General features: G+C 42.4%; 10 protein-coding genes across 15 annotated transcripts; 6 read left to right on the forward strand and 4 right to left on the reverse strand.

Moving 5' to 3' along the window:
• Window positions 1–3,189: 3,189 nt before the first annotated feature.
• Window positions 3,190–26,262, reverse strand: vwc2 (von Willebrand factor C domain containing 2). Its single transcript, XM_069689932.1, has 4 exons — window positions 25,979–26,262; window positions 17,517–18,252; window positions 15,850–15,979; window positions 3,190–4,026 (listed from the first exon to the last, which is right to left on the reverse strand). Exons 2-4 carry the CDS (start codon window positions 18,171–18,173, stop codon window positions 3,875–3,877), a joined length of 939 nt encoding a protein of 312 aa, XP_069546033.1. The 5' UTR covers window positions 18,174–18,252; window positions 25,979–26,262; the 3' UTR covers window positions 3,190–3,874.
• Window positions 26,263–29,734: 3,472 nt separating this feature from the next.
• On the reverse strand, window positions 29,735–41,621 carry LOC138615992 (poly(rC)-binding protein 3). Of its 4 annotated transcripts, none has more exons than XM_069689928.1 (14): window positions 41,286–41,620; window positions 40,058–40,098; window positions 37,959–38,069; window positions 37,793–37,816; window positions 37,670–37,702; window positions 37,451–37,567; window positions 37,085–37,216; window positions 36,531–36,659; window positions 35,160–35,249; window positions 34,521–34,562; window positions 34,029–34,104; window positions 32,970–33,022; window positions 31,384–31,553; window positions 29,735–31,062 (listed from the first exon to the last, which is right to left on the reverse strand). In XM_069689928.1, exons 3-14 carry the CDS (start codon window positions 38,034–38,036, stop codon window positions 30,708–30,710), a joined length of 1,299 nt encoding a protein of 432 aa, XP_069546029.1. In that variant the 5' UTR covers window positions 38,037–38,069; window positions 40,058–40,098; window positions 41,286–41,620; the 3' UTR covers window positions 29,735–30,707. The 4 variants fall into 4 exon arrangements, with proteins under 4 accessions (XP_069546029.1, XP_069546032.1, XP_069546031.1 ...); XM_069689931.1 differs by having other exon boundaries at window positions 29,735–29,932; window positions 41,286–41,616; XM_069689930.1 differs by having other exon boundaries at window positions 29,735–30,127; window positions 41,286–41,615.
• Window positions 41,622–44,386: 2,765 nt separating this feature from the next.
• mocos (molybdenum cofactor sulfurase) lies at window positions 44,387–54,206 on the forward strand. Its single transcript, XM_069689933.1, has 15 exons — window positions 44,387–44,547; window positions 44,624–44,713; window positions 44,803–44,869; window positions 44,974–45,618; window positions 45,710–45,786; window positions 45,933–46,132; window positions 46,244–46,360; window positions 46,443–46,823; window positions 46,930–47,092; window positions 47,219–47,306; window positions 47,692–47,816; window positions 52,666–52,762; window positions 52,907–53,048; window positions 53,147–53,251; window positions 53,427–54,206. Exons 1-15 carry the CDS (start codon window positions 44,436–44,438, stop codon window positions 53,529–53,531), a joined length of 2,514 nt encoding a protein of 837 aa, XP_069546034.1. The 5' UTR covers window positions 44,387–44,435; the 3' UTR covers window positions 53,532–54,206.
• A 1,227-nt stretch (window positions 54,207–55,433) lies between these two features.
• LOC138616006 (lysophosphatidylserine lipase ABHD12-like) lies at window positions 55,434–64,680 on the forward strand. Its single transcript, XM_069689956.1, has 13 exons — window positions 55,434–55,620; window positions 60,175–60,290; window positions 60,384–60,489; window positions 60,639–60,758; window positions 60,902–60,932; window positions 61,029–61,074; window positions 61,380–61,509; window positions 62,378–62,415; window positions 62,508–62,587; window positions 62,686–62,768; window positions 62,889–62,967; window positions 63,092–63,213; window positions 63,319–64,680. The coding sequence occupies exons 1-13, from the start codon at window positions 55,526–55,528 to the stop codon at window positions 63,338–63,340; spliced, it is 1,068 nt and encodes a 355-aa protein (XP_069546057.1). The 5' UTR covers window positions 55,434–55,525; the 3' UTR covers window positions 63,341–64,680.
• An 814-nt stretch (window positions 64,681–65,494) lies between these two features.
• tm9sf3 (transmembrane 9 superfamily member 3) lies at window positions 65,495–81,038 on the forward strand. The gene is made up of 15 exons (XM_069689955.1): window positions 65,495–65,705; window positions 67,296–67,491; window positions 67,634–67,756; window positions 69,048–69,208; window positions 69,351–69,428; window positions 69,932–70,063; window positions 70,174–70,340; window positions 70,699–70,793; window positions 70,901–71,031; window positions 72,163–72,302; window positions 76,204–76,272; window positions 76,362–76,508; window positions 76,647–76,730; window positions 76,860–76,936; window positions 79,367–81,038. Exons 1-15 carry the CDS (start codon window positions 65,613–65,615, stop codon window positions 79,432–79,434), a joined length of 1,761 nt encoding a protein of 586 aa, XP_069546056.1. The 5' UTR covers window positions 65,495–65,612; the 3' UTR covers window positions 79,435–81,038.
• Window positions 81,039–81,223: 185 nt separating this feature from the next.
• prdx3 (peroxiredoxin 3) lies at window positions 81,224–85,748 on the reverse strand. The gene is made up of 7 exons (XM_069689957.1): window positions 85,652–85,748; window positions 83,786–83,897; window positions 83,163–83,304; window positions 82,817–82,952; window positions 82,591–82,694; window positions 81,661–81,826; window positions 81,224–81,403 (listed from the first exon to the last, which is right to left on the reverse strand). Exons 1-7 carry the CDS (start codon window positions 85,685–85,687, stop codon window positions 81,353–81,355), a joined length of 747 nt encoding a protein of 248 aa, XP_069546058.1. The 5' UTR covers window positions 85,688–85,748; the 3' UTR covers window positions 81,224–81,352.
• Window positions 85,749–86,309: 561 nt separating this feature from the next.
• On the forward strand, window positions 86,310–89,567 carry sfxn4 (sideroflexin 4). Its single transcript, XM_069689941.1, has 14 exons — window positions 86,310–86,446; window positions 86,536–86,601; window positions 86,670–86,726; window positions 86,819–86,845; window positions 87,040–87,094; window positions 88,005–88,030; window positions 88,115–88,168; window positions 88,252–88,314; window positions 88,447–88,515; window positions 88,585–88,675; window positions 88,760–88,875; window positions 88,984–89,069; window positions 89,144–89,261; window positions 89,337–89,567. Exons 1-14 carry the CDS (start codon window positions 86,408–86,410, stop codon window positions 89,412–89,414), a joined length of 945 nt encoding a protein of 314 aa, XP_069546042.1. The 5' UTR covers window positions 86,310–86,407; the 3' UTR covers window positions 89,415–89,567.
• A 1,268-nt stretch (window positions 89,568–90,835) lies between these two features.
• On the reverse strand, window positions 90,836–94,655 carry dennd10 (DENN domain containing 10). The gene is made up of 11 exons (XM_069689940.1): window positions 94,603–94,655; window positions 94,211–94,441; window positions 94,073–94,127; window positions 92,892–93,088; window positions 92,636–92,715; window positions 92,403–92,551; window positions 91,704–91,815; window positions 91,514–91,614; window positions 91,252–91,359; window positions 91,083–91,177; window positions 90,836–91,003 (listed from the first exon to the last, which is right to left on the reverse strand). The coding sequence occupies exons 2-11, from the start codon at window positions 94,418–94,420 to the stop codon at window positions 90,836–90,838; spliced, it is 1,275 nt and encodes a 424-aa protein (XP_069546041.1). The 5' UTR covers window positions 94,421–94,441; window positions 94,603–94,655.
• A 990-nt stretch (window positions 94,656–95,645) lies between these two features.
• eif3s10 (eukaryotic translation initiation factor 3, subunit 10 (theta)) lies at window positions 95,646–103,758 on the forward strand. 3 transcript variants are annotated; one of them, XM_069689934.1, is made up of 22 exons: window positions 95,646–95,807; window positions 96,285–96,475; window positions 96,565–96,701; window positions 96,836–96,999; window positions 97,518–97,717; window positions 97,866–98,074; window positions 98,159–98,330; window positions 98,511–98,615; window positions 98,789–98,887; window positions 98,980–99,096; window positions 99,225–99,410; window positions 99,553–99,900; window positions 99,991–100,095; window positions 100,170–100,283; window positions 100,365–100,487; window positions 100,576–100,729; window positions 100,924–101,105; window positions 101,370–101,467; window positions 101,543–102,033; window positions 102,176–102,311; window positions 102,418–102,566; window positions 102,927–103,758. In XM_069689934.1, exons 1-22 carry the CDS (start codon window positions 95,759–95,761, stop codon window positions 103,118–103,120), a joined length of 3,723 nt encoding a protein of 1,240 aa, XP_069546035.1. In that variant the 5' UTR covers window positions 95,646–95,758; the 3' UTR covers window positions 103,121–103,758. The 3 variants fall into 3 exon arrangements, with proteins under 3 accessions (XP_069546035.1, XP_069546036.1, XP_069546038.1); XM_069689935.1 differs by having other exon boundaries at window positions 101,546–102,033; XM_069689937.1 differs by having other exon boundaries at window positions 101,373–101,467.
• Window positions 103,759–106,008: 2,250 nt separating this feature from the next.
• Window positions 106,009–110,652, forward strand: emx2 (empty spiracles homeobox 2). Its single transcript, XM_069689938.1, has 3 exons — window positions 106,009–106,701; window positions 107,889–108,073; window positions 109,582–110,652. Exons 1-3 carry the CDS (start codon window positions 106,311–106,313, stop codon window positions 109,747–109,749), a joined length of 744 nt encoding a protein of 247 aa, XP_069546039.1. The 5' UTR covers window positions 106,009–106,310; the 3' UTR covers window positions 109,750–110,652.
• The last annotated feature ends 30,500 nt before the right edge of the window (window positions 110,653–141,152 follow it).

Below are 141,152 nucleotides of genomic sequence, written 5' to 3' on the forward strand. Positions count from 1 at the left end.
AAATGTCCACTCTGCCCTCAGTCCAACATGAGAGGAAGAGGGAAGTAGCGTATTCTGACTTCTTGTTATGATGAATGGAACTATAAAAGCAGTGATGGACAAACCTCTTTGCAAAATAGAAGCAAAACAAGAATTAACAATGGTGTTGTGTTCCACTAATGGAGACAGTTGTTGGTGAGTGAAGGAATGAAGTTTGATTCCAAACTCACATTTCTTCTTTACTGATGGGTGAACAGCTGTTAAATATAACAGTGGCTAAGCAGGTATAGCATATAAACTCAGCTAGTTGTATAACGTCAGTGATGTACTGGTGATCAGGCATATTGGGGCCAAATCATCCATGATGTTTATTTCAGGCCTCTGTGTGCCTGTCAGTCACGGTGCACATGACAGCGTACATCGGGCGGTCCGGTCCCAGAGGATAAGATCAAGTATTTCTGTACGCAGTACACCTCTGTATGATGTCACTGACAGTGTTAACTTGTTTATTTTGCTGTTTTTTTTAGTTACCAAGCAGCAACCAACAGTGACCAAAATAACTCGTGGTAAAAATGTATTGACTTCAAATTTTGTGAGACTAATTGAATGGGAGTCTATGGAGCCGGAGGCTTTTTGGACCCAACCTCGAGCACCGCTCGGTGGTATTGCAGCTTTCGGCACTTGGGCATCGGCCTAATTTTTTTTACCCGGAAGCTACATAGACTTTTTATGGTTGTTACATGGCTCACACTTAGAATGCCTTAATGTGCTTTGCGTCATTTAGCCATCCACCAAAGTAAGGCAACTTTATAGCAAACAAACTAGGCGTAGTGACCTTGTTTGGAAAATTAAAAATAGATCCCTAGTGCAGCTCATGACAAAATAAAACGTTCTGAAAGACACTTCAAATGGCTTCAATATATGTTTTTTTCTGTCTGATCTCTTGTTACTGTGGTCTGGCTAAAAACAAGAAAGACAAGAAAGCAATATTGTAGTCTTAACTGACTGCCACGTTGTTTAGTCTATCTAATTCTGGTTCCATACAATCTCACTTTAGGTTAGCAGATATAAAAAAAAAAAAAAATGAAGTGAGATAGTAACTAAATCAGTGCAAGAATATGCAAAATTCGACCAAATTGCCAAACCTCTGAGAGCCAGACTGAAGACAGACTGCCTGGATACTAACTATGCAAGTCTTACAAGATGGGACTTAATTCTTACATATTGGACCTTTGTAAGAATTAGAGGAGACTATAAGGTTTAACTGATAAGATAAAGGAATTAGATGTATGTGTTTAAGGATTAATGGAATTTCACAAAGATTCAACAATGATAGGAACTTAATTATAAAGATACTAGTACTACACTTAAAACACAAACACTTAAAATGATGTACCAGCAACATGTAGAATATGTTGCAACTCAGTGCTTGTGTCTTTTATCATTTAGGTTACAGCACTGAAAGTCAATATCTTTGAAGGACATTCGATTTTCTGCCTTACTTCTGTGCTTTACTAAGTCCTGTCGTGAAACTGCACACTGCTCCCAACTTCTTTTTGGTGACCAGAGTTTTGGTTTCTCAAAACGTAAGATGCTTTAATTTCAAAGGACAGAGCTGGCTGATTGCAATAAATGAATAATGAATTTCATCACCTCCTGTAATGTGAACCTATTTCATCTCAGTGAAGCAGTGTGCATTGTCCAGAACAGGGCAGAAGCCTAATTACATAGTTTTACAGCATTGGGGAGACGAGACTAATCTCTTATGGGCTTCTTCAACAGATGTGTCCAATTAATAGCCTGTCTTTGAAGGAGTTTAGATGCGTTCTTCTCTGGGAATTTTATTACAAAGTAAAAGACGCAGCCTCATTTCTGATGAGTAGATTTTACATTAAGGCACCGCCTCCTTCTGCACAATCACACACAGAACCGATCTTGAATAAGTGCTGAAATATGAACTGATCTCAATTCAATTGTGAATGTTAATGACCAGGGCAGAGCAGATAGCAGTGACAGATAGGCCCCTGGCTGGTCAGAGTCATTACTTCATAGGCTGATACTCAGCAGGTAAGCTGCTTGGGAAATGAGTATTATCTTTTGAAATGAAAGAATATAGAGAGGACACGGCAGCAATTCCTCTTAATGGAGGATGTGTGTGAGGATTAGTTGGTAGGAAAGAAAAATCCCACAATTATTTACTAATTGTATGCACAAGCGGAGGTCCTGCTTTCCTTGAATCGATGAGTTTAGATTGAGAGGAGCCTTACAGTCATAGGAACATTGGAGTTAAGGCCAGCGAGGAAACCGTAATAGATCAGAGTCACGGCTCCCCTGTGGCTCTGAGAGAAGCCTGTCACGTAGCATGTACATGCATTTAGGCTTATTTACCCCAGATCCTGCCGGCTGTCTGACAGGCACGTCTCACTGCTGGAGATGCAGCATCGTTGTCTGGCAACCTCTTGATCAAAGAGTTTTGCGGCGTGACCTGCACATCGTGAAGGGTGACACAGAGTGGGTTGCGCTGCTAATGCAAAAGAAAACAGGAAAAATCAGAAACACAACATCTGCATCTGTTAATCGCGGCCCACTGATGAGTGTTCATGACCTGGACTTAAATTATTAATCGTCATTTTGGTTTTCTGGCCGATGGGCCCCGTAGCACAACATTCAGTACCTATCATCCGCAAACTGAAAATGAAGATAAGAAAAGATATGCAGAGAGTCAGATGACCTTTTAGTTTCTAAACTTTAGAAGCAGATTAGAATCAATAATACTGTATTGTCCACTCTGGCCTTTATTAATGGAGTTGAATGTCCAGAGGCAACTATGGAGATTCAGTAGTCTCACTTCCACCATCTCTTGTTTATATTGTGATGCCTGTGGCTCCTGGAAATGAAACCACAGCATCACTAAGTAACATAATATCTTCTTGACAACTTATTAAATATTTACCTGTGGCTTTCACACAAACGGATGTCACCCAAGAATTTTGAAAGCGAGAGATGTTTATATCTAAAGTTTGGATTTGTTTAAGTTTGTCACATTCAAAGGTTACCTGTGATATCAAAAATGCCAAAAAATTAATTTAATGAATAAATCTAGGTCGATCATTCCATCTAAGGATAGTTTGATGATTCAGGAGAAATAGTGAACACTGTTATTAAATTGTAAGTCTGTAAATGCAAAACAACATCAATATGAAGACCCACAGCGTTTATAGAGCACAGGTTGGCATTTATTTGAAACATGAACACACGGTACCAAGAGAAATACAAAAAAGCACTTTTAAATCAAAGCACATTTGAACATCCAAAATAAAAGAGAAAAGAAATCAGGAAACAGTCAAGTCCTCTTGAATTTCCATCTGCTTTCCCATCAACATTTTAAACCTTGCACCTGATCAACCTACACAGCAAATCTTTACCCATCAATGGATCGCACATAGTCTAGTCTGCACTTTGGTGGTAGAGGAACGGGTGTGATTCGTCGAATGACACCACATGTCGAGACGTTGAGGTTTTCACCTCCAAAGACAGCTGTGTGTGTTCTATACATTCTGTTGTTTTATTGACCTCTGGTCCAATACATTGCTTATTAAAATACAGACGCTATAAAAAATATTTTTTCACTAGTTCAGCATTAATGACCCCTATATTTGTATATATTCATAAATAATTTAATACATAGATAAATAGATATTCTGTGTGTGGATTATAAACTTTCATAAAAGCATTTTTTTTCAGTAATACAGGAGAGACTACAGTATAAATGCTGAAATGCTTCGAGGGCTGCTGTCCGACCCTGATGTCCGGTAGACTGGGTGAAAGGCCGAGAGTTGACATGTGGATTGGGGCTGGTGTTGCGTGCCAATGTCCCCCTTCACTGTGCCAGTCTCTAGCTCCGCTGGCACTCGTTCTTGCTGCAGGTGGCCTGACGCTCAATCTGCCACGTGCCCTCCTCGTATGTGCAGTAGCAGATTGTACACTCATCAATCTTCACCTCTCGGCCGGCAGGTATCACCGCTGTGTCCGCGTAGCAATTTGGTCCTGTAGGTGATACGAGAAAAACGTAAACTAGTGCAAAACTGAAAACGGGACTTGTAATAGGCTTCAAAATGAAATTTCAAATTGACTTTATGTATATTTAATACCTTTTTTCTGTGTTGTCGGCACCATGTCAAACTATTGAGATAAGACTCTCACTCATAACAATACTATGCTTTGCGCCTGTGATTTAATATGCTGTGGGAAGTGTGCTCTGGTCAAACTAGATGAACAAAAATGTGATGTAGGGTCATTTCATGTTTTATCTGTGCACATAACAGAGAGCAGAATCCTTCCTATGTTGCTGCTGCAGTCACTTTAAAGAACAAAGTCATTGTGTTTCTAAGGTTGCAGTCATCTGTGATTTCTGCTCCCAGACCTACCAAGGCCACCGTTCCACCGTGTTAAGTCATAACAAACTAAGTTCCCTTACTGTGTGACTTGTTCAGTCTAGAATTACCATATATACGTAAGCTAGTTAGCCTAGAGCAGAGGTCTTCAACAGGGGTCCGCGACCCCTCGGGGGTCCGCAGAGGAACTGCAAGGGGTCCGTGAAATGTTTGGTTGATTAGACAGTTTTTATTTAAGGAGCTCTCAAGCTGGGCACCGGTTCATTCACAGCGCGAGACTAGCCTGGACCTGTCCCTACAAGCCTCCTGCACTCCTCTATTTTAATATAAAACTCAATTTTATACAATATATATAGTAGGGGGTCCCTGCTCCATCTCTCTATCAGTTTGGGGGTCCTTGGCCTGAAAAACGTTGAAGACCCCTGGCCTAAAGACTTACCCATTAGGCCATATGCTAGTTAGCTGCATCCACCACTATGAGTGCCTTCGTTCGTCCTGCGTATTTTAAGGGTGCCAGATGTGCATGCTTAACAACTGTGGTCATTTGTCCTTGACGATTTAACATAACATAAAGTTCCATTCAGGACAGAGTTGTAGCCTTGGTTGGCTGCTGCTCCTTTTACAGTTTTTTTTTCCAAAAAGCTGATCTATGTTACTAGTGCTATTCTCTACTACTCTTGTTAGGTTAGGTTAGGTAGTTACTTTATTAATCCCCGAGGGGAATTTTTTTTTTTTTTCTAAATAATAAAAAAATAAAGTTAATAAAAGCTGAGTACTTCAAATGTATTTTATACAGCCCAGTGTCACACAGAAGTGTGTAAAACACACCTGTCACTCCATGAGGATACCGTGTCAGTGCTGCGTTTCGCCTCTCCTTGGTGTGAAAAGTATACGCTTGTATGATCCTTGTATTACACGCATAAACATAATGTGTAATAAAGTCCACATATGGAGGAGTCTGGAAGTGGTTGAATTCAGCAAACACCGGACTTTCCCCTGGGAGACCATCGTTCGAGAAAGCAAACCTAAAGCACCGTACGTTGCACCCTGAGGCGAGACAAAGCATGACACTGACACAGTATAGTTCTGTGAACTATTACACGCTGTATATCGGGTTGTATGGCACAAGGTTCTGGTAATGTTACACACAATGGTCAACACTATAAAGTGCTCAAATTATATCAGTGCATACATATTCATTGGCTATATGAGCATACACAGGATTAGATATAAGAGAACATGAGCAGAATTACCCAGAAAAGCCTCTATGCAAAACTACTGCATTGTGGAACGCAGGCCAATGGGACAGATGCTAGTTTAAAAGTAGGACAGGACTTCAGTTATTGTTTTACTGCAACTTTTAGATGCCATATCTGTTGCATTGACCAAATTTCCATATGGAGTTCAGCACAGTTAGTTGTCTTATCTTGTTCCTTTAAGATAGTTCCATGGCATCCAAGTGAACTTGAATATAGTCAGTCAAAGAAGAGAATGAACACAAGAAACTGAATGTGCTGCCCTTCATTTCATTTCTCAGTGGAAAATGGGCTCACACATCTGGGCTTCCACTGATTTGTTTCTCAAAATAGTGTTCTGGTTTTGGGAATATAAGTAGCACAGAAAAAATAATGGATACACAGGCATCAACATTTTGTACACGCTTGCTGGTGTCATCGGCCATTTCTGTTGTGAATTACTTTGCAATGAACCAATGCTGATCACATTTAACGTTAAGAATTTGAGGTTTCACTCTGGTTCCCCTTGTAAAGGTGGAATTTCTTATTGTTTCTTACACCTGCCTCCCAATCTGCCGTGAATCATCAATTGGCTTTGTATCTGTGTAAAATAGATTTTCCATTGGCCATCAGCATGCTCTACAGACCACTGAGTGACCACTCCGTTATGCAGAGGAGCATTTTCATGCTGAAAGTCCACGCTGCCATCAGGAAAGAGATGCTTCCTGGGATTACAGTGATTACATTGAATTTTCAAGGACCCAAATCACACAATTATCTCTTCCACTGACCTATTTTGGGATTCAAAACATTTAACACATGCTTATTTCTGATTCAGACTGGTGTGCACATGCAAGGTTTTGAATTTTTGTATCATACTCCTTAGACCAGCTGCACGACAAGTAAAGCATTGCTGAAGGCAACTTCTCTCCTTACGTAATTTCAAGGTTGGAGTGCACAGTGTGTGAATCGTGCATAAAAACATATTAAGCACTGTTTTGCGGTGCTTTAATATAGTTTTGAAGTGCACCCTAAGGGACTGTTTATTTTACTATTTAGCAGGAAATTGGCTCCTACAAATGGAAATTTTAATGTTAGGTAGTAGTTGTTTAGAACTGAGCCTTGTAAGTGGCGAAGAGATGGGCAAAGAAAAAAAAAAGAAATAAAGCTTATTTTGGTGCGTCTTCTATCTGCTAACATTGTGTGTACAAAGAAATTGAGTTGCCAAGACTACAATACCAAAAGCTTTACACCGTCAGCATTAACGTCTTTGGTCCTGAGTTTTTGTCTGGTGAATGTGCCTCTGTCCTCGGCCAGTGGCTGGAATAAAAGTGCTCATAAATCATCCATTATCTCTCAACCCGCACGGCAAACTATAAACACTGCGGGAATTGCTTCCACAACATCAGGTACAGCATAACAATGGCCATTTTCCTTAGACTAACAAGGTCTTGAGCCACTCTGTTGTATAATTAAGATGCTGATAAATGGGGAGGCTTTCAGCTGCAGCCGCCGCATTTCATTGGACGGCAGCGCCCAGAAGGAGCGTGCTGGCACATCAATCAATGTGAACAGTTTGCCGAGGCCTGTCAAAATGTCAGCCCGAACACATTTATAAGTCTTCAGATGAACACGCACACACCCTATCTGAATAACAACTCATCCTGTGGCCCAGGCTACTGTCGCTACTGATTCATCATCATTAGCAGCATTTAAAACACAGAATCTCAAATAAAAGACGCGCACGTCAAAGATATGCTAGACGCGAAAAATGCTCATTATATATTCACAACATGAATCAAAAGCACTTCCTTCTGGAGCTGGGATGAAACCACAGCCTGTCACTCAGTAGCATGACACTCATTTGTGTTAATTAATACATGCATTCGGCGCCATTGTGCTTACTCACTGCTGTCACCCGATTATTCTGCCATTCATATTATACCCAGCTTTTTGTCATTGCCTCATTAATATAATATATCCCCGTCTCTCCATCACTCTGTCTTCCTGCCTCTCTGTGGCAGAAAAATATTTTTATAGGCACGTCAGGCTTCACAAGAGCTTTTCAACGACACCCGAAGAGGCAGAGACAAATGGACTGTGCATGTGCATGAACAGTTGGACTCAAACTGTCACTACAGCATGTTAGAAGTTGGCATGGGTGGCGTGTGAAAGGGATAGCCATTAGCACCTGTGGCTTTTGGCTCTGTAGCAGCACCAGATAATAGACAGGGAAACGAGGACACATCCCTGTCATCACACCCCTTAATTCTGAAATGTTAAAAACCTGCAGAGCCGTATTATGGGGTAATGGGAAGGGAAGAATATCAGAAATCACTTTTCTTAATGCATTTCTTGAGTACACTTGCATTATAAATGCAGAATAAAAATGACCTTGCTTCTTAAAAACAGGAAGTGGGAGAAATTTGCGGGGAGAGACTATGATTTAACAACATTATGAATAAATTCTTTCTGAGATGCTGCGTGAGATAGGTTGCGACTTAAATATAAACCGCCTCCTATCAAAGCAGTAACATTTTATGGAAGTGCCACCTTATGTGAATGTTTGCTTGCATATGTTGTCTCTAGCTACTGCGCCCACTAATAATCTTTATGGTTGAACTACACAGCTGAGCACAAGTAGCGCGACTGTCATAACCAATGTCCCTCACGGGGACGGAGCCACCAACCCTCGGCAGCCATCACCGCAGTGTCCAGGTGACTGACTTCACTGGAACACCTTCGTTTAAGAGTATATTTAAAGCTCTGACATCAAACCTAAAATAACTTTTTGTGCTTTTTTTTTTAATAAAAAAAAAATCTATTCTTAACTTGCATTAATATTGACTTTTATTCGGGACGACAAATAAGAAAATAACACAGAACAAACAGACAAAACACATTCAGTGACCCAGCAGTGCTGTAATTGCTAAGACATAATGTGACTAACTATTATTTTCATTATTGTAACCTTTCTCTATTGTAATCACCATAACTCCAAAGTCTGGTAATGGAAAGGAACCTGGCCTTAAGATAAGAAAAGGTGGTGTTGTGAAAGGACTCAACAAAAAGGTGAAAAAAAAAACCTTATTGAATTTACCAGGTGATGCACAGTGCCCTACTTTCCCCTTCCAGTTTATGTACAAGATTAAATCAGTGCACACTTCAATTAATGTTCCTAATTACTTCATGACTTACAGGCATTATGTAGCATATAGCAACAGACACCACAAACTGAATTTATTACTAGACTTTATTATGTCTTTTATGCTGAAGAAACTCAATATTTTAAAAGGAAGCAATAATTGTACTGTAATTAACCTTTGGCAAAATGAACCCCCAAAACAGCAACTGTCCAATCACAGCTTAGTACAGTGTACCTATCAAGCTTTAGATTTCTGCCCATGTAAAAACTGTGAACAATGACCATCTTTATGTGTGACCAGTGCAGTGCAAAGTAACCAGAAGAAATGCTAACTGTAATAGTTATATACTGCCTTTCCACCTTGTGAAGCGCTTAGTTTTGAGTCATAGCCTGTCCCATGTATCCCTCTTTGTCTTCATTGAAATATTCTACAACTACATGTTTGATTAAAAATAAATGGGCTATTATTTCTACCCATCACTTATTTCATTTGATTGCTTTATTCTCAAAAGTTACCAAGGAAGAAGGCAGGGAAAGTTGATTTCTTCCTCAAACGACTTTGCTCCCTGTCATTTGCGATAATTGCCTGTGACTTCATAGCAACCTTTTAGCAAGAATCTCTTGTTAAAGACAAGAAAATGGACAAGATGTTGCCTACATTCACTTTTACAGTGTATGGCTCAAATATGAACTGTAAGCTTGTAACAGTAACACAGTCACTGATGACCTCCAATAGTAATCTGAGTTACTTTCAAATGTGAGGGGGATGTCAGTAGCTTTGTTATGCGGGGTTGCGAGCTACATTCGGAAGTTATCTGGAGCAGCCACAGCGTGGGAGCCATCGTGGGAAATTAGACTAATATCAGCAGTTCTGTCCTTTTCTCCACTCTGGAAACTGCAGTCAGATTTGTGTTAGATAGAGTTATATCAGGTATTCCTCATCCTCACATTCCTTTCTCTTGCAACAACAAAGAAACATCTTGGAACAAATGATATTTTCTGACATTCTGATTTAAAACTACAACACCGGGGCCAACTTTATGCTTTTTTTTTTTAGCATTATATCATTCATGTAACCATCGTGCATATTGAAGACACTTCCACATGCTTTTTATTTTAAATTGAATCAGCCGGAAAGACGATTTCAGTACTTATTCTGGCTCGTTCAATCTGATGAAATCTGCCGGCAACAGTTTTCATTTCACCCGACACAATCTGTGGACATCAGGTAAAAACATGGAGCCGGCTTTTGCCAACTTTGGTGTGACATTGAATATTAAATGAAACATTTCTGGGATTTTTAGGGAAATTCAATTCCTAGTAGCAGTGTGTGTGCACAGTTTGAGCTGCTTGACAGGTGTAGCTACAGTCATTAAGGGGTATGAGGTTTGGCGACAAGCAAGCAATAAAGGAGTTTCATTTGTGCGTTCATTGACTGAGATTAGCTCTGTTTGCTGCACTATTCCTTATCTGCACTGTCAGGGTGAGATGCGGGATGCTTTAAATGGACAAACCACATCCAAATAAACACTTTCCCTTTGACTAAAGTGTTTTTGATGTTTTCCATCAAAAAGAAAAAACCTGCCACATCTTAAAACGCCCTTTATGAATCATGCCTCTTAATTTAAATGAGTCTCTATCCCTCTTGGCAACCAGGCTACCATGTCTCGTGCTGCTCTATTTGAAGTGATTTTGGCTCCGGTTCAGACTGTTTATCACATCCCCCCCAGATTAGTGTTGACCCTAATGTCTGAGTCTTGAAGAGCACCACTTGTTTCCTCATGCGTTGCCAAGGCGATACTCTGCTAGAGCAAAGGACAAGAGGGAGGGAGCCGCGGCCGAGGTGCAGACAAGAGAGAGACTTCTCCTGCATTGATTTTCTTTTTTTCCCCAACCATTCTTCAAAAGCAGATGCAACGAGAAAAAACTTGGCCACAAGCACTTCCATGTCTTTACCCACATGTCGAAAAGAAGGAAAACAACACAACAAATATATCGGCAGCACGAAAGGAAAAAAACAATCCTCCGGTCGTGAATGTGTTTTTTCCTCTTTGACTTGTATTGACTGGGTGTTCTTTGCATGAATCGATATTGTTTAATTAAACTTCATGAGTGAAAGACAGTCGCAAACTTTAGAGGGTATGCGACCATTTAATTGCAATGTGTTCCACTGCTTTAAGATAATGAGAAAAAAAATGATGAGAACCTGCCTCCATTCACAGCTGTTCTTTGATATTCATGAACAACTGTCTGGGGTGGATGTTAGCGATACCTCTTACTTTCATCTTCCTCCCCTGGCTCTTCCCCAAGTGTCTCCTTGCATACAGGCTGAATAACACATCTGAGGCAGGGTGCTCTGCCATAAGCATTGATTCTGCATGCCTGAAAAGGCCACGATAATGCCTGTGCATAATTGATGAACTTATCAAACATTGAAATACTTCAATGTGATTTATATCAATAGTGAGGAAAAATGGGAAAGAGGAGTCCGGCTATTTGCTGGGAAATGAGAGTAAAATACAGAAGGGATGACTTGTTGAATGAATCTGAGCTTTTATCTTAATCTTTCCCCTCGTTTGTTACGTTTTATCTCCTTTTTGGTGCTTTTTTTTCTATTTTCCTGTTCACACTCTTTAACTCGATGACACAGTTTCCTCTCCTTTTTGGCAGTATTACACATCTGGATGAGTATTTAATTATATCCCATTAATGAGCTTAGCTTTGATGTGACACTTCGGATGCGGCGGAGATCCTGGGAGGTCTTAACATCTGCCTCCACTCCAAGCAACAGCTGTAGACAAGGCAAACAACAGAACAAGAGGAGGGAACTCTCCGACGACCTCCAATAACCTTATTTTACATCATCAGTATTTCATCACGGAGCTACTACTTCAGCGCTATCTCATATTGAGCGCTGCATGATCAACGGCAGTGAGATGGGACTTGACAATCAATGATCCTCAGCATTTAAATCGTGGTGTCTGCAATACCTGGCAAAGAAGCATCATGAATAAAAGACAAAGTGAAATCCGATGTGTAATTGTTTTGATATTGATAGGAGCTGAAGGAAGCTGAAGGAAGATCAGTGGTGCCATTTCGAATTGTGTCTCATTTACTTCTGTTTACATCCAATTAATATATTCTCCAATTATTTAATAAGGTATCCCCTGTGTAGTTAACTTCTTAACATGTTTATTATGTTTACTTTATGGTGTCAAGCCCTGTGTGAAATGAGCAGCGAATGCAAATGCAATCATGTGGCAATTAAGTCTTCAAAGACACATGGCTTTGATTATTCCCTGACAGAGACCTCCATTTTCTCCAATAGGTGAAAGGTGACTGGCGTCAAACTCTCATAAACATGTCTGGTGATTGCCAAAGGTGTACCTCCAATTTACACGGCGACAACCCCGCCTGCCGTAATCATGAAATCACAGCCAGAAATCCTCCCCGTCCAACACCGATACAAAGATACAAACTGTGCCTCATTAACAGTTTGAGCTCGAATATTCACAGCTATCATGAGAATGTGAAAACACCAGCAGGAGGCACAGAAATGAGTCAGTAGGTCTAAATGATAGGCAAGATTCTAAAAATACACTTAAATCTCACCTGCTGCAGCTTTAAAACCACTGTAGCCTGACTGCTCCACAAATGAGGCAAAAATGCTGCCAAAGGCTCTTTCTGCATCTTCATAAATACCACAGTGCTCCTGTAGATTACGCTAAAAGAGCGTGAGACGGAGCTGACAGAGGCTGCATGGCGATGTAGGAACATGCTTCTAATTTTAGCTGAATGTCATACAGGTCTGTGTGTAAAAAGGAAAAAATACAATCAGGTTAAAGGGGGCATTGTAGTCATGTCGTACTTCACTTTGATACATTTTGTGGACCCAGAAAAGACAGAATTGCACAGAATTGCAACAAAGCCTCCCAGATACCCATAATGCAACTCAATGGTGTTTTTTATTGAGTTGCAAAGGGGAAGGAGCTATTTTGAGGGCTCTTTTTTCCACCAAAAAAGAGCCAGTTAATTTGTATATGGGCAATGTTAAGTGACACACCAAAGCACATTACCTGTGTGTATAGCAGGAACACCATGTTAACAAATTAGAGCACCAGGGCTAATGCTTGAAATCATCAGTACAAGTCAAGAGAGAATATCTGCTTCTTTGCTATAAAATCAAAGCTATAACGTGTGCATTAAAACCTTTGAGGGAGAACTACAACTCCCAAAGTGCATTTCGGGGGCAACCATCTAGTCAACAAGCTTAAAATTCAGCAAAATGATTTGCTAATGGCGGATGAAAGCTAAACATTACGGTGTAGATAAAACTGATAACACAATCTGGAACTTACATTTATTTACTAATTAATTTAGAATTCAGAAATTATGCTCTACAACTGTATTTAGACACATCCTTCATGCCAAACTGACATGATTTGTCAAAAACAAAGATGAAACAATACTATAGCTAAATTACCCAGAAGGCTTTGGTATTTCTCTACGGAGGAATATTAACTATTGTTTTTTCAATACGTATCTTATCAAATAAATTTTGAGAAAAAGAAAATTACATGTTTTACATTATGGTACAAATCTTTAGTTTTCATGCAATTTAGAAGGGGAAAGTGTGACTTTTCTGTTTTCTGTAGCTACTAACAGATGTTCCCTACGCATCTCTCATACAAGCTTCACTAGAAGCTGCAATTTACTTTTGTTCCCTAAACGCTTCACATGATGAGCATCACAGATGCTAGCTAGCCAGTTGCACACAGAGAGGCCTCCAGTTCCTGCTCAGACAGGTGTGCGACCAAGATTAGTTGGAAAAGAGTGAAATAAGATGTATAATAACCTAAGAATTATTCAAGTCGAAACTGAATAATGTCCCTACCTAGGAGATGCTACAGATAGTAAATGCTGTGGCTCACTGTGAGATGAGATTCAGTTCTGCATAAAACTAGCAGAAGTTATACATTTTAATTAAAACATGTTTGTTTTGATTTAGCCTTGGTATCGAAACATGAAACCAAATGACGAGGCATTTTTCTGTACCCACTTCCAGCTCCAATTGAGGACATAATTAAAAGAACATTTTTGAGATGGACTTGACAGTGGAGGAAAAAAATACCTCCGGAACCAGCAGCTACTTCCCCATCGCATACTCTGTTAAAACATACCAGCCTGGTAAAGCCTGCTGATTTCAAACTGTTCCCAGTTTGTAGCGCAGAGTTTCTGTTGACATATGAAATCTCCCAGCTCAAACTGAGATTAGGGTCATCAATTTAGGAAACTACTCCAAAGCCAACAACAAACAAGCTGTTTTTACAGGCTCAGTAGTGCTCACCATGTTAATGAGTAAAGTCAGTGTTGTGGAATCCCAAAGGACTCCAGTAATCCAAGTATTTCTATAACATAAATTGTGGCAGTGTTAGCTGGGGTGAGGCAACTTTGTGTCTCTAACATAGTGAGCCCTGTTTATTGCATGGTAATGTGTGGTAATCTTATGGTAATAAGGACTGATGCCATCTTAAAAAGTGGAACTCCTCATCGGGTGAATGAGCCCATGGATTTAGTGGGATTTTTGAATACAGATGCACGCTCTCTCCTCAGTCTGCCACAAGTCTCTGCACAGACCGCACTGTATCTACATCTGTCTGCTCGACTGATGTGCCTATGAATACCACCCGGCAAACCCACGGGGCATTTCACAGGGGGAAATATGGAGCAGTGCCCAAACTCTGTATAAAGCACTCTGAGCATGATCAATATGTGCATATATAATTTTAAAAAAAGGGTGAACAGCAAAAAAGAAATGGGAACAAAGGACCAACATGTATTCCCCAAGATTACAGCAGGCAAATATTAATAGAGTGAGTGATGCTGCGTGACTACCAATTTTTTTGGTCTCGTTATCTCTGGAGGTTGTGAGACAGGCTTTTAATTTGAGTGCGACAATCTCTGATTGATTACAAGTCATGAGCATTCATTACAAGCAAAGGCTAATGTACATTATATCATGTTTTATGAGGTTAAAATGAATTATCCTAATGTGATATTCTGGATGTAATTAGAATGAACTAAGAAGAAAGTCATAGAGTAGATAGTCATAATGCTGAATAAGGGGTTTAGTTTATTTAATCCAGTTATATTTTTTTGTATGTCTCTTTTGAGGATAAAGCTTTTTCGCATTTCTTCTATTTCTTTTGTGTTCATCATTTAATGTGTAAAAGTTTCAGCAAACAGCATGAAAATGAAAATATCTTGCCTGCAGTTTTTCTCAGAATTGATATTATCAGTTCTGTCATCTCGTAAGTGGCTCATACAGACGAAGCATTTTTACGCCAAGCGGGGATATTTGTTCTTAGTTTTTTCTCTTCTTCATGCAGATTGTTTGCTCTTGTTTATGGCAGACAGCCTGCGCCACTTTAAGATTCCAAGTCAGAGATACATATCGCAAGTCATCATTCTTTTTGCTGAAGGAAGCAATGTTGCTGACATTGCCATGTTGCATTAGAGTCACAGCAAGAAAACAAGGGGACATAATCTAGGACGTGCTGTCTGGAATCATCCGAAACAACTTCAGATAATCGAGTGTGAGCTGCAGAACTCCTTATTCTCAGACAGGCCAACGCTCTTAAACCAATAGGATCATAATCTCAATGAAGCCCCCAACAGCACAAAATACTTCATAGCAGACAGTAGCGGCGGATAAGGAACATGCGCTGCAGCCTTCATTAAACGGACTGAGTCATTATTTGAAATTAAGACACATGAGGAACTGATTTAAACAAGAACCGGCCACGGATCATAACTCATTAACCCTATTTTTTGGCGTGACTTCATTTAAGCAGAACTGATCTGGTGTGGCAAGACACTGCACACACTGCAATGCAGCATGCTGTGCGTCAGCGAAATGAGGGTTGTGCTACCTTGGCCTCAGAGCTCCTGTCGAGGTGCCCTTGAGCAAAAATATCTGACAACTGGCCCGCTCTAGTGGAGCCACGCAGCAGCCCCCAGCTCCACAGGACACAGTCTGTGCTGGGAAAGAGGAGCGTTCACCGCAGCCTGGTTGAAAGATATCGTCTCCACTCACCGCTCTTGCAGATGGGACAGCACTGATCCGGCTCGTACTCCGGGTCCACACACTCCGTCTGCGGGCACGCTGCCACTGAGCACAACACCTCCCCGCTTGGCTCACACCGGCACTTCTCACATTGGGACACCTGAATAGCAGAGAAGAAACAGCAATTAACACCCTGACAAACAGTTCACGCACAGAAACATGTACACACGGACAACAAAGAGTCGTCGCCTTTTAATTACTTTCCTGCTATCTTTGACTCTGGCTCTTTGTTTGTCTCTGTGTCTGTTTTGCTTTATCTTTCTGCGGCTATCTGTCTCTCTAAAACACACACACACACACACACACACACACACACACACACACACACACACACACACACACACACACACACACACACACACACACACACACACACACACACACACACACACACGCACACAGAATACTCCTGCCTGTCTGGCTTGTTTAAGAGTGTGTGGTGCATTCACTGTCACAAAGCTACATCTATGGGGAAGTCCCATATTTATCTACTTCATTGCCAACGAACGCCTCATTTTAGAGAAGGCTGAGTCCAGAATTGAATCTCACTATCCAATCAGGGGTTTTGGAGAAATCGACAGTAATGGAAAACAAAAGAAAGATGCCTCCAATTTTCGACTTGAACCTAGTTAGAAATGACTTGGTTATCCAAGCGTTCCTGTACGCTTCAAAATAGAACATGTGGGACAACAGCCGGGAGTGTGATAGTAGTAAAGAGTTAGAGTTACATCCAGCGCCCACGTTCCCAGTCATAGGTTTCATTTAGCAAACACTTGTATAAAGTCGTACACCTTTAGTCTTAACAGGAGAGCAAAGGTTAATTCTCCTGGCGTTGCTGTAGATTGCAGAGGCTCACGCCTACGCATGGCTCTCCACTGTGAAAAATTGAGTGACATAGCACTTAGCACAATGCCCTAGAATGTAGCAATCAAGCATAAAATCCTGCCTGTTGCTAAGTTTCAATGTGCCCCCCACCCCACCAACACCAACACCACCACCCTACTCTCCCTCCACACGACACAAAGGCTGACATATGCTGCTCGTGGAAGTCAAGCTTTCTGTAGATTTCCCTCTGCAGAAGCTCAACAAAGAGCTCGAGGCAACACTGAGTTACAGGAAGAAATCCCATATTAACCTTAACCACCTGGTGAGATACTCGCCAACATAAGGGGGAGCTTTAGGCGCTTGTAAATGTATCGCCTAATAAGAAAAATAACACCAAGACTGTGGCGCAATCGTCGGTGAAAACTTTCAAAGAAGTGTCAGAAGATAAAACATGAAAGATCTCTCCGTCTTCTCTTCCAAACACCCACATGCAGCTGCAGAGCACCTGCAGAGTTGTAACATTACTATAACTGTAACTCCATCATGTGTATCAACAAACTGAATATGGAAACACTCTGCTGAAGCTGCATTGCTAAATTGAGCCTCCGGTAATTTTCCCGTGTTGTGTGAGGAGAAAAAGACAAGTGCTGACCTTTGCCATTATAAATCTGCCTGCCTGCTCGCTTGCATGCTGCAAGGCAAAGTAACTAGTTTCTGTGTAGTGCCTGTGATAAACTCCATTGAGTGTTCTGTCAGCACTTCTTTCAAGTTTGAGCATGTCAAAAATGAGTGAATACAGTTAATGGGCTCACCTTAAACTCTTCCAGCGAGACATAGATCTTTCCCCGGAACTCGCAGTAGTTCTTTTTCTCCTTGCACTGCGGGCAGCATTGGCTAGTGTCCACTTTAATGCAGCGAGGGTGAACCTTGGGACATTCTGGCTTGCTGCACAGAGGGCCCTCGTCTGTGCAGAGGCAAGGGCACGTCGAGGGGCCCGGGGTGAACTGTTCACCGATGGCAAACACAAAGCCGCTCTCATCCATGCAGCCTTTCCCCCTGTAGTCCGGGTACGCGTACTCGTCGATGGCGTCCAGGGAAAGGGTGACGTCACTGGTGGGGCCCTCGTCTATTTGGTTCAGGCTGTCCTGCTCACTCCACAGCTCCTGGGACTTTCCACCTTTAGAGCCTCGTGTCTGAGAGTTGAGGTTTGGCCTGGTGCGGTTCACGGCAGTCCTGTTGGGGCCCAAAGCATTGATTTCCCCCGGCTGCTGCTGCTGCTGGGAGGCGTATCCCAGCAGCTCCTCTGGGGTCTGCTTGTCCTGTTGTTTGTCGTCCCTGGTTTGGGTCAACACCCTTTCCAGACGCTGTCGGCTCCCTGGTAAGGTCGCTATAGGATTGCACTGAGTGCTGCTCATCAGGAACCCAAGAACAAAGAGGGCTTCTGCTGTCATGGCAACGGCGTGCAGCATCTCTCCCCACCACCAGTGAGGTGGGAAAACACCTTGGCTCACATAACACACTTCACATCTCAGGTGTGAGCCAGTCCATCTGCAAAGAGAAAATTAAACTGGGGTTATGTGCTCGGTATTTTGTCGCTTTTTTGTCCCAGGTGCGGGGTTTGTCTCATTTAGCCTCTAGAACAGAGCAGGAAATTCAGGTGACTTCAGAGCACTGCTTCATCATGTCAGGCAAACATCTCGCTGAGTGTGAGGCAGGCCTGCAGTATCAGTGAAGTGGATCATCAGGACAGGGAGTATTCACAGTTGGGAGATCGATACCGCTTCATACTGTAACACTTCCCTGCATCAATCGGTCCCAGCAGTGATGGGGTAAAAGGAAAATAACCTGCATGTAACAGTCCTAAGCTCCTGCTCTTCCAACAGAGCAAAGAATCGGGATCAATGTCTGCTTTTTTTTTTCTTTTTTTTTTAAATGAATCACAATCAACTGTACAAAAGGAGAAATTGATTTGAAAATAGAAAATAATGCCAGTCTGGAAAGATGAATTTACTGAGAGAAGTAGCCATATCAGTTTCAAAACAAAGACAAATCTGCTCCAGCTTTTGCAAAGAGGTGTATGTGCATTAAAACTTTCTCTGAAAGAAATCAACTAAATATCTCAGTTATTTTGTTTTAATTGGAAGTTAAAGCACGTCTGTATCTACAGTTTTCAGACAGCTGAAGTCAAGTAAAAGCCCAGGATTGACTGCTGGCGTTGCAGAGGTTGCACATTTTTGAAAAGCTGTAGTAAATGTTTTTGTTTTTGCCTCCTGCTTAACTTAATTTACTGCGGCGTCTTGAAATTCAGATGCCTGCTATGATGCTTTGCTGCTCTCGGTGGCCTACTTCCATTCATTTCCGCTCGCACCGAATGCTCGGCGTCACCGCTGAGCTCTGTTTAGCGGACTGCAGGCGTGTTGACACTCACGGCTTATTTTGAAAAGAGGTGACATTACTCCGCATCGATTGACTCGACAATTTACTGTAAAGTCATGCCTGCGCTTGTTTAAGAGTTGCTCACCATATTGATTCATTTGTCAACATCCAGTGAACACAGCTAATTTCCAACAGAGTGATTAGGATCCCTGAACGGCAAGTGAAGAGCAGCTAAGCATTAAGTAAACAGCAGGCGAATACGATTAATCATGTGGTAATATTCATAATCGTGGGTCAGCAATCCTCATTAATTCTATTTGACTTTAAGGGTACCAAAGTCTATCCATATGTTCCAAGTTATGCATTTTGATATTCATGGATTCTGTTCCACTCTGAGGGAAAAAGGCTGAAATTGACTGCTGGCACACTAGTGGTATTTGAGTTGTGTTTTAGCTGAATTGCTATGTTTGAGGCAGAATCATTGGAGCTGCTGTGGAACTGAGAGGAAGCAGAACGAGGTGCATACCGATAACGCCGCTGCAGCTGAGTGAGACAGAGTGAGAGAGAGGGAGATGAGCCCAAGCCTCATTAGTAAAAGGACCTCATTTGGCTTTTCTCAGTCTCACCTCTCTGCCGTAACAGCTGTTACTAGCTGTCACACTAATACTGCTGCTGCTCTCGGCCAGGACGGAGCTCTGGGTGGCCTCCGGGCTGCTTGGCAACCTGGAGCCAACTAGCCACACCATCACAAGGCTGCCAATATGTCTATATTTGTCTCACTGTCAACAAATCTCGTGAAAAACCAACAACTAATTATTTTGAGTCGACTCCAAATGTAACAGGGTTTGTACAGTGTGTGAGTCACTGCTGGTGTCTGTGCGTCTTTGCCTGTTTATGTCAATGTAGGTTGTTTAGCTCTTCACCAGTGTAGCAAATTCATGTTAAAATATCCCCTTAGTGAACATGTTAGTGTGACTTGGTACATGTCACCACATATAACAAGTAGGTGTTGTGCATTTTACAACATAAAAAAGTGCACCTGCAAAAACAACTAAATTATTTAGCCCTTGTGCTAAGTAAGATAACTTGTTGATCTTTATTTATGTGTTGGGTCAGAGAGGACCGCAGCCAGTCAGCTGTTGTACTGACCCATATATCTATTCTGTTCCTATCCAGACAAGCACAGATATACACTAAAGCCTCTCTTCCATTAGTCAATCGCCACACAACAAAGTCAAGGTGTTGCCAACCAGCTAACGGCTATACGCTGGTGATGTGACTCACTGTAGAATCAAATGTGTGCTATTTAATGGCTGAAAACAGTCCACAACTAATTCTCTATTTAAGTCCGTTTGTGTAACTTTTGGTTCAAACTTCTGTGCCCTGCTGCCTGGTGGAAATACATAGAATTCGTAAAATAGAAACCACTGCATTCGTGACCAGTTTTTAAAGATGAACGCCTTTAGAAGAAATCAGTGGCTTCGCTTCTGATGGTTACAAATAGGGTAGCAAAATGGAAAAGTACTTAAAGACAGATGCATGCATTGTTGGTTTTGGTGTTTTCATTGGATTTGTTGACAACAGGAAAATTATAGAGCTGTACCCTTTAAAAGTCCCATATTTCACACTTGTGTTTTATGTTTTATTTTCAGTCTTGATATCCATAAGAAGATATTTTTGTGGTTTTAAGTACAAAAACCATGTCAATATAGTTTTACAACTTTTTCGTTCAGCTTCTCTCTGGAGCTCTACCAAGAACAGGCTGTGTGCCATGCCTAAGGTGGACATATGACATGAACGAGAGTTTGTGACATCACAAACTTACAGAAGTCTAAACGTCACAGTTATTATATACCGGCTGTCTGCATTTCACAGTTTCGTTTTGACACGTTCACAGTTTTTATACAGCACCTAAAGACTCGCTTTCATAATCAAAAAGAAGGAGAAGTCTGAATTGACACACTAAGGGACCTTTAAGATTTACGTTTATTACCACCACATCAACATCTTGACAACCCCTGCAAATTAATTTGTCTGCTACATTCCTTACATCCTAATGCCATCTCTATAATACAGATCACATCTTTCCTAAATGTCTGTCTAATTAATTCTCCACCACGCGGCATAATGCGTGCCAAATGTCATGGAATTTGTCAGACTGGAGTGAAACCCACAGACTGCGTGTCCTTTTTACTGTAGAGCCTACTGTGAAACATTTTCCAGATGCTTTTGTGGAGAGGTTTGCTTACCACTTTTTGGGTTCAAGCGATGGCAAACTTTCTTATATTTATCGTATTGCATATAAGCCACTTGGTGAAAGGTCATGGATTTATCTTTGCCCTACAGCTCGCCAAAGAATTCCGTTTCTTTGCTTCACTGCCCTATCTTCAATGCTTGCAAAGACTTTCTGACAGGAAGAAAAAAAACACTATGAAGTGTCATAAAAATACAATACATTGTCTCTGGAATAGTGGAGAAGCTTGTGTAATGTTAAATTTGAGCAAAAGTATTAATTTGAGCACAATGAACACAATGTGTGGCAAACTGCAACCATTTTCTGCGGTCTTTTACGATGTAGTAACTCTGTTTTTATAGTAAAAGTGGAGCTGCAGTCAGTCAGGCGTGACCTGAAAGAACCCATGCACAGTAAAGCCTTATATACTAACCACTGGCTGCAGCCATCAATCAACACTAAACTAGAGTTTATATAAGCCAACATCACTGAGTTCATTCACACTTGACACATTTCAACACCCACTTCAGTGCAAGAAAAAAAATAAAAAATCAGCTCTGTAACAGGAAAAACAACTCTCCAATTAACACTTGTCAGCTCACAATAATTATCTTTGGAAAACAAACATTATAATACTGGAAAATTAGTTGTGTATTTTTGTCTCGAAGAACAGCCACATTTTTATAACCACACGGAGTTAAATGGACTTGTGGTTTTCAACTTCAGCTTGGCAGCTAACTGTATTCTGCATAGTTCCAAATACTCAAGAGGTCTATGCAATTATCAAGTGACACAACGTGATAAAATGGCATTGAAGTCAGGCCAAAAAGGCTCAGTAAAAAACAAATAAGGACAATTCAAAGTATCAGTTAGTTTCTTTTAAATAAAAAAAAAAATACAGCAGCATGCGTTTTGTACTGCACTGCATTATAATAACTACAATCATATCCAGACCTCCGCTTGGCTTTGCTGTTGTGCTAAATTGAAATCCAATGGTGTTTCATAAATAGATTTTTGATTAATTAATAATGCTGCTCGCAGAAGCTGGGAGAATTGTAAACCAACTGTACACCCCTGGAGTACAATATGTCTTAAACATACAAATTACTAGAACATCCCTGATCATGTTTTTAAAGTTTCATGATTGAGCTGTACAAGACTTCAAATTAACATTTCATTTTGTAATTCCTCCACCACTGAGGCTGCCAGCTTGCAGCCAGCCGGCACTCAGACCGGGGATGTGAAGGTTTTCAGTTCGAACCTGAGACCTGACGAACTGCAGGAGGATCTCTGCTGGAAACTCAACAGCAGAGGAAGCAGATTTCCATGAAATACAACATCACATCACATCAAAACACGTAGAACCAAACAACAACCACTCTGTGAGCAATAATAAAGTAGTGGCAGAGTTACAGATGGGCTTTTATCTGTAAAGTATGTGTGCGATATAGTAACTTATATTTGAGGTCTTTAGGTCTCCAAAAGCTGGAAAAACATAATTCAAACTTTAATAATTAGAAGCCTGATCTTGAACTGATGACAAGTTTCAGACTCCTGCTAAAGTAAACAATGTGTTGCTTCTGGTTCAGGTTGCAGAATCTCATAATTGTAAAACATGCATTAATATTAATATGCCTTTTGGCAAAGAAAATGTAATTATATCTGTTTGGATTGCCCACGTAAACATTCAGTTATCATTTAATATGTTCTTATTTGGTTTATCAGCAATGCTTTATGGTCATTTATGTGTTTTGTCACCTTCATTAAAATGTTCACACTAAGTTTATAGCAAATTGAAGTGTTTTCACCTCAATATATTTCCATAAATTGTTTTTTAATAAGGTCATAAAAATATTTAAAAGGAGCAAAAATAACAATTATTTATATTGTACAACCACACAATGAGGAAGCAAAGACAATTTGGAGAAAACAACCTGTTTTAATATGAAGACTATCCGATTATTGCTAGGCGGGGCTGTCCTGATGTACTGCACTCTCCCTCGTTACAACTAAATAAACACTATGTAAACCCTGCATGTATTTTTACCCTGCCATCAAAAGCAGCATTTTTTATTTCCAATGGAGATTCATATTTCTGGGGATAAACGAGGTCAAATTTACAAATGATGAATGCTAGTCCAAAAATCCAATTCCAGTGAATTCAATAGAGGAAAACATATCAGCTTCCAAAGGCAGCCAAACCCTCATCAGAAGATCACCTGTGTTTTACGACACATCAAAAACGGTTCCTCCTCAAACATCACCTGCTCTGGCTTTAGGAAGCTCTGCACACCGTGAACTTCAATTATCATAGATGTTACCTTCAAATTGTGACCATGCAGCTGCAGGAAATTATAATTATCTCAGAATAATAAAAAATGAATTTTGTTCTGCTGGTCCACTATTAACATTGCAAATTTAAATGCTGCCAGCCCCCCCGCTATTACTTCTGAGGACAGGTGTTTTTCTCACTTTCCACTGACATTTAAATGCTGCTGTGGCTTCCTGCTTTATGGAGTGAATGAACTGAACACTATAACCTCGGTGTCTGGCAGCAGGACGGCGTTCAATGGTTATCGTCTCTGTAGATATAAATCCCCTTGTCAAAGGCCGAAGTTCTGTTTACATCTCAGGCTACTGAACACAAGCCGTTTGACCACTGAGGTGCAGCAACAACGATTAATCAGGCAGAGATTCAACCTGGCTCCTAGTTCACGCTCCAATGATGCTCACTATCGCATTGATTTATGACTCATAAATTATTGTCGTTTTCATTACACAGCAGAGTGAATACGGCCAATAAGTCCAGACACAACCTGAGATCTGAGTTCAATTTTAGCTCTACCTTGACTAATGAGACACTACTATTCAAATAAATTGAATTGGCAAGGCTTCAATAACACAAACCTGGTGCTTCATTTGACTAAAGGCTGACCTCCCTCTTGCTTTTTTCTTTGCTGTCACTCAGGAAGGTTTTCTCCACGAGTTTGATAGCTGTTTCACTCACACCACACAATAAGGCTATAAATAGGGCCAAATGTACAGAGGCAGCGCTCTCATCTCCAGGAATTTTCCACACCCAGGCTAAGATCTTTCTGCCTGTTTGTTAATTTCAAATTATTGTTCAGTCTTAATTAATAGGAGTGGCATTTAAAACAATAAACATTGCAATTTGACTGAGAAATTTTTTTTCACAGCAAATGATAAGAGACCAAGACCAAGAGAAAGTGATGCAGCAGCATGTTTTACAGCCTCCTCCTTGTTTGGATTTCTGTATTGCAAGCATGTCTGACAATCAGCCTGCAAAAACATCACATTCACATTGTCTTGGAGAATAAAACTCCTTCGACTGTCCCTCTGTAAAATCAAAGTGGATGTCATTGAGAGGAAAACCATCTGCTCGGGGCCAGAATTAACTCAGACATACACACAGGCCTTCGCCACTGTGTGCACTTCATTTATTGCACATTACACATTCTCCTACTTACACTGTTCCAACGACCCAACATGCCATCGATGCCACATGGGGAACGCAACAATTTTCTTTGAGGTCTACTTCAATTTATGACAAAGCGGATCACGGGAGATGAGACGTGAAATGTTTAGACAGTGGTGGCTAGTGGGCTTGGATCTGACAGGGCTGAGGAAGTATTGAATTAATAATGCCACGTTTTATAACTCATTTTTATACAGATAAACAGTGTGAAAAGATGAAATCCAATTAGAGCAATAAAGGCCACTAAGGCAGGATCCAAGTGTATTAAGCCATCTGCCAGTGAGTAAAGATTGCTGCAGGGCTGTCTAATTGAATTTTATCCTCTGACTTTAAATCTTACGAGTGACCCAAATCAGAAGAAAGTTTGCCTGAACATGCAATGCAAAACCAATGGCCCTTGCAAAACTGTCATATAATCTTAAGATTATGTGCAGCGGAATAAGGTGAGTATTTTCTTCGTGCACAAAGCCTGCCAGGAAAAATCTGAGGCGAAAATGTAAAAAGCAAGAAGAGGAGAAATCAGCATTTTATTTTCAGGATCACTCAAAAAAGAACAAGGAGAGATGATGAGGTGACAGAGATGGGCAAGTCTTCATCTGTAGCGATGACACCCAGAGCGGGAGTGACATTTTAATAAAAATGTGCACAAATTCCCCTTCAGTGACCATAACTGTAATAACAGCATTCATGGGGAAAAAAAAAAAAGCAGCTGCAATTTTACAAGAAGACATAGATTCGAGCGACCGTATCATCATTCAACCTCCTACTTTGCTGGACATTGAATTTATTCGATTTCAGCAGCAGCCTGCTCTGCTGTGTTGACTGGATGTTGCATCCTGAAGTGTGTAAGCAGGCAGAGTCTTTGTGCAGCCTCTGATGCTTCTTAGAAAAATCCTCAGTCCTATTTCAATTTAAAAAAAAAAAATTAAAAAAAAAATTAAAAACATTTGGTGATAGATGCAGTTTAATGTTGAGGCAGGCACGGTGGCTTTACTGTAACACTGAGTTAGTGAAATCATTATTGCACGCACACAAACAGCAGTCAGAACAGAAAGCACCGGACAGTCCTTCCTCACTGAACTAAGTTATTGTGAAACCTGAGCATTGAAGAAATGACATGCATATTTAAAAGGGCCGCATCCCCTCGCAGCAACATTGAAATAATTCACCTGTGATCCTCGGAGTCTGTGCGTATCCGTCAGTGCGCCGGTTGAAGCACAGCCTTCGGACTGTTGGACAGCGGAGCGAAGACAGCAACAAATGATGTGCGGTGAAGAGATGGAAACTGACGCTCGTTAAGCCAGTCAAATGCACAGTTTCCCCGGAGGATGCCCGCAGGTCATCGGCGTGTCGCGCTCAACTTTGAACGCCGCGCTGAGTGAAAGCGCTCCGTCTCCGGCGATGCTCCGTTGTTGTAAAAGAGCCACCGATGTCGCTGCTCCACACTGGCACTTTATCTCTCACGGTGACAAAATAAATAAATAATTTAATGAGCGCGAGAGGGAAGAGGCAGAGGCGCTCCGACGTCATGTGCAGCCGAGCGGCCACTAGATGGAGCAGTGAAATATGACAACAGGCAGTCAATTAGTGAGTCCAATGGATGTTTCACAGGTCGGCTCACAAGGTTCACACTGCAGCGATTAACGACTTTACCTAATCATCTCAAATTAGAGAATCGTTTCCGTGACACTGTTGGGTCACTAATTAATTAGTTAAAAAAACGAGTTAATTTAGTGCTGAATGAAAAAAGCACATTATACTGAGAAAGAATTTAAAATGTAGATATTTTTAGTGTGCATCAGGAATCCTGCTACAGTCCCCCAACAGCTCCCTTACTCTTAAATCTTTCATAAATATTGAAGTTATTTTTGACTCTCAAAACTGTTTGTTGTTTGCAAAAAAACAAAACATGCACGCACAAATAACTGATTATAGATGCTGCTGTAAATCCATTTATTTAGCCTACTATCACTCCTTTTTGCACAGTTAAATTTAATAAATCTAAATTCAGCTTGTGTTGTAAAATGTAAGCTACGGCCTGGTGGTGAGATAGTCTACTGTACATGTAGCTGTGCACCAGCCAACACTGGAAGTAGCCTACAATTTTGATGTACTTTATTAATTTGGTGTTCTGCTTCTTAATACTTCCACTCCAATCTATTTAAGAAGAAATTATCCTCCTTCTTATTTTACATTTATCTGACAGCCGATACTTTCCAGTAAAAGATAAAGGCAGATAAATTCTCAGCTAAAAGCGAACACCGCTGTGCCAACAAGTTCACAGCACATTGCTCCTCATGGAGGCTGTAATGTGAAGCAACATCACACAAAGTACAGTTGTGGTTGGTGGAAATGTCATGGCCAATGTTAGTGTGTCTGAACACATACGATGATGATACCATTTTATACAATAAACCAACCAATACAGACCTTTTTCACAGCAGACATTTTGACTTGCCATGTAGGGACAGCACAGGTGTATGAATGGTGGCTGCTTTCCCAGGAGGTCCTGTTTTTATTCATTTTGGTTCACTGCCATAACGACCTTGGACACTTTAATGGAACTGAGCCATCTTTAACACACCTGTGTATTATTTACAATGACAAGTCAAAATGTCCGCCGTGAAAAAGGTCTATAAAACAATAGACTGAGGTTTATCTTGGTCATGTACAACAGGTAATGTCTCACCAGTTTCCCTGCATAGTGGGAACTTTTATATTTGCACTTGAGGTAAATTCAGCATTACTTTGTGAGATAATTTGACTTTTGTTGAAGTGAACTAGCCGATATTGTATTTTATACAGTGTTTTTGCTATTATTAGGTCATCTACCACTGTTATAATGTAAATTTGACCTCAGTGTCCTCAGTGTCCAGCCGTGCATGAACAACCTACAACCTACTAACTGTTTGTAACTTCACTGGTTTCAAAGAAACAAGCATAAAGATACTATGAGAATATTATAGAAATGAAGTACACGGAAAAACACACTGTAAGGTCTCCCGAGCTCCAAAACCTTTAGGCCTATATCACTAATTGAACTTCCTTTTACGAAGATCAAAGTAATATCCATAAAACCCATTGGGCGTCAATGATTGCTGCCACAGAAATAGATCCAAGAAACGTTATAGAAGCATCACAGTAGATTAAACTCTTCTGTATCATATATCATTACTTTAAGCGATGTAAATATTAAGCTATGTGAAAAACAACCGTGGCCTATAGAAATATTGTGAAAAACTGCTAAAGGAGTACAGACACAGGCAAACATATAATTAGACACAGACATGCAAGTCTGCAAGAGTATTGCAGTGATTTTTCTGAGCGACAGTCCTGCCTACCAATTTGCAACAAACTCTCAAGTCCTTATTCACCGAAAAGAAAAATTATTTATTTACTTATTTGCCTCTAAATAGCTTTTTCCAAAGTGCATGATGGCAGCAACCTCCAAAAAGGGTGCTCCTTTGTCCTGCCTGTGTCAGGTTGAAAAAGGAAATCATTAATATAGCATTAAAATCTGGCTGTGAACTCATAACTGCCCTGGGCACACATCAGCATACACACAGCACTGTTTTCTATAGCTACACCTTCCCCGAGGTTGAAATGCCATCCTTCACTGTCATTACATTTCTGTCCCCATTAACTATTGATTATCTCCACTTCAGCATTTTGAGCCTTGCTGTGGAAATGGCCCGTATGATCAGGCAGAACAGAAGTGCCCACCTCTTGGTTTTTACACAGAAAAAAGTCTCCCACAAAAAGTGGTGAAGTCAGACTCACAGAGGGGCCGGGCTAAAGAAGGACAGGGTGGCGGTGACACGATGAAACAAGGAGTGACTGCACTGTATCTCACCTGCCCATTAGCAGTATGCTTGAGCGGATAACTCGAGGTTAAGTTGTTCTTTTTCGGGGCCCTGTGAGGATTTTACACAGCATGTGTTGAATATTTACTGTGAGGTTCAGCCAAGCTTTCTGTTTTTCCAACAGAGTGAAGGTAGAAAAGTTTGTTTGGGCAGGAGCTTTGTGCCCTCTGCCATCAACAAACTGCATCCATAATACGGTGGACTAGCTGTGTGCAGAGCTGCCTTTGTACACCTGCCAAAATCTCTATATATGCTGCATGCAGCTAATGGCAACTGCTGCTGCTCTCTATTGATTTCGATATTTCAGCATCACTGCTGTTTAATGTTTTACATGTGGAGGTTGTGGAGACACAGTTCCGCTTTGGAGAAAAACATCAGGGCAATGGATGAAAGTCTGCTTGCTCATCTCACTCTGCTGGATGTCTGCTCTTTGGTTGTAAACAAATCATACAAAAATGTTGTTGTTTCTGAAATTTACATCTCCTTAAAGGAAAAAAAAATACATCAACCTCACGTGCAAAAACTCATGTGACCTCATACACATGTGGTTATGCTCATGGAAAACATGTGATTTTGTCACATTTTCATTGTATAGTGCTTGAAGCGCATTTAGATTCATATGTGGAAACTTTTCCACACATTTGCCCCATGCTATTTTATATTGCAACATGTGGTAAACATGTGTCATGCATGTGGATAACATGGGAAACTCGTGTTTTTTCTGTAACGGTCGTTTAAATATGAAAATTTGACAAAAATCACATCATATCTCCAAATACCTTGTTCCCTGCATCAAACTTCATTTTTCAATATTTTGCTCATACACAAAAGCATGATTGTATTTTCTTTGAGAGATAATATATTTAACAAAACATCTTCAACAGTCAGAGATATTAACAATAATTCAGCTAAATAGAAATGCGTGGTATATGAAATTACATCTTAAAGCCGAGAGTAAACAAGAGGTAAATCCTCAGAATCAGTGTTTATATTCATAGGAGAGAGATCAGTAAATAATATGAAAGACTTTCTCCATCAACAAAATTAGAACAAAACAACCACTCTGCATTCATAAAAAGTCCCATTTATTTCAAAGTCATTTCATCAACAAATATTACAAATCTGCATTGTTTGGAGGGGGTGAGGGTGGAGGAGTGGGATTAGACCCACACCAGGAAAAACATGAATAAAACATTCATTAAAATTATTGATCAGCGCCCATTTCAGATGCTGGGAGGTGAAGTAGTCCACTTGTTTAGGCTGGAGAATAAACAAGAAAATAAGACAGTGTACAGAACCAAAGTAAATGAGTTAGTTAGGCCGGTCCCGCTCTACAGGATTACTGTGTAGAGTGAAATCCACAAGAATCCAATGTGGCTTTAAGATAATCCCATCAGAACTGCAACAGTGCAACGCTACTACAGAACACCCAAGCCTGTTAGCACTGATGAGAGCCTATAGTGAAAGACAGGGAGGGAAATATGACAGAAGAGTAGAGCAATCCTTGTTAAAAAAAAAATACTTAACACACAGACTTCTATTGTACAAGACAAACATTTTAACAGCCTGCTGCCAACAGAGCACCATGTCGTTTAATACTAGTTTGCATTTTCTAACAAAAAAAACTAAGTTACACAGATAGAAAACTAAGTCAATATTTGCATCATGGAAAACACATTTCCTGGAATAGGTCTTCATATAAAGCTCTGGAACATGAATCCATTTGAAAAATAGATTTTTCTTGGATACTAATACAAGCCTGAGTTACCCACATTAATTTATTATGCCTGTCCACAAGATAATACTGAATTAATATGCTCCTCTGCTGTCTCTTTTAATTATTGAGGACATGTTTTGATGCTACCGTCCTTCCAGTATGTGTCTAATATCCTCCTGATTTATGGATGACAAATGTTACTCTGGCAAAACTCACACACTGGTGCAAGATTTCTTTTAAGCCTTTGTGCTTTATTTAAAAGTATTTGTCATCATTTAAAAATGCCTTCATAAGCTACACAGACTTAAAGAGCAGGCATCAGTAAGGAGCAAACTTCTGCCGCTCCGATTTTTTGACACCAGAAGTTGACATTTTCGCGGCGTAAGGGGATAAACCCTGTGCTAGGCTGGAGGCGGCCGAGTGGACGGCCAGGATGGGGAGAGTTTTCATGCCAAGCAGGCTGGAAACGGGGACGGCGTATGGGTTTTGCATGGCTGATAAGGTGGAGGGAGAGTGGACGTTAATGGTGGTGGGGGTTTGGGTGGTGGCTGCCAGGACGGCCATAGAGGTAGCAGCAGTGGAGGCAGTGGGAACAGACTGAGAGAAGCTCATGTTCAGGTCAACGGGGGTCGCAGAGGAAGCGGCCTGCATGGTGTATTTAGCCATCTCTAAGCTGCAGGTCGTGACGTTCGGAGGGGGAGATGAGATGGTGAAAGGTTAAGGGGAGACAGTGAAGAGTAAAAAGGGGGGGAGGATGGGTGAGACAAAGGAGAAGGGAGGTGAGAGAGAGGAGAAAACATAAGAATCAGAGAAGGAATGTGTTAAAAAGCAGAGACAATAAGGATTTTAATGCAGTCAAGAGAACGGAGCAGTAAGTTGGAACAAATCCAGCCTCACCCTGAACACCTCATACAATAGCATGTTGTTTGGCTGTCTCAGATCAGGCTGCGGTATGAAGCCCCGCTGTACCTGGTTGCCCCATGTAATGTCTTACCTGGCGTTGATTAGGTACTGGGCCACGCTGATGCTGGCCGGTGAGCCTGTGATCGTGACTTGGCGCATGGCTGAGCCATCAGTGGCGCTGGCAATTTTGATGTGAGCTCCAGAGACCTGGCGAATCTCATTGATCTTGCTGCCTTGTCTTCCAATTATGCAGCCAATAAACTAGAAATGGGGAGATTGGAAGCATGTAAATGACAAATCATGCCCGTGTTCCCATGCTTTTCAGGAATTCAATGTCAAAACCACACTCCTGGACATAATACTGTAACAACTGAAAAAACATGCATGGTGCATTATGGCTGTCAAATAAAATGGAAACTGAAGATGCTCTCATTATCATCACTAGAGCATTGGCTTTAATGTTAAGCATGTTGTATGGGAACATTTATTTTCTTGCTTAAAGTTAGCTGAGGTTGATTTTAATTTTACATTTATATGGTAAACATTATGGAAACAGGAAAAACAACATGTCCAGCTCTACCAGCAACTCTAAAACTCACTGATCAACATGTTATATCCTGCTGGTTTATTCCATGCACAGTGTAAACTGACTGTGGTTTTAGGAAGGATTAGGTGCTTGACTATTTCTTGGCCGGACACAGTGACTTCCTGGAGTCTCTGATGGTTGCCTGGTAACAGCAAAACTCCAGGAAGACACTGCTCCTGCCCAAAACAAAAACAAAAACAAAAAAGTCTGATACACAACTCCCCCAATAAATGCTTTTACACCTTGTTTTTTTGTTGTTGTTGTTTTTTTACAATTAAACATAAAAGATCTAAAAAGTGGCAGACCTTGGCTAGGTGCGAGGCTAGCAAAGCTAACCAGCTGCTTTGTTTACTGTGCAGACGTGAAATCTGCTCAACCGGATGCCAAAAGAAAGACATAAACTATTCCCCTTATATTAAAAACAAATATTAAGTTGTGCAAAGTGTAATTCTCTGGAAATACAGTGAACCCTCCTTTATCGCGGGGGTTACGTTCCAAATAGAAACCGTGATAGGCAAAATCCGTCAAGTAGTAACCTTTATTTTACAATTGAAATAGATAGAACTGGACATTAAATATATCTACGTTACATATAGTCGTAATGTGATTTCAATGCACGATGCAAATCCGTGAAGCAGCGAGACCGTGAAAGGTGAACCGCGTTATAGCGAGGGTTCACTGTATATAACACTTTCTCCAGGAAATCTGTTTTTCTAGTGCACATCTCTGACATGATTCAGTAGGCTATAGATGAAATTAGTAAAGTCTAAAGCAGCATAGCTAATAGACTGCTATAAAGCCTTTAAAACAGTTTTCTACTGGTGGTCCGATGATTTATTTTCCTATTATGTAATATTTAATAACTCCAGTAACACAGGCATTACAATAATTTGTGAATCCGTGCAATACTATGCCAGCAAAAAAAAAAAAAAAAAAAAAAGAGGACAAATTGATTTCTGCAGCTAAGAAGGTGAAACATTTGTGTCCAAAAAAATTCCTCATTATAGCTGTCCTCCGAGTAAGTTATAATGAAGGCGGCAGTGTCAGTACAGGTTTTAGTGCTGGAGGAACACAAACAATGTGGCACTTACATCATTAGGTATTGCCAGCTCTTGTGAACTTGTGGGGGCACATGCGTCCAATCCTGCAAAGTAGGACAAGGAGCGGTAACAACAGTATGGCGCTAATGGCTTCCACTTTCATGGAATGACAAGTTGGCCTACTTTTTCACTGTTCACTGTATCACTGTTACACTTCTAAATTAAGCACATGAAAATGGCATAAAGGAGAAAATATTCCTAGATAGACAAATATACTGTATTTTACATATTCAGTACACATACTATGCACATAATTTATGTTTCTACCATTAGAAAAGCTACTTATAAACTGAGAAGGGCTTCTTTCACATGTATTACTATCACAGCAACCCTGCCTGGATAATCAAGATGTAGGAATGTGTTGTTTTCAGTTAGTTGTGGCAGAATATATGAGTACGTGGGGTGGTTGAGGTCAGGGATGGTCTGGCCAAGACGATGTTAGATTTGGAAAAAGAAATGTTGCAAAGGTGGAGGATGGGGTCGAGAGATTAGGATTTGTTTTTTGGAGAGGGAACTTGGGCAAATGGAGCTGAAAATTTTGGGGGGAGGGAGATATAAGAAATAGTGAGAAATGGTTAAATATTTACTAAACTGTAAATATTTCTATCATTTTTCACATTTCCCTCTCAGAGAAAGCTGCTGTTTTTTTTCCCTTTACTACTTCATTCTGCCTGCTTCAGTCTGTCACATCTTTTGGATTATGAATATTTCAGTGACAAACGTACAACATTTTCGATAATAAAAAAATTAAAAAATAAGATGGGTGGCTTCACCATAAAACTTCACTATTCTTTTGTTTTTCATTTTACTTTCTGGTACAAATAGATGCAAATACCAATGCAAGACAAACAGGTCATTTTCGTTACATGCACATCCCTGTAGAGCCACCTTCTACTAAAAAAAAAACCTGAGAGAGAGGCTGTAAACTCTCAGCAAATATAGACATCCTTGATCCTCGCTAAAGTGACAGCAGTGTTTTGATGGTGTGATTCGTAGAGGAGTGAAGACGGAGGGATAGATGGACTTCCCCGGGGAGCCGTGGGTACGTACCAGGGAAGGTAGGGTTGCTCTGCCCAAGGGAAGGGAGGGGGATATGCTGCATAGCCAACTGGTGAAGCTTGGTCAACTGCAGGGTAGGAAGGAAGTTAGAGCTAACCAATCAAACTGGATTATTTCAGAGGAGCTGACAACTACAATACAGAGCCAATCTGAAGTTCACAAACATCACAGATGGTGTCAGTGTGAAGACATTCATTTCCCTTCAGAAAGCATGCTGACTTGTCATAGCAGTCATCTGAAAACACAGTCACATCTCTGGCTACGACGCTACAACTGATCATGAACTCTTTAAGCTCTTCATTTTCACTTCAATCGATGCATGCTGCTACTTTGGGTTAGTGTTAGTGATGTCAACAGATCAGGGTTACTGAAGTCTCATCTTTGCAGAGTCGGGTACATAGAGGGCGTATTGGTGGCTTGGGAGGACTGGACAGGAGTAGGTCATTAGGACGGGACATCAGTCACTCTAATGGACATACTTACATCTTGGTGTGCAAAAGCATACTGCCCCGGAATCGCAAAGGCCTGGGAGGAAAAGGAGAGGAGATGTGGTTGTATAAGAGGGCGGCCAGACATGTTGTAACATGTCATTTGAAATATGGATATGTCACAGAGTACGAGGAGTAAACTCAGTGCACGGAAAATCCACTCCAGTCCTCTTTTCCATAACTCTAATGTGTATAGATTTGATGGAATTTCATTGAAATGTCATCTGCTGTTTTTTCACCCTCTTTGACCACTGGCTGGAAATCCAATAACATAAACAGATGTCTGATAGGTCAGAGCAGGCTGTGCCAGATTCAGGACAGCGGATAGCCAGCTCATAAGAAACATAAGCTTTAGTCACGACACCGTTCATGTTTCAAACTGCAGGGGGATTATGAATGTAAATGCTAGATATTCATATCTGTCAGATTTCTGTTTGGCCCAAGACTTCATATATTCACCTCATCTTTCTGCTTTCAGCTTGACAAAGAGTTTGTTGCTGTATAATTATACACGTGTCCCTCTAGTGGTGAAAATATGCTTAATGATCAGTGTGACTCAGAATAAAGACCTTTTTTGGTTAAGTTTTTTAAATCTGCAAAAACACAGCTAAATAACTCCCATAATGACACGTACCTGTGCAGGGTGCTGTGGTGCTAATACTGCATGGGCTCCAGCAGGTATGACCTTGGGACGGTATGGAATAGTTGCTCCTTTCGGTGGAGACTACAGACACACATCAAGCAAAAAATATTAATAAAGGGAGAAAGATTTATACACTGCAAGACCTGAGAAAAAAAAACCTCTTACTGGCTCTGATGCATTTTATATCCTTTTTCTTTTTTTTTTATAGCACGTGCTGAATCTTTTTATACCTCATTCATCGGCTGAGAAAGCTACTTGTGATATAACTGTGAGCAGAGCTGAAAATAGGGAATTGGTTTAGAGTTTTTTTTATCACAATAAAAGAGGTCAAGATGTTCAATCCAAATCCAAACTCACACCTGTGCTTGAGGCAGTTAATATGTTAACAGCATGTGCTGCAGCTGACAGGGTGTGAAAACTGGTTAGCAAGTACAACATAAACAGAGTTGAACAAATTACTTGTTGTGGTAGCATGAAGGCTAACTTGACCAAACCAATCAAAACACTAATAATGGAACCTATTCCGGCTGACTTTGGGCGAATGCGGGGAACACCCTGGACAGGTCGCCAGTCCATCACAGACAGAAGCAGACACGCACACTCGCATTCACACTCACGGGCAATTTAATTTCGCCAATTAACCTGACATGCAAGTCTTCGGATGGTGGGAGGAAGCCGGAGTATCCGGAGGGAACCCACACAGGTACGGGGAGAACATGCAAACTCCACACAGAAAGGCCCAGGCCCCAGCCAGAGTTTGAATCAAGTCCCAGCCGAAGCTCAAATCTTGAACCTTCTTGCTTTGAGGCGACAGTGCTAACTACCGCACTACCCAAAAATTCAACTGTATGAAAAAATGATCCAACAATATCCACTCTTACATGTGTTAAATTATATATGTTATGGTTCATCAAATGAAAAATGTTAGGAACTACCAATATAAACCATTTGCGCGAACAACCACTCATGGAAATATCACGTGATTTTCACCTGTACAAAAACTCATGTGATCGCATGTGATTGTGCACAAGTGAAACATGTGGAACATTTTCATGGTGTAATGTGTGAGGCACATGTCTATTCCCACGTGAAAACTTTTCCACATATTTTCCCTGTGTCATCATATGTTGCAACATGTAGTGAACATGTGTCATACTTTTGATCACATATGTCCCATGTGGAAAACATGGGAAACAGTTTTTTCTGTAAGGGACGATTCCAACCTCCTCACAGAGCTTTAGCCTTGAACATATCCAGAATGTGTGACTGAAAACTTTCCACCAACATCCTAAATAAATGTGACACACTTGATGTCTAAATAGAGCTGTTGAACTTAAAGATCAACTGTCTGACAGTGCTTACCTCCAGCATTACAGAGCAGATGTGTCTTACACACTGAGTGATGGCCTGTGGAGTGCCGGAGATTGTGACAGCCCTCTCGGTAGAGTCCGGCAACATGTCTCCTGCCACCTGAACCTGAGCGCCTGTGGTCTTCACATCGCCAGACAAACAAAAGAAACAGAGGCTATTTATTGCTGAAAAGAGCACGGCATCACCCAAATTGAAATGCTGTTTCGAGGACCCACAAATTACCCTGAACACATTTTGACATGCAGGGAGCAGCTGCAAACCAAATAGCAATGTGTGCTTCAATATTTGAAGAGGCGCGCACAAATATCACCCATTCAGAACAAGTATTCAGTCTCTGCAGATCTTTACAGGCATTATCAGTGGGACTTTCATGAGCAGCCCAAAAAAATAAAACACATATTTTAGGGCAGAGAAAAACAAGAAAACTTTGACTTGAGTGTTTGAATCTCAACATGTAAAAGCACCAGGGAGGCGGGTTTCTGTCCCTGTTTGGGTGCAGAAAAACAACTTCCTGCTTGAAAATAAAAAAAGAAGATGACTCCTACCTCTCTGATCTCTTTGATCTTTGAGCCTCCTTTGCCAATCAGTGAGCCACACTGGCTCCCTGGGAAAACCAGGCGAAGTGTCACAGGTGGCTTGCTTGTCACGTTGCTGTTTGTCATAGCTGCGGTAGTATCCTGAGGGAAAATTCTAAAATGTGTTGTTGTTTTTTTTTCCAGTGTCGACTATATAAAACATCAACTTTATTTGACAAGTCTTTTTTGTTTTTGTTTTTGTTTTGCAGGACCGAAGAAAAGGTGCATTTAGATAAGAAAAATTCTTAAATTTTGTGGGTAAAACAGTAAAGGTTTGCTGTGAAAAAAGTTGCAGTGGTGTTTGTTGCACTTTTCTTTTTTCTCTTTTTTTTTCACCTCCTCAAACTTCTGTGCGATCATGGAGAACGCTCTGAAGATGCCCTCCGTGGGTCCCGTGATGGTGACTATCCTCTCAGGAGACGAACCCTCTGATATGTTGATACGCGCTCCACTCTAGAAACACAAGTCCGCAGTTATTCCTGCTTTGATTGGTTGGAACTGATCACATGACATTATACACATTTTTATATTACAGATGTTAAAGCAGATGCTCACCTCCTCCCTCATTTTCTTCACTGTTTCTCCTTTCTGAAATCATGAAGATAAATAGTCAAGTTGATAAGAGAATATAAAAATTAGAATGAAACCATTAACTGATAGATTGTAAAATATACCTACCTTCCCAATTATGCTGCCAACTTCCTGTAAATGAAAAGATAACAGCACTTAAGCACACAGATTTTCAAATTAAGAGCAGTATATAATCATTTTAATCACAATTATATGTTATTACCAGACCAAAATAGACCAAATTGCTTGAACTATTAACACATCTGTCCATCACCTTTCCGTGCATCAGCAGTCTCAGCGTCAGTGTAACATTCAGACTCCCGTCTGAAGCCATTTCTTCCTTGTCAGACATTCTCTGTGTTTTCCGAGCTTTAGAGTAAAAACTCTGCAAAAAGAAAGACATTGTCTGTGTGTAAGTACAGAGCACTAGTACTTCAGGTGGTTTAGGAAATGAAGTGTAAAACTGAGGAGGTAATCAGACACATTCAACTAAATATTACTACTGCGATGTTTATTGATTTACAATGTTGGGACTTCATCTGGTATCACAGAGTTTTATTTTGAGGTCAGACTGTGTTGTATTAATCAGTGCTATGCTTCATTTTGATGAATTTCCAATTACCCGTACAGAAAAACACATGAATTATACATGTGCAAAAACTCATGTGATCACATATGATTGTGCACATGTGAAACATTTAAGTGAAACATGCAGTTTTGGAACATTTTCATGTCATGTTTGAAGCCCATGTAGATTCCCATGCGGCAACTTTTCCACATATTTTCCCCATGTTATCAGATGTGCAACGTCTGGTAAACATTTGTCATACATGTGATCACATGTGGAAAACATGGAAAACTTGTGTTTTTTTTCTGTAAGGGTAGTTAAAGACATTTGGGTTATCATCACTACTCGTGCTACAGTCACCTCTCTGTTCTTCTTCTATTTATTACAGTCACATTTCTGTCACAAATGTGAAATGCATCACTTCCTGCGCTCTTCAAGGTTTTCATAGGAAAAAGCCGCCAGATAAAGAAAATGTAAAAGCTCTCGTGAGGTGAGTGTAAGCTGCATCACCACTGTTAAATCCATCTGCGGTAGAGATGAGATAGATCTCTGTTTGAAAATGATCATGGATGGTGACCTTAACTTTGGTCCAAAGTTGGAATAGTCCATTTTATGCTGCTTAAAGGAGCCAAATATAATTTTTTTAGAATTGTATCTCTGAAGAGCTGCGGACCATTGTTGTTTGTCTTCTGATCGAGTAGTTGTGTGTCAGGGGAGATAAGCCTATCACGGCGCAATCTTCACACGGAACTGTCTTTTAGTTCCAGCTAAATACAAGTTGTGTGACTCTCCCGGATAAGATAAGACACAAAGAAAGCCACTTGTGCTGCGGAGGCCTGAGGATCAAGTGATGTGTGTGTGACGCGTCTCTTAATATTGCACTGACGCCACACAATGTCGACTCTGTTGTGGCCGCGTATCCAATTCCTTGTATTTGCAGAACAAATAAGGAATGTCTCGATGCAGTGTAGGACGGGCAGCTTATTGCACCATAACAGACAGAGAGAAGACTTTAAGTCTATAAAGCACCAAGGTCACCGTGTTTATTAGATCACAATGGCTCTGAGAAGAGAATTTTCCATTTTCTTTTAACACTGATGAAGATGGAGCATTTCTACAAACGGTAAAATCCAGATGTAATTTAACAAGAGGCTGCTTGGATTTTGGCCTGACTGAGAACGCAGCCACATGTGTGAGTTCACCTAAACCTTGAACGCAACTGGTAGATTTAGTCAAGGTGATGTCAGAAGGGGAGGCAAAATGGTGACATGAGGTGTTTCCAGTTAATCCAGAGTTTAATTCAATTCCTCTCTGGGGTTTTAACAGTATGCCCAATGACATTTTAAAGCAATAGTTTGACATTTTAGGGGGATTCGCTTATTTGCTTTCTGGAGGAGACTTTGGCTGTGAAGACTGATACCAGACTCACAGCAGGCTGTTACCTTAGTTTAGCACGAAGGCTCGACTAAGGAGCTATTGCTGTGTTTAATCCTCACAAAACTTCAGTCTAAAAACAACACCTTGTGGTTTTGCAAGAGTTTACGTGCCAGGCTATTTCTCAGCTCTGACCAGTTGCCCGTCCACCAGCGGGCACTGCCAAGGATTTTGTGGCCTTTGGACGTAGCCATGCTCGCTGCATCCCCTCTACCCTGTCTTTGATAGCCAGGCTAAGCTATCAGGTTGTCGCTTCATGCGTATAGATATTTAGGTAGGCTATGTCTGTAAATATAGTCAGATAACTCTGCAACAAAGACCACATTTCCCAAAAATAAGACATGACCTTTGACCCCAGCTTAGATACTCACACAAACCCATAAATACAGAGCTCTCTGCCGCCATTCCACACCTAGAAAAACAGAGCAGCAATGAATGTGTGTTTGACTCAGGCATGCTACACACAATTCAGTCAGTAGTTATCGTTTCAAATGTGTAAATATCAGTGACGAGCAAATAAAACGGAGTTTTTCAGGATGTTATTGTTCAAGCACATTCCAGTGTTGATAATACCAGACTGAGCTAAAGGACTTAATACAAACAATATCAGTATCTCTCTGCTAACAACAGACACAAGCTATTCCCCTCTGTGTATATCATTATAAAGTTACAGTGAATACATCAAATAAACAGCAACATCACTGTCTAATCCTATAGGCCGGGATTTGTTTGGTTTAATGCTAAGACCCTTTTGACCTATTTCTGTCACCTCTAGCATGTCAGCGCCCACTCAAGACTTCCGAACAAAACGCTGGTGCACAACAGCACCCACAGAGTACACATGATAAAAACAGATAATCTACAGGAACTCGGTTCCCCGAACACTGACAGGCAGACGTGTGCTTCAGACAATAAAAAAAAACAAAAAAAACAGGGCATTAATCCTTGAGGGAAATGGAGAACAATGTCTAAGTGGATTACTTGAGGGGTTTCATTTGAAAATGTATTCAAATGCTGAGGCTAAAACAAAGAACGTCTGTACACTTTGAAAATGAAAATGATTGTATAAGATTATTACATAGAATTGTATTCCAGTTTAGGAACAATGCTCTAAAACAGACTATAATTTATACATTTTGAAAGAACATGTCCCAAATTATTTATCTTTATCGCTATGAAAGATAACAACCCAACAGTATTCACTTCTTAAATATCTAAAGTAATGTCTATTCATAGCGATTTGTGAGCCAGCTTCATGTCAAACTGTAACCACGAGGCCTTAATGTGTTAATTAATTCTAGCTGGAAACTATCTCTGAAGAGAGGAGAGCGACAAAATGCATTACAACCGAGCAGAGTACAGAAAAACAACCAGCCCAAATTATCTCGACCTGATGGGAGTCAGGAGAAGTGCATTAAAACAAAGCCTCGCAGTATTTAGCTTTCATTAAAAGTACAGAACCAACAACTTCAACTTTCTTTCTCACTACACCCTGAAATCACTGTAGTATACGACAATTTTATCAACATAAACAGAGCAGTGATCAGTCAGAGCTGAAGTGAGAGGCCTCTAATTCAACAAGGATGATAAAGTACTGACCTTATACACAAATACTTGCTCCTCTCCTTTATTTGTGCTATCTTCAAAATGAACGGCCTTGTAGTTTGTAGTCCGTATTCAATGTTTGCCCCCTTTGTTGTCAGTTATCCACAGAGTGGACAGATGGCTCCCTGTGCCCTCAGACCGGCTGGAGCGGAGGCTGGCTTTGCTATTAGTCCCTCAGCTTAGCCCAAGATAAGCCCCTACGCAGGGCAAGTGAACCCGCATCTCTTGCCTAATTCTCCCTGTCACAGCCACCAAAGAGGCGTTCCTTCGCACACAGATCCACAAGCTGAAGAGGCCTGAGGGCAGGGCAAAGAGGCTCTTCGGCTGGACACTGTCCAGCTCAGATAGAGCGAGCTACAGTTGCAGCACCACAACCCAAAAAACCCGGGAAGGTCGAGCCTTTTGCAGCCATCACAAACACAAAGAGACAGTGAAGAGAAGCTCTGTTAACCGATGTTGCTCTGTGACTAACAACTCTGCATGACTGCGGTGTTCTTCATTCGATTTTCAGAGTACTTCCTGCCTGCACAGGGACGGATTTTCTCTAAAAATAAATCTCCCGGTATGAAATCGGTGCTTTGTACGAGGAACTCGACTAATTGAGGGCCGGGAAGGACAATGTGCCGTTTGAGGTATTTAGTGATGTTAAGCACAATGTCTTCGTGGGGTGCTTCTCCCCCCTCACGGCCTCTGCCCTCCCCCACACCAAGCCCTTCTGCCCTTGTAATGAGGCCACAGTGGATACAATACAGCCCTTCTGCACAGAAAAATGTATTCAGCAGAGCTCCAAAATTGTGAAGGAAATGAATCAGTGAAGCATAAGTGGCATATTTAATTACTATTCAGTGCATTGCACGGAGACAATGACGGCTGCTGTGAGTCTCATGGCCGTCTATCAGACATCTAAGCAGGACATACTGCGATCACTTCTCAACGAGGATTTGAATAACTTCCAACTTGTATTTCTTTGATTGAAAAGATACAATGTGCTCATGGGAACAGAAAGATGAAGATAATCCATCAGAGTGTGGGTAGTTTTAGTCCCCACTATTTTTAAGAGACTCTTTCAGAGCTCACACTACAGGTTAGAGGTTAAAGAAGTGAAGGTCAATAAAAGTTCAGAGCAGTGTGAGAGTTTGTTTCCAAGCTGCAAAAAGAATAAGAACCACAACCATGCTGTGAAAGCTGCCTGGGGCAAGTAGGAGACAGTTATTTCTATCCTTTTCAGAGACCGTGAGATGATCTGGCATTTTACGCCAATCACTTGAGACTAATTTCCTCTCCTTCATGTACCTTGTGTGTCAATGAGATTAAAGAGTCAGGGATTATATGCAATTGGTTTACTGTGAAGTGATTACTGAGACTTGTTGGCATAATCAGTTACAGTTACTGAGAGCAGAGTACATTTCACATGTCTTCAGTAAGAACCTGAAAAAATGAGGAAGCTGGTTTTATGTTGTGGTCATTTGATCTAAATTGAACAATTGCCTGATGAATAAGTGAAAACACTCCATCATTCTGTCATCAGTGGTTTTCAGGTCTGCTAGTCAAACATAAAGTAATGATTACACAGCAGGATTATTGTGAACTAATCAATATTTCTAATAGCATTTTGAGTGCCATGTCACATGTGACTAATGTCCTTCTTCATGCACCTTGTTTGTCAGAGGACAGAGACAGACTGAACGTTACCTGACCTGATTACTCAGACTTGTTGAAGTAATCAGTTACAGTTACTGAGAGCAGAGTATTTTCAAACATCTTGGAGGGAATCTTAAATGAATAAAGCATAAATACACAGGCGTGTTCATGTGGTTCTTTCATTATTTGTGCTTAGCAAAGTTAAAGTTTTTATGTTTGTTCACCTGCCACTCAAAAATCAGATACATTAGATCTCTATATATGAACAGGACATCTATAGTTTATGTGTTACTATATGGGTCCCATCAATATCGATATGTACATGTATAGCTCATATTTAAAACTATCGTAAAAATGGCTGTTTTCTTTCCCATCCAGAATATTTGTATAACAACTACTGTCTTTATCAGGATAATAGTGAATATGTAAAATATTACATCATTTGATTCAATCAAATTACATTACATTAAATTTCATTTCTGAATACAAAATCACCATGTAGCATGTTCCCAATGCACTTTACAAGCACAACAAACAAAAAACAACCACATTAAAATATCTATGTTAAAAAAATGTCCTTGTCTGCTTCCTGAATCCTATTTTAAATTAAGTAAATAGATTATATCAAATTGATGTTGTGAGAAATGTGACATTGCTTACCTTTTGGTTTAGATCCTGCAGCATCTTATATTTCAGAAAAAATATCAGCAGAAAAAATGAAAATATCAACGATAATAAAAAAAATATAAATAGATAGATATGACTTTATTAATCCCAGTGGGAAAATGTTGTCGTCACAGCAGCATAGAAACACAGTTAGGAAAAAAAAAAAAAAAAAAAAGGTGCAAACAATAAGAAAAAATTACAAATACGTATATAATAAAATAAGATAGATAAAAATATTTTGTTTAGAAAAAGTAAGACCAATGAATAAATACACACACATATGCTAAGCTACACGTAGCCTAGTAAAAATTGTGTGAAAATAAAACATAGGCTATATTTAGCAACACATTGGCTATAAAGACATCGGCTTAATATGTAAAATATATAGTCCTCTTCATAACATTTTAAAAATACATTTCTTTCTCATGCTGAAATGTTCGTTTCACCTCTTGTTAGCTGATGGAGCTGCAAGTAAAATGAAAAAAAAAAAACCCTCTACAAACAGAATTGTTTGTTTTTTTTATGGGGGGGGGGCAGTCAAAATGTTGAGTGCCACATGACTGCAAAACAGTCACGACTAGTGACTTTGCACCACTGTCCAACATGTTATGTCGTTACATGTGTCCCGCTGAGACGAAAAGTCCACGACTTTAACCTCTGTCAACGTGTGTGTGCACACGTGACAGTAACCATGAGGACTATAAAGCGAAGACGATCCCTCAGCTGCTGATCACCGGACTTCGACCCCGAGAACGTAAATAAGTACAGGACCGTGATGATAAAGCAGCAGCAGCTCTGTGGTGTGCGCTCTGTAACTCTCCTCAGCGAAACAGACCGATGGATTTTCACCAACTTTGCACTTTTGAAACTTTCCAGCTGGTGTGCAGTCACTACGGGTATGGGGGAAACTTCCGAGACGTGATCGAGCAGGAGTTTGCGCGAATTAAAGGTAACGATTGTGTTGAGTGCTGAGCTGCAGCGACGGGACGGTGACTGTCTTACATGGCTGCTCTTCTCGTAAACAGGAGTAACATATCTGGATCATGCAGCAGCGACCCTGTACCCCGAGTCGCTGGTCAGGGACTACTGCCGGGACATTTTGGGGAATCTCTACGGTAAAACAAGTCATAAAAAACTTGATCAAGGCCTATTTTTCATTCAGCCATAAAGTTCAAGGCTTTTAAGTCTTTGTTTTTCCCAATAGGAAACCCTCACAGCCATAACCCCAGCAGCAGGCTGACACATGACACAGTGGAGAGGGTCAGATACAGGTAAAGCCTGTGCATGCCCTCATAAGCCTTCATAATGGGCCAATGGCTCCTCTGAATGGCACTTTGCTCGATTAAATGAGTAAAAACAGAACATTTTCTTACAGGGTATTGCAGCATTTTAACACCACCCCTGAGGAGTACTCTGTGATTTTCACTTCTGGATGTACTGCCGCTCTCAAATTAGTGTCTGAGAGCTTTCCCTGGAGGCCGCAGACTGAAAAGGAGGCGGGGAGTCACTTCTGCTTCCTCACTGACAGCCATACCTCTGTGGTTGGCATGAGAGGACTGACTTCAGGCCGGGGGGTGGTCGCCCTGCCTGTCTCCCAGCAGGAGCTGGAGTACAGGGCAACGGACGAGGCCCAAGGTGAAGATGTTATTTGCCAGACGCCGCACCTCTTCTGCTACCCAGCGCAGAGCAACTTCTCTGGGAGGAAGTATCCCCTCAGCCATGTGAAAGGCATCCAGGCGAGAAGCCTTTACCCAGCATGTGACCACCAGGGCCGCTGGTTCGTGCTGCTGGATGCAGCCTCTTATGTCAGCTGCTCCCCTCTCAACCTGCAGGACTGCCCTGCTGATTTCATTCCGATCTCTTTCTACAAGATGTTTGGCTTCCCTACAGGCCTCGGGGCCCTTCTTGTCCGTAATAACGCCGCAGGCATACTAAAAAAGACTTATTTTGGCGGAGGCACAGCGGCAGCTTACCTTTCGGGAGAAGATTATTATGTGCAGGCGGCAAACATTTCTGACAGGTAATGCACGGCACTAGCCTGACAAAGGCTAGATATTCTCTCTCACAGCGGCATATTCACACATGCAATGTTTCCTCGCTCCCTGATAAAGATTTGAAGACGGCACTGTCTCCTTCTTGGACATCATTGGCTTAAATCACGGGTTTGAGGCTCTTTACAGGATCACAGGTGCTGTGACATACCATGTTGATTCACAGGACATTAAATCCCACATTTAATAGCATCATTATGCATATGCAGGTTATTCACTATGATGATCTACTTCAAGTGAACACTAACACCATTCCCATCTTCATCTCTTTTTTTGCCTGCAGGGAGCATGCACAACATCCAAGAGCACACGTTCGGCTTGGCACGCTACACTTACATGCTGCTGTCAAGTCTTTGCCATGGCAACGGGAGACCAGTGGCTCAGATATACGCTGAAGGCCAGTTTGAGACTCCAATCACACAGGGTGCCATCCTGAATTTCAACCTCATGGATTCTAATGGACAAGTTATTGGTTATTCACAGGTGCATACATAAATAGGATTTATTTCAACTTCATAACACTTTAATTAGTTAATTAGTATATGCTTAGGATGTTCTGCTAAATATTGTAGTTAATCCTGTGTTGCCCGACAGGTAGACAGAATGGCCAGTCTGTACAATATTCATGTGCGCACAGGTTGCTTCTGCAACACCGGGGCCTGTCAGTCCTTCCTCGGGATCACGAGCCAGCAGATGAAGAGAAACCTGCAGGTGAGGGATGAAGGCGTAGCAAAATTGTCCAAATCTGTTCTGTGTAGGTAGAATAAAACCTTGTTGTTTTGTTCTCGTCGAGGCCGGCCACGTCTGTGGAGACACCATTGACCTCGTGGACGGCCAGCCGACCGGATCTGTTCGAGTGTCCTTTGGCTACATGTCGACGTTTGAAGACTGTCAAAAGTTCCTGAACTTTGTTGCCGAGTGCTTCGTAGAGAAGCCGGTCACAGTGGACCGAGTGAGACTGCAGAAGCTAAAAACAGCCACAGCAGCATCAGAGGGCTCCAAAGAATATCCTTCAATGGAAATTACTAATGGAGAAATACATAAAGAAGAGGAGACAAAGCTCACAGAAGCATTGTTGAAGGGATTTGGTCACAGAGAGTCAAACAGCAAGAGGGAGGATTACACTCTGACTAACATCTACATATACCCCATCAAATCATGTGGAGCGTTCGAGGTTTGGGCACAACCCGACATTATCATTCCGTCTCTTGTTGTCTGTCTCCTCTCTTTTCCTCTCACTCCACCTGCTTCGATGTGACTCGGCGCTGCTCTTCATGCAGGTCCACGACTGGCCGGTGGGACCGTTGGGTTTACTGTATGACAGAGGCTGGATGGTGGTGAATGGAAACGGCGTATGCCTGAGTCAGAAGAGAGAGCCACGCTTATGCCTCATTCGCCCACAAGTCCACCTTCCCTCAAACAAATTGCTCCTGCAGGCATCAGGTCAGGCTCAGTGAAAATAAAGGCACTGCTTAACAAAAGAAATTTCAATCGTGCTGACTTTCTGCTATAGATCTTACAAAAGATTTGTACTTTTGTTGTTGTTTTTTTCTCTCCGTTGCCCTGCAGGGATGGATACCATTTCAGTTCCCCTGGAAAATAATGCTCAACTGCACACAAGCTATCCGGTGTGTCACAGCAAAGTTTGTGGTGACAGGTGAGCTGGAAATGTTCAGACATCTGAAAGCAGCAGCTGCAGGAAACACTGTGACACATATCACTTGTTCCATGTGTTTCTCTCGTATCAATGCATTGTTTTTTATGCTACCTTTCTTCACTGGATGGCATTTTAAGGCCCTCCTCCCTCCGCTGTGTATGAATTTCCTGCTGCTTATCATTTTTTATGGGAACAATAAACAATGAGCAAGAGATGTTATTAATCTCATCTGACAGTTCCCCACATGACAAGTCACAGGTTAAAAAAAAAAAAGCTTTTCATCTTTTGATTTTTGGATTAGATGTCGCACCAAATAGTAAGCAGCATCAAAACTCTGCAGATTTCCCCCGAGGCCTCCTGAATGTAATCCTCCTCCTCCCCCCAGGGTGGAGACTGTTGACTGCGGGGACGAGGCTGCATCATGGCTCTCAGACTTCCTTGGACAGCCGTGCCGCCTGATAAGACAAAGGCCTGATTTCACCCGAGAGACGAGGAAGAGGCCCGGCGGAGGTACCTTTCACCTGTTTTGTTTTGTTTTGCTTTTCTTTGTTTGCTCTGTATTTGTCCATCATACTGTACATGACCAATACTATGTGGTCACTGTGACTTCGCATTCCCTTCTGCTTGTCATTGGAAATTTAGAAATGTCATCTTTTCTGTTTTTGCAGAGCAACAGATTGTTACCTAAAAGAAAATGTGACAATATAATGATGTATATCAGTGATTGTCAACCAGGGGTATGTCTGCCTCGTGTGATTGGAGTACATGTAGAGGCATCATTGACACCTGATTCCAATTGTAGTTAAGAGTGCATAAAAACTATTAATAAGCGAGGAGAGAAGTTGGAAAGGTTTGCTAGACATCGTGGCTAACTGGTTGAAATCAGTAGCTACAAGTTGGCCTGTCACAATTATTACATAATTGTCGAATCTGGATTATTTGAGCACACCGCGATCATTTTGCATAATCAATCAAATTGTTTCCATTCACCTGTATAAAAGCAGATGGATTAAACTAACAGAAATGTCATATGTCCATTACTATTGCCACCGGTTGACGTTTGACTGGTGCTCATTGATGACATCATCTTGTAGTTCCCTTTTTCTCTGCTAAGATTTAATGGCACATGAGTGGAGAATTAGGGCCACCAACCGTTTATAGCTTCTACCATTCAATCGACTGCATTTGGATGAACATCTATTGACATTAGAATCATGGATGTAGTTTCAAAGCCGTTGCCACATTTTGGTTTTAAGCCAAATGAAAACATCCAGTAAATAAATTGGAACCTCCTCTGATTTGTCTGACTTGCAGCAAAAAGGTGGCGGTCAAAGGTGCTTTTTATATGTTCATTGCCAATGAGTGGCTGTTCTTCTCCATTTGGGAACATCCCACTTCTGAGTTTAGAGGGTTCACAATCGGGCAACATGGCAGCCTCTGGGAAATGTGCTCTTTTTTCTGCTGTCAGAAAAGTTACAAACAACCTCATCATCATCCATATAAACCAACACATGGGCGGGATGGAGCTCAGGAGGTCAATGATAATGTGTACACTACATTTCTACATGTTTTGATGTACTACCATTTTTAACACTAAACACAGCTCGTCCACAAGGCAGGCTACGCTAACAAAATTGGAATATTTCACCTTATTTTCTGAGCAGGTACATTTTTTTCCTTTCACTACAAATGCTGCCATGTCCAGTGATAATCAGGTGTATTTTCCCACTCAGAGATGGGAACTTTTCCACTTTCCAGCTGCTCATGAACGCACATTGAAGAAGAGCTACAGTACTACTGAATAGAGAGTGAGCGATACAGAGTTTTAGCCTTGAAACTAGGAACTACAAATGAGGAAATCTCAGACTGCTGTGCAGATTTTGACCTTTCTTTTTTAAATCTGTCTTTTGCAAGTCTCCACAATATCCTGGCTTTTAGTCCATCTTATGGCTTAAAAACTATACATTTCTTACATCCTTCACTTCCCGTAATGCAACATATTTTGATGTAATCCTCCCTGACTGGTAAACGCCCACATCTTTCATCCTTTGTGATCCAGGATTTCTTTTGAATATTTGTCTCCCAACCCAGCGTGAGATACCCCTCATGACATCATCAGGTTATTCTCTGAGGTTTTAGGCTGCTCCCTGGAGAGCCACTACCAACATTATGCAGCTGTTTTCACAGGCTGAGTTTTCCTCCTCATGACAAATGAACTAACCCTCAGGAGTAAAACCTTTCATATCTATAATTGTGTTAGGCATGTACTGTCAATGATAGTTTCAATTAATAAGCAAGATGGCTTTATGACATTATTGAATTCACAGGAGTTCTCCCCTCAGTATGATGAATTATCTTATCTTCGGGCCTTTCATTCACCAGTGTCTATATAACTATTTGATCTGTTAACAGTTTCTCATCACAGGGTCTATTTAGCAGCTGCTCTGTCAGCAGTTCTCAGATGCAGTTTACCCAGTTGACTCTGATTTGTAGAGTGTTTTATTCTTTAAGCATATCAAGGATACAGCGATAGAAGATTTTACCTTTGTTAACCACTACTAAACTCGCATATGTCCAACTGTGAGAGCACATGTTGATCAGTTTTTATTTTAAACCTGCAGAGGGGAACTTATTTCTCCCCCTTCTGCCAATGAGAGAAGTTACAGAAACACTGTTGACACATGCCTCCATTGTAGGCTGCTGCATCGCTACTGTTGTAGCTGAAAAATGATGGATGAATAGTTTTTAAGCCCTTACAGAAAAAGTGCAAAAACTCATGTGATCACATTTGACCACATGACACATGTAGTTGTGCACATGTGAAACATGTATTGTGCCCATGGGAAACATGCGGTTTTGGAACATTTTCATGAAGATTAAAATTTGGAAACTTTTCCACATATATTTTCCCGATCTTATCATATGTTGCAACATATATTAAACATGTCATACATGTGATCGTATGTGACCACATGACACATGTAACTGTGCACATGTGAAACGTGTATTTTGCCCATACAAAACATGTGGTTTTGGAACATTTTCATGGTGTAATGTGTGAAGACTATATAGATTGTCATGTGAAAACGTTTCTCCATGTTTTCCCATATGTTTCCCATGTGACCATATGTTGCGACATGTGGCAAACCTGTGTCATACATGTGATCACGTGGAAAAAATAGGAAACTCATGCGTTTTTTTTCTGTAAGGGGCATCACAATCCCTGCAAATTAACTCATTTCACTACCACATTCTACCCAAGTACTATATACTGTATTATTTGATCCCCATTCAACTTCCATGGCTAAAGCAGAAGCTTGTTCAGAAGAAGTCTCTAGTACAATGCATTTGGAAAGTATTCACAGCGCTTCACTTTTTCCACATTTTGTTATGTTACAGCCTTATTCCAAAATGGATTACATTCATTTTTTCAATCAAATTTCTACACACACCCATAACGATGACGTAAAAAAGTTTTGGGGAATTTTTTGCAAATCTATTAAAAATAAAAAATGAAAAAATCACATGTACGTCAGTATTCACAGCCATGACACTCAAAACTGAGCTCAAGTGCATCCTGTTTCCACTGATCATCCTTGAGATGTTTCTACAACTTGATTGGAGTCCACCTGTGGTAAATTCAGTTGATTGAACATGATTTGGAAAGACACACACCGTCGATATAAGGTCCCACAGTTGACAGTGCATGTCAGAGCACAAACCAAGCCATGAAGTCCAAAGAATTGTCTGTAGACCTCCGAGACAGGATTGTATCGAGGCACAGATCTGGGGAAGGGTACAGAAAACTTTCTGCAGCATTGAAGGTCCCAATGAGCACAGTGGCCTCCATCGTCCGTAAATAGAAGAAGTTTGGAACCACCTTCCTAGAGTTGGCCGCCCGGCCAAACTGAGCGATCGGGGGAGAAGGGCCTTAGTCAGGGAGGTGACCAAGAACCCGATGGTCACTCTGACAGAGCTCCAGCGTTGCTCTGTGAAGAGAGGAGAACCTTCCAGAAGGACAACCATCTCTGCATCACTCCACCCAGCAGGCCTGTATGGTAGAGTGGCTAGACGGAAGCCACTCCTCAGTCAAAGGCACATGACAGCCCACCTGGAGTTTACTAAAAGGCCCCTGAAAGACTCTCAGACCATGAGAAACTAAATTCTCTGGTCTGATGAAACAAAGATTGAACTCTTTGGCCTGAATGCCAAGCTTCATGTCTGGAGGAAACCAGGCACCGCTCATCACCTGGCCAATACCATCTCTACGGTGAAGCATGGTGGTGTGGGGATGTTTTTCAGCGGCAGGAACTGGGAGACTAGTCAGGATGGAGGGAAAGATGAATGCAGCGATGTACAGAGACATCCTTGATGAAAAACTTCTCCAGAGCGCTCTGGACCTCAGACTGGGGCGAAGGTTCATCTTCCAACAGGACAACGACCCGAAGCACACAGCCAAGATAACAAAGGAGTGTCTTCGGGACAACTCTGTGAATGTCTTTGAGAGGCCCAGCCAGAGCCCAGACTTGAACAAGATTGAACATCTCTGGAGAGATCTGAAAATGGCTGTGCACCGACACTCCCCATCCAACCTGATGGAGCTTGAGAGGTCCTGCAAAGAAGAATGGGAGAAACTGCCCAAAAATTGGTGCCAAGCTTATAGCATCATACTCAAAAACAATGAACAGCTGTAATTGCTGCCAAAGGTGCTTCAACAAAGTATTGAGCAAAGACTGTGAATACTTATGTACGTGTTATATTTTCGTTCTTTATGTTTAATAGATTTGTAAAAATTTTAAACAAACTTTTTTCACTTTGTCATTATGGGATATTGTGTGTAGAATTTTTAGGAAAAAAATGAATTTAATCCATTTTGTAATAAAATGTGTAAAAAAGTGAAGCACTGTGAATAAATTTGCCCTTGGGGATTAATAAAGTACCTACCTACTTACCTAGCTACCTACCTACTTACTTACTTACCTACCTACTTACCTACCTACTTACTTACTTACTTTCCGGATGCACTGTATGAATGCTCAGCCCATAGACAATGCCCAGTTACCATTCATCCAGGCTGCACGGGAATGTCTCAACAGACACCAGATTTAAAAACTCTATATTGTAAAATACAGAGAGATTTATCTGGTAGTGATGGCCCTAATCAGCATTGTGTAAGCTCATTTATCAAAGGCTTGAATTAACCATGTTAAGGGTGTAGGTCACATTGTTTACCCTCTGTATCACAGTACAACCTCAATCTTCAGACTTTTTGAGTGCACCGTCTGCTCAAACTATAAATGAAACTGTTTTCCCGAAATCAAACAAACGACTGGGTTAACATGAAGTCTTTCCGTTCTAGCTGCCACCTCCACGTCCCTCTCCCTGGTGAATGAAGCTCAGTATCTCATGATCAACCGTGCCAGCGTGGGGCTCATTCATCAACTAATGAGCTGCAGGTTTGAACACATGACATGTCATTCAAAATAGGCATTGCTCCAGTGAAATGATCAGGATGCGTCGTTGCCCATTCATTTACATCACAGTGGATCATTTATGCAGCGCGGCAAAATAACATGCAATTTCCACATTGCTTCTTCCAGGCAGGACGATTCGGAGGGTGATCAGCTCCTCGACACACAGAATGTCATTAGCCGCTTCCGAGCCAATTTAGTCATCGCTGGAGCAGAACCATTTGAGGAAGATAATTGGTCACACTTGATTATTGGCAGCACTCGATTCATGGTGAGCTGACACTTTGAGATAAATGGCGAAATCTTCAAATGCATTAAAAGTGGATTTTCTTTCAAAGTGAGTGTGCTCCCTGTGTGATTACCACTCAGTTGTCAGGTCAGTGTGGAAGGTGCCAGATGGTTGGAATAGACCAGGACACTGGGACAAAAACAAAGGAGCCGCTAATGTCCCTGTTTGCCTACCGCAAGGGGAAGGTCAGTAAAAAACAACTACTAGATGCGTTGTGTGTGTGTGTGTGTGTGTGTGTGTGTGTGTGTGTGTGTGTGTGTGTGTGTGTGTGTGTGTGTGTGTGTGTGTGTGTGTGTGTGTGTGTGTGTGAGCAGTCAAAAGAATAACAATTAATTTGCTTATTATTTTGCGGATTTGTAGGTGACTTTTGGTGTGTACCTGAGCCATCAGCTGCCAGAGGGCTCGGCTGCAGGCAGTATTCTCTCAGCTGGTTCCCTATTGCAGCCTGAGCCACACACTTCTTGAAGTGGTTAATTCATGTCCTGACATCATCAGTTTCATCACTGCACATCCCAAAGATCACCTGTAGTGTGTAACAGGTAGTTTTTAAAGTGTCCTTTTCATAACAGGGAATTCAGATTTTGTCCGATTTTCCCCCCACATTTGTTGTGTCCTTAAAATATGTGCAATAAAGTCAATATGAAATAATAACTGCAAGACAAAAAAGAAAATGTGAATGTTTTATTGCTATTTGATCCAAAACACGCCTGTCTCAATGCAATAATCCCTGCCCATGTTAACCTCCCAGGCGGTTCTTCCCCGGTCGATTCACAGAGGTTTGTGCAGCTATTTATTCCAAACACCCTACTACTATTACTGCTGCCAGAAAACTAAAATGTATATCTCTCCTTGTAATGGAAAAACCCTACCAGACACTCAGTGTATGCTCCCAACATGGCATTAACGCAGACAACAGATTTCAGGACAGAAAGAATAATAATGTGATGTGAAGAGGATACTGTACATGCTCATCTGATCTGTCAAGGTTCAGCAGTGTCGGCCCTTACTGCTCACCTATGGTGTAATTATAGAGTGGTATGATGTGGTTGCTATCTTTTGTGCTGCTTGCTGCATTTATGTGTGCCTACATGTCAAATGGTGCCTTGACATTACATATAAAATATGTAAAAATGTGTGTTTATATATATATATATATGAAAATAGAAATGAGTGCACAGGTTGAATAAAGTTGGAAAAAAATTGACACAGTAAAGGAAGCACCTATATAAAGTGTTTTAGTTAAGTGTTGAGTTACTATGAGCCTGCAGAACAGCTTCAGCGCTCCTTAGCATAGATTCTCCAAGTTGCTTTACCACACAAATACCACTCTACTGAAACATTTTTCCCTCATATAGTATCTTTATAGGCCAAAGGACATGATTCACATCACTTTCATACTCATCAAACCTTTCAGTGACTCCTTTACTCTGATTTCCGCTTTAGTAAGTAATCCATCTTTACCTTTTACTTGCGTATGGATTCTTGTCTGGCAAAAACTGTCGCTAAGCAATTTCTAATTGTTTTTGATTTGCAGTTTTCATACCTTCTCTTGTTAGGTTAGGTAGTTACTTTATTAATCCCCGAGGGGGAAATTTTTTTGTTTCATATGTATGCAGTTTATTAAATTTGTATTGTGTGGTTTAAATGGATTAATTTAATAATTAGAAAATACATGACACTGATTTGGAAAATAGAAAAGATAAAAAGTAAATAAACAGTGCTAAGGCATGTAAACATATTAAATTAATTGTATAATGTTATTTGTGATTAAATGTCTATTCTAATTGAATTGTAAAAATGGGGGTTTTCAGTGTCATATCAGGACAATATATGTCACATTTTTGCAGGGGTGTTGTAGGGGGGGGGGTGTCTTATAACTCAGGGCCCCGATGAGGAAAGGGACTTTGAAAAACCTGGAATGGAAAGTGACATGTCAAATTAAATGTGATGAGATTTCAAACTGCAGATTTAAGTAGGATACACGGCACAGGTTATTATTACTTGTTTAAATGTCGAATGAACAGTTTATTAGTGACTAAAACTATTTTCAAAAGATGCATGAGCGACATGGATCAAGGGAGGAAAGGGGCCCACAGAGACTGCTTATGTATTTGACCCAGAATTTCTGTCTCTACCCCTGCTTTTTTGGAATAATTACAGGAAATATTGGTAGTACCGTGTGTGTGTGTGTGTGTGTGTGTGTGTGTGTGTGTGTGTGTGTGTGTGTGTGTGTGTGTGTGTAGCGTTTAAGGTGACTTCAGGTTTTACATGTATTGGACAATGTAATAATCTACCCTAAGGAAGCGGTGCTACCTTAACAAAACCCCGCTACCTCCCCCTTCCTGCACTGAAACTGAACTTTGATCAAACTCAATCAAAGTCTCAGACGAACTACTGAACTGGGACACATATTTGAGTTCATATTAGGATATATCATCGTTAAGTATTGCTGACCTTAAATGATGAAGAGAAGAGTCGGGAGACAGAATGATTCATCCTCCGGCATCAGTGAAGTCAGGAGGACTAACAGAGCCAAGAAGAAGGAGGCTACCCTGTAAGTTGCAGTGTTCACAGTTTGGCGACTTTCTGACAAACTTGAACTTGAACTTTCCAGAGAAGAGATTTGCAAGCGGCTGCACTGCGACACAGAAACATCTCTTTGCCTAGCACTGTGTGAGAGGACACATAAAGATATCCTGTACCTTCGAACTTTTTTAGAGAAACCATCTAACATGTAAATATGCTGAATTCACGGCCCAGCCATCATTTTCAAGTTATGTGTACAGTGATTTTGTCTGACGACGTTGCGGGTTATAAAATGTGAATTGTAGCAGAGCAGAGCAGCCGCTTGCAAGTGACCGCTGGTTTACATGTAATCTTAACGGGCCGCGTTTCAGTCACTATTTCACACCCGTCCACGTACCGTCCCGTACCGTCCCGTCCCGTACACAGTCTGACCGCTGAAACAGAAACGTAAGTAAATGAGAACAGCTTTATTGTGAATTCGGCTGTATTATACTACACTAAATGTGTGCACAAGGATAAGGAAAGTAGCAAGTGTATGTAAAAGGATAACACTGTCTGACACAAGGCAGCTTGCACGCAGTTGGCGACATAAGAACGCAACAGATATGCTAATTAGCTCGTGACGTGTGCAACTTTACCAACAGGCCTTAACTACTTTCTATTGAAAGTACTTGGCAAAAATGGTGAGAAGCTGGTGTACTTTATGAGTTGAGCATTAACCTGCTGTGAGTTTTATATAAATACGGATGAGCTTCAATTACTAAACCAGTCAGTGCAGGTCAAAGTGCCGTAACAGACTGGTAAAGCTGCAGCGCCAATCAGCAGACAATGGGTGAATAACTGTTAGAAAAAATACTGAGGCTAGATTCAAAATCAAACACATCGGACATTTATTCTTGCAAGAAGGAGCAAATACATGGACACTCAAAGAAGGATGTCCAGCATTGCTCAACGTCACTCCTCCGTAGGGCAGCTTTTATACAGTGTGACAAACAGTTGACAGTCACTCCCATTCACTTTGTATCTGCTTTTGTAGTTAATACTGAGTTCAGTTGTAGGTCACAAGATAAGGACACAGGGAAGTCGTAAATTAGACGTCGTAAATGAGACACCAGGAACATTCTTGAGCCACAGGCAAAGAAAATAAGTACATCTTATTTTCTTTCCATCAATAACCTAAACTGCTCACAAAATAAAACCCATTTTACCAACACAAAAACACTCTTGACATTTGCCAGGCACCTACAGGACACCTGAAATGTAACCACCACTCATGTGACATCCCCCTGCACCAGCCACAGCACTAAACATGATAAAACGTTACATTACCACGATACTCAATCTACTAAAACACATAAAGTTAATGGAACAATGTAAATTAAACAGCAATCAGCATATTGCCTGTGAGCTCAACACATGTTAATCTCAATAATTCAATATTTACATAAAAATTCAATACCCCAGGGTGTATTAACATTCAAATAATTCCCAATAAACACCAAGACTTTGTTTGTCTTACCAAGGGTGTGTGTGCAAATGGGGAGAAATGAACTGACACGCATGAGCTCCATGAGCCTCCTAAAGGTTGAGGTGCTCTCATCATGATTACGAGAGTACTAGGTCAGTCTCTGAATCAGGAACTTAGATTTTTTTTTTTTTTTGGAGATGGTTGATCATTGCTTTATTAGTGAGCTTGTAACAAAGTTTAACAATCATGACATTTACTGGGTGACATAGACAGCTGTCCCTGTTGTAAAAGGACAGTAACGGGGCAAATGCATGCAGCAAAGATGTAGTATGCTAGAATATCCCTGACTTGGCTGTAAACATCTGACACTCTGTTGTGCAAAAGGTCTACCAATTATTGAATTGATATCTAAAATATGTATAATATTGAGGAAATGTGTGACTAAACAGCAGAAGCAGATGCACAGGCTCCCAAATGGTCTGTAATTGTATAGTGCTTTATCACCTTTTGGTCTCAAAGCACTTTTAAATGGTTTTCCCATTCATCCATACTAATGAGACAGATCACCATGCAAGGTGCCACCATCAGTAGTACATTCACATGGTGCACCATTGGGAGAAACTTAGGGTTTAGTGTCTTGCTCAAGGACGCTTAGGCATGTGGACAGGAGGAGCTGGGGATTGAACCACCAACCTTCTGATTAGTGTGCAACCCACTCTACTGTCTGAGCCACAGCCTCTCCACCAATGTAATGCAATTCCTCCAAACTTGAACATTTAACTTTAGGCACTGTAAATGTGCTGAAAACTCTCATAACAGACATTCATTATTATTGTCATATTAGTGAATGTAAAACATTACAGTTTGATTAATTCATTTTTTGTGCATTCTTTCAAAATCTGTGATGAGGTTTCAGACATTTTAAATGTTTTAGAAAAAGATTTGGAGGTGAATAGTAAAGTAAAGGAGTGAACTCTGGACAGTGTGATGGCGTATGGAAGAAATGGCCTCGGATATGTTTCCCTGGAGCAGCGTGGCGAGATCAGTCTTGGACTAAAAGGGCTCTTCTGGCTGATTAGAGTGTTAATGGAGGGGGTGGGATGTATTGTCTGTCTGTAATAGTCTGAACAGCATGCTCTTTTCTGCTGTTGCCTCCAGGGAGTTAAGACAGACTCCAATGACAGCCTGCCTTCTTGATTAGATCGTTCAGTTCTTCTCTTCCATATTAATGTTTCTATATTAATGCTGCAACCATAGACTGGCAGGACATGAGGGGAGCAGCTCGATAAATGCCAATGGGCTTCAGTTTACATTCCCATGTGCCGCACCGAGTTCACAGTCTCTTTGATGCTTCTTTGAGGGGGATTTTTGGAGATTTGTTTCTCAGGTATTTTTTCCCTAAATGGAGCTGCAGGTGGGTCTTTTTGCAGCACTGAACAAAGCAACCCACACACCCTCCCCTGCCTTCTCTTGATGCACCCCAAAGTTTTGCTGAGTCATCCAAAACTTCTGCAGAGATGCAGCTGGAGTTCAATGTACAGTGGACGGAGAGGAGAGGTGGGAGTGAAACCTCTTCACTGTTGCTGTACTGTTCATTTAGTGTTGTGTTCCGATTGGAGAGAGCAGGGTTGGTGGGTTAAAATAATGCTTTCTCATTAAGATTGAAATAGGGAGGGTTTTTCTTTCGAAGGTGTTTGCATCGCTTATAGACTCAAAATGGAGGCCTAACTTCGGTTTACCACCAAATCCAACATGCTTATGATTAAGAAAAGATAATGTTTTGGATTCAATGTGACACGGTCACGGTTTGGTAAGACTCCTCAGTTAGAAAGAGATCAGAGTTTGGGTTACTCATTGATTTCTGCTTTTTCACGGATTTTATCACCAGTCTCCCAGGTCAGAGTCCTTGGTCTATTCCATCCAACTGTCCCCAACCTCATCCTTATCAGGACTTTACTTTGTCACATGACCTTCTTCGAACAGCCTCGTCGCAGTAAGACGTAAGCAACATTGTGTGTATGTCTTAGACACCAGTGGGCACCTTGTCTGTATTTCTCTGACAGCAACTGCTGTGACAGAACGACATTATTTGACGCTCCCGGGAAGGAGAATGGGCTGGCTAACGCAAATTCATATGGGATCAGATCAGTCCCATCATGATTGAATGTACACAGAGGGATTCATTCAAGCAATCTCCACAATATTTGCCAGATTTTTCTGACAAAAAGGTCCTTAACAGAAGCTTCACTGGACTTTACAGAACAAATATCGCCTTCCAAACAAAACTCACATCATCAACAACACTAATTCTCAAATATTGTCAGCAAGGCTCTTCAACCTCTGTCTCATAATGAAAACCAACTACATGCTGGCTGACGGGACAAACCGGAAGAACTAGAAGTGACGGGGTTTATGGGAAATGTGGTCTTATGATGGGGATATTAAATTAGTTTCATACACACTTCCATTTGTAAAATGTTGCACTTTGTTTTTGTTAACAGCTTTATGTGTTGAATAAATGAATGAATAAAAAGCATTTAAAGCCTTTATTCTTACAGTAGATGTAACCTTTGTAATCCTTATTACAATAACATATTGTTTTTACTTTTATGATTTTTTTTTTTTTTTTGTAACTTTGAGCCCATAGTTCTCTGAGTTCAAAACATTAAAAAGATTAGAACTAAAGTATTTAGCATATGATGTGCAGTATGTTTATGCTCATTTGAAATGATTACATATGACTCTTCACTAGGTAACTTTTTTTCTGAATCTTGACGTGCAATTTTTGCTAGTTAGCAAAATTTTGCTGCAAAATATATTAGGTAAAACTCCACTAAGTAGCTACATTGAAATTTTTGAGAAACGCCACCACAAAATCCAGCGTGTTTGATCACAGAAATCACAAAAAAAACTAAATCCTGGAGGGACTGCATGGTGATACAAAGAGCTAATCTGCCTACTGTAGTCTTTTACTGTTCGGTTTATGAATATTATAATACAACAAAATGTTTGAGCTACTTGGAGATGTTTTCAGATGTTTATTGTCACCACAGATATATAAAGTAACAATGTTGGGGTCACATTGTTTTTATCTCCCCCTCTGCTTGTTCTCAGGTCCCAGCAGTGGCTCAAACGAGGCTTATTGGCCCTCGTTGCTATCTTCATTTTGGTGCCTCTCTCGCTGACAGTGCTCCCTGAATTAATCCAACACCTTGTTTACACTCACAGAAGTAAGTGAACACATCTTTCTCTTGGAAGTACTGTAAATATTAAAGTTGATCCACAAAATAAAAGGCCCGCCTTTCTTCTTTTCCTGTTTGCAGTCAGGCTGCCTTTCTTTGTTGACCTCAGCCGACCTGCTGATTTCTCCCTTAATCACACCATCAACATGTACTTGCCATCAGAGGAGGGGATTTCCCTCGGCGTCTGGTGAGTACAAGCCAAGTTACACTTGAAGAGTTCGAACAAATCTTTTCTTAGCATAAAAAGGCTAACACAAAGACAATGTAGGTTTGTTTCTTAATGATCCAATTATGAGTTGTGTCTCTTAAGTCTTGCATTGTTTTGAACTCTCCGAGGCTCACGGTTCCTGACAGTCAGTGGAAAGAGGCGCAGGGGAAGGATCTGGCGTGGTACGAGAACACGTTAAGAGATGGAAATCCAGTTTTCATATATCTTCATGGGAACATAAAAACAAGGTATGATAAATAATACATGGGATCCTGAAGGTGCAGACAGTAAAAGTTCCACACTGCGAGACATATTTGTTCTTTTTTCTTTCTTTTTTGGGGGGAAAAACCACCAATTTGTTGTCACTTGTGTTTGTCAATCATTGCAACAGGGCAGCCACTCATCGGGTAGGAGTGACAAAAGTGAGTGATCGCCAACACGAGTAAATTCATCTTGTGCAGGTCTCATGAAAGTCTTGGTAGCTATTTGGATGACAAATAAGCATTATATGTCAACAGGTATTGAGTGCACTTGGTTACCATGTGCTGGTGCCTGACTACAGAGGTTGGTGCAAATGAAGATTTATGACTCAACATTCAAACATATTTTCCATCTCTATTCTTCTTTGGTTGCATATTGATCGTAATGCACAACCCTCCCACATTGATTTCATGTCATTTGCAGCCAGATGATGACTGTAGACTAATGTGCTTGATGAGTTGTTTGCTGTAAGGCAGTCAAAAGACAACAGTTCAACTTCAGGTCAGCTCTAATGGAGGTTTTGCTCTGAGTGACTGCCACCTTGTGGCGGTGAAGAGCAGCTCTGGCATCCGTCAGCGAGCAGTAATTGATGTGAGAAACTGTGGCAGGTTTTGGAGACTCCAGCGGGGAGCCGACTGAAGCCGGTCTGACCACTGATACCCTCTACTTGTACAACTGGGTCAGAGCGCGTAGTGGAAAAAGCCTGGTTGTCATCTGGGGACACTCTCTCGGCACCGCGTGAGTAGAGACAGACTCCCATTTGGCAGCATTTCACTCAAATGGAGACACTTTTCAAGAAGTAAAAATGACTCCAATTATTGTCGCAGTAGCTGTTATGAATGCATTTAACATGAACTTTAAATTATGAGGCAACTCCTCGCAATATTTAAACCTTTACGGTAATGTTCTATGCATTTAGCACAAAAGCAACCTGTAGTTTAGTTACGCAGTCGTGTCACTGTGATGGTTCGTGAATAGAGTATCTTAAGGAGAGGGACCTTATGTTAAACTGAACCTTCACAGTTTGGATGGGCAGCAGTAACAGCTACACACAGACAATCATAAAAACAGTGTGTTACAGACATAACATGATACAACCTCATCGAACTCTTATTTGCCAAACAATGAATATGTTATATAACATATTTACTCACATTTTACTGCATATTACTTACTATTGTTTTTCAGTTTGTTTTTAATGACTTAATTGTTTCAAGTCTATATGATTACTTTTAACTGTTTAATCTTGTGCCACAGTTTGGTCAAATTACATTTGGTATAAATGTGTTAAATAAATAAACTGACTGATGTCGAGCAATGAGAAAGGATATTTAATGAAAACAAAAATAATTTTAAATGCTGGCAGGAGAAGTAGTGGAAACTGTAACTCTAAGCAGTCGACTTAATAATGTCCCCAAGAGATATTTGAGTTGTTGTAATTAGCCAGTCTTCATTTTTCTGATTTATCCATTGTATTTTTTTTTTAATATGACTGTTGTAAAAAAAACAACCTGACATGGTACATTAATGACAGAAATAATGGAGACTATCCCGCAGCTACAATAAACATAAGGTACCAAACTGAATATGTTGCTCTATATTTCAGAGTGGCCACGAACTCCGCGGTCAAATTAGCTGAACAAGGTAAGTTTCTCTACCAGTGAAATCCTGCAAATAGAAATAAGAAGACAGGATTCCAACATTTCAATCTGATGACCGTTTCCTTGTCTTTTCAGGCTTGAGTTTTGATGGTGTGCTCCTGGAGGGTGCGTTCAACACTGCTAGACAGACATTTTCCGATCATCCTTTTGCTTGGGTATCTGACCTTCCACTTTTGATCTTTGGTGTATTTATTTCATGGCTTCTGCTTGTAAATGATATACTATAATTTGTTTTGTGTCTTTATCTTTTAAGTTTTACTGGAAATTCCCAGGCATTGGCTACTTATTCCCGGAGCCATGGGCGCAAAATAAGATTGTTTTTCCCTCTGAAGAAAAGTAAGTCAGTGATGCACAACAGTTAAATATGAACTGGTGCATAGTGTCAAACACTGATTAGCTAATGGTATTGTTGTTACTACTAAAATACAATGACTTAATTTATTTTTTGTTCCACAGTTTGAAAAAAATGAGGAACCCGATACTTTTCCTTCATTCAGAGGACGATCACCTCGCCCCCCTTCATGGGGTTCAGGAGGTATCACTGGCACAGACAGCTACTTTTAATTTAGGCAGCGATTTCTTTATAATTCATAAAGCATCTCCTCTCGGAGCTTTTTTTTTTTTTTTTTGAATGAACTTTCTCGTCTTTTCTCTCCCAGCTGTACGAGGTCGCAGTGAAAGCCCAGAATGCAGAGCGAGTCAAGCTGGTGTCGTTTGACGGGTCTCTGGGATATCTGCACAACGGTTTATATAGAGACACACATCTGCCTGACATCCTAAAGTAAGGCAATATTTCACTGACGATGCTTAATGAAATTATGCTCTATACTGGTTTGGCAGATCTTTGTCTGTAAAGTGATCCGACTGCATCATGTCGCCCTCACAGGAAGTTTGTGCTGTCGTTGTGAAGTTGGAACGACTACTGAAGCAGAAAAATCTTCTGACAGAAGATGCTGATTTCATTTGATCACACACTACAGTCACGTGCTGCACAAGTGCATAAATATGTGATTTACTTTGAAAATCTTATTTTTTGGAAGCAAAAATGTTTTTTTTGGAATGTTTTGAATAATTGTAATTTAAAGAATAATTTAGAGCTATATTTTTTTAATTAATTGTAATTATTAGAAATGTTAAACTGCTGATTCTTATCATTATTAATAGTACCTGGAAATGTAACTAAGATCACTACAGTGGGTACCCTCTACTGTTGTGTGTGGATAATGCTCTTCATACTGGATAATCACTGTAAAAACAAGGCTTCAGATGTTTAGGTGACATTTCATGATGATTCAAGGAGAGCTGTTCTCTGTGTGGTAATTCTGTCACTTCAGCCAAAGAATATATGAAGCATTCAGACATAATTATATATAAAAAAGATCAGTTCGCATGTCGCTGCAGTTTAAATACAATAAATTTTACGACACTGTCAACCAGCAGCTCACTACATGGCTGTCTTTTTGTTACAAGACAACACACATTTACATGTTGTCTTATTTGAAAAAAAGAAAAACTCTGGAGACAATATACACCTTTGAAAATGTATGTAACATCTCTTTGTTTCTAGTAATTCATGCACATGTAGCATCATCTACAGTTGTCTTGAAAAATCTATTTAATCACAAAGATTCTTTATTGAGCCCAGAATTGAAAGAAAATCCATGAGAAGGAACATCACTGCAATCAGGGACACATTAGAAGCATTTACAATTTTGAAGTTTGATCAAATTGTATTTGTGTAAAAGTTATGCAGCTACAGGCCTTGTTTCCTGGGGGACTTTCCATGGTGCACTGAGCTCCTCTCGTTTCTTCTCCTCATTCTCAATGCATTTATATACCACCACTGCTTCTTATTATCTTTATACCTTCCCTCTCTTGCAGTCTTGTGATTTTTCTGCAGTTATCTCCGGCTCTGGATCAGCATGTTTCTGATCTGGGGTTACTGGACCCACCAGTCTGACCAGTGTTTATTGTTTGTGGTCTCTCTGCTATTCTTTTCCCTCTCCACTCACCCTTCAGCCCCAACTGGTCGAGGCAGAGGGTTGCCTACCACTGAGTTTGGGTCTGTTTTGTTAAATTGGGAGTTTTTCTGTCCAGCAATCACTATGTGGGAATTGTTGAACTGGGTTTCTTGTTATAATGTTTTAAAGTTCTGTTGTAGGACATTTAAATTCCTTGAGATTACTTGTGTCATGATTTGGGTTTGATTTAAAACATGTCTTTTTTAAGTAAAAATCTTCTCACCTGAGCTGACTTCTCTCACTGTCAGGATCACTTGTGTGCGTACTTCATATGTTGATTTACTGTGAAGTTAACCCCCCTATGTAAATTATATGTATCACTTGTTTCACAGCCAGGAAAAGTCCATAAGGTATATATAAAATTTTTTTTTAAAGTATCTTTCAGATGTTATTTTGGGCTAATACACAAATACATTTACATGTAGTGTTCTGATGTCAGATGCTCATTTTTAATCATCAGCATTTTTAATTCACACAATTTTGTAATGCATTTTATCAGCTGCTGCAGCTGAAAGTTTCTCGGAGAGACAATGTCCCATTTTTAACGTAGGCTATCGGGAATTGTAACTGAAAGTGAAGTGTAACAAACTAGTAAAAGCATACAAACTTAAGTCTTTATAGATTGCTGGCAATGAGAGCTAACCTCCTAAATCCCTATCTATTGATTGGATTTGAAGTCTCAACCTGTGGTCCAAGTTACCCGCATTATGCTCAGGGGAACATGAAAACAGTCCCAACAGACAGGGGGACAGTTTGAGGTTGTTTAACAACTTTGGGTCCATTAATGGCCTCATCGGCCGGTGGACAGCTCCGCTTGTTGAGCGCGGGGATCGCGTTTCGTGCACCGACTCTCGTCAAAGGTGAAGCTCCGGTCTTGGCAGTCGGATGACGTGGCTGAAGGTTGCGGACGGTGCGCCGGCGCAGTTTCTCTAGTCACCGTTTACGCCACCGCGTTCCGCACCGACTGGAGGCCGCGAGCCACGTGACTCCGCTCAGCCAATCCGAGGCGCCCGCGATGAGCGCCCGTGAAGCGCTTTTACGCCATATGCGTACGAGAGAGCATCCCTAAAAATCTCCTCTGTCATACAACCAGGAAGAAGGTGGGATAGCCCTGCGAAGCTAACGTCCCAATCTTTCTGCACACTTTCGCCGAGAAACGATGGGCTCCTCCAGGTGGAAGGTGGCGGCGGCGACGTTTCTCGCTATCGCGGGCTGCTTATTACCGGTGGACGCAGACGAACACGAGCACACGGTAAGCGGCGGTTTGGAGAGGCCGATAGAGGAGAGGGAGCCTCGGAAATAATGGACGTGTGTGACCCGCTAACTGTAGCTGCAGCCCCACCACCACCACCACCACCCCCTCCAACAAAAACCACACAAACACCGACGTGACGGGGTTCGTGACTTCCCCCGCCGGGGCGTCGAGCCGACGAGCCTTCAGTCAGCCCGCTCACTTGTCAACACTCCTCGGCCTGAAAGTCTTCCAGGCTAACGCTCGCCCCGCTAAAGCTCGTTAGCACGTCTTCTTCCACACCGGCGGAAACTGCTCTCGAGTTTTAGCGGCCAGCCGGCGTCAGCGTGGACTTCAGCGGAGCCAAACGCGCTTCGGGATCACCGGGAGCTTCAAGCGTTGAAGGCAGATTTCACAAAACACGGTTTAAAGGAGACAATTAATGCGGAAGCGCCGTTTTTTTTTTTTTTTTTTTTTTTTTTTTTGGGGGGGGGGGGGGACATGTCGGGGCCGCGCGGCGTGTCTTGTGTCCTCTCCGTCAGACCGAGACGCCCCGATAACAGCTGCTGACACGGCCGTAAGGAGCAGGACGTCGTCTTCACGGTGTCGTGAGAGCAGTCTCAGTTGTGTGGACGGACCGAAGCGCTGATTGTAATCAAACATGGCTAACATCACTTTTTACAGCGTTGCATCTCGGTGCGTTTTGCAGTGGAGGAATGCAGAAGTACATTTACTCGAGTACTTGTGCTTTACTCGAGTATTTCCACTTGATGTTACTTTATACATTGACTGGCAAATCTTGTGCTATTGAGTCCACTACATTTGTCTGACAGCTTTTTTTTCATCCTTCTCCAGTCCAGTGAAAAACAATATTCTCCAAAGTTTTGGGGGATTTTTGAATTTGAATGTTTGTGTTAGATTGAAGGATTAAATGTTCTTTTTGTGTGCTGAGAAACCCCCCCCCCCACTACTTACATTTCAAAACCTTGTATTTGCTGGAAAATGTCAAAAAGCTGAGAACTGAACTGTTTGTCTGCGAGTGTTTTACTCTTTTAGAGAAACGCTGTTCTCACAGTGATGCTACAAACATATGATGATCCCATAAAATACCATGCATCACCACAGATGAAACTAAACGACACTATAAAGTAGTATACACTTAACTATAACAGTAAAATGCATATTAATCCAAACCATCATATTTGGCTCACCAGAGGATTTACTGCATTACTGCATACTTTTACTTTTGATACTTTAAATACATTTTGCTGATAATACTTGCATACCTTTACTTAAGTAATGAATACATGACTTTTACTTGTAGTGGAGTGTTTTCACTGTGTTATTAGTACGTTTAACTTAAGTAAAGGACCAGGATACTTCTGCCACTGTTCATTGGTTTGCATTAATTTGAATATAGCAGTGTGGCTAGCAGTGTCATTGTTGCTGTCACCGTGTTGTGACTGTAAAAGTTATCCATAACTCACACACAACTTTTCCAGTAGGATTTCTAAATTCCTCAATATAAAACCAGTAAGACTTGCAGAGCTGGTGTAGCATTTCTGGACTTCACACTAAGAGTCCTTGTGGTGTGTTTCCCCTCCCATACAGTACACAGATAAGGAGGAAGTAGTTTTATGGATGAACACCGTGGGGCCTTACCACAACCGACAGGAGACGTACAAGTATTTCTCTTTGCCCTTCTGCGCGGGCTCCAAGAAGACCATCAGTCATTACCATGAAACACTGGGAGAGGCTCTGCAGGGAGTGGAGCTGGAATTCAGCGGCCTGGACATAAAGTTTAAAGGTATTCTGCTGTTACACCGACTCTCACCTGTTCGCCTCGTATGAAGTGATAAGAGCATTAACATACCGATTTGCCTCTGAATATCTGGGTTTATTCCTTTGTCCTACATCTAATAAAAATGTGGTATTCCTGATCTCTGTAGATGAAGTCATGCAGACAACATACTGTGAAATTGACCTCGACAAAGCCAAGCGGGATGCCTTTGTCTATGCCATAAAGAATCACTACTGGTACCAAATGTACATAGACGACCTGCCCATCTGGGGTAAGTGATCCCACCTGTAGTATTTACTAGTTCTGTCTACCTCTTTCTTCTGTTTTGTTAGGAGGGATTTATTTACTTGTTGGCTAAATCACTGATCGCAAATGTTTGCAGTGACAATGGTATCGTGTGAATTGATCTGTTCATTTTGGTGCTGGAGAAATGAAACCAGTTCTTATTCATGGCTGGGCCTGTCCATTCATTCTTGCCTAGTAGGGTAAGGGGGGTACACTGTATCATGTGTCAAATAGCTCACTGAGGCACTCGGCTCGGTACCTGTGGAGAATTGTGCAGCATGTTTTTGTTCGGAATCCGTTGAATAGTTTAGTGGGTTGGTTGATTAGCTGATGGCTTCTGTGTGTTTCTCATATTTACCTTGACTGTGACGTGCTTCATAAGAAGGTTATTAATGACTCACTGTCATTACTGAATCTTCTCCAGGCTGCCACTCTGATAAGCTGTCGCTGTGATCACACAGAGGTGGTGACGGTTTGTTCAGCAGTGCCGCTCCCACCGCAACTTAAATATAACTGTGTTGGCTGAAGTTGTAGGTGGGGCACTGATATTTACTCTGACTATTCTCTGCCTTGTGTGTTACATATTTATGATTTGATCGCAATAAATAAATATAGACTTTAACCTGATGTCCGGTTTGCCAGTGTGGTGACTGAACTCCTTGTGTCTGATACGGTGAGATGTTTGGTTTGTTCACGGACAGCCTGGAGCTCCGTTAGAGCGGACCTGTTTTTAATCACTGTCTGACCTCACACACCATTTACTACAGCGGGTTGATTTAGATTCAGCTCACCTGCCGGAGGTTAGTGTGCTGGAAAAACTGCCTGCGTGGATTCATTTGTAATTCAGAGTAATGTGCATTTTTCAGAGATGTATTTTCTGTAATCAGACGCAGATGCACACTCACTAAAGCAGAAAGCATAATGTAGTGCTTCAGTAAAACAATGTTATTGCTTTTTTCATAGCTTTAAAGTTTCAGTATGTGTCACCACGGGGAGAATAACATTAGGTCTCTGTATTAAACATGGAATTAAACTGAGCTGCTTTGAGTCAGGGATGAATTTTAACTGCAGCTGAAGTTTAAAACCTGAATATAACACGTGTACAGTTGAGGTTAACAAAGTTAACGTGCAATGTGCCAAGTCACCTTTATGTGGCATTTACACACCCTGATTATAGCTGCTATATACTGTAACAAAGGACTCACTGTTTGCATCTGCCTATTTAACCACCTCGGTAAACACCAGATCTCTACTTAGTACGTGTCTTTTTTTCTCAGGTATTGTTGGTGAGGCGGATGAAAATGGAGAAGATCATTACCTGTGGACGTATAAGAAACTGGAGATCGGCTTTAACGGCAACAGAATTGTTGATGTGAATCTGACCAGCGAAGGCAAAGTCCGACTGGTGCCAAACACAAGAATCGCAATGTCTTATTCTGTGAGGACTGAATGCTCCACTCAGTGCACTTTTTTTTTTACGTGTAATGAATACTCATCTCATGTCTGTAGTGTGTGTCTTGTAATCTGATGGGACTCAAGTCATGTAAACATGTTTATGTGTTGTTTCTTTCCCATTACAGGTGAAATGGAAGAAGTCGGATGTAAAGTTTGAAGACAGATTCGACAAGTACCTCGACCCGTCCTTCTTCCAGCACAGGGTGAGTCCAATGACAAATGATCTCAGTGCTTCTTTGTGACAGCCAAGAACGCCGCCGACTTGTTGTAACAGCGCACCTGTTCAAGACCTTTAAGTAGGAGCCGGTTGAGCCTTGTTCCATGTTGGATATGATGCAAATGACCAACCAGGTTACTCGTCCTGCCCCTTTATCAGGAATCCAGCTGGGCTCTTTCTTACAGGAAGTCTTGCTGATTTAGGAGTGAATTCAAAGATTCACCAGATTCAGCAGTCAGTGAATGAAAATGATTTTCCTTCCTGCCTGGACATGTTCAATGAAGACGAGCTCTCTGGCTGCAGGGATTTGAACTAAACACTGTTTGTAGGACTTAAAACATCTTGAGCGAGTTTAAACTGAAAACATTCCCACACTTAACACACAATTCATTTCGTTTCACTCTAGTGTTAATATTTTATACATTGTTTTTGATGGAGGATGTTCTATAACGTTATTACTACAAAAATTTCACTAACTCTTGTTTTCAGATTCACTGGTTCTCGATCTTCAACTCCTTCATGATGGTGATTTTCTTGGTGGGTCTGGTGTCCATGATTCTGATGAGAACACTCAGGAAGGATTATGCCAGGTACAGCAAAGAGGAGGAGATGGATGACATGGTGAGTTTTTCTCCACATTTGTAAATAAAAACAGGTTTAAGATCAGTTGTCGAGTTTTAGAGAATTGTGGGTTTTGTCTTATTTTCTATTCGGCCTCTGCGTACCAACAGGACAGAGACCTGGGAGACGAGTACGGGTGGAAGCAGGTCCACGGAGACGTGTTTAGGCCGTCAAGCCACCCGCTGATCTTCTCTTCTCTCATCGGCTCCGGCTGCCAGATCTTCTCCGTCTCCTTCATCGTCATCATCGTCGCTATGGTCGAGGATCTGTACACGGAGTGAGTAACTGGCTTCAGGACATATTGTTGTATTGACTTTGTTCAGACGCTTATCAAATGTTTGATCTGCTCTCCATCAATGTATGGCTGAAGAAAGTTGTTCACATTAATTATCTCAAAATTAAAAAGTATTGTTTGTGTACAAATTGCTAAAAGGGCAGAAAGTAACGTTATGATTTTGTGAAGAAAACAAGTGCTGTTTTTAATCAAGCTGCCTATAATTGAGTTTAAAGCACAGAATCAGATGTGAGAGTAGGCTAAACACCACAACTACCACTTTGAAGGGGAGTAAAACCCAAACACTGTGAGAGCAGTGTTCTTTACCAGTTCCACTCATCTCATGTTTTGTTCTCTGCAGGAGAGGCTCCATGCTGAGCACAGCTATTTTTGTGTACGCTGCAACCTCTCCCGTCAACGGCTACTTTGGGGGAAGTTTGTATGCAAAACAAGGAGGTAAGAAATAAGAGTCCATGCATCATATTCTTCTGCACAGTTATTCCCTTCTTAAAAGCTGTTGGGTGTCTTATGTTTTCCCGTTTGGTTCTGTGTGACTGATCCAGGCAGGAGATGGATTAAACAGATGTTCATCGGGGCCTTTATGATCCCAGCGATGGTGTGCGGGACGGCCTTCTTCATCAACTTCATCGCTATCTACTACCACGCCTCCAGAGCCATCCCCTTCGGCACCATGGTGGGTTTTTACACTGCAACATCTCCCTCAATAACCACAGTGTTATAAAGAACATCCTCCAAGTCAGCAGCTTACAGCTGATCTGTGTCGCTCTCAGATCTGAATGAGTTGCTGCAGTTTAATCGGTCATAGACGACTGAAAAGAAAATATTATTGAAACTGTTCAAATGAAAATGATCATTTTCCTCATCTAAAGAACATAAAAACTAGAGCATGACTACCGGATTTTTGCCGCTGATATATTGGGGAGTAAAAAAAAAAAAAGAATCAGATATCAATATTTATTGACCAATATTGTCTCTCTTTCTCCCTCAAATGTGGTTATTAAACATTTCCCACAGGTATTACAGATATTTAATGGAGGCAGGGTATTTTACAGTATATTGTCCACACTGACACCAGTGTACTAAAACAGTAAATTAATAATTATAAATAAATATTATGGTCTGCAAAAAAAAAACTTTTCATATCGGCCAACATGTACACCGATATCAATATATATCTGTAAAAGGTCAATATCAGCCGATAAAATATATCGATCGGGTTTTATTAAAAACAGGTTGAACCACATTAAGCACATTACAACAAAACACTTCATGACTGGCCTCCCTAACGATGCAGATTTACAATTCATCTGTTGAGTTCAATTTTTCATTTGGTGCCAAATGTTTCCAAATTAGTCATTTTAAAAACATAAATGTTGTTCATATTTGCACCTCTGTGTGCTAATTACACACAGCTTTTAATTGTCTCCACTTAATTCTCAAGAGTTGATCAATTATAAGTGTTAAGTAATTATCCTCAAGTCAAACCATGAAAAAGACATTTTCCTGCTGCATCAGCCAAACGTGTTTCATCAACAGACCAAGAAGAAACATAAAGGTTGTTTTTGTTTTGTTTTTTCTGGTCAAATCTGAAGGTCATCTGATAGTAACCACCAGAGTGTGTGTATTTGTTTTCAGTGAGCACTGCAGTTGTACCTCAGGATGAACTCCAGCATGTCTTAAACTATCCCAACACTTTATTAAAGGTCATCCAGCTTAGACAATTAAAATAAGTAATGAGCGACCTGAAAACGAGCTGTAAATACAAACCTCCCAACTGAAACTAATCACCGCGTCTTCTCCGCAGGTTGCTGTCTGCTGTATCTGCTTCTTTGTCATTCTGCCACTAAACCTTGTGGGAACGATTTTGGGGAGGAATCTGTCCGGCCAGCCGAACTTTCCCTGCCGGGTGAACGCGGTGCCGCGGCCGATCCCCGAGAAGAAATGGTACGAGCAGCGGCCACATTAACGCTCTACTTTCTCAACTCGACTCTACTCGCTTGTTTTTGGTTTTCCATCGAGCAAACGTTGTGGATAGTCCCTGGTGTTATTCTTGGTATCGCCTCCGTTGAGGTTCTAAGCAAAGTGAGCTGACCACTGATTGGTCAGAGAGAGTCGTGCATGTGCCCAAACCTGCCGTTATTAACTAGCCAAGCTACTATAGTTACAGCAATTCTTCTTTTATTCACTGGACTTCTTGGTAAATAGAATCCTGCAAAACCACTCGGTTGGGCTGGTGTCTCGTGACATGTTGAAGATGATGTCACAGCAGTTTCATGCGGTGTAGCTGCCACATGGACGAGTCCAGTCAGTACTGGCTGCTGAAGAGGAGCTTCGGTCTCTGAGGGCAGCAAAGTCTTAGGAAGTCCGTTTGGTGACACCGAGGCAGCGTTTGAGAGCACTAGAAGACACTGTCGAAATGTAAATCAACACAAACTCACAGGAGAACTGGAACACTTTTTGAATCTAATACTTGACAGAGGTTTCATTCATTATGTTGTAAACCAGGGGTCTCAAACTCGCGGCCCGCGGGACGATATTTTGTGGCCCCCACCTTAATATGAAAGTTTAATGTTAGTGCGGCCCGCGAGTTTTATATGAATGGCACTTTACAGTGTTGTGTGCGGAGCTGAACGAACCGACCAATCACGGTGGGGTATATGGCTCTCGGGGGCGGGACATCGACCGGGCTTGATGCGAGCAGAGCAACATTTCTTAATGAGTGAAAGTGACAGCAGCGTTGCCATGGAGAGTTTTCTTCCGTGCCTGGCTGGCTGCCTCGTTTCTATTCGGCAAACGCGGACATCCGTCCCAGCGCGCTGCGTTCACAACACTTCCAAAAAAAAGTTTTTTAAGTTGCTGCCCAGCGGGACATTATACGTATATATGTCTCTCTCTGACAAAATAAATCAAAGTGATGCGTACGCGGCGAGATAAAAGAAAGGAAATAATGTAGCCTAATGTGGTCTGCAGTCACATACCGACACCTGTCCGTCGGCAATAACAGTCCCCGATAACCCGGACCAATTATAGGGTCGCACCGTTATTTGGGGGTCATTATTTTGTTATTTGCATTGCCTCACACGATGAACACTACATATATTTCTAGATGATGTCATAAACACGGCTAAACACGACAGTGACATCAAGTGGAATTAAAATATATTCCACAGCCCCAAACATGTCTTTTTCAAAGCCTGCAGTGAAGAGAAAGGTCGGTGATGAGCACAGACAATCCCAGGGAAAGTGGGAGATGCAATATTTCTTTGTTGAGCACAGGGGCACCCCGACGTGTCTTATTTGCACAGAGAAAGTTGCGGTGCACAAGGAATACAATTTGAAACGTCATTACACAACTAGACATGCTGAGGAGTATGCAAAATACCAGGGAGATGAGAGAGCCAACCGGGTTGCAAATCTTAAAACATTGTCTACTGAGGCAACAAGATTTCTTCAAGAAAGCAACCAAAGAGAATAATGCAGCAGTCGAAGCTCGCTACGTGGTTAGTGAGATGATTGCTAAGGCGGGAAAGCCATTCACAGAAGGTGAATTCGTCAAAAAGTGCATATTACAGGCTGCAAGTATCGTCTGTCCGGAAAAGAAAGGTCAGTTTAGCAACATCAGCCTTCCTGCCAACACCGTAGCAGAGCGCATTTCTGACCTGTCAAGTAACATTTATGATCAACTGTGTGAGAAAGCCAAATATTTCAGTGTATACTCAGTCGCTCTTGATGAGACCACAGACATCAGAGACACCGCCCAGCTCGCAATGTATGTCCGTGGTATCGATGACAATTTTGAAGTGATAGAGGAGTTGCTCACAGTAATCCCAATGCATGGCCAGACCACTGCTCAGGAGATATTTCACCAGCTGTGTGATGCCATTGAGAATGCCGGTTTGCCATGGAAGAGGTTTGTTGGAATAACAAGCGATGGAGCGCCATCAATGACAGGGAGGAAAAATGGACTGGTGGCACTTGTTCAAAAAAAACTGGAAGAGGAGGGTGTAGAGGAGGCCATTGCTCTGCACTGCATTATCCATCAGCAGGCCCTTTGCAGCAAATGCCTGAAGTTTGACAATGTGATGTCTGTCGTTGTGAAATGCATCAACCAAATCAGATCCAGGGGCTTAAAGCACCGAAGGTTCTGTGCTTTTTTTTTTTAGAGGAAATAGAGTCCGAAGATGGGGATGTGCTCTACTTCACCGAGGTACGTTGGCTCAGCAGGGAAACGCCTTGAAGAGATTTTTTTGAGTTGAGAGCAGAAGTGAAAGCCTTCATGGAGAAGGATGGGGTGGCTGTTCCTGTGCTAAGTGATCCCAAATGGCTCATGGACTTAGCTTTTCTTGTTGATATCACACATGAGCTTAATGTACTGAACAAGAGTTTACAAGGCCAGGGGCAACTGGTCAGTGCTGCCTATGACAACGTGAGAGCATTCTCCACAAAACTGGTGTTATGGAAAGCCCAGCTCTCTCAGACAAACCTTTGCCATTTCCCAGCATGCAAGGCACTCGTGGATGCAGGCACACCATTCAGTGGTGAGAAGCATGTTGATGCCATTTTGAAGCTACAGGAGGAATTTGATTACAGATTTGCAGACTTCAAGACGCACAGAGCCACATTTCACATTTTTGCGGACCCCTTCTCCTTTGATGTGCAAGATGCCCCTCCTGTGCTTCAAATGGAGCTCATTGACCTGCAGTGCAACTCTGACCTCAAAGCCAAGTTCAGGGAGGTGAGTGGAAAAGCAGACAAGCTTGGGCAATTTTTTGAGAGAATTGACCCCCAGCTTCCCTGAGCTTTCCCGAATGTTCAAGCGGACCATGTGCCTTTTTGGGAGCACATACTTGTGCGAAAAGCTCTTCTCCACCTTGAACTTCAATAAGTCCAAGTACAGGTCCAGACTTACTGATGATCGTCTTCAAGCCATACTGAGGGTCTCAACTGCTTCCTCCCTCAAGACAAATGTGGCTCAGCTATGCGAGAGGAAGCGCTGCCAGGTCTCTAGCAGCAAAGAGTAGGCAAGAGAAGCCATGTTCAGAAGAACAGTTCGTGTTCTTCAATGTTCCATTCATGTCCAGGACAATTCATGTTCAGAAGAACCCATTGAGGTTAAAGAACTGTTAATAAAGACGTTTAAATCTGAATACAGCAGATATAGAAGACTGAAGAAACCACACATAGTTGCTGACTAGAGAAATCTAATTATTATTATTTTATTTATTACTGATTTATTTACTTATTAATTCTTAATTTGTTTATTTATTTTTTCATCTTATTTTGTGTTAAAAAAAAAAAAATAAAGACATTTGAGAAGATTGGAATTTTTTTAACAAAGCTTTTCTTGTGGAATACCCGATGCGGCCCAGCCTCACCCAGACTCTGCCTCCAGCGGCCCCCAAGTAAATTAAGTTTGAGACCCCTGTTGTAAACTGTCAATAAAATGACACGTGATTTATCCAAACTGCTGATTTATCCAAACTGAAGCTTTTTAGCTCAGCTGATCGGTGTGAAAGCTGAACTTACAAGTGTGTTCAAGTGCTCGGCGTCAGGATTGGTGAATAAAATAGTTGAGCTGTCTGCACAAACTCTTTTAGGTTATGAGAAATGGCAAAGCAATAGAGTGTGGATGTATTAACATTTCCAACCTTGTCCGAGTCCTGTGGCCTGCTGCCAAATGGAAGAAGTAGAAGTGACTTAAGGCCACTGTCTGACTCTGCTTCAATTTCTAATCTGCCCTCCTTCTCCTCCTCTGAGCACAATAAGTCATGTAAGCCTCCCCTGCGGGGGAGTCTGACATGAGCACTCATGGACATACAGTCATATGTTGAATGTTGTGTCTCAGGTTCATGGAGCCGGCCGTCATCGTCTGCCTCGGAGGAATCCTTCCATTTGGCTCCATTTTCATAGAAATGTAAGTGTGTGCCGTGACGCCGATTTGGTTTGTGTTCTGTAAGATGATCAGATGATCGTACTGACGTGTTCTCCGTCCCCGTTTGTCAGGTACTTCATCTTCACGTCCTTTTGGGCCTACAAAATCTACTACGTGTACGGCTTCATGATGCTGGTCCTGGTCATCCTGTGCATCGTGACCGTGTGCGTCACCATCGTGTGTACGTACTTCCTGCTCAACGCTGAGGACTACAGATGGTGAGCGCACCTTTCCCACAACCATCTCTAAAAATATCAGCCACGATGTTAATGCATTGTCATCCTACCAACCTTTTAGATATCCGAATGAGTGTAGAGGATTCTGGGAGAAATACTGACCTCGTCTCTCTTTTCTAGGCAATGGACAAGCTTCCTCTCTGCTGCATCCACTGCTGTTTATGTTTACATGTACTCCTTTTACTACTATTTCTTCAAAACTAAGTAAGTTCATCCCTTAATTACGACATGACATGTCCTTTTATAGGCAAAAACAAAATCACAATGAAAGAATAAGACTTCCGAAAACTGAACTGCAGCTCTTACATGTGATTTGATCCTGTTGTTTTGCAGGATGTACGGGCTGTTCCAGACATCCTTCTACTTTGGCTACATGGCTGTGTTCAGCACCGCTCTAGGAATCATGTGCGGTGAGTCCTCCTTTAATCTGCTTGATCAAATACTGAACGACTGTCCTGAACTAAAAATACCTCCTGACAAACTTTCAGAGAATTCAGCTCTCATAAACACCAGATTTAGTCACTAAAATATACACTAAATTTATACTTGTCTCTGCAAAGGAAACAGATCGTTGCACTTAACAAGAAGCTTGATCATTCTCTCTATTCTTAATCTGTTGCATGTTTGTGCACTGCTGAAGGTCCCCTCAGAATATAGTACATTGTGCACCCGCTGCCTTTTGTGTATATAACAATGCACCCTTAAAATAACAGTAAATTACTGCACCACTCACTGAAGACCAGGTTTTTATTGGTCAGTTGCACAAATGCATTCAGCTGCTTCAGGATAGCAACGCAGCAACCCCTGACCACACCTCATTTTAAGACCAACACACCCACGAGTGTGTGATCAGTTCCTCAAAACAAAAGGATTGAAATACTGCAGTGATCACAGACACAGAGACACGGAGACACAGAGACACGGAGACACAGAGCCTGACCCATTTCATTACATGGTCTGTCTGTATCTAAAAATGCACACAAAGGCAGCTGTAATTAAATTCCACACAACTGGATTCACATATTTAAAGAATGTGGGTGGGAAAAGGTAAAGGAGTCCTGTGGTGGGAGGTTTGGGGGTGGAGGGGTGAGGTTAAAGGTAAGAGGGGGGTGGGGTTAAAAAGAAGAGGGGTGGGGTTGAAGGTAAGGGGTGGGGTTGAAGAGAAGAGGGGGTGGGGCTAAATATAGGGGGTGGAGTTACATAGAAGAGGGGGTGGGGTTGAAGGTAAGGGGGTAGAGTTAAAGAGAAGAGGGGTTTAGAAGTGAGTTTCTCAGGAAGCAGGCTTGTTCTGCCTGTTCTTTTTTCTTCCCCTCTTCTTCTTTGTTTTCTCTTTTCTCTCTGTCGTTTCTTTCTCCACCTTCTCATCTTCTTTTCTTTCTTTCCCCTCATTTTCCAGCTGCTCTTCCTTTCCTCCATCTTCTCCTTGTCCTCCTGCTCCTTCTGATCTTTCTTGTCCAGCTGATCTTTCATGTTGAATGTGAGCTGCCGGAAAGAGAAAGACAGTAAATATTATATTGTACTGAAACAAGCTGTTAAGATCCAACATGCTGTTGTTGTGAAGTAAAGTGATCAGCTGAGGCAGCGTACCTGAAGCTGGTTGTTCCTGGAGTTGAGGAGTTGGATCTCTTCCTCTTCCTCTTCTCCTCCTGTTTTTGAAACAGTTGATCACAGAGTGGCTCCTTCTCCTTCTCCTGCACTGTCCTCCCTCCTCCCTTCATCTCCTTCCATTAGAGGCTTGTCCTCCTTCAGAGACTTGTTGTCCTCCTTCAGAGACTTGAGTGGAGGTTGTCTTTCAGTCCCTGTACTGTTGAATTTGGAGGAAGCTGCTCAGTGTGCTGCCTCTTTGTTGCAGCTGGGCGGTACTGAACCGATGTGTGCCGACCCAAATACCTGGAACATAACATATCAATACGTGTGATTGATCGTTAAGATGGAGACAGGGAAAAAAAAGACCTGTACTTGTATTTATTGATAAAACTACCGTTTTATAAGGACAGGAATCATTGGCGCACTCGTCAACTCAAATTTTGACATATTTGATCAAAACCAGAACATTTAATACGCTATTCTTAAAAGCGCTGACACAGTAAGATTTTATTTATTGTTATTCTCAAACAAAGCTTTTGATTGCTAATTTTCAATTATCATGAAGTTATAGTAAAACCACTGTGGGAAAATATCCACCTGGTATTTTTGGATGATATATTAAAGCGCTGCGTCCCGGGTGTTTGACTGCTCAATGTGTCCACTCACTCCTTTATTAGATCATATCACTCCTTTATTAGATCATCTCACTCCTTTATTAGATCATATCACTCCTTTATTAGATCATCTCACTCCTTTATTAGATCCGTTCACTCCTTTATTAGATCATCTCACTCCTTTATTAGATCCATTCACTCCTTTATTAGATCCATTCACTCCTTTATTAGATCATCTCACTCCTTTATTAGATCCGCTCACTCCTTTATTAGATCATCTCACTCCTTTATTAGATCCGTTCACTCCTTTATTAGATCATCTCACCCTTTTATTAGATCCGCTCACTCCTTTATTAGATCATCTCACTCCTTTATTAGATCCGCTCACTCCTTTATTAGATCCATTCACTCCTTTATTAGATCCGTTCACTCCTTTATTAGATCCGCTCACTCCTTTATTAGATCATCTCACTCCTTTATTAGATCCGCTCACTCCTTTTAGATCTGCTCACTCCTTTATTAGATCTGCTCACCTGTCCTCATTCTGTCCTGTGATGATGCACCTGCAGAGTTCCAGCACACCGTGATGCATTGAGCTGTTGATCTAAATGGAAACTCACCATCTGGTTTGCTCTCCAGGTGCCGTTGGCTACATGGGAACAAGTGCCTTTGTGAGGAAGATCTACACAAATGTGAAAATTGACTAAGCAGCGAAGCAGCAACACAGAGATGTTCATGGATCGGTGTATCCTGAAAGACGGCGGGCACAAGTCATCCTTTATTACTTTTCTTTCTTGCAAAGAGATCGTGTGAATCTCGATTTGTACAATGTAGTTTTTCCATTTTTTTTCTGAACGAATTTCAAGGCCGCACGTCAACGCGAAGAAACCTGCGGAAGAGAAATCCAAACACCGAGTTCTGTTTTTATCAGTTGCTTTCACACCAACGTTGGGGCGAATGTTTAAGGCTGACACGGCTTCTCTTTCCAACCCAGTCCCACCTGAAACTAGAGAACATAAAACCTTTATGGATGGAATAGTGTAGCTCTCTTCAGTGAAGAGGCCTAAGTGTATTGAGAGCCTTTGTTCTGTTGCGTCAGAATATCGGAGAGTTGGCTTTGTGTCCGTGTTCTGACTCGATTTCTATTTTGTATTCTCGAAGTCACTCGAAACATCGTAACTGCACCAGTCCGGTAGTTTGTTCCCGTTTCCTTCCACTGCAAAAACCAGGTGATAGAAAAACCTGTCGATAATCATTCCCCCATCTCCACGACTCTCGATCCCCCCCCGTCGCTCCAGTAGCAGTCCATCCAGTCAACATGAGATTTTAGTTCTGCTGTAGTTTACTGTACAAACGAGAGCAGAGCGACTGAGCAGCAGATGAGGTACAGTAAGAACCGATTTTTAAATGGATGTTTGATGTGATCCCATTTCCCTGTTTAGTCTTATGTTTTCTTAATGTTTGGGTTTGAATGAAGTCTACTTGTAAAGATAATATATGGATGGGGGGGGGAGTGTATATAACCTTAATAATGTACCTTTAGATGTAGATCCCAGATGTATTTTCGTTGTACAGATTTACTACAGGGTGTTTTTTTTAAAATGAATCCTTCAGTTCAAAACAAAACCAGATCTATTTTGTTTTGTTTTGTTTTTCTTCCTCCTTGTTTGGTGCTTGGGGTGGGGCTGGTGGCGCTGTTACATCTTGCCTGAAATTGCATGAAGTTTTCACCAAACCATCAAATTTCACTTCAGTCAGCGCTGTCCGGTTTGTTTGTTTGTTTGTTTGTTTGTTTCTTCTGATTGTGAGCATCTCCTCAGCTTCAAAATGTAGAAGGTACATTTTGATGCCCTGTAGATCTGCTTCTGGACACCTCCTTTTTGGATTTCATGTATTATTTAAAGCTTTAAAAGGCTCTACATCTTCTGGTAAGCCGTCTCCCTCACGTTCTTTCTGTTGCCTAACCTGAAACATCATTTGTGAATGTCAGAGGGAATGAGGCAGTTGCTTTGTTTCTGCAAACATACTGTACAAAGTGACATTTATGTACACTTAAAAAAAAATCTAGATGTTTTCATAACCACACACAGAGCTGCGGAGTGTGTCAAATGCTTTTTTTCCCATTTTGTGTAAATACAGTATGTACCCTCCTTGTATGACAAGTGGCAATGCCTTTTTTTCTAATATCCAGTTCTCCCCCACTGAAGTTGATTTTGGCACCTCATGTTGTGTACCGATGTCGGATGAGACATTTTCAACCTGCATATTAACTTGCTGTAAAAAGAGAAAATAAACATGTTTATGTACAGGGGTTATTAAGTGTGGGTTTGACTTTGATGGTAAATGTTTTGGAGATAGTAGAGCAGCCGGAAGTTGTGCAGAAACACTGACAGGATATGAAAGTAGTTCAGTTCAGTGTGGAAAAGAAGAAGAACCGCAGGTAAACTGGTGGTCAAACAGTCGACACCACAATGTGGCACATAAATAAGGCAGCGCTGTCATTTATCAAGAATATATTTATTATTAATCAGCTGTGGATGACTAGATACATCTAATAATCTGTGAAGTGAGGGAACAGATTTATTTTAGATGCTGTGAACAGTTTACTTTGTTGTTGTGAACTCTTCAGTTGACTTTTTCAAAGTATTCCTTGGATCCTGCAGGCGTCGGCTTGATCTGCAAAGTTACACAAGAAGAACGTCATCACACCTCAGTTGGAGCCGTCTCGCACCAAACTCGTGTATCTACTGCATATTTTAAAGCAACGCTTCCTCTTGATTGTTTTTCCCGAACACGCGCATATGAACACGCGCGCACGCCGTGAATAATGAATGAGACGGTGGTAAACGCGCTGTCGGTCCACAGCAGCTGACAGACGCGGGTCTGCTTCAGTCCTGAATGGACTGAATGTGGCCGTATCCACGGTGACTCACCGTCGGGGACTTGGGGGTCCAGCTGGCCGGGCACACCTCTCCGTGAGTCTCCACGAACTGGAAGGCCTTCACCAGACGGAGGGTCTCCTGTACACAGCGGCCCACCGGCAGGTCGTTCACGCTCATGTGTCTCACCACGCCGTTGGGATCGATGATGAAGAGGCCTCTGAGGGACCACATCACATCATATCATAGATCACATCACATCAGCCTGCTTTCTAAACAACACTTCAAGCTCTAGTTTTCTACCGAACAGAAACGCAACACATTAAACACAAATAAGCAAAAACAGAATTGTAAATATCAAAGCAACATGAAATCAGTGTTCTGGGAAGAAAAACTGTTCACCAACATAATGAATACAAAAATAAAGGGCTGAATTAAATGTAGCATTAAATGGGTCAATGTGTTCTAAAACCCACCGCTTCCTATCGACTACAATAGATGAATGTACAACACGCATGTGATCCTCTGACATTTCAACCACTAGTTTCCTCCGACGTGAAAAAAAAAAAACTACAAATGCGGAGCTGCGAGTATGAACATGAACATTTTACCAAAGCATCGTCTGAACGCTGCACGGAACAGACGGCAGACGCATTTTTTCTTCACGTCGGGCCGAGTGGGCAAAATAAAAGTCAACAAAAGCCACGTCCTGCAGAAACAGTGCTGCGCTGAAGTCGGCGCTTTGAAGAGCAGCGGCAGATAAATGGAAGATAACCGATTTCTCTCGGGTTGTTACGACTGCTGCATTCGTCTCTGCTGGTTCGTCTTCTCTGTTTCTTCGCTGTGTTTCACCTGAAGTTGTTGTAATGTTGCATCACTCTTCATGACAACAATATGCCCGTAGGTTGTGTTGGAAATGATATCCTGACGTGTTAAATTACAGAAGAGCAACGTTTCCGGATCCGTCTGCCACGGCGGACCCACCTCAGAGCGATGCCCGGAGCCTCCAGCAGGACCCCGTAGTCTCTGGAGATCTGCTTGGTGAGGTCCGACAGAAGGGGGATGTGGATGTGGCCCAAACCTCCAGTCTGATGAAACACCAGGGAAATAAAACCACACATAAGCGCCGCAGCCGGTGCGCAGCTCACGACAACTGCATCGCAAAGTGCCGCGAACACAACAGACAAACGAGACCTGACGACGTCCGTACCTTTCGCGGCGTGTTGGTCCAGGCCAGGTGGGTGAAGTGAGAGTCCACAGACACTCCCACCACCTCACAGTTCACGTCGTGGAACTCGCTGGCCTTGTCGCTGAAGGAGATGATCTCCGTCGGGCACACGAATGTGCTGCAGAGGAACGGAGGCGGGGGAAAATGAAAAGGCGGCGGGAGTTAAATCACTAAAGAAGCGCGGTGCAGCCGCAGACGATCGGCGAGGAGGAATTTCTTTTCTGTTCGTTCAACACTTCCATTCATTTATACTGATGTTCCGCGGAGGCGGCTGAACATCACTTAACGTTCACACGCTCACGTCCGACGGCCGCTCGTGAACACTCACAAGTCCAGAGGGTAGAAGAAGAGGACGAGGTATTTGCCCTTGAAGTCGGCCAGATTCATCTCCTTGAACTCCCCGTTGTGGACGGCCGTGCCCTTAAAGGCAGGAGCAGGCTGAGTGACGGCGGCCGACCGCCGGCAGGAGCCTGAAACACACACGTTACGCTATTTATCCATTCATCAGGATACACCTTTTTCTTTTTCAGATTCGTGCTGTGTAAAACGGGAACGTGTCGCAATCCCGAATGAACCAGGAAAGAAACACGGCTTCTTCAGTGAAGAGGACATTTACAGAAGAGTTATGAACCTGCGCGAGACTGTAAACGCTCGTCTTTGTTTAGAACCAAATCTACATGTTCAGTATTTTAGTTCATAAATCTTTACCGACCGCAGCTTGGACTCATTTATCTAAAACACAGAATGATAAAAAAACTTAAAACCGTTGCGTTCTGGGGGGGAAGGCAACGATTTCATTTTATTGTGTCTTCTGCCAATTATTTTCTTGACCTATTAATGAATGGTTTGTCCTTTAAAAATAATAACAATAATAATAATAATAATAATGGGTAGAAAACAGAATAATATCCATCCATCAGCTGCTCCTGACTGATGTGGTTCTGTACGTACTGGTGGAGAAACAGGATCTGTGCAGCGCAGCAGCACTGAGGACCCTCGCTGCCCCGGAGGCTTCATGTCGGCAGGCCGCTGATACTTTCAGCCCCGCTGCTGCAACCTGGGCCTGAAAACAGAGACGTCCACTCAGCATCGACAAATACGCTGGAAAACACACTTTGCTCCTCTTCATTAGCAGCTTGAGAGACTCGTTTTGTTCACTGTAACCACGTTTTGGTTCTTTAGCTGGCAGCTGAATCTAAAGCCCTTTAAAAGCTCTCACGTTTTAATTCAAGGTTCAAAGCCGTGAAAGAATTCATCCCGCACGAGAGGAAAAATGTCCTTCATCGTTTTCTTTCATCGCTACCGTGTTAGAGTCTAGTGAACATAATAATGCCGAAATACAAGAATCTCCATCGCTCGGTGGTGGAGGTTGTTTTTATGAGCAGCTTCATGAGGCAGCGCACAGAAACCAGCAGCTTTGATGCAGATTCTCCAGTTTGAACACGACCGAGTGCTAATCCTCATCCAGGATTACCTGCTATTCCTTCAGCCGTCACACTGAGGCTCACATGGAGGAATCACGTTGTACATAGTGAATAAAAAGAAATTCAAAAAGTATTTCATTTAATCTTTTTTTTTTTGGTGTTTTAGCACAATTTGTTGTCATAGCTCCAAATAATAAAGGCTACGTAAAATATATTTAAAATACAGTCAGATATCCACAACACTTCAATAATACAGGAACTACTTTCGGCTTTTAGATGCAACTTTTCACGAGTTATGAATATCATAATAGTTGGTCCCTATATACTGATACTGTGTGTGTGTGTTTAGGAGTTAATTGGGTAAAGATGTCCCCTGAGTTTTAATGATCAACATGCACCACCTTCACGTAAGAAAAGTAATATATCTTCATTAAAATTGTGTTAATGCTTCCTTCAGATATCAAAGTTCACCTGCAAAAGTGACGTCTGGTACTTAATGCTGATGAGGACTTTACTGCCACCTACTGGCCAAGACAAGCTTGTTTGTTTGTAGTGTGTTCGCTGATATTTTGTAAAACTAAGTTTGTCTGGACAGATTCGCTCAATCTGTCAAAAAAAAATAAAAATGAATCTAAGTGTCAACAAAGTGCTAAAATCAGAGTGCACAACATGCTTTCTGATGTGGATTTAATGTTGTGGGAAACAGAAACTGAAGAAAATATGATCAATTACAAGTATTTTCAGCTAAATAGTGAACTTACTTTCTGTAATAAAAAAGTATTAATCCCGGTCAAGATCCTCAATTGTTTACATTTTTTTTTACATTTATTTAAAAACGGCCATTATAATGAAAGTCTGTGTCCTCCGAGCTGCTCCGTCAGCAGAACAACCCACATCTCTCTCGGCCTGCAAACTACAAACACAGTAGGAAGCTGCATGCGGATATTTCCATACACTGAAGATATTAAACTGAACTTCTGTTGTTGTTGTTGTTGTTTACTTCCACCTTTAAAGATGAAAGATGCTGCACTCATTGTTGACGGACATGTCAGAGCAGCGCGTCATCACCGACACGGTCTGCGTCACATCAACCCGACAAACAGACATACTTCGTTTTCTGTTTGTTTTTTTCTACGTTTCAAAACAAACCAAAACATCTATAAATGAACTTGAAACACATTCGTGTCACGCAGCGGCCGCGGACCAGAGGTTGAACACCGGTCCTCCGGTTCAAATGTGCGACACACACACACACACACACACACACACGACAGCGGCTGTGTTCAGAGGGGGGATATTAAACGATACCTGCTACCGACCCGCTTCAACACGGACTAACGAGCATGAAACTGAGGCCGAACAACGCGACGCGGTGTGTGTCGGTCTCACTTACAGAGGTCCTGAGAAGACGTCCTACGGTGGCTGCCATTTTGGATTATGTCACGATGAGGGCGGTCTGAGCGGGTAATTACGTCATGTACGCACGTGCTCGACGCAAACGCACTCCTATGAAAAACTAAAACAAAACATAAAAATAAAGCGTTCACCTGCATGATATTTCTCTGGCTATTCAAATAAAAGAGCTAAAAACAGCGGTGGAAAACTGACAGCGACAAATTGTGCGCTAAAGAAGACACCACGTGCTGCGTTCAGGTGCTCCTAACTGATGTTAGGAAAAATAGATCGAGTAATAATTTAAGCTTCACGTGAAAATAATGAATAGGACTAAAACAAATATTAGCGTAGGTTCTACTGATTGGAAATATATGGTAAGTATTTTTTTGGTCAAAAGTATAAGTTTTAGGAGTCTGGTTGTAAAAAAAAAAAAAAAAGGCTGCACGTGGAAGGTTGTGTTGTTTTTGTTCATCACATTTAGCATTTAGCAGGAAAAGCTGCATTTGTTCTCTCAGCTCAACAAACTAAACACAACTTGGGTAACATAGAAACATTACAACAAAAAAAACAAAAAAACACAACCTCTGATATTTCCGACGGTCCTGAATGTAGCGTAAACCCGCTTACTCTGATCACGTGACTGAAGGCGGACATAGTTTCTAAATGACCTCAAAAGCATGAGAACCGCATGCTTGTACTGCAGTCTTATTGCAAGTTGCTTAATGGATGAAAAGTAAATGTCCTGGTTGTTCCCATGGATCCTAATCTGTTCCAGTGGAAGACACAGGGACAGGTAACCGCACAGCAGTGGTTCAACATGCAGAGCATCACACTCACAACACTGGGACATACTGTGACAGGTGAACTGTTCCTCCTCTACAGTCTTTCCTGGGTCGACTGCAGACCTGGGTTCACCTCCTCGATCCGACCCTGCTGCTCTCCTCTGATGTAAGTAGCCTCTTGGCTGATCCGACTGTGACCTGAGCTGATGTTTACAGTCTCTCTGCTCTCCTCAGGCTGAAATACGGAAAGCCCACGCGTCTATTGCAAGTGGAGAGAAGCTAGATAAAAAGGTCAGATGATGTTTCAGGAGTTTTGAGTGCGGACTGGTCCATCAGTCAGCCATATGAATTATGTGACATCTTTGCTGTGTTTCCTCCTGCAGGATGAACCCGCACGGATCCTTGCGCTTGTAAGTCCTGCCTGAAACAACCCGAGATTTGTTTCTAAATAATTCCCTTTTCTTTTTTTTTTTTCCTGCTTTCAGGGCGCAATAAGGCCCAGCTGTAATACAGAGTATCTTTAAATATATTCAGATGTTTATGTTTCAGTTTGAAAGATTTTAATGTGTAACGTCCTGACGTTTAAAACGCTCTGTGTTTACAGTCGTCTGTCCACGCCGACGCCGGTGCTCCTCTTCCACTGGTTTTCCGTCCTCCAGGTAACATCTGTGACATTTAGGCTTCAACAGATGTTTAATCGTTTCCATCCAGGACCGTGATTCTCAGCTGCTCCAGACTCAGGACACACATTTTCCCACATTTTTGAGCCATTCAAGTTCATTTCAAAATAGTGCTGTAATACTTTGTAAACTGTTAAAAACACGATAACGATAAAGAAGTGCCACAAAAGTTCAGCCGGGGCAAAAAAACAAAAAAAAAAACAATGAAATAAAAATGCAGACTTCTCTTGAATTACAGGGAGATTTGCTTTTCACACCATTTTAAATCGGTGATGCCGATCACGTTTCAAGAATCTAAACTGTAGGATATTATGGGAGAAAGGCAGAATTCTTTTGAATGGACATTTCTTATTCTAACTGTGTTTACAGATGCTCAGCTGAGAGATAACTACTTATTTTGGAGAGTATTTTGGACAATGCTGACAGCAAACTGCTGCTGCTGCAACACTGCATGACAGGAAACGCATGTCCTTCAAAATAAAAGCCATGCATCAGAAAACTGTTATAATGTAAAATAAACTTCTTTCCCACCTAACTTTTTGTTTTCACGCGCATATCCGTGAAGACCTCACGATGGCAACCGCTACTCACTTTTGGGTCACAAACCACCTGTTGAAAACCATTGAATTAGGATGTAATGCATTCACATTGTTTAATAGTTAAACATATTAAAACTGTTCTTAAAGAAATGCTTTTGTGGTCAGGCAGTTGTGTTATTTACTGGCATTCAATCAACAAGTGCTGCATTTAGTAATTTCTTATAGACATCTCGCATTATAATTTTCATAAATGTAGCAAAGTGTATATAATGTACAACATGTAATATAGTATCACAGACCCAGTTTGACATGAGATGCTGATGCCTTCCCGTCTGTTTCTTTCCCTCCAGCCTTGTTGCCGATATCCGGTCCTTTGGTACGTGTCTCCATAACTTAACCATGATTCTTCTCTTCTTTGTTCCCGGTAGTGATTGTTAAAGCAACATTTTCTTTCTTTCAGTTTGTTGCCAGCCTTTTGCCACACAGTAGTGTGAAACCTGCTCTGTTCTGGCAGGTAATGAAACACGTTCATCACATAAATTAAAAACACGTGGCTGTAATGTTATGACTGATAAATGTTTAAATGGATCTTTTCAGTTTTTGCTGCAGAGTTACAGCGCCGGGTTCAACTATGCAAACAGAAACTCCTCAACAGAGCCGGTAACATGTCTTTTAAACTTTTAAAGTATATTCAATTATGAGACGATGACGTCATCAGACTAAATTGCTCCCATTGGCTTGAATCCTTGTTGTTTCTGCTTCAGTGTGTCGCTCTTTATGTCTCCCCACCAGGACAAGAAGACGTCTCTGAGGCAGCTCCTGTTGGTCGCTGGGACGGTCTCCTACGCGACGTGCGGCGGGGTGTGTACGAGGGTGAAACTTTTTATCTTTAAAAGAGCTGCTGTTGATTAAACTATCTTTTGTTCACAGGCTCTTCCTCAGATCTTCATCAGCCGGCTCGGTGTAAGAAGCCCACCGGTCCAGACTTTCTTCAGGTCAATATTACCAATCCCTCTCTCAGGTAACTCCTTTATTCTGAGACCGTGTAAAAAAGCCACATGGGCTGATGTAGCTTTTTCCTAACATGCGGTGTAACTCTCTGCAGCTGCTCTGGCCTTCTTCAGCGTGTTCACCGTCAGAAGTGAGGAGACAGAACGAGGCATCCAGGTGTTCGACGACGATGGGAATCCTGTGGGCATCTCTAAAGCAGCAGGAGAAAAGGTCAGAAAGAAGTCAACAGACAAACATGAGTCATCTCATCTAAAACCTGCAGTATAACTTATCTTTTTTTTTTTCTTCTTAAAAAAAAAAAAAAAAAAAAAAAATCAGGCCGTGATGGAAACTGCTTTGTCCAGAGCGGCTCTGTTTGGTGCCACCGCTGCTCTTCCTAATCTGCTGGTGTTGCTCTTGAAGAGGTCAGCCGCTCTTAAACTCAGTTCTCTTTAAGACCACGTGGACAAACTCCCAACTGACAGACTGTCCTTCACAGAACAAGATTCTTCCAGAGGAACTCCCTGCTCGTCGCTCCTTCCCGCCACATAAGCGCTGCGTTGGCCCTGGGCCTGATGATTCCCGTCTCCTTCAGTCTCTTCCCACAACTAGGAACGGTGAGATCCTCCCGCTCTGCTCGTCACGTCCTCCGTGTGCGTCGACTCCGGCTGACGCTGACCTTGTTTCTACAGGTGAAGAGGGAAGAGCTGGAGGAGGAGCTGCAGGCGGGAGCAGCCGGCCGACAGTTGTTCTACCACCGAGGACTCTGACGGACACAAGAAACCCAAACACACGGCGGCCGTCGCCGGAGAGCACGAGAGGAAACGTCAGCTTTAACATCCTGCAAGCACAAACTGTACAATGCATGATTCGTGTGGAACATGTAGATACACCACAACAAGCAAGAAGCCACTTTTTCATAGTAAATTTATTGAGCTGGAATATTAGATGTATTTATAGATATAGCAAATATTACATAATTTTATTACAAGTTCATGAAAATACATTTAGTTTTAAAGTTACACGAGCATCTCCACGTATTACACCGATTTAAAATACTGAGGCACAAAACCATCTGTTTGGCAACGTGGTTTAAAAATGAATTCAACAGTAAAACAACTGTGCTGATTACACGTCAATTAAACAACAGAACCTGAACCGTGACACACGCAATGCAATACAAATCAACGAGGACGTGGCAGCATCAGCTGCAGAATGTGAAACTCTGTTTGAACAAACACTCGTGTCTTTAGTAAAATACAAAATGTGACTTTGTTAAAAAGAAAAAAAAAACATGTGCAATGTCTGTTGGTGTTTTGGTCTGATAACCATGAACAACGAGGTTTCCATCAACTGACTCCATCTTAATTATAATATGTGCTCGTCACTGCTGCTCAGATACATCTGGTCTGACTTTCAGCAAACATCAACGTGTGTGATGTTGGGAAGTGCAGCTTTGCACCGCAGACTGGAAGCTAACATCTCAAAAAGATCATTCACCTCCAGAGAAAAACTGCAGCTCCTCTCTTGTCCATAACTACTTGTGTTAAAAGGCATTATTTTATAGTTTTTGTATTGTCAATAAATCCCATGAAAAGACGGCGAACAACACAGCACGAGTCCTTCTCTAAGTCTTCAGCGGTCAACACCATCAGTCCACTGGTCCTTCCTGAAAACGGACTCGGATAGATTGTTTTAGTTTGGAAAAAAAGACTCAGGAACTTCCTGCAGCTCCTGGGAAATAAAGATGAAACCAAACCCGACCCAGACAGCAGGCAGTCCAGCATTTGTCGGGGACTAGTTTCAGCCGCGGATTAATACACGTACTGTGTAGGAAGGAACACTTGTTCCTTAATGGGTTTTAAAAGCTTTAAGGAGCTCAAGGCCAAAAATAAATAAGCTTTCAGGCTTCAGATGCATTTAGTTTGAGTCTTTTCATGGAATTTGTTGACTATATGTAAAAAAAAATTAAAAAAAATATTGGCAAACCTGTCCTTTAATTCTTCTATCCTGGTGTTCGTACACAAGTCTCCTCACGTATTACTTATTAGCACAGCAGTGAACAATAAAATCAGAATCTAGTGACACTTTTCTGTCCTCACATGAAGATTTCTGTGAGCGAAGTGCCTTTCAGAAACCAGAAATGATCCCACCACGTCTGTGATGTCATCCCGCAGTCGAGCCAACAGCTTTATATCCGTAAGAGTTGTTCTGCAGCTGCTAAATGAAAGAGGAAGTTCTCCGTCGCGGGAGGGAAGTGACGCTGCTTTAAAGCTTCCAGCGTGATTTTCGAGTCCTCGCAGTCGTCAGCCAGGGCGGCCAGGTTGGCGAGGATCTCCTTCGTCTTGACAGAGACGTCCTGTGAACGAACACGAGGTCATCCTGTTAGCTTCCACCTGAGGATGAGGAGGTTTCCTGTGTTGTGAGCGCGCTCTCACCTTAATCACCTGACTGTCCGTCCTCTCGGCGTCCTCCGCCGACTGCACTATCAGCTGGCCGATGTCCTTGTGTAACTTCCCCATGGCCATGGCTTCTGTGGTGACACACGCAGCGTCAGTCTGAGGGGAGTCTTACAAACATGCTGCTTTCTCTTTGAACAGACTGTACCTTTGGCACCCTGGGAGACGGTGATGACGCTGTCGGGGAGGTTCACAAACACATCGAACAAGTCTGATCTGTTGCTCACTTCCGGGTCTACAAATCCTGCGACGTATCCTGAGGAGAAAACCAACACATTGCTGCATAAATAGTTCACATTCCCACCATTTGATGGCAGCGATTGCAGCACAGATGGTCGCTGATCTCCAACCGTGAAGAGGACACGAAGGTTTCCCGTTAGTCAGATAAACAAAGCGGCAGACGGCCTCACCGGGACATCTCTTCAAATCCTCCAGTTCGGCGTCGGTCAGGTGGACGTACGGGTGCAGGATGGACCAGTCTTTCCGGTGCCACGTCAGAGCCGGCAGGACTCTGGGGGAGGGGGGGGGGGAACGGGGGAAAGAGTTAAAAAAGGGGAAAACGTATTCACTACAGAGTGATGATGAGAGTCTGAAGTTCACCTGGTAAACTCCAGCAGCGCTTCAATCCGAGGGTGATGGACCACAATCCTCTTCTTCAGCATCAGGGCGGTGTACAGGATGATCGTCTCCAGACCGAACTGAGACACCACATCTGAGACGGAGCAGTGAGGTGGATGAGCCACTTTCACCTCTGAACTGAGCTCCTCTTGCATTTTTTGGTGAACCACTTTCAGTTTCAGTTGTGTTTCATCTTCCAGCATTAGACTGTAAAAAGTCACATTTCTGCTTTTGGGAACTCGTGACGGTCGTTTTTCACGATTTGCTGAAACCTTAACGACCAAATGATCCATACATTAATAAAAAAAAAAATTAAAAAAAATCCTCTGTAAATCAACCCATATTTGACTATAAGTGTTGGTTGCAGCTCTGCCTACAGATACATACAGCAAATCCCTGTAAAGCGCTGCTTAATTTAATTTAATTTAATTTAATTTAATTTAAGGCTGCAACTCCTGACTATTTTTACCATAAAGGATTTATATTTTCTTGTTTAATCAATGACTAAAATGTAAAGAAACTGGAAAAACATACATTTAAATATGGCAATATAATTTAGAGCCCCCCCCCCCTCCCCCCTTCCCCCCTATCTGTCCTCATCATCAAATGTTAATCAAAGATTTTCATCCGAAAATCAGACAAAGTTAAGCGACGCTCCTCGACACCAACGTGAAGTCTCACCTTTGACCGAACCGGCCAGGTACGCTTTCCGAACATCGTAGTCTTTTATGAGAAAGGAGCCGTTCTCGTCGCTGTGACAGATCCCCTTGGTGAGGACGGTGATGTACGCCTCCATCATCTTCACCGGGCTGCCGTGTTTGACGTACATCCTGGATCACAGATGTAACAGTGTGAGCGCTGCACAAAGCACAACGTTTGTATCATTGAACGTTCAGAGGAACAAACGGCGCCACCTGCAGAGGATTCTACTGAGGGCGGCGTACTTCTCAGGGTTGAAGTCTTTCGCTGTGACAACTATTGAAAAGTGAGTGACCTGGAAGGGAAGAAACACACACAAGTCAAGTATTTTAAATAAAATGCTTGTTTACAGAGCTGAAACAAATAAGCTGATCAACAGAATATAAACGGACAACTCTGATGTTGTTCTCTTGAAGTCATTTATCAAATAAAAGAGCAAAAAAAATGTTTGTTCCAACAAACCAAACCAACCTTGTTCAGCGCCGTCGGCTCCTGCACCTCCACCGTGGTGACGTAGTACCAGGTCCGACGGAGCTGACCGAACACAAAGGTGTGGAAGTCCCGGCCGTCCCGCGTCAGGCAGCACTTCCTGAGCAGGACCCGTCTCAGCTCGGAGCCCACGGACGGGTAGCACCACACCCACAGCGTGTCTCCGTTCACGTCTTTCTCTGGCAGAGCAGACACAAGCACCGCGAGCGGTGAATATTAACATGAACACATGCACGAGCACTGAGCCACACGGAGGGGGACATGGAGCTCCACGGAGGGGGACATGGAGCCCCGCTGAGGGGACATGGAGCTCCGCGGAAGAGACATGGAGCTCCGCGGAGGGGACATGGAGCTTCATGGAGCCCCGCTGAGGGGACATGGAGCTCCGCGGAAGAGACATGGAGCTCCGCGGAGGGGACATGGAGCTTCATGGAGCCCCGCTGAGGGGACATGGAGCTCCACGGAGGGGACATGGAGCTCCGCTGAGGGGACATGGAGGACACGGAGGGGACATGGAGCTCCGCGGAGGGGACATGGAGCTCCACGGAGGGGGACATGGAGCCCCGCTGAGGGGACATGGAGCCCCACGGAGGGGACATGGAGCTCCGCTGAGGGGACATGGAGCTCCACGGAGGGGACATGGAGCTCCGCGGAGGGGACATGGAGCTCCGCGGAGGGGACATGGAGCTCCACGGGGGGACATGGAGCTCCGCGGAGGGGACATGGAGCTCCGCGGAGGGGGACATGGAGCTTCATGGAGCTCCATGAAGGGGGACATGGAGCCCCGCTGAGGGGACATGGAGCTCCAGGGAGGGGGACATGGAGCTCCACGGAGGGGACATGGAGCTCCACGAAGGGGGACATGGAGCTCCGCGGAGGGGACATGGAGCTCCACGGAGGGGACATGGAGCTCCACGGAGGGGACATGGAGCTCCGCTGAGGGGACATGGAGCTCCACGGAGGGGACATGGAGCTCCGCTGAGGGGACATGGAGGTCCACGGAGGGGACATGGAGCTCCACGGAGGGGACATGGAGCTCCACGGAGGGAGAGGTTGCGGGTCACGCTGCCGTCACGTGATCACGTCCCGCACGATCGGCGAGTCTGAGGCGCCGATTTAACCGGAAAACCAACCGGGAAGCAGGACATGGTCTTCGGTCTTACCGATTATTCCGACGCTCAACATCAGCTGTGTCTCAGTCGTTGCCATATTCCATCCCTGCAAGAGGTCATAAACACGAGTTAGCCGGACAGAAAGCAACAGCCGTTCTCCTTTGTGGACTTTAATGAAACCGGAAGTACCTTGAGGGCTCCTGAGAGGTCGGGACACCAGGCCGAGGCGCTGGGTTTCTTTAATAAGACGGAAAATGTGTTTTCAGTGTCCCGGGAGAGGTTTCTTCCTGTCAACAGACTTCCCTCCTCTCTCTCTGAGAAGTCTCGTCCCTCTTCCGGGACAGCAGGACTGACGCGCTGCTCACAGCCAATCACAGCGGCCGTTGACTTGGCTGTCATGGTGCGTTAAAGGTCACTGAGCTGCAACGATTAAATTGACAGGAAATGTAAAGTTTTTGCTGTTGATGATGATGATGATGATGATGATGATGATGATGATGATGATGGTCCAGAAACTGTTGTGCATTTATTCTTTATAGAACCTATGTGCCCTCATATCTAAAAAAAATAATAAGATGTACCTTGACTTGGAAGAATGTTTTAATTGGTCCCCTGAATGAAGAGAAAAACATTCATGTGTACGTGAATATAATTTATATAATGACCCAATAAAATATCTACACGTACATTTACAGGTAAGAAGCAGTGCTTTCAACAAATAGCCTACATTCACTCAATTCAATACTCTCTAAAGGAAAATGTAATTAAAATCGCAACAGCTTCCACTGTTAAATATTTTAATTTAAATATTTATCCCTTACTTACGTCACGAATTGTTGTTCAGTTTCTGTTCGTTTCTTTTGTACGCTGTATTCGTTAGGCCTTTTCGACGGGTACTTGAACGCGCCATCCGAGAAGCTCATACGGGAACTTTACACACCCAGGGTTGCCAGGTTGGTGGAGAAACCCCCCGTTTGTGAAGCCTGGGGTTCTGGTTTAGTGACGCTGCTGTATGAATGTTTACTCGAGCTTCAGCGGACTGAATGATCATGTTGATGATTTCACATCATTGGTTATTCACGTGTTTAACCACGTGTAGAAAAATACAACATTAACTCATGTAACTTAGTGACTTCCACTTTTTTATATGTTTAGAAAATAGCGTTCACAAATGCTGTATTATACAATGTTAAGCTTTTATACACATACTATATTTAGATTTGTATTAATAATAAATAAATAAAAACACTACACTTAAGCCCTAAATGTGGATAAATGAACGTAGATAACAATAACACTGTTGTCTGTGTTTCTTGGTTGTTTGTATATACTATATATAGATATATATACTGTACTGTATATACTGTGTATTTAATATTTAATATTTGTTTAACTGCTATTTTATTGCTTTTTATTATTCTATTATTATTTTATTGCTTCCTGTATGCTGCTGTGGTGAAATAAAATAAAATAAAATCCCCCCTCGGGGATTAATAAAGTAAATACCGAACCGACTTAACTCGATTTGGGTTCGTCCGTCTCCACCCTTCCGCTCTGCTGTAGGGGGATAAACACGTGGCGCACATGGCAACCCTCGCCAGGCCGCTCACGAGGCTCTTCCTTTCTCCGCCAGCACCGTCGCAGCGGGTTGAGCGCGTGGCTCGGATGGACTGGTGAGCTCGAGCAGAAACTTTCTCAAGTCAAGTCAGCTGTGAGCTTCACCCGACCGCCTCCAACATGCCGGCCTACTTCCAGCGGCCCGAAAACGCTCTGAAACGAGCGAACGGTGAGTAGAAACACGAGTTCGCGTTCACCGGGCGACGGGAGACACGTTTACCTCCGGAGGAGGTGGTGGTGGAGGAGGAGGAGGAGGTGGAGGAGGAGGCCTCGTTTAGCTCGCCGGGCTAGCCGCTAGCAGGAGCCCGAATGGCGGGGAACGACGCGTCGTCCTCGTTGAGTGACGTGTTGCCTTGAAGTCGGTTGTAACGCCATGTTTGTCCCCGACCGGTGAACGAGACACTTTAGAGACGTTTAGAGGCGGTTAAATGGCCGTTGGGGACACGTTGACGCGCGTGGCGTCCTCGTCGGGTTACGAACCGCGGCCCGCTAGCTGCTGTTCACCGGCTAACGTCCCCGGAGCACCGGTGTTGGCCGGGAAGGTCCAACGAAGCCGGGCGCGTGTTGTCGGACATCTCTGTGATTACCGTTGATTTTTTTAAATAATAATTATTATTATTATTGTTGTTGTGATGGGTTCATACAGAGTTTCTCGAGGTTGGCAAGAAGCAGCCAGCCTTGGATGTTTTGTACGATGTCATCAAGAGCAAGAAACACCGAACATGGCAGAAGATCCACGAGCCCATCATGCTCAAGTACCTGGAGCTCTGCGTGGACCTGCGCAAGAGCCACCTGGCCAAGGAGGGTCTGTACCAGTACAAGAACATCTGCCAGCAGGTGAGTCCGGAGACATCTGGGACGTTTGAGCACATCCGGGTCTTGTTTACCCCGCAGGGTCCACGTGTAAATCTGTCTTTTGCTTTCAGGTGAATATCAAATCCCTGGAGGATGTGGTCAGGGCTTACCTGAAGCTGGCGGAGGAAAAGACCGAGACCGCCAAGGGGGAGTCCCAGCAGATGGTCCTGGACATCGAGGACCTGGACAACATCCAGACCCCAGAGAGGTGAGGCCGCTCTCGTCTGTCCTACAGAAATGAAGCGAAGTGACTTCATCCGTGTTGTTATTCACCACGCTGGATGTTTTTGATGATTGTTGCGGTTCGCGGTTCATTTAATGTGACTCTTGTTGTGATGTCAGCGTGCTCCTGAGTGCTGTGAGTGGAGAGGACACTCAGGATCGTACCGACCGCCTGCTGCTCACTCCCTGGGTGAAGTTCCTGTGGGAGTCCTACCGCCAGTGCCTGGACCTGCTGAGGAACAACTCCAAGGTGGAGCGCCTGTACCATGACATCGCCCAGCAAGGTCGGGACTCGCATCGAAGACCTGATCAAATACTTTTTGTTATCTGTTATAAAAGACATGTACTTCTCCTGGCTGCATGAAAGTTAACACGAACAAACGGTTTGATATTTTATTTGTGGATATCTGTTATACATATATTACTTAATGATAATTACCATACAGCGTATTCCATTGGACACATTTTTCTTTTCTGGAAATTGGGTTTAAATGAGATTGAGTCTTTGTGCACCAGAGGCCTCGATTGTTCGGTAATTACATCAGATCCTCTTTTGGAATGGAGAGAGCATCAGTGTAACTCAGTGGAGCATTATGGGATGTTTGTCGCCCTCATGTTGCCAGCCCATGAAGCGTTTCCTTGGCGAGTCTTTCAGGTTTAGTCAGCACAAAGTGTTTAATTGGCCAAAGTGGATAACACTGTTTTACATTTCTTTTGACTGGGAAACACGTTTTGCAGTAAACAACAGGGTCTAAGTGATATCTTAAATTCTCCAAGTAATATTTGGTCTTATTTTCTGCAGCATTCAAGTTCTGTCTTCAGTACACCCGCAAAGCAGAATTTCGTAAACTGTGTGACAACCTGCGAATGCATCTGGGTCAGATCCAGCGCCACCACAACCAGAGCACCGCCATCAATCTGAACAACCCTGAGAGCCAGTCCATGCACCTGGAGACACGGCTGGTGCAGCTGGACAGCGCCATCAGCATGGAGCTGTGGCAGGTTTGTCTACCCAACTCTCTCTAAATCTCTACAACGGCCATAGCAACACACTATACTGTTTAGTATAGATATAGTCCTGTAATGTCCCAGTTTATCATCAAGGTAAAGATCATACAGTTACTGATGCCGTTTTTGTTTTTCCTCCCAGGAAGCGTTCAAGGCTGTTGAGGACATCCACGGACTGTTTGGTCTTTCCAAGAAGCCTCCGAAACCCCAGCTGATGGCAAACTACTACAACAAGGTGTCCACTGTGTTCTGGAAATCTGGAAATGCTCTCTTCCATTCCTGCACCCTCCACCGGCTCTACCACTTGTCCAGGGAGATGCGCAAGAATCTGACCCAGGACGAGATGCAGCGGTAAGATACCTCACTTCATTCTTTGTAGGAAAGTACAGTGAGGTTTTAGCCCGGTAGTTACTAACTCGTCCTTTTGATCTGCAGGATGTCCACCAGAGTCCTCCTGGCCACACTGTCTATTCCCATCACCCCTGAGCGCACTGACATCGCTCGGCTGCTCGACATGGACGGCATCATTGTGGAGAAACACCGAAGGCTGGCCACCCTCCTGGGCTTGCAGTCCCCACCAACCCGCCAGAGTCTCATCAACGACATGGTACATTATGTGCACAACAAAGCAGCCGTGTTTTATGTTTCAACAGTTCTCCTGAATCCTTTTTAGTAATAAGTACCAGAAAGTGTTGTATTTATACATTTTTGCCCTTTTAAGAAAAATCCACCTCTTGATGCTGAAACATGTTTTTACAAATGTGTATTTTAATGTTTTGGGTTTCAGGTGAGATTTAACTTGCTGCAGTATGTCGTACCTGATGTGAAAGAACTTTACAACTGGCTTGAGGTGGACTTTCATCCTCTGAAGCTGAGCGCGAGAGTGGCCAAGGTAAACAAACCATCCAGCACCACCTGGCAAAAAAAAGTTTGATCTTACGGAACAAGTGTCATCCGATCGTTGGTGTTTTTTTTTTCAATTGCAGTTAACAGTATATTTATATAATGAAGTACATTAGTTAATTCTCATCCTGACTTATGATGACACACTTGCTCTCCTCCCAGGTGTTGAACTGGGTGAGAGATCAGGCGGAGAAGGAGGCTGATCTTCAGCAGTATGTCCCACACCTGCAGAGCAACACCATCCTCCGGCTCCTGCAACAGGTAATTCTGGTCGTCTTGTTTATCTTTTCCAAAATCACTTGTACCCTGTGTTGGTTGTAATTGCTCTCATTACTCTGCGTCCTCTATATTAGGTTGCACAGATCTATCAAAGCATCGAGTTCAGCCGTCTGGCCTCCCTGGTTCCATTTGTGGACGCCTTCCAGCTGGAGCGCTCCATTGTGGATGCTGCGCGGCACTGTGATCTGCAGGTACGATCAAAATCAGTCCCAAGGTTTTGAGTTTAGAAACTCAAACGCTATCGATTGTCCAACAAAACTGTTATTCCAGTAACGCTGATGGAAATGTTGCCTATCCAACGTTTGACTTTGTCTCGTAGGTCCGAATAGACCACAGCTCTAGAACTCTGAGCTTTGGCTCTGACCTCAACTACTCGACCAAAGAGGACTCTCCTGTTGGACCTTTCCTGCAGAACATGCCATCAGCGCAGATAAGAAACCAGCTGACTGCCATGTCTGCTTCTTTGGCTAAAGCCATCCAGGTCATCAAGCCTCCCTCCATCCTGGTGGGTAGAGACACAGAGCCACCTGATCAATAATATACACGAGTGTGTCTTCATGTGGTATTCAAATTTGATTGACGGTTAGTCTCTTTTGGTACAATACCCTTCTTTATTCTTCACCTCTGATGTTTTTGTCCTCTCGCAGACCGAGCGTGAGGAGCAGAACCAGCTGGCCATCGCCGCCTATCTGAAGAACGCCCGCAAGGATCACCAGCGCATCCTGGCTCGCAGACAGACCATTGAAGAGCGTAAGGAGCGCCTGGAGAGCCTGAACATTCAGCGCGAGAAGGAGGAGCTCGAGCAGCGGGAAGCAGAAATGCAGAAGGTCCGCAAGGCGGAGGAGGAGCGTCTGCGGCAGGAGGCCAAAGAGAGGGAAAAGGAGCGCATCATGCAGGAGCACGAGCAGATCAAGAAGAAGACGGTCCGCGAGCGTTTGGAGCAGATCAAGAAGACTGAACTTGGAGCCAAGGCCTTCAAGGATATTGACATCGAGGTAAAATGTAGCAACAAATCAACTTGATTGGGTTCAACTCGATATTGAACACAGTTTGTAAGGTGAGAATAACAAATGTGTTTGGTTCAGGACTTGGAGGAACTGGATCCAGACTTCATCATGGCTAAACAGGTGGAGCAGCTGGAGAAAGAGAAGAGGGAGCTTCAGGAGCGTCTGAAGAACCAAGAGAAGAAGGTGACGGATCTACAGATCGGCTAAATTGGCAATAAATAGATGTGGACTGGTCACTCATTTTTAATTCTCTCCAGATTGACTACTTTGAGAGGGCAAAACGCCTCGAGGAGATTCCTCTCATCAAACAAGCTTATGAGGAGCAGCGCATCAAGGACATGGAACTATGGGAGCTCCAGGAAGAGGACAGGGTATGTGGAAAGACAGATCAAGGACATCATACACAGAGCTGAGTTTCTAGAAAGTAAGAATGTGCTCTTTTGTTCTTGTAGATCAGTAACATGAAAGTTGAACGGGAGAAGGCTCTGGAGCACAAGCAGCGCATGTCCAGGATGGTGGAGGACAAAGACAACTTCCTGTCCAAAATAACCGCCGCCCGTAGCTTCATTTATGAGGTGAGACCTTTTCAGTCCGTCCATCATCTTCAGCTGCCTGCTGGTGTGACTGCAGCAGTGGGTTCAATTTCACTTTTCTTTCTTCAAGGAAAAACTGAAAACATTCCAGGACCGCTTGGTAGAGGAGAGGAAGACGCGTCTGGAGGAGAGGAAGAAGCAGCGCAAAGAGGACAGGCATAACAATTTCTACCGCCAGAAGGAGGAGGATGCACAGCGTATCCACGAGGAGCAGCTCAAGAAAGGTAATTCATTTATTGACACTAAAGACCAGTAGAACATGTGATCCAACCAGTACTAACCAGGAAGTCACGACACGAGTCGTTAAAGTGGTTATTTTGAGGGACGTCGGCATCTCGGTGTCAAAGGAAAGTTTAGGAACCATTTTAATTGTTGGCACTATTTTCTGATTGCCACATCTTTTCTGCTTCTGTCACAGAGCGTGAAGAGCGCGAGCGCGTGGAACAGGAGCAGCGAGAGGAGGAGGAGAGGGAGTACCAGGAGCGCCTGCGCAAGCTGGAGGAGCAGGAGAGGAAGCAGCGTGCTCGTCAGCAGGAGATCGAGGAGCGAGAACAGCGTCGTGAGGAGGAGAAGAGGGGCCCGCCGGAGGAGAAGGCCAAGGTACCGATGAGCGTTACGATGGTCAGAGACGACGTGTTGAGTCTAACAGTCAGTTTAAAAAAAAAAACAATTGTTGGTCGACATTTGATGGAAGAGAGCCCAAATATATTGTTACAAAAGTTCAATGATCGCAGAGTCGTGGATGTTTGTTCAAATTGCTTTGACGTTACAGTGTGTTGATGTGTTGAGACATGCGGTCCACAGTCCTCCGAGTCACCCTGAGGTGATGTCACAATGTCTCATGATCAATATGTTTTGCGACAGCAGGACTGGGGGGAGAAAGAGGAGGGAGGAGGAGGAGGAGGGTGGAGGAAGCGCACCGAGGGAGGCGAGTCAGAGTGGCGTCGTCCCGTGCCTGACAGGTGTGTGTTGGTAACTTTGAACTTAATCCTGCTTTTTTTTTCTCCCCGTCATTAAACTTTGATTGTCTTCTCCAGCAGTGCCTCTGCACCGTCCAGGGATTGGAGACAGGAGGGAAAAGAGGAGGACCAAGAGGACAGAGAGGCGTCTGTCAGGCGAGGAGAAGGTCCTCGCAGGGGCGGAGATGACCGAGGACCTCGTCGGGGCTTTGATGACGAACGAGGTCTGCGTCGTGGCGGTGATGAGGACCGTCCTCTGCGCAGAGGGCTGGATGAAGACCGTGGTCCCCGCAGAGGGTTTGACGATGACCGCGGTCCGAGGAGAGGCGGAGACGACGACCTCGGCCCGAGACGTGGCTTTGACGAAGACCGCGGTCCGAGACGCGCCTTTGATGACGACAGGGGTCCTCGCAGAGGCATGGATGACTCCAGGGCTCCCAGGCGTGGAGCTGATGATGACTGGGGCCCCAGAAGAGGAGGAGATGATGAGAGAGGTGGAAGGAGAGGCATGGACGACGGGCCCCGTCGTGGGGATGACGGCAAACCCTGGAAGCCTCTGGGCAGACCCGGTAAGTCTGAAGCCTTTCAGCTGCTCGTAAGTGACAGATGTCTGACGGAGTATCTGCAAAGTGATTTATTCAACAGACGGGCAGCAGCTCGGTGTGGAGACGTAACGTCCACCGGGATGATGACATCGTGCTTGTGTTGTAGGTGGCTGGCGTGAGCGGGAGAAGGCCCGAGAGGATAGCTGGGGACCTCCTCGTGGTGGCGACCGAGATGAAGAAGACGAGGAGGGCGAAGGAGAGGAACGATCAGGCGAACGCTTCGGAGACCGTCGTCCACAGAGGTGGGGTCTAACAGACCAACAGCAGGAGGCCTGATTTAATACTTCTAATAATGCAGCCGTTATAGAGTTGCTACAGTTGCATTAAATGATGTCCGTGTCTACACAGAGAGGAGAATAACTGGAGGAGAGGCGGCACAGAGGAAGGAAGCGGCTGGAGGGATTCTCGCAAAGAAGAAGCTGACCGTGTTGAACGGCGTGATAGAGACCGCCGAGATGATCGTGAACAGAGACCCCCACCCAGAGAGAATGAAGAAGGTAAGCAGAGCACGGTTCAGATACATCAGTCTGCCTTAAAGATGTGACAAAGCTGTTAAAGTACTTCATTCTTAAAGCCACAATATTTGAACTACGTTCAAGCTTCAGATTTGTCTGATTTACTGTCAGATCAGTAACAGTATGATTAAAACATCCAAACAGCCTCTGGATTTGTATGTGGAGGAGATGTTTTCAACCAGCAGAGGTCACTGTTCACCTGTTTAACCACTGCTACAAAAGGTGTCTTAAAGCGATAGCTACCAGTTCAGACAAATGTACAAATGCAGGAAGTATAGTTCAATCTGAAAAATCCACCCGCTCTTGGTTGGACTCGTCGTAATGAGCTTCTTGGTTTCCCAGGCGGTGGCGGCGGCGGCGGCTCCTGGCGTCGTGGAGGTGAAGAGAAGCGGGAGGAGCAGGACAGGGAGCGTCCCGGAGAGAGGGAGAAGGAGCGGGAAGCTGACGGAGAGAAGGCCTGGCGCTCCGATAAAGAAAACCCTCGTCGCACCAAGAACGAGACGGATGATGATGGCTGGACCACTGTTCGCCGCTGAGCAGCTTCTCCCGCCCGCTCTACGAAAACAATAATATTCAATAACCCATCAGCCAGCTGACCACAGCGTTAAATTAAAGGCTGCAAGCTTCTGATACTCATGTGTTATTCCTTTGTATTTGAATATTTGTAGAATAGTTTCCTCCAGATTTCTTTTATTTGATCTTTATTTAGACTCCTTTTTAAACCAGAAGTCCCTCACATCCTAAAAACACCATTAACCCATCAACTGATCTGGACATGACTACCCCCAGTGGTTAGGAGTGTTTGTACCCGACGCCATGAAGTGACTCAAATGAAAACCATTGTACCAACGGGCAATGCAAACTCTGTGTATCACCAACTGCCTCTTTTAAGCAATTACACTTTGCATACCAGTTATATTACGGCACGGATCTACAGCTCCTGTAACAGCAGTGACTCTGAATCTGTCGTTCTACTCTTCATCTAATCTGAGAAGCTTCTTAACCTGTTCAACAAATATCTGAATTTACATTTTGACGTGCATGCTCCGAGTGTTCAAATGGTCTCGCCTGATAATCCAGTGTGTGCTTCTATCTTGCTGCAATCAAACTAGGTTGCATGTGTACAGATAAAGCCTTTATTAATAAAGATGTGTTCTCACCGGTTACAAGATCACCTTGTCTCAAATGGGAAATCATTAAAAGTTTTAAAGGCCACATTAAGATGGAAGAATGTCTTATTCTACCAACATCTACCTGGAAACATCATCTATAAGAGCATTTTAGAGGAATTTGGAGAAAAGCCGGTGTATAGATACATCCTATTATTAAACTCGTGCCCTGTTAAATTAAAAAAGTTCAATGACTTGGTCAGAAATTCTTACAACATCTGTGACCCCTTCCGCTTTAAAATTTCAGAATAAATCTACCGATAGTTTTTATCTCTAAAGTTAAACTTCTAGACACAATATGTCTTCTACATCACTGAAAGACCACTCGATGTGTGAGCAACTCAGGTTTCCACATCACACCCGTGTAATGTTGCCCACGGAAACGGGATCTGCTTCCAAACTAGTTGAGATGAATCTGAAATCGTCTCTAATGTCAAACATTAGTCTGCACAGTGAAGCTAAAACACCCCATACAGGAGTCTTCATCCAAAACACATTTTAATGAGACCGCTCTCTAAATCAGCTGGCCTAACTTACGGGACATCAGTGAACATCTGTGGTTGAGTGTAGAGACCTCTGGACCCTGGTTATCTTTTTGCAGCCACCAGAGGTCGCTAAAGTACCGCGGAGAGGTCAGACACGCGCCCCATGGGAAAGTGTGATGGTTCATGTCCACGATCAGCAGTTAACTGGATGAATAAAAGTCAGGAACATATAAACATGCAGCCAGTGATCAGATTGGATGGAAATACAGAGACAGAGACAGAAACACGCTGCTGGAGTTTGTAAAATAAAAATAAACTGCAACCATGTTCAACTTTTTTTTTTTTATCCCATTACACATGGATTTTGAAATTGGTTGTCCCTCATGGGCCCGCTTTGTAGCAACGATGTACTATAATGATAATAATAATAATAATAATAATATTGGGCCTCACAGTTGAAACATAGACTGATACTTATTAGGTCACATTTCAAAATAAAAGGCTCAGCGAGTGTGTGTGTCCGCGCGCGCGGGTCTGTGCACATATACTGGAGCTGTGACAGCTTTGAGAGGCCTTCTTAGTGTTTTTCTAGTATTTTTAATTTTATTTTTTTCACACAGAGACCTCCCTTCATAATAATAATAACAATTGTAATCATTATTCTGAGCATTTAGGACCAGGCTAGATGAATTTAATTATAAATTTCCCTAAAACACGAGATTATAATCTCTTTATATAAACAATTCCATCAAACGACCAAAATTAAAATTAAAAATAATTACAAAAATAACTGTATAGTCATTTATTACAATCATTTTCCAACAAGGCTGCATCAATTAATTTCTCAGCAGCCTTCATGACGACGATTAAAAAAAAAAACCCTGCGCGCGCTGTGAGTGTGTTTTCTGCCTCCGTGCAGGCCCCCGGTGCGCGGCCACGCACGGCTGCAGCCCTCGGTCTCTGACTCCACGCGCAGAGGGCTGCCAGCCGCTCCTCACACAGGTAGGACAACACACCTGAGCATCTCTCACTACCTCTGACACTCTGTGATTGAATGTTGAAGACTCTCTGCCCGCCGCAGCCCGCACACTTCAACAAATAAAACAAATCATAATTTAAAAAAAAATGCTCTAAATGTGAAAGGCTGTTTGTGTCTCCGCTCCTCCAGCACAAATAAAAACGGACTGTCTTCAATTTGGAACTTATCCTAATAGGATCTCGAGAAAATTGAGAACAAGCAGGAACAGAAACAGGGACTATTTCTCAACGAATATCCAGCTAGAAAACCAAAACCGAAATAAATGAAGTCCGACTGATAGCGCAATTAAACTGCCGCTCAATAATATCCGCGCGCACAGCCTGCAAAATAGACTTTAATAGAGCTGAGTTGATGTTTGCACAACATTGTTGTGCATAATTAAAATAATCACTTGCTAGTAGTAACACTCCACACACCCCCACTCTAAAAAAAAAAAAAAAAAATCCGTTTGAACCTGTCGTAGGCCTTAAATGCAAATAAGCAGGCTACCTTGAGCTTTTCTACTGGTCCAGATGAATGTGTTAAATATCCTGGAGATATGTGCGCGCGAGTTTTGTGGATGCGAGGTGTGTGTGTGCGCGCCCGTGCGTGCGTGCGTGCGTGCGGGGGGCTCCTCTCTGGACGAATCCGTTCTGTGTTGCGCGTTCGAGTCCGCCTCTCCGCGCCCCTGCTTCCCATTGACGCACTTTTTAAGCGTCTTCCCCTTCTCCACCTTAAGGCGAGCAGCAGCGGCAGCGACCAATCACCATGCCATTACAGCCTTCAGAGGAAGCTGTTTATGGGGCTGCAGCGCTAATTAGGCTCATGAACTAACAAATCTGCCCGCACGAACCCGGCGAGGAAAACGATCACATCCATGGATTAGTCTGGGAGTAGCCGAACACTTTTTATTTGGGCTTTCTCGACGCTGCCGCCTTTTCCCAACTTATTTACTGCACAGAAACTTTCCCCCTTTCTTGGGTGTGGAGTATTTTTTAAGCAAGAGCGCCTACGACAACTTTAACTTAAACTGGGGAATCTGGACTATCAGACCATGTTTCAACCTACACCCAAGAGGTGTTTTACTATAGAGTCTTTAGTGGCGAAGGATAATCCTATACCGGCGTCCCGCTCCGAGGAGCCCATCAGGCCAGCGGCTCTCAGCTATGCAAACTCCGGCCAGATGAACCCATTTCTGAACGGCTTTCACTCTGGCGGCAGGGGCGTCTACTCAAACCCGGACTTGGTGTTTGCCGAGGCGGTCTCTCATCCGCAAAACTCCGCCGTCCCGGTGCATTCGGTGGCACCGCCGCACGCTTTGGCCGCTCACCCGCTTTCATCCTCACACAGTCCGCACCCGCTTTTTGCCAGCCAGCAAAGGGACCCTTCAACTTTCTACCCCTGGTTATTACACAGATATAGGTACTTGGGTCACAGATTTCAAGGTAAGTTATCCAAATGTTTCGTTTGGCTCAGTTTTAGGGCACGAAAGCGCCGAGCGGCTGTGGTGTGGCTCCCCCCTTTTTTTTTTTTTTTTTTTTTTTTTTTTTTGGTCTCCATCAGTACAGAGAGCAGGATGTAGATGGAATTAAAAAATCTGTAGCAGAACAGTTTTAAAGCCCATCACCTCCAAGGGCAAAACAGACACTTATTTAAAAGATCATTTTGCTCGATAAAGACTTTGTAGTAAAAGTCTTCAATTTAGAAGAAAGAGGAATAATCCCGAGTGAAGAAATAATTGTTGTTTGGCTTTCTGAAGCCGTCGGAGTATCTGTTCAGGGGTACAAAAAAAAAAAAAAAAGACCAGTAGAAATTGTGACATGTTTGTACACAGTAAGTCTGCAGGTTATATATAGCATGTGATCTATACTCTGCCTAAAAACGAAACGAATGCACCTCGCTGTTCTGCGGTTTATTCCAGACTCATGTCACATTTAACTGCAAACAGACATTTTGGTTGTTTTTTTTTTTAACGGGAAAAATAAATATTTTCGATGGTTATTTGATAAAGCAGTTGCTAATTTTCTAAGGATGACATGAGGCAAAATTAGAGTCAATTGTATTTGTATTAAATAAATTAACTTTTGCCTGCCAGACGTGTTATTTATTACTTTATAGTTTTCGGTTGCTTACGTTTTTGTATATACACGTCTATTTATTGGCTTTTTTTTTCTGACAAGTGAAAACAACATTCTCATATTTTATTGCAATTTATTCCTAATTAATTTCTAAGATGGTTTTTGCCTGATGTTTATTTAGATTTCCTTCACAAGGGCTGTTTTTGAGCTAATTTAATTAAGCCCAGGATTATAGCCACCTCTGCTTTGTTTGGTTTCCTTCTGTGCTTCATGTGGAGGAGCTGACAAATATTAGATGAAGAAACTCTACAATCAGCACTAATTTAAAACACACACGTTTCTGATAAATGATCTTTTATTGTCTAATGTCCAAGCCTCTTCGCACACACTGTTCCAATATATTTCCAGCCCTGTCCTCAGGAGACTATTGTTCCATAGCTGTGCTCAGGCCTGTTGTTTTGTTATGGAAATGTTAATATCTGATTAAAAAAAATAATAATAATAATTTTTTTTTTTAAAGTCACTAAATACCCTCGTTTTCTGCTCGTTTCCAGGTAATGAAACGAGTCCAGAGAGCTTCCTTTTGCACAACGCGCTGGCCAGAAAGCCCAAAAGAATCCGGACAGCTTTTTCACCTTCGCAACTCCTGCGGCTCGAACACGCGTTTGAGAAAAACCATTACGTGGTGGGAGCAGAAAGAAAACAGCTCGCCCATAGCCTTAGCCTCACAGAAACTCAGGTAAGAAACACGGCATTTTACTCAGCTTCAAACTTTACGTCTTGTCTGTCGATGTCACCTGGACGCGGCAACAACGCGCTTATTGTGGTTTTTATTTGAATGCTGCCCCTCGGTGTATTGTGGCATGTTTTGGCTATTAGCACATCCGTGTTTGCACCTTATGGTCGTTTAAATTGTCATTTTAAAGAATACCTTTGTGACGTCATGGCGGATGTAGTGGACTATATGTGATATTTGTGTTTTCTCTAACGCGGCGCGTCATGGAGCATTTTAAAATCAGGCCGCTGGAAAACGACTGCATGTTGGCGCACGAGACTAAAGCAGAGCGGTGTCATTTGTAAAACAATCATTTTAAATACTCAGCCGCCAAATTGTTTCTGCAAACGGGGGTCCATAAATGCATGTTGTCAATCGAAGACGGGGGGCTTTTCTGCTGGATCAGATCCACCGGCATTGTATAGGCCTAACCTCATTTTAGGAGGGGTTGAATTACTTTGTTTTGGGGGGGAGATTGTTGCCTTTCAAAATGGAGGGCAAATTAACCAGTTAACCATTTTATGGGATAGACGATACAAAGAGCGAGGCGGGTTCACTGAATTCCCCCTGCCATATTTAAGATGCTGTTTGAGCCCATCAGTCGCTGTCTTTTGTCCGCTGTGTCTCCTTTGGACGGCGGGGCCTTTGGAGGAGCTGAAGGGAGAAATGAACCATCACCTATTTCAATTAGCCCACTGAAGGCTTATTAAATGCACCTCAGTTGGCGTTTAAGAGCCAAAAGGGCTGCGGAGTGACAAAGCAGGAACATATAATTTATCGATTAAGAGGTTGTTAATTGCCCACGGCACCCATTATTGACCAATCGATTTAGAGGAGTGGGTGAAAATGTAAATACTCCTGAGAGATAGAAGTGTCTTTATTTTTTTAACATTTACTTGCTGACAGAAATCCTCATATTGTGGAAAAAAATGTTCTGACCTACTTTAGATGAGGCGTTAAAGTTTCTGCAGACATCAGATGTTTATGAGCCTCATTGAAAAAATATTATAGTTTAGTTATTGCAGCTTCTTGTATTTATTTTATTGGCATTTTTATTTTTAGGGTTGAATGTGTGATGTACTGGATGATTATTGGTAGCTTTGTGTTATTAAAAACCCAGGTGACTGAACTTTTAAAGGCTGAAGTCGCTCTTTTTGCTTTAAATTATTATTATTAATTGTAATAATTATTCTAACGTCAAGATTTGGTTGTTTTAAGGCCAGTAATTAATGCTGCCCTGAAATGATAAATGATCTTGAGGTTTATTCTGCTGGTTATTTTCTGGAGCGCAGGTCACACTTTACCTTTTTATATCCTGCTTGTGTTTCGCCCTGCTATCCCTTTATTATGCGTGGTTTTACGCACGGACCAATCGCGGTTTATCTCGTGATACTGATACCTTTTCTTTTCTTTCCTTTTCTTTTCTTTTCTGTCTTTTCCCCCCCTCCCCTCCCCTCCCTCCTCCTCTGCAGGTAAAAGTGTGGTTTCAGAACCGGAGGACGAAGTTCAAGCGACAGAAGTTGGAGGAGGAGGGCTCGGAGTCTCAGCAGAAGAAAAAAGGATCGCATCACATAAACCGGTGGAGAATGGCGACTAAACAGTCGAGCCCAGAGGAAATTGATGTCACTTCGGACGATTAAAAAAAAAATTAAAAAAAATGACACTATAAGCGTCTGAATGAAGGAGGACGTGGATAAAGGAAGCCGTGTAGAGACAGTGAGACGGTACAAAGCCAATGTCACATTTCAGATCTCCGGAGATCGGCAGCTGAGGGTGAGAGAAACCCGACTGGCACTGCTGTCACCATGTGGGTCAGTCAATACAAATGACCCGGGAAAATGTGACTGACAGTGTCTCAGTCCACCTACCTGAACCTTTCCACGCACCAACCACCACCACTACACCCCCCCCTCCCCCATCTGCCACCACCTAATTATATTTTTCTCCAATTCATTTTGGACGTTTGCACTTCAGAAGTTTTTTATTTTATTTTTTTTTTTTTTAAAGAAAAAAAAACAAACCGTTTCCACTCAAGATACCAAAACACCAAACTGCTTTTGTAAACTTGAACTGCATGGTAGAGTTTTTCCCTGGTAGTTGTTTTAATTTGACAAATTTTCTCAAACCAACGGGGGGAAAAAAGAATCGATTTTGTTTTTAACTCTATTTTCAAACTGAGAGATGTCGTGCTTATTCCTTTTTACAAAGTGTGCAGTCTTTAATTCATGATTCTCGTGTAAAAGTGATTGTGAAAACATATGAAGTAGCGGTGCTGCGTTATAGTGTTTTTTTTTATTGTTTTTTTTTAGGAAAATTCAACAAAAAGTAAATTTCGATGAACAAAAAAAAAGAAATCTTTCTAAAAAGTGAATCAGACCACAGATACAGTACTGAAAGGGAAGGTATCAGGACATTCCTTTAACCTAAAGCTTTACCAATGTGTCGCTGTGGCCCCCACGCAGCCTCCTGTCAGGACTTGGCCCTCCAGTGAAAGTTGCTCCGAAGGACTTAAACGCAAGAATCGACAGAGAAAAAGAAGAAAAAAAAAAACAACAACAAAAAAACTTCAAGCACTGAGCGTATTCCATGTACAGAAATGATAAAAGTTAATGTTTCTGTTAAACCCTCTTTTACGGAATGTAAATACTTTTTGTGTTTGTGTTAAGTTTGCTACAATTTTAACACAAAGTATACTTCCAAGAAGTATGTAATTGTCAATATTTTGTCAATAAAGTTTTATCAATATGTTGCGCGCAGTAAAAGTAAAGGCTTTTGATTAGAGCAGGCTCGAATTAAGCTTTAAGGAAGATGCTCTTTCTTCTTATTTTGCTGAATAATTTGGATATAAAGCGCAAAGTGAGGTCTGCTGATGTGGCGTCAGGACACCAGAGTTTAGGCCAATTTAAAAACAGGAAGAACGAGACAGAGAAAATGCTGCAGCATGTAATTTGTCGTCCTCAGCTCTGCGTTTGTTTCTCGGGTTGACATGCACTGCACTGGCTTTATTTTCCAGGGGCTGCGAGCGTCTGCTCCGCTCCGGCTACAAAGAGTCTCTACAAGCTTTTGTGAAAGTGCAAATCAGTTTGGGCAATTATCATGCGAGTAATATGAGGGGGGAAAGGGGATGCATTGCCCAGTGGTCCACTTTAATCTCTTAATCCACGGATCCAAAGGGGCTTGGTTGGACATAATTTAGTACAATCTGACTACCCCTCACGACGCGATAAGGGAAGGTTGCAATGTGCCGCAAAATGGGATCTTTGTTTAAAATCTTGTCTTATAGGCTCCATCGTGCTGCAAGCTGCTGCTTCTGGACTGAACGGGGACATTACAGGACTTCTGTAGGAGCCTGTGGGCTCATCTGAAATTTACAGCAGCAAATTATTCACACACAAACAAACCAACAACAACATAATGAGGGCAGCAGCTCAGGTTTTAAAAATCGGACTAAATTAAACTGGATTATATTTTTTTGTTTTCTTGTGAATGCGCAACAAACTCTAACTCCAGCGTTTGTGGTGCGACGTGCACGCGTTTGTTTAATTGTTTCATAAAGTAAAAAGAGGTGTTTTTGTGGTTTGGGTAGGGGGGCATGTCATATAGGGAATTCTTAATCGGTCCATAGATTATAACAGCAATAAAAATCTATAGAGAATACCATTAGCTTTGAAAAAAAAAAAAAAAAAAAAACCCTAAAAGCTTTATTACAAACCCAGCTTTGAAATAGGGGGGATTAGAGGACTGAAAGGGTCCCACAATAGTTAGAAGAAAAGGTTTCATGCTAATGAGGTTAATGCCCTTTGTATCTCCGGACTCCACAACTTCATTACTCCTATCTCGGGCAACACCGAGCGGCTCAGAGCTTCACAATCCACTCGAGCTTTTCCCTACCCTGCCTATAAAGAAGGATTTGATAGCGGTCCTGTTCAAACTAGATAATTATATCTTTTCAAGTTGGAATTAAGATAAAGAAAGTGCAGTGGAGGCGGTGAGCCTTGATCCGCCGCAAACAAATTTGGCGCACCCCCCCTCTGCTACCCCCTTATACCCTCCACCACCCCCTCATGTATGCGCCTGCATATGGACACACAGGAGACAGGACAGGCTTCTCATTAGAGCCTGGCACAATTTGATTAATTTAAACACGCTTGATTTAATATCTCTCTTTTAAAAAATTAGCGGCAGCTCTGTTTGTGGAAAGAAATCGATTTTTTTTTTTTTTTTTTAATTTTTGGGCGGAAATTAGAATTTTATACTTTTATGCAGCAATATTTAAAAGCCCAATTTACCAAACCAAAAGCTCGGTCTTTATATTCTTAAATCGCTCAAATGAATTATAAGTGTCGCTTTATTTTGGCATCTAAAATTTAAAAATAATAATAAAAGCAACACGCAGCAGGGAAATACATTTGCGCCTTTCTGTAAAGCAGTAAATAATGTAAATAATGCACTGTGCCTGAATGTTGCGCAGCTCGCCTGATATTTAGATGCATTTCTTTTTATACATCTTAAAAATCCAACGCGCTCCTCATGTCAGATCCCGGGGCTTATTAGAACACGGTCAAGCGCAATATGAGACTAAGGTCACGTGAATATAATTGGTTTGGACAGCATTCAAACAGTGTGTGTCCGTTATGATGTGAAGTGGGCCCTCACGTATCAGCTCCTTCTTCCACACGCTCGTGCTGTGCGTCAAGGGCCAGCTGTGGGGACCTTTGGTGACCCGCTTATCTAAACTCCAGCGGCCCAACTGCCCATAAATCATCCCAGCTCCTGAGCACTTTGATTATTCCTTAAATATTTCACGGCCGGGCCACGTTTGGACATTTTGGACCTACGAGTCCTCCTTGCATTAAACATTTAGGTTGAAATGATTATCCGTCATTGAAAAGAGTAGTCGGTCCTATCAAGTGACCCCACTGACCCAAAACCTCTAATCTGCAATTAGTAGGTATAATTACGCCCGCTGACACCACTAATGTGAATAGTGGCTGAGGGAGGGAGTACAGGCGGAAGGCGGGCTTCGTATTAGTGCGCAGTCAATAATTGATCGAGCTGAAATCTCTTAAATTGGGAGAAGGGGCTTTTGAAAGGATGGCTTTGGATAGTTTGTCAACATGTCGACAGTCTGTGGAGGGAGTTATTTCACTGCGGAGCACTTCGTCGGGGTAGAAAGAAATGGCTGAGGTGGCACCTGCAGACCGACCCCGTCACACAGCGACGTCACCACTAACTTGATCTGTCCTGTTTCACAAATTACCTCTGAAATTGATCCTTGAAACGAGAGAATGAACCCTACACAATTCCCTTGGCCTTGACATAAGGTGCAGCGATAAATATACAAGACTAATGAGCAATTACCATACAATCACTCTTCAAATAGCTTACATAATAATAAATTAAACATCGCAGCCTCGGATTCAGTTTCTGTCTTTATTATTAATAACGAAGGAGGGGCGTTTGCGGCCATGATGTGCTCTCATGATTATGTTTTCTAAACGCAGCAATTCCCAAATATGCCATCGGGTTCAGTCAGCACTTATTGACTCGGACTGAGTCCGCTGCCTCTACTGCGCAGCCGCGAGAATAATCTAAATACCATGTTCTTCATCCTGTTATGGACTCGGAGTTGTTTCCAATTTAGATTTTGAAGGATATGATGCGTTTAAGGGTGCGATTACACACGCAGTGGTCCTGAAGGCAGCACGTCGGCCTGCTGCGTTCAATGACACAAAGCGCTTAAGCCTGAATGAAATCAGATTCTAGTCAACATATTGTCTAAAATAAGCTAAAATATTTTTTTATGTAACAGAGAAAAATAGAAGCAGTAATGTGTAAAGTGTCCTGTTTTAAAAATTCCCATCAGACTTGAAGCATTCAGAGCAGGGTTACAGCTTGTAGACACACACACACACACACACACACACACACACACACACACACACACACACACACACACACACACACACACACACACACACACACACACACACACACACACACACACACACACACACACACACACACACACACACACACACTTAAAGCCTGGCACCAACATGTGATTGTTAATAGTTGAATGCAGCCAAGAGCCACATTACAAGCTGCTCTGACAGACCCCTGCAGGGCTCTGGTTCACTGACATCACATGACCGAGACGTGTCACAGACCTACTAGAGACAAATGGCCATTTCACTATGAAATATTCATTGATTCAGAAACACTAAACTTTTTCCACCTGCAGAGACAGCTTTTTCTCCTTCTGTCAGCCTTCTGTTTTTTTTTTTTTTGGCCTTCATCCCATAAGACACCTCCAGCATCTGCCTGAACTCGGCCTGTAACCTCGCTGCACAGACGCAGCTCAGTTTGGGAAGCCTCAGAAAGTTTAAGGCCTTTATTAGCTGTTTTTTCCTCTTCTTATTTTCATTGGCTGCAACAGTAAACATCCATTTTCAACTCAGTAATATTCTCCTGACCGGCAGCAATCCCACAGATTCCTTATTTTTCTTTAATACGGGGGCAATTTGGGCTGTAATTTGACGCAGTATCATTTGCATATAAGTGTTTCCCACATCCGCCAGCTCTGAGGAGAGCCTTCACCGACCCCCTGTCCTCTGAAGTTCCAACCTCCAAACATTTTATAGGTTGTATCTGCAACCAGCATTCCCCTCAGCTCACTAATGTGTAACATATGGCGGACTGTACACCTGATAAAATACCTCAGGGGCCCTGCAGTTTGGAAAATCCTCAATTCGCTCTCTAAATAAAACAAACAATGGCCTCACTAAATATATCACATGTGCCTGCTGAACTATTCTGTGTCTCTTGACCTGCGAGCCCCCTCCCACATCACCAGCACCGGTTTGCAGGACGCTGCCAGGACACAACTTTTGACTAAAGACGGATTTTGTAATCTCTCTGCTGCCGGCTAAAGAGGTTGTAGGACTACGACCCGCTGACACACTGCTCTTCTGTCAAAGCTACTAATTCTTTTGTCCGTGTTTTGTATATGATCACATCCAGTGACATGAGCTCACGACTAAAACTGGAGTCCCGCTCCACCTTTGCTCTGATGCTACATCCCTGTGAAAGTTGCTGAAAATGTGGCTGCAATTAGAGCTGAAATGTAATATTGCTGCTGCTGCTGCTGCTCACTGCCGCTGCCGCTGCTGCTGCTGCGTGGGTTGTTGAGCAGACAGGTGAAATTGTGGGCACCTGTTCTTCTCCTCCCGTCTGAGCTCCGCTGTGTCTCCCCCTCTTGGTAGCTGGGAGGGAGCAAAAATCTGGCCCCCAAAAAACATGAACTATCAAGTTTCCTTTGCTGTCTGACAGCAGTTGAGTTTTTAGTGTCTGGAAAGAGAAGCAGCATAAAACACTAGAGGCGGATTTTTTTTGTTTTATTTTTGTGAGCTTTTGGATAGAGGACGGGCCATCACTTTTCCCTCACTGGTTTTTAACATAAACTCAGCCTGTGACATATTTCAAATGTTACTTTAGATTTTTCATTAAGAGCTTTAAAACAGACGGGTGTCGGACAAGTGAAACATTGACGTAAAATAAACCCCACATCAGTAGCTCTACTATAACCTCACATATTGTTCATATTTTGGTCTTAGAGTTCATGTGATCAATTCTTCACCTGCAGAAAATGTCTTGTTTTTAAATGTTCTTATATTACTATTACAAATTACCATCACATTTTGTTGCAGTTTGTGCCCCATATCAGCACCGATCATTTAAACCAGCACTATAAACTTTTGTAATGGACTGCCTGCATAATCTATATGCACATTTTTTTTTAAATGATTTTTATAGGGACAGTATGTAACAATGCATTTACAGCCTGAACTAGTTTAAAACTCACTGAGAACATTCATTAAGTTAAAGCAGAACATGACAAACACTGGAGAAACACAAATAATGATTAGATATAATTACCATAAAACTATTTTGCAGGGTTAATTTTCATACGAATAATTGTGATCAATGATTTAATTGTCTATTTCAGTTCCTTTTATGCCACTATTATAGTGTAGGCCTTTAAATACACCCTATTAGGAAAGAGACCCATTTATTGGTGTGAACATTTGGAACATATAAATAAAAAGTGCCTTTCAGGCTTTGTAAACCGATATTGCAAAGGAGGGCAAATATGACAAAAATAACTACTTAAAAAAACAAAGCTTATTGCTGAAACATACTGACAATGATAGTTGAAACAATGTACCATGGTGGCACTAATTCTCCAATTATGTGCCATTAAACCAGGGCAGAAGGAGTTGGCTATACAAGATGACATCATTAAAAAAGTCAAACCTACGAACGGTAGAAAACGACGTGAAAATAGTGACGGAAACATTTCTGTTAGTTTCCTCCAGATGATTTAATACTTTTGTAAGGATTTAACTAAATGATAGTGGTCAGCTCAAACGATCGCAACGAGATGATTATGTAATAATTGTGACAGACCTACTAGGTGGTGCTGTTTCACCATTTCCTTCAACAAGAAAATTGAATCGTTTGTGAACCAAAACATTTACAAAGAACGATTAAGGCTGGTAATTGTATAAATATATTTCTCGATTTTTTTTTTTATCTACCAGAAAAATATAAAAATGGAAGTGTCTAATTGCATACATGTGTGACCCTTCGTACTTAGCTATTTAAAAAAAAAAGCAACCTTAAAACGTTGACAAGATGTTTAAATAATTTTTATTCTTTAGTTTCAAATATGGAGTTTTTCCCTCCACAAATTCCTATGTATAAACCTGAAACTGACAGCTAACACTGACCAGACCACTTTCTCCTCTGAGAAGCCTAATTTCCAACAGGCAGCTTTCATAACACACAAGAAGGGATCTTTTTTGACACTTATGGTAATTCATGAAGTTTCAGCTGCTTCGTGTGGCGTCTTCACGAATGCTGATCCAACTCTTATGCCAGCTCTCATTAGCTTTTCATACAACACTGGAGTTATTTGTGGCATCGATGCGAAACTGAGCCAATTCTCTGGTCAGTGCTGTCATAATACCCCCCACCCCCCACCCCACCCCCCCACCCCACACACACACACACACACACACACACACACACACACACACACACACACACACACACACACACACACACACACACACACACACACACACACACACACACACACACACACACACACAACAGACGCTTGAAGTTGGTTTTAACATGACTAACATTCACAAACGATATTTTCCGTGGGGGTTGTGTGTGTGTGTGTGTGTGCGTGTGTGCGTGTGTGTGAATGTGTGTGTGAATGTGTGTGTGTGTGTGTGTGTGTGAGAGAGTGTGTGTGTATGCATTTGCGGGTATCTGCATTGTCTGTGCTTAGTGGAAAAATGCACTTCGACAAAACAGTCTGCGGGTTTGTTTCGAGAAATTGGACATCCTCGGTTGCGGCTACAAATGCGCTGATTGTATTTTCAGCACAAACACCTAAGAGGTGGTTTTGTGTCGTTCAGCCGAGATGAAGCACGAGTTGGACACACAACATGAAATAAACGTAGAGAATATGAGGTTGGAAAAAGTAGGAGGAGGTTTGTGTTTGTTGGTACTTTCCACAGGCGGCAGATGTTCCCCGACTCCCTGTCGGAAAACAATGCAGCCATGTGTTCGAAATGTGTTGCGGGGGGAAATACAGTGTGCTGAAGTGTGTGACATCTAAACACTGACACGTTAAAGCAACACGCAGAGAAGAGAAGGCCTTTAGTTATTTGTCCTGAGCCTAAACATGGGTTTTCAGTGTGACTGCGTGGACAGTTGTGTGTAAATGATTGGCAGCTGTAATTCAGCCTGTGACACCTATTATGGGCCAATGAACAACTTAGCATCTCCACAGAGAAACTAACCCAAATTATGCTTGCTGATCATTCACTCTCATTCACTCATAGTGTTCTTCCTCCACATTACACAGCTTAGCCATTGAAGGGATGCTAACACTGTCGAAAGATCTCAAGTGGAGTTTCCGAGAGCCGCCTTCTAATTAATAACAAGCATAACTTCTCGCGGAGGGTTTATGTAAGCTTAAGGTGAAATAATTACTTCTCCAGAAGCAGCGACTGCACTCCCCGTCCGCCGGGAGACTTTGAAGTCGGACCGGCGATGGTTGGGAAGCCTCCAACATCGACGCTCGTGCAGCACTCCATTATGCATTAGCAGCAACTGAGAAGTGCTCTGTGCTTCGCCCGGCTCTAACTGCTGCTAACGCTCACCGGCTAAAGTGCCCTCCACCATATAATTGCATGCGGCGTGAACATATGAACTCTAAATGCATGTAACCCACAGAAATGAGTGGCAGCTGACTTTGAAGCCATGTGATATGTGCTGGTCTGCACTGGTGCGCGTCACTCTCTGGATTCATGCTTCTGGCCTATAAAACAGCAGTCAGAGTAAACAGGTGCAACGCTGAGTGTGGAACATGTAAACAAATTAATACGTCTTTTCAAGTCCAATTACTGCAGGCGCTAAAGCCACTGCGCGTGGTCCTGCTGCAGCTTCTGTCCCCCACCCCCGGCTGTCCGATGTGTTTATAAGCGAGGTGTAATGGTAGCAGGGCGCGTAAGTGCTGCAGGTTATTTTGTATTTGGAGGTGAGGACATGGCAAATCAGACCACTTCACACATAAAAGGCAGTAGTAGGTCCATTTAATTCTCTGTGCCTCTCTTACCCTGCATCTCACTGTCCTTTTTTAGGGGGGACTCCAGAGGCTAGTTAAAAGGTGTCTGATTCTCACCATGAATCTAATTAGATCTCTGACTGAGGTCTTAACATCTCCTTTGGAAAAAAGAAAAAGAACTGCACGGAGGAATAAGGTGCTAAAGCACATAGCCCTCGCCTCCGCTGCACCTTGGCCCGAGCTGTCCCTCCGCTCCCTCCTTTTCTGGAGAAAAACAAAGTCCTGCAGGCTAATGAAGTTTGTAATTAAGGAGATTCTGTCAGGCTGAATGAGTAATTAGGACGAGGTTTCTCTGGGGTGTTAATGGTGGTCAGGCTCAGCGGAGCACAGGCTGCATGTATGGCCAAAGAGAGCACTCTTTCATACCTCACCAGGAAACCAAAGGGAAAGAGGTGGGCTCGTTTTTCACTCGAATTAGGCCTGTTTTCTTTCAGGGAGAAGGTACATGTTGTTGGTTGCGTGAGCAACATTTATGCTAAAGGTTTACAGTGTTATTTAGGATCAGAGAAACATATTGATGGGCAACTGTAGCAGATGTCCTTCTTACGTCTTGCTTCCACATGATCCCGTTTGTACATGTCTATAGGAAACATTACTGCATTAAACTCAACTGATTTGCTATAGATCTCTGACGTTGTGAAATCAGATATAATTTGAGGCAAATGGCTGCGGGACAGGACCGCGCTCTGTTCTCGGTGAAGACATCTCCGTTCTAATTATCACATTTACTTCAGATTGGTTGACTGTGCTGCTGATAAAGAAAGTTCACCTGGCCTCAATTAACTATATTTATCTCAGATTATCCCTCCATGAGATTTCTGCTCTGGCAAAAAGATTAGCGTTATTAAGAGTCGCGTGTGCAGGATGAATACATTTTTCAGACAAAGTGACATCTCTTAAGGATGAGAAATTAAATCAATGAAATGGGAATCAAACGGAAGTAGCTGCATGTTCTGGGGATTCTTCAGCCGCACATTTTGTTTTGTTTTGTTCTGCTGCTGCAATATCACTGTTTGCATTCGCTGATATGCTCTTTTCATTTGGACAACAAATTGAAAATGACATTTAATAATTGTTTAATTCTCATCTAAAGTTATCTACAATCAAATTTGTTCAACAAATCATGGCAGAAAAGTGGTGAGATTTACTTCAACTTTGAATTTGCAGCAATCTGGTACATATGCAAATTGACAGATATTATGTTCAGGCTCTAATATAGAGCTCAATACTACCACTAAAGTGAGGACACCAAATCAACAGACACGAGCAGATTAGAGCGTTTCCAAACTGATGTCTCCGACAGATACAGTAGAAAGAGTCTCTTCTGATCTCGGGTTAACCTCCACATTCTCTTAAAATCATTTACACGGTTCAGACTGTGAAGTGTCCCGCTGTGAGGCACAACACCTGGGCTGTGAACCCCTGACCTCACATCTGAGTGCTCTCGCTGAGGCCCCCGCTGCCTCCCGGTCAGCTGGAGGATCAGCGTGGACAGACAGGCCCAGAACTCTTCATTTCCTGTTTCGCCTGCAACCAACCCTTCCCGAACTTTAAAAAAGAAAAAGAAAAGAAAAGAAGGCTACCTGTGTTTCAGGTAATATAATCAACATAACCAAGCTATGACCTCTGTGAGGACAAGTTATATTTTCACTGCTGAGTAAGTAAAATGCCAGGAGGGTAGGAGAAAACAATGTTGAGTTTATAGCTTTTGATGTGATCATTCCAGATATTATTCTTATATATTCAAACATAATAAAAGAGATTTCAAAGCAATATTGCTCCAGATTTCCCCCCTTTATTGCCATCTTGTGTTTTCTTAGGCTTGCCCTCACAGACAGAAATGGATAAGACAGATCTCGGTTGCAGACTCATTACAGGTTAAGTAGAACAGGTGTTTGTCAGCTCCGGGCAGACCTACGTGGACGAGGCCTTTTCATGTCGGCTACTTCCTCACACATTAGTCTTTAGCCAAATTGCTCGGAGTGGAGGCTTTGCCCGGCCCATCCCTCATCGTCCAACGTGACCTCTCTCCCCTGCGCGCTGCAGGCAGGGCTGCAGATAAAATAAAAAAATAAAAAGCTGAAATACAGCTCTAGGAATCCTAAATATTAGTGGTTGTAAATCAGCCCCCAGTGGCCTATGAATAGCAATTATCTTTTTCGCACTAATAAATCCCTCTAGTCACTGATAAGATGGTTTCCTTTCTTAACCTGCAGTAAAAACAGCTAAGTATTGAGCAAGCATAAATAGGAGGGGTGAAGCAAATAAATGAGGGCTCTTTAGCTGTGGATTACACTGTCATGAGAGAGAAAAATGAAGTCTCTTGTACCAGCAGCGCGCAGTATATTATGTATGAACCGAGAGGGGAAACAACAGATGATCACAGGACTTTAGGAATTCAGATGATATCAAGAAGGTAGCTCTTATCGGCCTTATCAATACCCGCTAAACATGATTCACTTCAGTGCACGGCGACTTTCGGCTGGTAGAAAAGTGCTGAGATTTCCTGAAAATGTCACTGGAGGAGGAAGGGGGGCGACATAGTGAATGATAGCGAGGTTATACCCATCTGATAGGCGCTTTGATTTTTATCTGTAAGCGGGCAGCACGGAGGAGGTTTAGCCGTTGCAGAGCGCTCTCGACTGATTAAACTGACCACCCTTCAACCAGAACCACAAACTAACTCCTCTGCTTGCTGTTGCCACTGAGACTCAGTTCGCTGTGCCTCTGCACTCCTCTGGGATTTACACGGCTTTTCTGGTCGTCAACTTTATAGGAGGAAAACAGCAATCAGCATCTTTTTTTCCTCCCCTCTATAAGGTGACTGAACCCTTATTCCATGTAAAGACTTAAGTTAACCTCATTAAGCTCGCTCACACACAAGATACATAATTATCCCTGAGAGGATAGCCAGTGCTAATACAAATTAGAAAGATAATTAAGCTACTGAGACTGGCCATTGCATCTCCCAGAGCATTGGACCCAAAGAACCATTATGGTGAATTACAGCCTTTGTTTACAGTCACAACAAGAGCCTTTTACCGGTGGCCATGTTTGTCAAAGGCCCCACGTAACCTGGGTTCAAGTTTACCGCGCTGCGTTTAGTCACTGTGAAACTTCAGTTGGGGAACATACCTCGCCCAGGTGTTTGTGTAACAACTTCACAACAGACACAAGATAATGGGAATTCCTTTCTGTACAGAGTCAGGCACAATGGTTTCACGACGCCCCGCCTCGCTCGGAGCAAAAAACCTTGAGTCCGTTTGAGAGCAGAGCCTTTGGGCGCTCATAAAAAGTCAATCTAAATGACAATTCACTTCTGAAGTGTGCAATGCATCTGGCCGTCTCTGTAACGGGGCAGTTTAAAGCCCCGAAAAAGTCTTACAGCAACTTCAAAGATACCTTAAATGCCTCCTCGAGCAAGAGGAAACATTTCTCTCTTTGCCTCTCCAAACGCTCAGTCAAATGGGAACAATAAATCTGGCTGATTCTTACATTCCTCTTTAGATCATATGATACCTAAACAGCAGAGTCAAAACTCAAACTGCTCCGGTCTGTGCGCCTCAAACGTACACGAGCGCGGCTCAGTCTGGTCTCCCTGCAGCATCGCGATTACATCTGGGCTGAACTTTTTTTTTGGTGCAAATATGTCGAGAGAAAAAGATAAGTACACACAGCTGGATGCATTTTAGAGTGCAATTCTCTTTTGTCATAGGAAGAGCACACAGTGCGGACGGCCCGAATGAAAATGCTGTTGCATTTGAGTGAACCAAAGCAATTGTGGGGGAAATTGTTCTACAGACTGCAGCTTTAGAAATGCAGCAATACAGCTTGTGAGGTTGAAAAAAGTTTTTGGCCACGTACAGAGGCAAGTTTTCTTCTTTTTTTTCCTTTTTTTTCTGTGGCGAGGGGAGTACGAAGAAGAGGAGCACGCTGCTGGTTGTGTGCCAGCTCTGCCTCCTGTGGTTTCACGCATAACAACCTTGCATGTGCACAGCTCTAAGTAAAGCATTGATTTAAGAGGGTACTTCTTCTTTCCACAGCTTTAGCAAAACAAGCTCCTATGTTTGGATAGACCCTGTAAGCAGCTCACTGACCTGAGCAATGGGTCAGATTAAGTTAGACCCCCACCACCACCACCACCACCACCACCACCACCACCACCTCCTCCCCTCTCCCTCCCTTCTTCCCTGTCGGCCCAACGCAGAATGAGGAAAGGGAAAGTGCTCTTCAGGGCAGGCAGACCTGCCAGCCAGGTCAAGGGAGTTTCTCAGGAAAACAGGAAACTGACAAGAGAGACAAATGATAGGTCTCACCCAACCACTGGCGTTTAACCAGTTTGCCACAAAGGTTGATCATCCATAATTGCTGCAAGAGTAATACTTAAAAAAAAAAAAAGTCTTTCAATGACACACGTCTTGTGAGATTTTATTTCAAAATTTCCTCGAGCAATTACCACACCTCTGTCTTTTCTCCATAGCTAATTTCCCATGGTCTACCACTGAGCTATGGTTGCCTAACCCAAAGTGTTCAGAGTGATCCCAGTCCAGGTGAATGTGTTACCTCTGCAGCCGGTCTGGGATGAACCCGGGATAATAACCTATAAAGGAGCTCTTACAGTTTATCATAACCACAGCAAACTGTCTGTCTTAATCCACAATTAAAAGAAACATTAACTCTGAGTGTGTTTTACTGGAAAACCAGAAAGCAAACATTGTGACATGGTAACAGCCTGAATTGATATTATCTATTGACCCTGCTGAGAGACTGTTCACAATAAGTTAGTTATATATTTTCTCTGGACAAGCTGGAGGGAGGACTGCGTGTGTTTGTGTTTGTATGTGTGCGCGCGCGCGTGTGTGTGTGTGTTCAGAGTAGAGAAGCTGCTTTTGGCCGAAGGCAAAGATAAGCGAAGGGGAGTGGAGGTGGTGGGAGGGACACAATGGATTGAGCCAGGCAATCAGCGAGCGATCTGAGGCAGTGTTTAGTGGTGCTGTAAGATCTGCTAAACTAGCCCTAATTTCCCCTGTTGTAGGAGATGTGTGAGTTGAGGTGGAAAGGGGCAGGAGGAGGGGAGGCTTTTGGTCTGTCAGAGTGGAGTTAATCTGAACCTGGGGCAGCACGTTCACTTTTGATGGAGGCCAGAGATAGGACGTCGGAGCGGAGGAGGAGGAGGAGGAGGAGGAGGAGGAAGAGAAAGAGGAGGAGGAGGAGGGCTGGGAGGATGAAAGATCATCCACACCTGCGAGGGGCTGCCGAAAGTTACAACTCACTCAAAGAGGCCTTTCTACTGCTGCTCCATTTGTCAAGGATGATGGGGGCAATAGCAGCATGGGCTTCGCTCCATTTCTGTTTTCACTGGTGGCTCATCATTTGCACTCACCGCCAGCGGGATAAAGATTACACTGATTTGTCTTTTCACCACTAAATCTTTTTTCCAAATGCAAATAAATTGCATATTTTTGGGGTGAAAAAACACCATAAGGACACGTGTTTGTCCGCAAAGAAGCTGTGAATTAAGTCCTGTTGTAGTCTTTATGTTTTTTTTTTTATGGTGATTACACTTTAAAGACAAAGTGAATGAAACACATGGCCCAAAAAAAAACTCAAGTCCAAAATTCCACATTTGATTCACTATGGTCTCTTCTTGGTTTCAAGAGGTGTCTGCGTACAAAATCCCCCATAATCCTCTTGGAGAGAAATATGAAGCACCACCCCTTGAGGTTTGCCCTCCTTGGCCCTGCGTCTTCCTCTCATGCACTGCAAGATTCATCGGTGCCATCAGGAGCTTTCGATAAAGTTATAAAGTCTGGATGATTAAAGATCATCTTTGCACCATAAAACACTGAGATCCAGAGCAGCGAGCTCCATCTCCACAAACCACGGTATCATAAACAATAATCATCAGCAATAATTTACTGCCATCAGGATTTAGGGTGGAATTTCATCAGCCTTAAAACAAGGATGAAAATCCTGTTGAAATCAATAACTGTGTCAGAGTTAGACAGATGTGTTTTTTGGGGGGCAGGTGCAGGATAATTTCTGGTACATAAAAAGGATCCTGTTTTTTCTTTTATGAAAGTCAGCAACAAGCCAGTTTGTAAAATGCATTCTGTGGCGGTCACACTGAATACAGCTGGTGGAAGCAAGTGCAGGTTCCCAGTGAATATGGGAGCAGAACATTAATCCCCCTCCTCTGTCTGTTTCATCTGGCCTTTCTGCTCTCTGCCAGGGTAATGCTCTCGCCTCAGCTGGCAGCTCTGACTGCGCCGAGAGCGCCGCACATCTGGATCCGAGGCTGAGGGAGGGATGGTGCCTGTGAGAGTGCGTCATGTAAAAAGACAGAGAGCTTATGTATATGTGTGTGTGTGTGTGTGTGTGTGTGTGTGTGTGTGTGTGTGTGTGTGTGTGTGTGTGTGTGTTGGGCGGGTGGGCAGGCGGGCAGCGCTGCATGTATGGGCATATTCTCTGAGCTGTGAAGAAAATGCCCTGGGTGTCCCGACATGACAGGGTGAATTCCCAGGCAGAGGTACCTGCTCATAAACAAAAACATATGGAGGGGTAAAGAATCGTAAAGATTTTATTTCCGCTGCCCCAGAGTCCCACTGAGACTAAAGTATCAACTGAAGTCAGAGAGTGAGTGCAGTCTGCGAGACGGCAAATCTGTAAATTATTATCCAGACAAGAGGAATAAGTTTCTCGACTGTAGAAAACAAGGTCAGCTCCCAGCTGGGACCAAAACTGATTGTCTTCTAAATGGGTGTATCATGGAGGAGTCATGTTAGTGGTGCACTCATGTTAACATATTGAGATGTTTCACAAGCTAAACACTAAACATGCTTGCTTTCACGTTCCTGCGAGACATATTACCTTTCTGTGACGCTGCTGCAAGTGATCCCTCTCGTCGAAACTCGTGTGGAATGTTTTTGTGGAGTGTGGTTTGGACTTCTAGTGCTTTTGAATTTAATTTGCTAATCAATTACCACATGTTCATCTGTGCTTTATAACTGTGTGGAGTTTGAAAGTGATGTGTATGTGCGGTGAGCAGAAATTCAAGTTCTCTGCTATTAAAATCTGTTCAACTATAGACAGCAGAATTGCTTGTGCCATTTCAAAACAAAGAGAAATAATGTGTTGTTCCAGATGGTGTACTAACATACAAACATTCAATAATTTGAATGCTGAATGTTGAAACATTTAGTGTGAAACGCTGGAAACTTGACACGCTCAACGGTCGCCATTTTGGCTACGAATCAAAAAGGAAGGGACCACATCCGAAAGTATTGCTGCTTTTGAGGAAACTGCAGCTGTTGCAGAACACAATGCACAAAAGTGTGTATTTTTTTTACAAAGTACCATCATACTGCTGTTGGATAGAAGCCATTAGTATGTTTTGTGTGTGCATTAAACAGAGGACACGAAAACACATTCATTTCTGGTTAAAATAATTGCAGCGCTGGCGGGTGTTACATTCCAACGCTGTAGCTATCTCCGCTAAATGCAGAACGGCAGTGTGCGGTTTGAGACAACACTACTCCATTGAAAGTCAAGTACAAAACAAATTAGTGTGCTAACATATAAGAGTACAATATGTTAGTGTACTCAGGGAAGTATCACATTTGGAACTGCCATTGTGTTTGATGACGCTCCAAAGCGTGTAATACCCCCGTCAGTCCACCAGAGGATACCGTGTCAGCGTCTCTATACGCCTACAAGTGACAAAGGACATGTATCGACCAGGGTTGAAGGAGGTCATGTGACAAAGTAGAAAAAGTAGTAAAGTTGGTATAGGGAGGTTGGACAGAACAAATACAGAATTTTTAACAGCGAGACCCATGTTCACATCCGTTATAAAGTAAAAGCCAACGTGGATTTCTTTTAAGTACCGTAAGTAAGTTATTTACATAATGTATCTAACTTACGTGATATTACTTACATAAAAGTACTTAAAGCACCTTATGTCGAGGCGAAGCAAAACGTGGCACTGACGCGATATTTTCTTGTGGATTGACAGGCGTATTACATGCTTTAGCGTGATAGCGAGTTGGTGATGAATGGACTAAAGGAGGCCTGTATCTGCACATTGCTGACGTTTGTATTGAGGCTCTAATCAAATAGATTGCAAGAGAAAAATGTGGGGCAGAATTTCTGGCAAGGCCTAACAGGTCAGGGACGATCCACTTTATAATGGCATAGTGTTGTGAAAAACAAGTAAACCAGCAACTCGTAGATCACATTTCACACCCAGGCCCAATTAAGACTGCTTTAAATAACACGAAGAGCTGCTGGATCTGCCTTAACCCTTAACACTACACCCGAGGAAGCACGAGTGCTCATTGCCTCGCATGTGGCCAGCAACAGACGTACACAAGAGAGTGAGAAATAATGGGCACATCTTCGCACCCTTGAGCCCTTTTACACCTGCAAGCCATGTCTTCAGTTATAAAGTGGAAGAAGTGGTGGTGTTATCAAGAAATAACATTCAAAAGATCATACTGCATCACCTGTGAGAGCCGGCTCATCCGTTCTTCTGTCAATGTTTTTGAAAGAGGCACCGTTTCATAGTGACTACGAGCAGCTAACTGGTGATGCCGGGTGTGAGAAAGTGTTGCTGGGATATTTCGCCACATGGAGGGAGGACCAATTGTGTGTACAGGACCATCTCTGCAGGGATTAGTGGTGCCATTAAGTGGCGATGAGTTGCAGCGGGGGGGCCACATCCCCTGCTCCCTCATTAAATCGCCGGCAGCTGCCCTTTATTACAGCTCTCCTCCTCCGCCACCGTACTGTACCATCAGCACCCTCGCAGCCCCCATGGTGCCAGTCCGGGACCCTTGGCCTTCATGAAATCTTTTTTAGTAGCTACAAGAAAGTTTAATTACAGGCCATTGTAAGGAATGCATTATTATTTCCCTGTAGTTTTCATGCATATTTATCTTTATGGTGATATTTTTAGACAAATATGAGCATTGAATGAACGAAACATTCAATTTACTGCATGTTTTGTTCATAGAAGAGAAGCTGGCAGCAAGGAGAGGCTGAAAACTACAACTGAATGTGAGTAAAATATTACTAATATTTTAAGCACAATATATTTATAGATATTGTCCAATGTTTACATGTTTTTCTTCCCATTTTTTTCAGTTACACTTAATGTATTTAGTGGGGGGTGTTACCTAGTGGTGGATGGTGACTAACTACACAGCAGGTGATGTTTTAACATGGAGGCCAAGATTGATTTGTTCTATTCACGCAACGACATGACAATGAGCAAAAAAAACGCTAAGCTTTTCCAAGAACAGCCTTTTCTCTTAAAGACCCGTCGCTCTTGTGGCTCTTTAATCCATTACAAAAATTAATCCATAGACTTCTGTTTTAAGTGTGGATGAGGGAGGGAAAAAAAACCCACAAAAGCAGTGCACCCCTGCGTGTATGTGCGAGTGCTCCACACTACAATTTATGCAAAGATATCAAAAGGGATCCATAAATATTCCTTGGATCTAAACAGCTTTTGAACAGAGCAGACAGAGGTGTGTTCAAACACTACCCAGAATGCCGAGCCTGAGGCCGCCGCGGCTGCAGGGCAGAGATGGGCAGACAGGGGGTGGAAATAGTAGGTGGGACAGGCAATAATGACAAGCCCGACATTTCTTTCCGAAAACGCCCACTTTTGTGAAGTTTGCCATTTCCTTCAGGCATAATTCATCTCTGGAAGCATCGGGCCCCATCTTAAAGTCTGAGCTGGATTAGATTTTTACTTATTTTGGACATGAAGTAACAGATATGCTATCTGTACCTGGAACATATTTCTTTACAAAGGCACCTTAACATTTCCACTGGGATTCTCATTAAGAACTGCACTAAACAGACAAAAAGTGACTCCAAGGCAGTTCAGTTTCAGCCGCTTCAGTCTTACAATAGTGAATACAGCAGCCGCAGCTGCTCCAGTCTCGGCCCCTGAGGCAACAGTGCCAGGGTGAAGTCTCAGAAATACAGTCATACACACACGGATCTGGGGAAATTAGAGTTTCACGTAAGTGTAAGCATTTACAGGTGGTAAATATCCTGTTGGAGTTTATGAATGTAGAAGCTTAAGCATTACACCCACAGGCTGCAGGGCAGATGAGCGCATGAGCGCACACACACACACACACACACACACACACACACACACACACACACACACACACACACACACACACACACACACACACACACACACACACACACACACACACACACACACACACACACACACACACACACACACACACACACTTTGTATTCAATATTAAAGTAATTCAGTTTTTTCCCCACCATTGGATAATCTTCTAAATCTTGAAACAAACACAATTTCACTGACATGCCATATGACAATACAAACTGTAACAAGCAATGTATGGCAATCACCAACTCAACTGGTGCATAAACAACAAATCTCTAACCTATGTCAATTTCTGATATCGACACCATAGAATATGAGTCTAATTTCAAGGTAATTAAGATGATCTCTTTCCTATTTATTTTTTCAATTTATGTGTCTTTTCAGTAACATCCTTCTCCATACATCAGCCCTGGAAATAGTGAAATTTGTATCTCTGGAATTGGCTATATCACAAAACCCGATTGCATCTGCCAATCTACCTATTTTCTGGGGTTAGACTTTCGTTATGCTTTGTGTAATTACATGGCGACAACTTTCGAGACAACAGAATTACATCGACGTTGGCTGCAGTAATCGCTCGTTCCCAGCGTTAAAGTTTCCACTGCTGCCTTAAGTTTGCGACTCCTTCATTGCAGTGGAACAGAGATCACAGAGGTGATAGATGCCACTCAGGCCCTCCAATTTGTTACTGAGGGCTTTGCCATTACCTGGAGAGCCGTTGTAGTTAAAAGAGAATAACAGCCATAATGGAGATCTCTATCCAAGGTTGCATATCTGATCGACGGGATTTAAAGATCAAACAGTTGACCAAACATTTGGCATTCCTCACAGAGCTCCTTTTGATGTTGTGCACCGCCTCTCTTCAAAGGTGTTGTCTTCATACATGCATGAAGATGCAAACATTATTACTGTTAATCCATTTAGTCATATTCTGTTTGCTTTCAGCGGCCAGACACATTCATTTTTATTTAAAAGAGACGCTCAGATCACTGACCATTTGTGGCATTGTTTAAAAAGAGAACATGTAGGAATCACATGGTGTAACTGCATACTGTAGCTAAATGCCATTTGCTTTACTGGACCTTTTATAAGCAGCAGTTCCAGATTAAAAAAAAAAAAAAAAAATACTAAAAATATTTTGTGCTAGACTACTTGCTATAATTGTAATTCAGAAATGTGTTAATAAATGGTAAAGATTTAATGAATGAATTTTTTTTGAAGGTTAATATCACAATAGCCTCTTAAAAACGTACATTAATACTTTTAAAATAACTAATTTCTCAAGGATTTTTATTGAGCACAATTGTAAATAAATGAAAAAAATTGCAGTGTTTTACATGTGAACAGAAATATGTCTTATCTTTGACTTGGCTTGCATCACCTTGATTCTGCTCCGATGGAAGCGGCTATTATCTGGCAAATGATGTCTGAAATGTAGAGAATATTAATGATGACTGTAACGCATGCCCAATCACTTCCCCAAGAAAAATTATAGAGGATTATTTCTGAAAGGCAGAAAAACATGCCGCTTATTAAATCATTTCTCTCCCCCCACTCCTCTCCTCTTCTTCATGCTTTTCATGGGTGGTCAACAGTAATCAGTTTACCGTCTGGCTCTTTCAGGGTGTTAAGACATCCACTTTTCATTTGCACAAACAGTATGATAGTTTCAAGCACCCATTTAAATTAATCCCCCTTAAAGTTTTGTGCAGTCCCTCTAGAAAAGAAAAAGCAAACCACCCACTTTTAATCTGAAACCTATGGTGTTTTTTTTTTGTTTTTTTTGGTAAAAAAGGATTTACTCATAATTCTCATTGCCTGCGTCCCTTCCCCCTACTTGCAGAAAAAAACACATCTGCACCCGTTTTGCGCACACGCATGCAGATACACACACACACACACACACACTGACGCACACGCGGACACACACTGTATAATTTATAAAGCCTAAGCTCTTTCAATACTCCAAAATGCCAGATAAACTTTTCTCATTTGCTCCTAATTTGGTCACGCAAGATAATGCCAACATCTGAAGGCTTTTTAAACTGCTTTTTAAAATGCATTCCTGAAAGGAGCTGGCACTGGCACCTCTGCACCTTGTCAGCTCCAATAATTATTTCCAATCCGGAGCTAGCCCTTAATGTGCTGATTAATCCAGCCCTCTCCTTGCTGTGAGATGCATTCAGCTCCATTAATTTTTCAAAAAGGCCTCACTCTCTTTTTGCTGGGAGCCCTGCAGATGTCAGGGCTGTGGCAGAGAAAGCCATTAGAAGTTAACACCTCCCACTCCCCAGAGACTGGCATGGACTTTCCCCTCCCTCATTCTAATGCCAAGCAGACGCATTAAGGACGTCAGCTGCCAAGCCTGGCATTCCCTGAACTTGGACATCACCATCTAATCACCCCCCCCACCCCCTTCTAAAAAAAAAAAGAAAGAAAAAGAAACAGCCTTTACAAGAGTGGTTTCAAGAAACCAACATAATGAGAAACAAGGCAGTGATGCTCTCACACGCAGCGTCAGCATCCGCGCTCTGCAATATTCAGGATTTGAGGAGATTCTCATGTCGTGTGTCACTGTTCTTATCCAAACTCCCAGCTCAGAGATTCCCAGCCAGGTTTCAAATCAGCCTCTGTGAAAATGTCCTTTAGAACAACTCACTCACCAGTGTGTTCGAATTCAAAGCGATTTGAAATCTGCGCTCCAACCTCCTCTCACTCCAGAGCTTTGTGCGGCTTCCCTCCTTATGCAGACTGGTTACAAGCTGTCTCAATTGAGGAAATCCCCCCCTTCAACCAGCTTTTATCTGCCGATAGGTAGGTGAATGGTGGAAATTAGGATTCCTGGAGAGACTTGGGATGGAGAGAATAGAAACAAAGACTTCCCCATGTCGGGAACCGATGTCTCTTTTTCTACTGCTTTTCCCTTTCATCCCAAGGGCTCCTGTCAGACAGAGGGAAGGAGAACGAGAGCACATATAATACCTTTTAAGAGGCTGCCAGTTCTCTCCCATGCGATAAGCTCTGCTCGAATCACAATGGAGTTTCAGGACCCTGCAGTCACCCCACTGTAGGCCTGAGAACACACTCCAGCATACACATCAACACCAATATGCAAGCCACATTGAAATATAGCACTGTAGCTCATTATACATACAATATTGGATCCATCTTACACTGACAGCTTGTTTTTATTCGGAACAATCCTCCCAAATCATCTTTAGAGTTCAACTACAGCCTCTTAAATTGTGTTAGAGCATAAAAACATTTTAACTTCAGCACTCTAACACCCAATCATCTATATGCGCTACAAAGCTTCAGCTGCCAATATGGAAGTGTACAGCTCCACTCAACAGTGGAGATACTATGTATACAGTATTTTGTATACAATCCCCACTGCAAAGTATTCAAAAATCTGTATAAACAGAGGCAGTGTCAAAATCCCAGCCCTTTTGAATGTTAATGAAACGGAGGTGTTAGGATGTCAGAAATCTGTCCAATAACGATAACAGTGCAACTCCTGTTTACACTGAGCACGCTTCAGCTCCCAAAACCCAAAGTGCAGCCTCATTTACGTGCTAATGTGGGGAGGCAGATAAAGGACGGAGGAGCGATCACATGCCCTGTCAGAGAGTCACCCTTTGAACCATCCCTCATGCCGGTGAAGAGGGGGGAAATTAAAGAGCCTCAGCAGGTTTACCACCTTTCAAACACAACTCACACTCCACTCAAGTCCTCATGTTTGTGACAGAGAGAAAAATAACCGCACGTTACTGCTGTAACACACACACACACACACACACACACACACACACACACACACACACACACACACACACACACACACACACACACACACACACACACACACACACACACACACACACACACACACACACACACACACGGTCTTTCAGTTTACTGTCGTGTTTCCGTACGAGTGATTTTCTTTGACAATTAATCCAAATGATTGTTTGGTTGGAGCAGAATTAGGCTGAGGTTGATGTAATGTACATGACAGAGCTAAACACAGCTATACTTTGTGTGCTGCAGTAAATATACACCAAGATATCAAATGCTTTTTCATGTCACATAAGCCGAGTGCTCCCAGGCTGTTGGACAGCTTTTTAAAGTTGCTGCTAACTAACAGTGACTGAGAAGACTGTTTACATAAGAAAAAGTTGTAAAACACAGATGAGGTACCGTTAAAGATCAGTTGAACAGTTAGTGACCTGCTGAACATTGTGGAGCATTTAGCTGCAACAGAGCTAAGAGGGGAATAATCCAATAATTATTAGATTTACATTCATCAGGTGGAAGAAACAGTGCTGGACGTGTGAATACTGTTTGCCTGCATGTTCACAAAACACTTAAAAGGTGACAGAGGGTTGGTGTCGTGTTAACTCCTTGTTACTTATCAGCGCAGGTATATAGCCCCTGTGGACATTTTTTTTTAATATTTCCATGCATTTTATATCCTTATATATATTCTCGTCACAAGGCAAGTGGAGGAAAATTTGAATACTCAATAAAAAAAGTGAAAACCTTAACTTCAACGAGAGAGGATTCTATAAAAGGTTTACAAAATTGTTCACCACAAAGAACAATTATAATTAATGCAGAGGAGGAAAAACCTGCTTAGTTGTGGTGCTAGAAGTGAAGCAGCGTTTGAAATTAAAACTTTACTGCTGCACACACTAACTAGTACACTATTCTACTATCAGTGTTTCTTTCTCTGACCTTTATGATGCCATATTGTCTGGAGGTCAGCGAGATGAAACATTAACACTATAATACAAAACCAATGTTTTGACAAGAAAGAACTCTAAATTAAATGCTTTGCGACGCAGTCTGGATTGTTCCAGATGAGTAGACCCCGCCCACTTGGTGCCCCAAGATGGTTAAAACAAATGAACTACTAGCCAAGACTTCCTGACCCTGATCTGTTCAGGGTTGAAAGGAGGTAACGGAGGAGTGATGGGTGTTCACCAGCTGCGCTGCCTTTTGGAGGAGTGTCTCTCTCAAAGCAGGAAGTGAATTCTAACAAATCCTCATGAAGGTGTGCTGGAGTGCTGAACAAATAAGCCTGGATGTTGTCCATCAGCCTGCACCCCGGCCCTGCTGCTTCGGTCATTCTGCTAATGAGAGCAGCCGGCTGCATTAACGGTTCCCACATGCTGCTGAAATTTAAAGTAATGCACCTGTAATTTCTCCTCTGTTTGTTAATATTTTACATGCAGGTCTGAGGTCGACGTTACTGAGTCCTAAAGGTTTGGGTGGGCCTGCGGTCACGGTTTGGATTTTCTGCTCAGTATTCATTCACACCTGCTTACAGTTTTACAGAGCCTGTCTGCTCTAACTTGTAGGTGATTGTGTAATGTGTTCACATAATTCATAATAACACCCACATAAAAGCACACAGTCCAACTCGGAGGTCATTTCATGGTGTAATAATTTTCCATCTGTCTGATTTAGTTCATGTAAGAAGAATAAGGAAAATATATGACTGCCTGAAAACCTCCTTTACAGTCGAGGCATTTTGTTTTCATCCACCTATGCTTGTTCGCTGCTATACAAAACAATGTGGGTCTTTTTCTCACTCAAAAGGAAACTGCCCACACGGTAAGAAGAAGGTCCGATTTGTAAGATATGGGTTCCTTTTTCTGTGATTCCTGGAAAAGGATCAGTCTCTAAGAGGCGTAAATGTTGAATAAAATGTCTGTGTAATTATTCAGGGGAGATTTGGAACAGTGGAACATTTAGGCCTTTATCCCGTGTATTATGCAGGGAATTAACAGCTAGAGAGCTATCTGCATTTGGCAAGAGGACCTAAGTAAATACCCCAAATGGATGAACCAGACAACCTAGAATCTCACTAAATGCAATCATTAAACTTGCCTGCATTTTCATTAACTTTTTGGGAGCCGTGTTGTTCCTATGGTGAACTGTAATTGACAATGTAAAGATGGTACACATTGTTCTGATGTCACGATGCACAAGACAATAACTGTACTGTGAAAAAAAAGATAGACGCAAGGTGACTTTGCCGTTCCTCCTTCCTTTGATTTTGAGATATTTTGGCGGCAACAACAACAACAAAAAAAATGAACCCCCCAATGGCCAGAGTTCAGAGAGGGGGCAGGCCAGATTGCGAAAGAATTACTTTGAGTGGTGGATCGGCATTGCAGGAATTTTTTAATTTCCTGTTACTCAATAATTCTGCTCTAGTTAGGTCCTTGGACAACATCCTGCGCTGTACCTTGTCTGATCAGCTGGATCCATAGGACAGATGCAGGGGAAACATGCTTTAATCTTTTATCATTGCTTCACGACATGGTGGCCCGGTGTGACTGGCACGGCAGGTATAGGGAACCGGGTGTTGGTGTGTTACTTGGGAGACGGTCAGACAATGCAGTCAGGCCTGGTGATGTCATACACCAGGGACGTACCCCCCCTCCTGCTATACAAGTGATTATTTCATCCTCCGGGCTTTTTATGAGCTCATGGTGATAAACTGGAATGATTCTGCTGTCTTTTACTGGGGAAATAAAGAAAACAGTCAGATGAGAAGCAGAACGAAGTGAGTGGTAAGTGCTTTACAGTGGGGGCGTCGACTTCCAGGCCTCCGGGGCTGTGGAGCTGCTTTTTCTGGTGAGGATCTTCCCCTCCTTAACTTCCACCCCACCATCCCCCCCGCTGGGTGCTTGTCATGGCTGTTCAGGGTCAAATAAATCACCTGCTATTGCAGGTGCTGACCTGTTGTTTATTAGTAAATGTCTAAAGGACAAGCTTTGAGAGGGGGAGGAGTTGGAGCGAGGTAGTCAAGGGGTTAACGCACTAGTCTTAGGTCTTAAGGTTGATTTAGCAGCCCCTGTGGGAGGCTGCTGTACTACCCTGAAGAAATGAATGCCAATAAAGCCTGCAGTGACTGATGTTTGAGAGGGTCTTAATTGTCTTGTTAAAAAGAAGGACTATGGTATGAAGGAGGAAAATGTGCTCTGGGTGCTGTGAGTTTTTATAGCAAAGACAAACTACACATTTAGGCATTTTAAAGATAATAGCAGGAAAATGCTACTTACTTTTACTTTTGTGTTTTGGAAGAATAAAACTAGTGTGGTACCGTGGAAAAAAAATCTGCAAGTCTTCTAATTGAAGATATGAAAGAGAAATTTCTCTTCAAGGGTCTATGATCGCTTAAAAAAAAAAATCAAGCAGATAAATCCAAATCTTTGTGAATGTTTTTTTTAAAGGAAAAAAAGTGAGGAGATACCTGGTTTTCTCTCACTGACATCAATATTTTAATAAGAAACTATTCCACTTCAGTTAATAATGCTGTTTGTTTAAATGGTGGAGAATAATGAGGCGGTTATTTGATGAGTACGCTGACTGTCAAAAATGACAGACGCAGATGAGAATGCACAAAATTACTTCCATCATTGCTGAAACAATACAGGAGTATGTTGTATAACTTTTGAGAAAAGCCAGGACTGACAGCAGAACCGGATCTTCAGCTGTCTAATAAATTGCACTATTGTCTCTTCGCTCTTGACTTAGCCTCCTGAAGCATGTGAGCCTGAAAGAGACCAAAAGCACTGGAGGCCTTAGGAAAACACTCACGCTGCCACCACCCAACAATGACTGGCACCATCCACCAAAGGTAAGTCAACCTTAAAATTTTTAAATTAAAATAATGATTGTCTAAACATTTATACACTCCATTTCTGTGTACATATGCCTTTGTCGAGACGGTGCGTTGCCATAAAGCTGGCAAAACAACATTAGCCTGCAAGAGCGGCGCAAAATATCAGTATCAAATGATGTCATCTGCCCATGTAATGTAAAGCTAAGATTGAACTCGATCAATTAGGATTTGCAGTGGAGCAGAAAATAGCTTATGACAGAGCTAAGGTGGAGGAATGTAGGAGGAAAAATAAACTTTTCCTCTGGCTCTCTACCTTTGCAGATTTACAATGCTGGCACACTGTGTGCATTCACAGATTTCCTGTGGGAAATATGAAACAAGTCTTCTTCATATTTGTTAAACTGAGATCAGTATCTTGCAAAAAATAATGTTAATGGGTTGACAGTTTCACATGTGAATCTACATTGGTGTTTTGTCTGATATGAAATAATTCACAACTGGGTCAGTTAACAAACTCACACGGCAAGTGAGGTACAGACAAAATAAATCTGTACTTCTCATACACTGACGCTTGATTACGTGTAGTTTCTCATCAATGTAACACACCAGAAACTCCCTAACACTGCCTGTTAGTTTGGTCTTCTTGTAGGATTTTGTATAATTTTGGTTTTCACTCATTTTACAAAGGTGATTCCTCAGTTCTGGTCACATCTGATCTGCTTGAGGTGCTTCAACTCCTTGCTTATTCAACAGCATGCTGAATAAGCAAAAAAAAAAAAACTTCCTAAACACCCACTTATCTACAAACCTGTAGCCTGATCCTTCCTGACTTAAAACAATCTGTAACAAGACTTGAACTAATAACTACACATACCGCACAGTATAGTGCAACATAGGTACTATGTTACTTTTTTGGCAACATCTACACTGCTATTACACCACTGTTGATGCTTACTGCCGAGTTCTTCAGTTTACCACAAACACATCACAGCTGCTACAGCAGGAAATATAAAATGTGTTACTTTTCCTGCTACAACAGCAAATATATAAACCTCATTAAAGTTATATCAACTGGCAAAACTGTAAAAACAGAAATTCATTAATGTACAAGTTGACCTATTTAAAGAATTTGTTTGTGTGGCCCCTCATATATATTTGACTTAACTGTTGTTGTTGTTTTTTTAATCATTTACTGCACTAATTCTTACAGGCTTTGTTTGAACTCATCTGAAAGTGTGGATTGGTTAAAGGTCTCATATTTTACAAATTCATATTTTCAGTTCTTATTTGATTATAAAGTAGGTCTAGGGGCTAATTAATAATAAAAAAGTGTCAAAATGCTTAATCCACGGAGAACTGCACACAGCTCGTGTTCGTGTCATTTGGACTTCTGCAAGTTAGTGATGTCACAAACTCACACTCGCTGTCATATGTCCGCCCTTGGCACAGCCCACTGTCCAACCTTTTCTACGTAAAATAAAAAACACCAAGAAAACATTCTGTCGTAAAGCCAGCAAACTACAAGACCGAATAAATCCTGTGGTTGGCCTGAGCATGCTCAGAAAAGAGTCAGCCAATCAAAAGAGAGGTTCCCTGATATTAATACACCTTAAAAGCACAGACATCACACAGCCTGTTCCTGGTAGAGCTACAGAGAGGGGCATAGGAGAGGAAGTGTAAACTATATTATGATGTTTTTGATGCTTTAAGCCACAAAAATACCTTCTTATGAATATCAAGACTGCAAACAAAAGATTGAAAAATGAGATCTTTAAAGTTGCAAAAACTTTTACTGGTGAGAGAGTCTGAAAAGTTTATGACTCCACTGTACAAAACAGAAACAAAATACAACAACATTATAATTTAGAGCAACACTGCATGGCCTACATAGTTTATTACTTAGGGTGAGGGATCAGGGACTGAAAATTATGACCTGTTAGCCGAGGTTGAAGCAGAGGCATAGTTGAGGCTTCATAATCTAAAGGCAAAATCTTTTACTGTCACATCAGTGAACCTGTAAAGTTGATCTGTTCACAGCCTATAATTTGTAGCAGATATTATCAGTGTGCATATCAGTGCGTCAGAGTGAGTCAAATGATGAATCAGTTAAAATGACTTATTACCTGCTCAATCTGCCTTATCACCTTGATCTGCTTTCAAGAGCTCGGTCTTTAACAGAAAACTTCCTCTTGGTAAGCAAGTCTGTACAGCGGGTCAACTCCCAGTGACAGTTCAAATCATGTTTGTTATTGAGCAAAAAGGTGGAGGGGCGAGGCTTGACGGGCAGGTGTAATAAGTCAGGGAGTTGAGATGTCACCCATGGGTGCAGCCCGGGGCAAATAATGCTGAGTGAGCGTCGAAGGATTCCTCAGCTATAATGTAACTCTTTGTTCAAGTTGTTCTGCAGAAACGGGAAATATGTTCATGCTTGACGTGCTCTTGTAATACCGGGGGTAATGAGTGTCAGAAAGCAATGGCCAGTCCAAATACCTTTTGGCATCATGCGTCACTTTGTTGTCAATAGCACAATCCACACCCAGGTGGAGCTGTAATAGTTTCTCCCAAGATGTGATTTATGTCAGCTGTGAGCTTTGAAGTGCAGGAAACACAGAAATATTATGTATTAGTCGTTTCCCCATTAGTTCATCTCTATATAAAGAGATAATAAATGCATAACTGTCTGTCAAGAGAACTAAATAAACGTCCCCCCGTGTTTTATTACATAGAACGTAACTACAACATACAGACGTAAGCGGCATCCTGCTTTTCTTTATGTCACCATAATATGTGTGAATGAACAATTAATGACTGACTCTGTTTTTGAACAATTACATAAACATGTTTAACAGCATTTTTTTCTATGTGTATTACCAAGACACAAACTCATCTTTCCATGTTTTTTTTTAATTTTTTATCTACCCTATTTAAGGGAGGCGGGGTACACTCTACAATGCTAAACGCTGTTAATCCTGGCCCAAGGCCTCAGACAACAGAAATACAAATTTGCAGCTGCCTTAATTACCGGCTTTCAAAAACAAACAATAAATCTGCCTTAGATAGAGATGCTAGTGGAAAACAAACAACCTCTGGGCTTATAGACGGTTATAACCATATTCTGATATCTTAGGGAGATTAGTATAAATGCCCCATATATTGTGGAAATTGCCAATGAAGAGATTGTGACATGTTAAAAAGGGTGTGAGGGTAGTTTTCCCAAATGTTAATTTGTTTTTGATTTTTGGAGCAGAAGTTGGCACTAACTTTTAAAGTGGTTGTTTCCAAGTACATTGAGAGAGACATCCCATTCGCTGGAACAAGGTGTGTCTGTTTCACGCATGAGTAATACCTCACAAAGATGTGCTCTGTTCTGTGCTGACCGCCCGAGTATCGCAGCCCAGCTTTTGAGGTTTTGATTATATTTTATGAGTCCTAATTGGGACTGACCTGGCCCACCGGTGGCTTCATTTCATCGGAGGGAAGAGGGACCCGGTCCTCCCTGCTGACTGGGGCACCTCGACCGATTGGCATGGCTGTGTGCTGACCTCCACCTTCACGGGACGGTGAGGGACATGTCTCAAGTTCATCCTCCCCTTGGGTGGTATGGCTCTCAGCTTACCTCCACCTGTCCACTGGGGCCAGCTTCTCCCTTCACCCCTCGCCCTCCAGCTTCTCTGTGAAACTACTTAACATACTGGGCTCTTTTTACATCTCTTAAACAAGACTCAGGCTTTGTTTACCAACACTAGTTAGAGGAAAACACTGCTTTCAAGTCTAGTTTTTGGCGTCGTTTTGCTGTAACAGGATGTGGATGTGAATTAACCTAAACCTCACAGAGAAGTTCAAATATTAGCCCAGAATGAGGCAACACGGAGTACTTTTTTTTCCACCCTGAAGTCCAGTGGCTGTTGCTCTCTTTAGGTAGTAACATAAGAATGTGAGTCTAACCCTTTATTAAACTGCAGATTCCTCATTGTTTGTATAACCTCAAAGTGACTCCAGAGTCACATTTGTTCTATAGGCCTCCGTACAGCAGAAAATGGCCGCTGCATGACCAGATCCGCTTTGATGCAATAATGAAAACAAATGAGTGTAACATGATAATATATCGAGGAGTGCCGCAGTTTCAAAGCTGACATTGTGGGGAATTGAGGTGCAACCAGGGAAACACTAAGCTATGTTTGTCATCACTCTCGACATTGTCTCTTGCACAAATTATTTCCTCCAGTTCACTTCAGAGTATTTGTCTTCTTAGGGGTTCAATTAATCAAAGGAAGCACAGCTCCATATGCCTCTGCTGGGCTACTTTGACTGACCCCTCCATCACTGTGGACCTACAGCCATACTTCATTGTTCTGCTCTTGGATGTTTTTTCACTCAAAGTAAATAGCAAAGAAAACTGCAAATCATGTTGGAAAAATACCATTTGAAAAATTAAACATTTTAGCGATCCCTGTTGTTGCTTAAATAGGGCCCCCTGGAAATGGGGACTATTTTTGGTGCTCTAAATATGGTATTAGGACTTGACCCAATT

This window comes from Brachyistius frenatus, unplaced genomic scaffold, assembly GCF_029030835.1.
Source record: "Brachyistius frenatus isolate BFR_SWC_R1_liver_20210118 unplaced genomic scaffold, ASM2903083v1 Contig_8, whole genome shotgun sequence".
Taxonomy (NCBI): Eukaryota; Metazoa; Chordata; class Actinopteri; family Embiotocidae; genus Brachyistius; species Brachyistius frenatus.

Excerpts from the sequence above, each read along its gene's own strand:
- tm9sf3 (XM_069689955.1), top strand. The coding sequence starts at position 65,613 with ATGGGCTCCTCCAGGTGGAAGGTGGCGGCGGCGACGTTTCTCGCTATC. Across the intron at positions 76,273-76,361 it reads GGCTCCATTTTCATAGAAAT|GTACTTCATCTTCACGTCCT; the intron begins GTAAGTGTGTGC and ends CCCGTTTGTCAG. Across the intron at positions 76,937-79,366 it reads CGCTCTAGGAATCATGTGCG|GTGCCGTTGGCTACATGGGA; the intron begins GTGAGTCCTCCT and ends TTTGCTCTCCAG.
- eif3s10 (XM_069689934.1), top strand. The coding sequence starts at position 95,759 with ATGCCGGCCTACTTCCAGCGGCCCGAAAACGCTCTGAAACGAGCGAAC. Across the intron at positions 96,702-96,835 it reads AACATCCAGACCCCAGAGAG|CGTGCTCCTGAGTGCTGTGA; the intron begins GTGAGGCCGCTC and ends TTGTGATGTCAG. Across the intron at positions 98,075-98,158 it reads ACCCAGGACGAGATGCAGCG|GATGTCCACCAGAGTCCTCC; the intron begins GTAAGATACCTC and ends TTTGATCTGCAG.
- prdx3 (XM_069689957.1), bottom strand. The coding sequence starts at position 85,687 with ATGGCAGCCACCGTAGGACGTCTTCTCAGGACCTCT. Across the intron at positions 81,827-82,590 it reads GCTCCGGGCATCGCTCTGAG|AGGCCTCTTCATCATCGATC; the intron begins GTGGGTCCGCCG and ends GTGGTCCCTCAG. Across the intron at positions 81,404-81,660 it reads GGACCCCCAAGTCCCCGACG|ATCAAGCCGACGCCTGCAGG; the intron begins GTGAGTCACCGT and ends GTAACTTTGCAG.
- LOC138616006 (XM_069689956.1), top strand. The coding sequence starts at position 55,526 with ATGATGAAGAGAAGAGTCGGGAGACAGAATGATTCATCCTCCGGCATC. Across the intron at positions 60,759-60,901 it reads CATGGGAACATAAAAACAAG|GGCAGCCACTCATCGGGTAG; the intron begins GTATGATAAATA and ends TCATTGCAACAG. Across the intron at positions 62,588-62,685 it reads CCGATCATCCTTTTGCTTGG|TTTTACTGGAAATTCCCAGG; the intron begins GTATCTGACCTT and ends TTATCTTTTAAG.
- emx2 (XM_069689938.1), top strand. The coding sequence starts at position 106,311 with ATGTTTCAACCTACACCCAAGAGGTGTTTTACTATAGAGTCTTTAGTG. Across the intron at positions 106,702-107,888 it reads CTTGGGTCACAGATTTCAAG|GTAATGAAACGAGTCCAGAG; the intron begins GTAAGTTATCCA and ends GCTCGTTTCCAG. Across the intron at positions 108,074-109,581 it reads TTAGCCTCACAGAAACTCAG|GTAAAAGTGTGGTTTCAGAA; the intron begins GTAAGAAACACG and ends CCTCCTCTGCAG.
- vwc2 (XM_069689932.1), bottom strand. The coding sequence starts at position 18,173 with ATGCTGCACGCCGTTGCCATGACAGCAGAAGCCCTCTTTGTTCTTGGG. Across the intron at positions 15,980-17,516 it reads TCTCGCTGGAAGAGTTTAAG|GTGTCCCAATGTGAGAAGTG; the intron begins GTGAGCCCATTA and ends TCTGCTATTCAG. Across the intron at positions 4,027-15,849 it reads CTGTCCCATCTGCAAGAGCG|GACCAAATTGCTACGCGGAC; the intron begins GTGAGTGGAGAC and ends TATCACCTACAG.
- LOC138615992 (XM_069689929.1), bottom strand. The coding sequence starts at position 38,036 with ATGTCTGACAAGGAAGAAATGGCTTCAGACGGGAGTCTGAATGTTACA. Across the intron at positions 37,568-37,669 it reads TGAAGAAAATGAGGGAGGAG|AGTGGAGCGCGTATCAACAT; the intron begins GTGAGCATCTGC and ends TTGTGTTTCTAG. Across the intron at positions 34,563-35,159 it reads CACCACAGCACCCTGCACAG|GCCTTTGCGATTCCGGGGCA; the intron begins GTACGTGTCATT and ends TTTTCCTCCCAG.
- dennd10 (XM_069689940.1), bottom strand. The coding sequence starts at position 94,420 with ATGACAGCCAAGTCAACGGCCGCTGTGATTGGCTGTGAGCAGCGCGTC. Across the intron at positions 91,816-92,402 it reads CCTGGCCGGTTCGGTCAAAG|ATGTGGTGTCTCAGTTCGGT; the intron begins GTGAGACTTCAC and ends GCTCCGTCTCAG. Across the intron at positions 91,615-91,703 it reads GCGCTGCTGGAGTTTACCAG|AGTCCTGCCGGCTCTGACGT; the intron begins GTGAACTTCAGA and ends CCCCTCCCCCAG.
- sfxn4 (XM_069689941.1), top strand. The coding sequence starts at position 86,408 with ATGGATCCTAATCTGTTCCAGTGGAAGACACAGGGACAG. Across the intron at positions 86,846-87,039 it reads CCGCACGGATCCTTGCGCTT|TCGTCTGTCCACGCCGACGC; the intron begins GTAAGTCCTGCC and ends CTGTGTTTACAG. Across the intron at positions 89,070-89,143 it reads CTGGTGTTGCTCTTGAAGAG|AACAAGATTCTTCCAGAGGA; the intron begins GTCAGCCGCTCT and ends TGTCCTTCACAG.
- mocos (XM_069689933.1), top strand. The coding sequence starts at position 44,436 with ATGGATTTTCACCAACTTTGCACTTTTGAAACTTTCCAGCTGGTGTGC. Across the intron at positions 44,870-44,973 it reads GTGGAGAGGGTCAGATACAG|GGTATTGCAGCATTTTAACA; the intron begins GTAAAGCCTGTG and ends ATTTTCTTACAG. Across the intron at positions 53,049-53,146 it reads TTGGCAGCACTCGATTCATG|TTGTCAGGTCAGTGTGGAAG; the intron begins GTGAGCTGACAC and ends ATTACCACTCAG.